Below are 144,179 nucleotides of genomic sequence, written 5' to 3'. Positions count from 1 at the left end.
TGGGCTTCTGTGATTACCTTGCTCCACATTCCTCCCCATAATGCAGTTTATTTTTCCCGGCAAATAATGCATTAAGAATGTGTTTTCACTTTTGGTATCGTGTCACAATTGCAGAAGTGATTTTATTCTCAGATCTTTGACTGAAACATCTGTGATATCTTGTTTTCAGGAGGAAAGAGAGGTGCATTATAGATTTTGAAATATCAAAAGACATTTCCGTTTTCATTTTCATCTAAAATGGCCATGGAGGAGGATGGAGTGTTGGTGTTGATAGGACAGGGTTGGAGTGTTTCGACCTGAATAGAATGAAAATACGTAAAAAGAAATAAAAGGAATGGTATTAAGATGTGGCAAATACAAATGTAGAAGAAAGTCAATTGCTTCTATGAATTAGGATCTTGTGAATTATTGGGTCCAAATTATGTTTTGCTACATTTTCGTTAGTGAATAATGGCCTTTTTGGCTTATGATTCAATGTGAGTGGCATTTGGGGTGATCCTGGCTAATTGAGAAATTAGTCAAGATGCTTTTGAAATCATGTCATCAAAATACAAGTGAAAAATATTTTCCTAGCTATCTGAAAATAAACTTGTGAAAAATGAAAGGGTCAAATTGCCATAAACCCTTTGGTTTTTGTTATGGGCAGTTGTGAAAAGCATCACGCACTCTCAGATAACTGGAGCTTGAGTTACATGAAATAAGCCTTTGGAATTAAGTTAATGGGTGGTCTTTACTTTAGTTTGTTACTCTGGCACTTGGGTACCAATACTTAATATTCATGATTAAATCCAAGGAGAAAAATGCTTAAAATTACAACCTCCTTTTGTGTTTGGAGAAGAATCTCATTTCAGCCAAACTTTTTATTTAACCAACATGTTTTAACTCTCCTTAGTGGAGAAGGGGTAGAGTTCCAAGTACTATTAAATGTTTACCTTTGGTTTACTTGCTGTGGAGTGTGACAGCTTTGCAGATGTGTTTCCAATACAAAAAGACAAGGAAACTGCTTTTCTCTCTCTCAACACAGAATCTCACAAAAGCCTGTGTAGTGCAGATAGAGCTGTCAGAAACATTCAGGCACAGAAACTCCCCAAACATGTAATCAATTGTCTCCTAGGTGGGTCCTGTGAATGATTGGCTTTCACAGACAGGTGCTTTTATTTATAAATACATCCTGTGAAGACAGCCAAAGGTGCAAGGTGTTCTTCCTGTCAGGGTGAGTGACGGGTACAGTATGAGGAGTAAATGAGTGGGATAGTGGGGAGTTGAAAGCTGAGCTGTTCTAATCCCTTGGAGCAGGACACCTGGAAGCTCCTCCTGCTTCTTCCCTTTCACAGCCCCTGGTTTTGCTAGATATACGAGGGTGGAGGGAAGTATATAAACAGTGTATTTATGTGGATGGGGGATGGAATGAGGGGGATGTTTGGGGAGTTTAATCCCAGCCAGGAACACCAAAAAGGTGCCGGGGTGGTTCTTTGATTTTCACTTTAGTGGCCTTTACACTCTATGCATGCTTTTGACTCACTGCCCTGATGGCCATACCTCTACTTGCTGCCTCTTTGTTCCTTGAAACTCTCTAGGTTAAAGCCAGAGTGCAGTAGGGAAATGTTATTCGAAAAGAACGGCCAGTGTGATAAGGCCATCTCAGTAAGATATGTAATCCCTTTGGCAACTTTTGAAGCATTGGTTGTGTCTTCCACAAGAAAGACCATACATTACTCTCTTGCAAAATAAGAATATTCTTTTCTCCCTTATTTTGAATTTATGTCAGTACTTATCAAATTTAATAATTTGTGCTTGACAGTTTAAATTTTATACTTACCTGACTCTGTATGTACTTTATCTAGAGTAAAGAAACCTAACTTAGATACTGTTAATAAGCTGAATCTTTTCTATGAGGCAAAGTACAGTATACATATACTCATGTGTTATAGAGGAAAGACTTTGGAATTATACACATTTGGTTTAAATTTCTATTCCAACATTTATTACATATGTGACTTTGAATAAGTTATTAAACTTTATGCCTTGGTTTTCTACCTCTGTTGAAAGAGGATATTAATATCTTTCTTTTAGTGCTGTGATATTAGATGAAGCAATGAATGTTAAACATGAAGCATTCATTCAAATATAGAGATAGGCTCAATGCATGCTAGTTACTTCCTTCCACAGTCTATGGTAGAGTCTGTTTCAAAACAAAGATTAAGCATGAAATCATGCTTTCAAAATGTTACCTTCTTGGCCAATTTTTAACCATTGTAGAAAAAGTTTCCTTAGATGCATTTAAGTTTTCTGCTAATGGCACACTCTCCTGGAAGAAATTCTGGGCAGAGAAAAAGGCAGCTAAAGACAATGTTTGGTGAAGGAGAAAAAATAGAAACGTGAGTAGTGTTGTAATTCAAAGTTTTTTGTTCCAGTCATGTGATTTTTTTTCATTAATACCCATCCTAGACATATGAGTATGTGCCTTTCTCCACACGTGACAACTATTTTTGAAGACATTAATGTACTCCTGTCTGCCTATTTGTTAGAAATCTAATTGCAGGAATAATAAAATCAGAATATTAAAGCTGGAAGAGACTATTCTTGTTTTTGCATTGATAATAGATGTGCATGTTTTGGGGCACGTGATAATTTAATACATTCATATAATTTGTAAAGTTCAAATCAATGTTACTGGGATATCTTTCACTTTAAATGTTTGTCTTTTCTTTATGCTAGAATATTAAAATCATTCTTTTCTAGTTATTTCAAAATATACAATAGATTATTGTAAACTCTAATTACCCTACTGATCTATCAAACACTAGGTCTTATTTCTTCCATCAAACTGTGTATTTGTACCCACTAATCAAACTCTCTTCATGCCCTTCTCCCTTAACACTTCCCAGCCTCTGGTAACCATGAATCTACTCTATCTTCATGAGATCCACTTTTTTATCTTCCACATATGAATGAACACATGCAATATTTGTCTTCTAGTACTTGACTTATTTCACTTAACATAATGACACATTTCTATTCACGTTGCTGCAGATGTCAAGATTTCATTCTTTTTTATGGCTGAATAATTTTCCGTTGAGCATATACACCACATTTTCTTTATCCATTCACCCATTGATGGACACCTAGTTTGATTCCATAGTTTGGCTATTATGGTTAGTGCTGCAATAAACATGGGAGTGCAGATATATTTCTGATTTATTCATTTCTTTTTTGAGGGGATATACACCCAGTAGTGGGATTGCTGAATCATATATTACTGTTATTGTTAGGGTTTTGATGAACCTCCATAAGGTTTTCCATAATGGCTGTACTAATTTACATTCTCATCAACAGTGTACAAGTGTTCTCCTCTCTTCACATCCTCATCAGCTTCCATTATTCTCTAAACTATTCTCATTACTAAAAGAATATGTTGGAGGATCCAGAAGGAGTTTCAGAAGCCAGAAATGATACACAATGAACTTATGGAAAAGCAGGGATTAAAACCCAAGTGTTTTTATGGAATCAACTTAAGTGTCCATCCACAGATGAATGAATAAAAATGTGGCATATATACACAATGGAATACTATTCAGCCTCTATAAAGAAAAAATATCATGTCGTTTGTGACAACATGGATGGAACTGGAGAACATATGCTAAGTGAAATAAGCCAGGCGCAGAAAGATAGATACTTCATGTTCTTACTCATGTGTGGAACCTAAAACAATGGAACTAAATGAAGCAGAAAGAATGCTGCTTATAGAGGCTGGTAAGTGGGAGGAATAGGGAAATGATCGTCAAAAGGTATAAGGCCTTTATACAAGAATAACTAGGTTTTCTTTAACCTTAAAGTATATTGCACAATGTGGTGAATATAGTGAATGATAATGCAGTATACGTTTCAAAATTAGAGTAAATTTCGAAAGTTCTCACCACAAAAAAACAAATATTGGAGATAGGCATATTAATTAGCTTGATTTAATTATTCTACACTGTATTTTTACATTATAACATCACTTTGTGTCACCATACAAATATATAACTATAATTTGTCAATTGACATTTACCAATAAAAAATTTTTAAAGACTGCACATTTTATACCTTCAAAATTTCAAGTCTCTTGATTTTTAATCCAGAGCTCTATATTTAAGAAAGACTGTTTCATCAAAAGTTATTAATTATGTTTTCTCTTAGTAACCAGAAAGATAGAAACCAATAGGAAGGTGGGCTTTTAAAACTCATTCTCAAATGATCCTCTACTGATTTTGAAGACAGGAAGCAGGTGGATTCAAGTCAGAATGAAGGAAAGAATCAAGAATAGCTTTTCCAGGCTGGAATTCGCACAGTAGTTTCTTCTTGGGGCAAATATTGGAATGCTGAATATTGAGCTTGTAGTTTATTTTTCTGCCAATTAAAGATATGCTCAGATTGATTAATTTGGGGAGTAATTAATTAAAATAGTTTGTGGGAAATCAGAATATATGTTTCCTAGAGCTATATCGGTACATCTCTTATACGAATATGTTCTTAGAGCCATATAGGACAGCTCTTATATGGATTTGTTTTGACTATTGCATGAAATTAAACCATAGTGAAATTTCTCAGGGTTTATAACTACAAATTAAAGTTACCAAACCACCTCTGGCCCAAATCTTCTTTCTAACCTGTGTTCTGCATCTTGTTCCAAGAGCTGTGTTTCCTGCCAAACATACCGGATGGGACATCTGCAGCAAGGATTGAAAATGAGAATTTTGCCCTGAGTTTGAAGGTGTTATTTTTCCCATGGTTTGATTTGCCTGGCATTTTTTTGCTTGGCATCTTTTCCTTTTCCTTTGCAAGGAAAGGGAGAAATGAGAAGCATTAGTTGCTGACGAAGTCAAGAGGGCGCTGAGGCTGACTGGGTTTATTACTTTTGGCAGATGAATGGTGTGATGTGGTTTTACTTCCTATTTGCAGAGCCTTTCTAGAAACCTGGGCTCTGTTCTTCAGTGAGCTCCCCTTGTCGGCTTATATATATATGTTAAAAAAGACAAAGTGAAAGTCCAAAAGAAGAAAAGGCATTTTTAAAAAGAATATTCTTGAGAATAGGGGACCTCCCGATAATGCAGTGGAATCAGAAGGGATAGAGCAGAAAACAATTGTCAACATGTAAAAATTGTCATTCTTTCCTGTGTAGACTTTGTAGAATTTTCATGCATCTCTCTCATAAGCCAATGTTGATGATAATGATATTCGTAACAGCAGCAACAATTACAAATGACATGTGTGTGGTAATTCCCAGTTGTTTGCACGCATTATTTCATTTTTTTAAAAAAGGTATGAAACACAAAACAAACTTGTTGAGTAATCACATTAAAACTCTAGAGCCTCAGCCCCAAAACGATGAGCCAGTTTGGCACAAGGAGGAGACAGAGTGCCTGGCATCTGGTATCTGGTTTCGAGTTCAGCTCAGTCATTTTAAGCCTTGAATAAGGCACAAGCCCCCGGACCTCAATGTTTGTCATCTTTAATATGATAAAATTATATTAGATGATCTCTAAGAATCATCCCAACTTTAATATTCTAAGTCTATCATCAATTTCCCTGGATGGGCATAAATTTTCAGCTTAAATAAGGCACCATTTATATGTTGAAAAGCTAACTCTGGTTTTTGAAAACATTTCTTATTGCAGCCAGTTGTCTGTTCAGAGATTTACACTTGGTTTACAAAGCCATTATGTTTTCAAGCATGCAGCTAGCTAAGAACATAATGCTTTCATCACCACCATCTTTATTTAAAACGGAAAATGCTCCCTGAAAAGATTTAAATGGATGTGTGGATTACATGTATTGTGTAACTACCCCACAGTGTAACAAGGCTAACAAAAACAAGAATCACTTATTAGATGCTGTGAGCCAAGTCTTCTTGAATGCAGTTCTAAGCTAGGAATATCTTTAATCAGCCTACATAAATACTTGTTACGTTACTTAAAAAGAAGTTTCTACAACACCAGGAAAATGAAGAGCAAGTATGCAGACAAGGAAGGACAAGCTAGCTGGGTATCAGCAATGATCTGGGGGGTGTGTGTGTGTGTGTGTGTGTGTGTGTGTGTGTGTGAATTAGGGAAGGTGGCAATGATGGGAAGATCAGATGTATTCAGGGAGCTATAATATGAAATAATAGGAACCTTGCTTCCTATTCTACTAGGGACTAGGATTCTTCTACACACTTGTTTCTTTTACACACACCTTCAAAGGAGATCTTAAAACCAACAAGACAGACTTCAAGTGGCATGAGAGAGAGAACAAAATTCAATGAGAATATTATCTTTAGTAGAATATCAGCTTCTAGGCTTTCAGTTCCTGGATAAAGTTCTTAGTTTCAAGAAAGACTTGTAGCTTACCAATGAGTTATATCCTTTTCTCGTGCCCATGATATGCTTTTATTTTATTTTAGTAACTTTTTAATTATTCATTCTAAGGATCCTGTTTCATAAGCAAACCTTTTCAAAGTAACATTTTTATTTTGGAGTCATTTTAGAATTATGGAAAAGTTGTAAGGATTTTACAGATAATTCCTAAGTCACCCTCACCCTGTTTATCCAATATTAGTATCTACATTATTGTGGTATATTTGTCAAAATGAAGATATCAATATTGATATTACTATTAATGAAACTCCAGACTTTGTACAGGTTTTATGTGTTTTTCCATTAAAGTCTTTTACCTGTTCCCAGACCCAGGCCAGAATCCCACATTGTATTCACCCACTATTTTATGTAGGCAAAGAGAAAGGTCTAGGGAAAGACCTACAAATGCCTTTGAGAGGTATTGCCTTTTATCTGGATTTTCCTCATTTTCCTAGAGATAGTGTTGCACAGTAATGAGCTGAGCTCTGCTTTTCTGACTGAGCACTGACTGCCCCCAAGATGGATTTGGCTGCTTCTCTTTGATAGTGCCATTTGCAAACCTCTATCCATTCTCCCACCACTTGTGGTAGAGACTGTACTACAGTCTCTCTCACAAATGATGGGAATCATTTAGCATCAAAGGTACATCTAGGGCAGAGAAGAAAGGCCTCAGATCCTGGCGATGTAGTTTGTATCACATGGGTTTGATAGTATTGGGTAAAGGAGTCTTGAGGCTATTGTTCATAGCTAGACGAGCTATAAGTCCCATGAAGCAAGGGACTGGGTCTGTCTTGGTCACTACTGTCTTTCCAGACCCACCTGGCGCCTGGCCCATTGTAGGCTCTCAATAAATATTTGTTGAATGAATGAACGGTGAAAAGGTGAGAGGCTTCAAAGCTGTAGGAACATCGGCGGAGACAGGGAACACCGTGGTTGGCCAAGGAAAGGTCTTTGGCCCTCTCAGTCTTCACCCAGGTGGCCTTGGCAATGATGGGGAAGGAATCCTTTCGACAGGGCAGCTCAGAGTCCTTCAGCTGTTCTTAGTTGGAAGCCTCACTTTGCTACATCACACCTGGCTATATTTCAAAGATTAATGAACAGCATCTTGTCAGGTTTAATATATTGCTGTTGGGGAGTTTACTTTGACGATGTAATCATAAATTCCCTGAGCTGCGAATTACACCTTAAGGACTTAAATGAAGTTCTAGTGAAAACTAAAGAAACAGGAATTACTGTAAAATGTAAAAAGTGCCAGTTTTGAGAGAAAACTGTAAATTTTCTAGGACATTAGGTTTCAAAAGAAGGATTACACACAGACTAAACAAAGTAGAAGTCATAAAAATTTAAAGACACCACAAAACATAACAAAAATAAGATCCTTTTTAGTTATGACAGAATTCTAAAAGGAAACTTACACCGAATTGTGCCACCCAAGCAGAGCCATTAATTAACCTAATGAGAAAATATGTTCCATTTCCACAGCCAAAGCATGTCAGGAAGCCTATGACATTTTAAAATGAGGAAGAAGAAAAGAGGAAAGAGAGAGAGAGGAGGAGAAAAGAAAGAAAGGAAAGAAGGAGGAAAGGAAGGAAGGAAAAGAAAAAGAAAGGCTGTTGCACAATTCTAAAAAGTTTTAAATGTTAACTCATCAGTTTAGGAAATCTGAGGTACTTTTGATAATATCTTCAAAGATGTCCTGGGGAAAACTTTGTAATTTTTGTATAAATAAAATATGGACTACAAAAGTGGTATTGGGAAAAAGAAGTTGGAGAGATCAAGCAAGGGCCTCCCTTCATCTCATCCCCCTGAAGCTACACTGACCCAAGTAAAGACTGAAGCAAAGCATGGAGATATAAAAATTTGTATTCTGAAACAAAACTGTAAATCCTCTCCCATTTTTTTTTTAACTCAACTCTTGGTACACCATTTAAAAATCAATTACTTTCTGTTTCTTAGTGATTCCATTGCTCTATGATTAATGTTGCTTTCATTACAACCAAATTTGTTTTTGCTCTAGATTGTCATTCTGCTATCCCCCTTCTTCCTTAGCCCCCTCAATATCCCATATCTCTCTGCCTGCCCTTAGTAAGACTTGAAGTTAGTTATGAGAGTGAGGTGACACCTGGGCAATTCACAGACGCTTTTTTCCTCTTGAGAAATGGAGATAATAATATTTCCCATATATTTCACAGAAGTTGTTTCAAGGATTAGTAAAGTCATATGAGCAGAGTGCTTTGAGGTCCTTAGATGAAAAGGGTTATAGTAGTCTAACATGTTATTAGTCAGCGTTATTCAAATTGTTGCATGGTCTTGTACTAGCAGTTATAATCGCGAAGGTATTAGTCAGGGGTTTATGTATTTCTCCCCAAGATTACTCTTAAAACTGAAATTGCAAAGTAGTCCCAGTTGTGAAAGTTGAAACCAGAGTAAGTATGAAGGCTCTAGGCCTGGTTCACAGGCGTCCCAGGTGGTATTATGTGGCCTGGACAGGTTCCAGATTCTGCTTTTTCTGGTGACCTGTGAGGTAACCTGCCCTTTTGCACTTTCAAAAGTGATAGTTAACAGGGTCCTGGCAGTCCTGGAAATTTTGCCTCAAAGTCTGAGACCTGAGGTATTTTTCCAGTGTATGCTGGAAAGGTAATCTAATTCTTACTGACCTTATTGATTCTGCCAATCATTTTAGGAGGCTATCCGTTTGACTTACTCCATTTAAGTAGAAGAAATTGACTCTCGAGTCCACCATTTTCCAGCCTGAGATAATACTGAGCTTTCTATCTACCTCCTATCAGGTATAAAACCACAAGGCCACTGAAAATGCCCAAAGATGTGCCTAGACTTCAAGAATTCCAATGCCCCTTGGCCTGACATCTATACCTGGGCATTAAGAGCCCAGATTTCAGGATATTGGACTTGTCCAAAGATCATATTGTTGAACTAGATTATTAAATGAGGATTGAAGGGAATGATCTTTTAAAATGTGAAAATATACTGAGGTTTTTATATGGAAGTTGTACCTTAATGATGAGGATAAAACATTTTGAAATGGATTTAAACTCTAAACTCTAGATTGGTATTAGAGGAATCAAAATTTCTGATTCTGGAACTGTTGATTATTAGATCAAAATTTGGAGACTCGTTGAAATCCTTCAGTTCACCAAAGTGAGTGAATCTTGATAATGCCATGGTTATTAAACTTCAGCATCCATCCGTCAGAATCTCCTGGAGGGTCTATTACAATGCAGATTGCTGGGCTTTACCCCTAGAATTTCTAATCCAGTAGGGCCTGAGAATTTGCATTTACTAACAAATTCCCAGGTGATATGGTTTGGAACTGTGTCCCCACAACATCTCATGTTGAAGTGTAATCTCCAATCCTCCAGTCTTGGAAGTGGAGCCTGGGGGGAGGTAATGGGGTCATGGGAGGGTTTCTCATGAAATCCCTCTTGGTAGTGTTCTCATGACAGTGAGTACGTTCTCACAAGATCTGGTTGTTTAAAAGTGTGTAGCACCTCCCCGCATTTCTCTCCTGCTTCTACTCCCACCATGTGAGACGTCTTGCTTCCCCTTTGCCTTTAGCCATGATTGTAAGTTTCTTGAGGCCTTACCAGAAGATGAACAGATGCCAGCATCATGCTTCCTGTACAGCCTGTAGAACCATGAGACAATTAAACCTCTTTTATTTATAAATTACCCAGTCTCAGGTATTTCTTTATAGCAACGTGAGAAAGGACATAATAACCCAGGTAAGGCTAATGCTGCTGGCCTGGGGGCCGTGCTTTGAGAATCAAATTATGCTCTTGGACCAGGTCATTGACATCAGCTGGAAGCTTGTTAGGAAGGCATTCTTTGGACCCATTCCAGATCTACTGTATCTGCATCTCCTTTTCAGAAGGTGGTAACCCAGATGATTAGTGTGCACATTAACATTTGAGAAGTGCCATTCTAGAGGTCCCTGTATATTTGTTATTATTCCATGATCTTTGAGATATTCTGGATTCTCAGGATGGAGAGCTCGCTGAGCCATGTAACATTCTGTTTGAATACAGCTCTCACTGAATGTGGCCAAGAACCCCCCGAGAATAAACTTAGCACAATATGGTCTAGGTGTTACTCTGCTCTTACTCATGTCTCATCAAAGAGTAAGTTGAGACCTATACAAATGTCCAGTGAACAAAATGAAATGGCTTAAGAACAAGGACAAGCTTGCATTCACCATAGGAACTAAAAACACAGGAGAGACTCTAGTAATCTGTAATGAGTGGTGTGACTCTTCTTGAGCCAGAATCCCATGAGCCAGATGAGGCCCATGAGTGTCCACGTTTTAGTCCCTTTGTGCAATTCCATGCAACAGAAATGTCAGTGCTACTCTTGGCAAGGCTAGATACAGCTCTCTGTGTGTCAGGACAGGTATTCAACATCCAATAACACTGTCCTGGACCTGAGCAACCCAGAGAAACAGGTAAATGAAACTTAAACAATTGTAATAAGAACCAGTCGACCACCTTCTCCACCTTCTCCCATCTCATCCCCCTATCTCTACCTCCCTTTTTTGCTCACAGAGCTGAAATTCCTGGGAGTGTCTTTAGAATTGCAACTGCTATTTCAAAAAATAGACTCCACAAACCTCAGCAACCAGGGAAGATTTATTGAAGGCCCAGGACACAGAGACTTCACCTAGAAGGACTCATCATGATATACATAAGGACAGGGTTTGAAGATTACAGTTTACTCAACGTGCTGATTTTTCTACGATATTAAACATTTGTTATATCTCTTTTATTGTTTTTCATTATTCTAGCAAGGCATTAATTCAACAAGTACATACTCAGCGTTGGGGTTTTTGAAGAAGTACAAAAATAAAGCTCTTTAGAGGGGAAATAAGTGTGAACATTAAAATAAATACCAAAACAGAGTGCAAGGTTGAGAGAATTCAGGACCAGATGTCTTGGTCACTAGGAAACCTTGTAAAGAATAGGATGCCAATCACTGAGGTGTAGGACACATGGGCCACAGAAGTGTGAACAGAAAGTGGTGTTTGGGGCTGTGGCTGTACTGTTTCTTTATGTCACTCACTCCATTTTAGTTTCCAGTAAACACATAAGCCCCTTATTTGGATTACTGATCATCCACCGAGGAAGTTGTGGAAAGGAGAGAAAGCCTTGGAACCAATGCAGCTGGCTTAGTGGGTACGCACTGGTGCATGTTAGTGGTTTCAACTCTCCCAAGTGCTTTCTGATGCACTTAAAACGAAACCCAAACTTCTTATTCACCCTATAAGTCCTTGCATAATTGTCTCCTACCTACATCTCCAACTCGATTCTTTCCTTTGCTTCCGATATTTCAGCCATTCTGATGGCCAGGACCAGTCTGTTTCTCCCTCCAGGTCTTGATTTTACTTCTCCCTCAGATGTTCCCCCACAAACTCCTCACATCCTTCTCCTGAGATGGAATTTCTGTGGTCTCCCTGTTTAGAGTAGCTCTCATTTCCAGTTACTGTCTTTGTCATCACCCCATTCATTTCCTTCGTAACTATTCTGTTCATCAATTACTATGCAACAAATCACTACAAACCTTAGTGAGTTAAAGCAAAAGCAATAATTTGATCATTTTCATAGTTTTCTCAGGACAGAAATTGGAGAAATACTTAGTGTGGCAGCCTCTGCTCTAGGTCTTTTGTGCCATCGCAGTCAGTGGGTGACTGGAGCTGAGACAGCGCAAGGCTGTTGTGGCTGGGTCAGGCTGAACATGACCTTCATGTAATCTCATGGTTTCCCCAGTGGAGCTAGTTTTAGCTTTTTCACAGCATAGTAGCCTTAGGGTAGTTAAACTGCTTACATGGTGGCCAAAGCCTTCAAGAGCCAACTGTTCCTGTGAGCAAGGTGCGAGTTTCGTCGTCTTTTATGACCTAGCCTTGATAGTCACTTAGCATCATTTCTCCTTTTTATTGGCCCAGATTCAAGAATAGAGGAATAAGACTCCATGTCTTCATAGGGAATGATTCCAGGAAACATGTGGGATGAGAGACCTTGTTGCATCCAACCTTGGAAAATGTGATCTGCCACAGTGTCATTTATTGCAATATGTAGGTATTGTTTATCATTAATTTCTCTAATAGGCCTCCCTCCTTAGAATGTATACTCTCTGAGGCCTGGAGCCTTGCCTATCTTGGTTATTCCTATACCACTAGCCCAAAGTGTGTGTGCAATTGTGGTTTAGTGGAATATTGAATGAATGCCCAAATGCCAGGATTAATTGATTCTTCAACTCAATTCTTTTATGGAACTAAAACACATTAATTTTGAAACAGCCTTTCATGGCTGGGCACGGTGACTCATGCCTGTAATCCCAGCACTTCGGGAGGCCAATACAGGCAGATTGCCTGAGCTCAGGAGTTCGCGACCAGCCTGGGCAACATGGTGAAACCCTGTCTCTACTAAAATACAAAAAAATTAGCTGGGCGTGGCAGTATGCACCTGTAGTCCCAGCTACTCAGGAGGCTGAGGCAGGAGAATTGCTTGAATCTGAGAGGCGGAGGTTGCAATGAGCCGAGATCATGCCACTGCACTCCAGCCTGGGCAACAGAGTGAGACTCTGTCTCAAAAAAAAAAAAAAAAAAAGAAAGAAAAAAGAAAGAAAAGAAATAGCCTTTCCCCTCCTTGGTCCATACACTTTCTGAAGGCTGGAGTAATAACTATGTAACAGCAATAAGAAGTTTTCCTTATCTCTTCTTCCTTTTAAGCTGACATTTGTCCAATGCTTTTAAGCTTTTATTTAAAAGACACACACATTCTGAGGCTTTTCCTCTGCTCTTTGGCCTTCTTGTTCTAGAAACCCACAACTCATACCCACCTCTTTTTTTTTTTCAATTTTTATTTTAAGTTCATGGATATATGTTCAGTTTTGTTACAGGTAAACTTGTGTCATGTGCCACGGGGGTTCATTGTACAGATTACTTCATCACCCAGGTATTAGGTATTAGGCCTAGTACCCATTAGTTATTTTTCCTGATCATCTCCCTCCTCTCACCCTTCACCCTCCAAAAGGCCCCAGTGTATGTTGTTTCCCTCTATGTGTCCATGTGTTCTCAACATTTAGCTCCCACTTATAAGTGAGAGCATGTGGCATTTGTTTCTTTTGTTGTTGTTGTTTCTGCATTAGTTTGCTAAGGATAATGGCCTCCAGCGGCATCCGTGTTCCTGAAAAGGACATGATCTTGTTCTTTTTTATGGCTGCATAGTATTCCATTGTGTATATGTATCACATTTTCTTTATCCAGTCTATCACTGATGGGCATTTAGGTTAATTCCATGTCTTCATTATTGTGAATAGTACTGCAAGGAACATATGTGTGCATGTGTCTTCATGATAGAATGATTTATATTCCTTTGGGTATATACCCAGTAATGGGATTGCTGGGTTGAATGATATTTCCATCTTTAGGACTTTGAGGAATTGCCACACTGTCTTCCACAATGGATGAACTAATTTACACTCCCACCAACAATGTATAAACGTTCCTTTTTCTCCACAATTTTACCAGCATCTGTCATTGTTTGAGTTTTTAATAACAGCCACTCTGATTGGTGTGAGGTGGTATCTCATAGTGGTTTTGATTTGCATTTCTCTAATGATGAGTGATATTGATTTTTTTTCCATTTGATTGTTGGCTGCCTGTGTATCTTCTTTTGAAAAGTATCTATTCATGTCCTTTGTCCACTTTTCAGTTAGGTTGTTTGTATTTTTTTCTTGTAAATTTATTTAAGTTCCTTATAGATACTGGATATTAGACCTTTGTTGGATGCATAGTTTGCAAAAATTTTCTCCCATTCTGTAGGTTTTTCTGTTTACTCTGTTGATAGTTTCTTTTGCTGTGCAGAAGCTCTTTAGTTTAATTTGATCCCATGTGTCAATTTTTGCTTTGGTTAAATTGCTTTTGGAATCTTCCTTATGAAATCTTTTTTAGTGTTTATGTCCTGAATGATATCGCCCAGGTTGTTTCCTAGAGTTTTTAAAGTTTGGGGTTTTACACTTAAGTCTTTAATCCACCTTGAGTTATTTTTTGTATACGGTGTAAGGAAGGGGTCCAATTTCAATCGTCTGCATATGGCTAGCCAATTATCTCAGCACCATTCATTAAATAGGGAATCTTTTTGCCATTGCTTGTTTTTGTCAGGTTCATTGAAGATCAGATAGTTGTAGGTGTACAGTCTCATTTCTGGGTTCTCTATTCTGTTCCATTTCCAGACCCACTTCCTAGAGATGCACCCTCTGCTAGTAAGTACCTTTCTTTCCTCTGCTCTTCTTCTGCCCAGTCTAGTTTTTCCAGAAGCACTCTAAGTTCTCCAATACAGGGCAATGAGTATGTCACAGGAATTCTCTGCTATAGATACATAATTCAATGAACATTGGACCACGTTTTACCTAGCCAGACAGTGAAACATTTGGCCACTGATTATGTGTGCATATAAATGTTCAGGTCTGGATAAGGAACTACTTTGTGGGAATTTTTTGCTCCCTTTCCCCCCCTTCAATTAGCTCAACTGTTTATTCCTTATGACTCACATGTTTTATTAAATTGCCTGGAAAGGCATTTGGGGACAAGTGGAATTGAGGTGAAAAAGACCTAGACAAAGTTATCCAAGTGAACATTAAAAATTCTGCTTGGGGATCCTCATGAACCACTCTTACGGATGCTGTGCAAAATGCATTTGATTGTCTTCCTAAGGAATAATAATGATGTATCTTCACACGGTGGTTTTTAGATTAATATATCTTAAAAATACTAGCACTGCTGGGGTTTTTTTTCCATAATGAGTATAGAAGCAAATTTGATCATGAAGTAACTCCAATAGTATGAGGTACTGATTTTGAGAAGCTATGTATGTCTGTGGCAATAGTCACATATATCTTATTAGAGATTTTAACTTTATGGGAAGTTAAATGAATACATCCTGTTTGGAGCAGTATGACAATGTCATACTGTTTTTGGCCCAGGCTACCTGCCTAAAAATAAACTTTTTTGAATCTGGGTATAGACATGCCTCATTTTATTGTACTTTGCTTTATTGATCTTCACAGATGTATTTTTTTACACATGGAGATTTTGCAGCAACTCTGTGTCAAGCAAGTTTATTGGGACCAGTTTTCCAACAGCATGTGCCTAACTGGTGTCTATGTCACATTTTGGCAATTCTTGCAATACTTCAAACTTTATTATTATTATTATTGTGTCCCTTATGGTGACTTGTGATCAGTAATCTTTGAGGTTACTATTGTAATTGTTCTGGGGCAACGCGAAGCATGTCCGTGTAGGATAGTGAACTTAATAAATGTGTGAATTTTGACTGCTCACCAACTTGCTGTTCCCCTACCTGTCTTTCTTTCCTCAGGCCTCTCTATTCCCTGAGACATAATAATATTGAAGTTAGGCCAGTTAGCAACCCTACAATTATCTCTAAGTGTTCAAATGAAAAAAAAGAAAAATAAAAAGAATCACATGTCTCTTATTTAAATAAAAGCTAAAGGGATTAAGCTTAGTGAGGAAGGCATGTTGAAAGCTGAGATTGGCTGAAAGCTAAGCTTCTTGCACCAAACATTTAGCCAAGTTGTGGATGCAAAGAGAAAGTTCTTGAAGGAAATGAAAAGTACTACTCCAGTGAACACACAAATGATAAGAAAGGGAAACAACCTTATTGCTGATAAGGAGAAAGTTTTAGTGGCCTGGATAGAAGGTCAAACCAGCCACAGCATTCCCTTCAGCTAAAGCCTAATCTAGAGCAAGGCCCAACTCTTTTCAGGGCTATAAGGGCTGAGAAAGGTGAGGAAGCTTCAGAATAAAAGTTGGAAGCTAGCAGAGGTTGCTTCATGAGGTTTAAGGAAAGAAGTTCTCTGCATAATATGAAAGTATGAGATAAAGTAGCAATTGCTGTTGGAGAAGATGCAGCAAGGTATCCAGAAAATCTAGCTAAGATAACTGATGAAGGTGGTTACAATAAAAATCAGATTTTCACTGTGGACAAGACAGCCTTCTATTGGAAGAAGATGTCATCTAGGACTTTCATAGCTAGAGAGGAGAAATCAATGCCTGGCTTCAAAGTTTCAAAGGACAGATTGATTCTCTTGTTAGGGGTGAATGAAGCTCATGACTTAAAGTTGAAGCCAATGCTCATTCACCATTTCCCAAATCTGAGGGCCCTTAAGAATTATGCTAAATCTACTCTGCATGTGTTCTTCCAATGGAATAAAAACAACCTGGATGACAGCACATGTGTTTACAGCATGGTTTCCTGAATATTTTAAACCCAGTTTTGAGATCTACTGCTTAGCAAAAGGATTTCTTTCAAAATATCACTGCTCATTGACACTTGTACCTGGTCACCCAAGAGCTCTGACGGAAATGTTCAAGGAGGCTAATGGTATTTTCACGTATGTTATCACACCATCTATTCGGCAGCCCATGAATCAGAGAGTCATTTAAACTTTAAAATCTTATTATTTTAAAAATACATTTCATTAGGCTATAGCTACTACAGATAACAATTTCTCTGATGGATCTGGGGAAGGTAAATGGAAAACCTTTTAGAAAGGACCCACCATTTAAATGTCATTACGAACATTCATGATTCATGGGAGGAAGTCAAAATATCAACATTAGTAGGACTGCTGGAAAAATTAATTTCAAACCTCCTGGATGACTTTGAGGGGCCTAAGACTTCACTGGAGGAAGTAACTGCAGTTATGGTAGAAATAGCAAGAGAAATAGAATTAGAAATGGAGCCTGAAGGTGTGACTGAATTACTGCAATCTCATGGTAAAACTTGACTGTATGAGGAGCTGTTTCCTTATGAATGAGCAAAGAAAGTGGTTTCTTGAGATGAAATCCACTCCTGGAAAAGATGCTGTCAATATTGTTGAAATGACAACAAATGATTTAGAATATTACATCGGTATAGTTGATAAAGCAGCAGCAGGGTTGGAGAGGATTGATTCCAATTATGAAAGAACTACTGCGGGTAAAATGCTATCAAACGCATTGCATGCCACAGAGAAACCTTTCATGAAAGAAAGTATCAATCAATGCAGCAAAATTCATTGTTGTCCTATTTTAAGAAACTTCCACAGCAGCTCCAAAATTCAGCAACAGCTACCCTGGTCAGTCAGCAGCCATCAACACAGAGGCAAAACCCTACACCAGCAAAAAGATTATGACTTGCTGAAGACTCAGTTGATTGTTAGCATTTTTTTAAGCAATAAAGTATTTTTAATGAGGTAGATATATTGTTTTTTAGACAAAATGCTATTTCATACATAATATACTACAGTATAGCGTAAACAACTTTTTAAAAAAGTTTAATGTGATTTGATTTTGTTTTATTATTATTACTTTTAGGAAACTTCTTGTTACTTTTCACTTTTATTTTAGATTCCCTTAGGTGTACCTGTGCAGTTTTGTTATATAGGTTAACTGTGTGTCACAGAGGTTTGGTGTACAAATTATTTCACCACCCAGGTGATGAGCATAATACTCAATAAGTGTGTGTGCACGCGCGTGTTTTAATCGACACCATCCTCCCTCTCTCTACTCTTAAGTAGGTCCATGTGTCTTTTCTTTCTTTGTGTTCGTGGGTACTCAATGTTTGGTTCCTACTTATAAGTGAGAAGATGGGGTGTTTGATTTTCTATTCCTGTGTTAGTTTGCTAGGGATAACAGCCTCCATCTCCATCCATGTTGCTGCACAAGATATGGTCTCATTCTTTTTTATGGCAGTGTAATATTCCATTGTTTACACATACCACATTTTATTTATCTAGTCTACCATTTATAGGCAGTTAGGTTGATTCTATGTCTTTACTATTGCAAATAATGCTGCAATGAACATACATGTGCATGTATCTTTTTGATAGAATGATTTCTATTCTTTTGGGTGTATAGCTAATAATGGGATTGCTGGGCTGATAGCTCACTTTGAGTTCTTTGAGAAATTTCCAAACTGCTTTCCACAGTAGCTGAACTAATTTATATTCCCACCTGCAGTGTATAAGCAAGCATTCTCTTTTCTCTGAAACTTTGCCAGCATCTGTTTTTTTTTGTTTGTTTGTTTTGTTTTCTTTTCTTTTTAGTAATAGCGATTTTGACTGGTGTCAGATGGTATCTCATTATGGTTTTGATGTGGATTTCTCTAATGCTCAGTGATGTTGGGCATTTTTTCATATGCCTGTTGTCCACACGTATGTTTTCTTTTGAAAAGTATCTGTTCATGTCCTTTGCCTACTTTTTAATGGGGTTATTTGTATTTTTCTTGTTCATTTGTTTAAGTTTCTTATAGTTTCCAGATATTAGAAACTTTTCGGATGCATAGTTTGCAAAATTTTTCTCCCATTCTATAGGCTGTCTACTCTGTTGATAGTTTTCTTTGTTGTGCAGAAGCACTTTAATTAGGTTCCACTTGTCTTCCTTTTTTTTTTTTTTGCAATTGCTTTTGGCATCTTCATTGTGAAATCTTTGCCAGGCCCTACATCCAGAGTAGTATTTCCTAGGTTACCTTCCAGAGTTTTTATAGTTTTAGATTTTACATTTAAGTCTTTAATCCAAATTGAGTTAATTTTTGTATATGGTGTAAAGAAGGGGTCCACTTCAATCATCTGCATATTGGTAGCCAGTTATTCCAGCAACATTTGTTGAGTAGGGTGTCCTTTCCTCATTGGTTGTTTTTGTCAGGTTTGTTGAAGATCATTTAGTTGTAGGTGTGCAGCATTATTTCTGGGATCTCTATCTTGTTACACTTGTCTATGTGTCTATTTTTGTGCCAATACTATGCTGTTTTGTTTATGGTAGCTCTGTAGTATACTTTGAAGTAAGGTAGCATGATACTTCCAGCTTTGTTCTTTTTCTTTGGCTTGCCTTGGCTACTAGGGCTCTTTTTTGGTTCCATCTGAATTTTACAATAGTTTTTTCTAATTCTGTAAAGAATGTCATTGGTAGTTTGATAGTAGTAAAAATGGTGTTGAATCTACAAGTTGCTTTGGTTGGTGTGGCCATTTTAACAATGTTGATTCTTTCTATCCCTGAGCATGGAATGTTTTTCTTTTTGTTTGTGTCATATCTGATTTCTTTGAGCAGTCTTTTGTAATTCTCATTATAGAGATCTTTTACCTGCCTGGTTAGCTGTATTCCTAGATATTTTATTCTTTTTTGAGTGGGAATTCATTCTTTTAATCTATTGTGAATGGGATTGCATTCTTGATCTGACTCTCAGTTTGGATGTTGTTGGTGTACAGAAATACTACTGATTCTCATACATTAATTCTGTAGCCTGAAACCTTGCTGAAGTTGTGTATCAGATCAAGTAGCTTTTGGGCAGAGACCACGGGGTCTTCTAGGTATGGAGTCATATCTACTGCAAACAGGGATATTTTTACTTACTCTCTTCCTATTTAGTGATGTCTTTTATTTCTTTCTATCGCCTAATTGCTCTGGTCAGAGCTTCTAGTACTATGTTGAATAGGAGTGGTGAGAGAGGGCAATCTTGTGATACAGGAGTTAAGAGGAACTTGGGCAGATAGTAAGGGTATAGGAGTCCTCAGTATGGCTTTTCTTTTTAAAGAAAAGCAGCCCCAAATCATTTTCTAACAAAGAGCAACCTGGAAAGTTGAGCTGCAGACATAGACAAGCAAGCTGAGAGATGGCACAGGTGAATGCTGGCAGGAACTAGGGACTAGACATGTTCAAGATGGTGGTTTCATCTTCCCTTCTCTGCCAGCCATGTGTATGGTAAGAAGCAGACAAGATGGGGCTGATCAACTGGAAAGCCCATTTGCACAAGATTAGGGTGGGGCGACCAGCCTTCCCCACATGCAATGTAAATGTTATACTTGGTTGAACCAATCTGTGAGCCCTACCTAAATCAGACAACTTCCTACTCTAACTGGACTATAAGACCTGACGCATTTGAGGTCTGCCGTTCTTTTCCGCTTGGAGACCCCTTCCTCTATGGAGGAAGCTGTTTCTCTTTCTCTTCTCTTCTACCTATTAAACCTCCATTCCCAAACTGCTTGTATGTGTCTGTGTCCTAAATTTTCCTGGCATGCGACAATGAACCCCTAGCTTTTGGGGTACAAGTGATTTCTGGTTACATGGATGAATTGTATAGTGGTTAAGTCTAAGTAATGCACCCATTACTTGAGTAGTGTACATTGTACCATATAGGTAGTTTTTCTTTTCTCACCCCACCTTCATCTTCCCCCCTTCTGAGTCTCCAGTGTCATTATACCACTCTGTATGCCTTTGCGTACCTGTAGCTTAGCTCCCACTTATAAGTGAGAACATATGATACTTGGTTTTTGATTCCTGAGTTACTTTACTTAGAGCAATGGCCTCCAGCCCCATCTAAATTGCTGCAAAAGACATTATTTTACCCTTTCTTATGGCTAATAGTGTTCCACAGTGTATACCACGTTTTCTTTTTCTAATCATCAGTTGATGCACACTTAGATTGGTACCATATCTTTGCAATTGTGAATTGTGCTGTGATAAACATACATGTGCAGGTGTCCTTTAAATACAATGACTTATTTTCCTCTGGGTAGATACCCAGTAGTGGGATTGCTGGATCAAATGATAGATCTACTTTTCCTTCTTTGAGAAATCTCCATACCGTTTTCCATGGAGTTTGTAATAATTTACATTTCCACCAGCAGTACATACATGTTCCCCTTTCACCACATCCACACCAACATTTATTGTTTTATGACTTTTTTTTAATAATAGTCATTCTGGCTAGAGTAAGGTAGTATCTCATTGTGGTTTCAATTTGCATTTCTCTGAAGATTAATGATGTTGAGCATTTTGTCATGTTTATCTGCCATTTATATGTCTTGTTTTGAGAAATGTCTATTCTTGTAATTTGCTAACTTTTCATGGGATTATTATTTTTTTTTTCTTGCTGATTTGAGTTTTTTGTAGATTCTGGATATTAAGTTAGGGATCTTTGTCAGATGTATAATTTGAAAATATTTTCTCCCATTCTTTAGGCTGTTGGTTTACTTTGATGATTATTTCTTTCACTGTGCAGAAGCTTTTTAGTTTAATTAGGTCTCACTTATTTATTTATTTATTTATTCATTTTTATTTTTATTTTATTATTATTTTTTTTGAGATGGAGTCTTGCACTGTCACCCAGGCTGGTTGGAGTGCAGTGGCATGATCTTGGCTCACTGCAAGCTCCGCTTCCTGGGTTCATGCCATTCTCCTGCCTCAGCCTCACAAGTAGCTGGGACTACAGGCACCCGCCACCATGCCTGGTTAATTTCTTGTATTTTTTTTTTTTTTTAGTAGAGACGGGGTTTCACCGTGTTAACCAGGATGGTCTTGATCTCCTGACCTTGTGATCCACCCACTCCGGCATCCCAAAGTGCTGGTATTACAGGTGTCTGCCACTGCACCTGGCCTTGTTTTTGTTTTTGTTGCATTTGCTTTTGGGGTCTTAGTCATAAATTTTTTGCCTAAGTCAATGTCCAGAAAAGTTTTTCTAAGTTTTATTTTAGTGGTCTTTTTTTTGGTTTCTGGTCTTAGATTTAAGTTTTTAATCTATATTAAGCTCATTTTTGTATGTGATGAGAGATAGGGATCCAGTTTCATTCTTCTATATGTGGCTATCCAGTTTTCCCAGCACCAGTTATTGAACAGGGTGTCCTTTCCCCAGTTTATGTTGTGGTATGCTTTGTCAAAGATCAGTTGGTTGTAAGTATTTGGCTTTATTTATGGGTTCTGTATTCTGTTCCATTGGTCTATAGATCTGCCTTTATACCAGTACCATGCTGTTTTGGTTACTGTAGCATTGTAGTATAATTTGAAGTTGGGTAATGTGATACTCCAGATTTGTTATTTTTGTGTAGGATTGCTTTGCCTATTTGGGCTCTTTTAAATTCCATATGAATTTTAGGATTGTTATTCTAATTCTGTGAAAAATGATGTTAGTATTTTGATAGGAATTGCATTGAATCTGTAGATTGGTTTGGGCAGTATGGTCATTTTCATAATATTATTTTAATCCAGAGCATGAGATGTATTTCCATTTTTCTGTGTTATATACGATTTCTTTCAGCAGTGTTTTTAGTTCTTCTTGTAGAGATCTTTTACCTCCTTGGTTAAGCATATTCCTAGGTATTTTTTTTTTGAGGGTGTTGTAAAAGGGATTGAATTCTTGATTTGATTCTCAGCTCAATCATTGTTGGTGTATAGCAGTGCTACTGATTTGTGTGCATTGATTTTGTAACCAGTGACTTTACTGAATTTATTTATCAGATCTAAGAGTCTTTTGGAGGAGTCTTTCTAGGTATTTGATCATCTCATCAGAAAATGAACATAACTTGACTTCTTCTTTCCAATTGGGATGCCTTTTATTTCTTTCTCTTGCCTGATTTCTCTGGCTAGACTTCCACTATGTTGAATAAAAGTGATGAAAGTAGGCATCGTTTCTTGTTCCAGCTTTTAGGGGAAATGCTTTCAACTTTCCCCACTAGGTATGATGTTGGCTGTGGGTTTGTCATATACAGCTTTTATTATTTTGAGATATGCTATTTCTATGCCTAATTTGTTGAAGGGATGCTGAATTTTAACAAATAGTTGCCCTGCATTTGTTGAGATGATCATATAGTTCTTGTTTTGTTTTAATTCTGTTAATGTGCTGAGTCACAGTTATTGAATTGCATATGTTGAGTCATCCCTGCATCCTTGGGATAAAATCTACTTGATCATGGTGAATTATCTTTTGATGTGCTGTTGGATTCAGTTTACTTATATTTTGTTGAGGGTTTTTGCATTTATATTCACCAAGGTTACTGGTCTTTAGTTTTCTTTTTTTTTGTTATGTCCTTTCCTGGCTTCAGTATCAGGGTAATATTGGCTTCATAGAAAGAGTTAAGGAGGATTCCCTCTTTCTCAATCTTTTGGAATAGTTTCACTAGGATTGGTACCAATTTTTCTTCAAATGTCTGGTAGAATTCAGCTGTGAATCCTTCGGACCCTGGGCTTTTTTTTTGGTTGTTGACAATTTTATTTTTTATTACTGATTTGATTTCACTACTTGTTATCGGCCTGTTCAGGATTTTTGTTTCTTCCTGATTCAAGCTGGAAGGGTTGTATGTTTCCAATTTCTCAATTTCTGCTAGATTTTGTAGTTTGTGTGCATAGAGGTATTCATAGTGATCTTTTGTATTTCTGTGGTGTCGGTTGTAATGTCTCCATTTTCATTTCTAGTCGAACTTTTTTGAATCGTCTTTCTTCTTTTCTTGGTTAATTGCACCAATTCACCTGGAATCTTAATTGTGACACAGGTAAGATCTCACCCACATCTCTTGACCCAGGACCCAAACATAGGCCTTAGCTAAGTAACCACAGTAGACTACATGTAAGAAAAAAGGTTTGGTTTGCCTAATAAGTACTTTTAGGCACTAATAGTGTTATCTTTTTGTGTTTAGATTGTTGTTGCTTTTTCCTCCCAGAGTTTAAGTGTTATGAGAATGAAGAACCTTCTTTCTATACCTTTGTCTTTCCAATAGGGCTTAGACTTGTCTTAGATAATTATATATCAATTGATTGGTGGATTGCTGAAGACTATTCAAGGCCCTGTTGGGTTTTGTTGTGTAAATTAAAAAAGACAGTATGATATATGGGAAAGAAACCTTCAAATTTTCTTCCTGTCTTCCTCCCTCCTTTCATACCTTCTTTTTTTTCTTTCTCTTTCTTTCTACTTTCTTTCATTCCTTCCTTTGCTTTTTCTCTCTCAATTTCCCCTCCTTTCTTACCTTTCTCTTTTCTACCTTGATTTTTTTTTTCCATTATAGAAATATGGGGCTGCATTTATTTGGCTTTGCGTTTCTACAAACTCTGGGAATCAAGTACACTTTTTCTCTTTACATTTGTAATGACTATAGCACATTAATATGAATGCTTTTTTAAAAATCTAATATTGTAAATGGGATAGTCAATTAGGGGACACACATTATCAAAACAAGTGGAATTGAAATACTTTAGCAAGCTTCTGAGAAGCCAACAGAAACACATAAAGAAATTTCTTACTATGAAACAAGGAAGTAGGGAGACCTGTCTCCGTGTATATCCATGGAGGGCAGGGGAATGTTGAAAGTAGGTAAAAATGTGAGTTCAATATGATAATGCTTTGTGAGATAAGTGCAATAGACTTTCCACATAACTGCTGTGTTTGATGTTCAGCATGCATTTGAAAAACTCTGTTTTTAGCAAAATCAGTAACGTAATAAGTTCAGCTAGATAATGGGCAAACTTACCAACAAAGCATGACTGCATTGTTGTATATTAAACTCATAATCAGAAACAAATGTTTGAAAACAACATAAAAATAAATATTATCATTAATTTGGCAGTCTCATTGTGGGAGGCAACATAAATACCCAGAAATTTGGAGCAATTAAGTCATTGTGACCTTAATTAGTGTTTTTAAATGGATGAAAAAATTTAAATAAACTTCAAATTCCCCTTCCTCTTTTATTCTTACCAGAAACAATCAATATTGTCCATTATGCCAAGAAGATACAAGGCCAGTTTGCTCTGTTAGACTTCTAATGAATTGTATCTGTATCTATGGGACAATAGTTTCAAAGAAATTTCACCACATTATCTCATTTGAAGTTTGCGGAAACATGTCAATTATCTTTTCATCCATTTTATCAAATACGAAATAAAACACAGATGATATTTTCTTCCAAAGTTTTGACTATGAGACGTTAGAACAACTACTAATTAGTAGCTACTGAGACTCAGTTTCCACTGCTGGTTTAGGATATTGCCACCATGTTGTTATCTAGTCCAGAGTACCTCGGACCTCAAATTATGAACACAGATTAACTTGTACTCAACATTAATTTCCAATCTAGCACATGATCTTGAATTACATTCTGAGGTCAAAAGAATGTAAGAATTGCCATACTGACCCATCCACCCCACTATTGTCTTGCTGAGGCACTTTCCTGGGAAGAACGCAAGCTGAAATAATCCTTAAACTTCAGGTGTATTTCAGCTTTAGTATAAATTTAGCGCTTTTCCTCTTGCACATGTCTGTAGGAGAAAGAAGATAACATTTTGCTTAATCCTGTAATTCCTTATTCTAACAGTTTGGTGGTGGTTACTTTCAAAAGAGTTTGAAGGATTAATAGAATTGTCTAAACTTTTGCTGCTCAGGGAGGATCTGTGGAGCAGCAGCATTGGAATGACTTGAGACCTTTGAGAAAAGCAGATTACCGGGCTCCACTACATTCTTAGTGAGTCACAAGATTCACTAAGATGTTAACAAGATCCTCAGATAACTGGTAAGAAAGAACATTAAAACTTGAGAAGAATGGGCCTTAGAAAATGGTGTGCTAATTAACAGCATCTGAGGTTGAATAAATGGACACATCTTTTCAGAGATTTGCTGTTCTGGTGTTTTGGTTGGTGACGCTTGCTGTTCAAGGTTTTTGGCACTAGAGGGTAACACTGGGCTGAATAGCCAATGAGCAAGCACTTTCTTTGGGAAACAAATTGGCATCTCAAAATTATCTACTCTCATATATGTTTGGTCTTTTGTGTCAAATTTACTCTAGCTACCGAATAACAATTGACATTTATTTAGTACAAATTATATGCCAAACACCATGTCAGGTCCTTTAAATGAATCACCTTATTTTATCTTCAGATGTGCTATTATTGTTCAACTTTAAAGATAAAGAAATTAGGGTTAAGGAAGTTCAGGATATATGTTTGTGGTCACACAGCTGAGAAAAGGCAAGACCTGACAGAGTGTGGATCAGACCAGGTCTGTCTGACTATGAGACTGGGCTCTGATAATGGATTTCAACTACTCTACAGCCATTCTGCACTGGCTTCTCTTGACTTCTGTCGATAATCTGTCAGGGCAGCCAAATTAAAGTAAAAACTGTGACTTCACTGAACAATGAAAATAGAAGAAAAAAAATTAAATTAAAATTCCCTATGTTTTTAATGCACTTTCTTTGTAAGTGAGAAGACAGTGATTATGTGCCCATGTTCTAGAGTTTTCTGTCTAATACAAGAGCCACTAGCCATATATGGCTTTTGAGTAACTGAAATGTGGCTACTATGACTGAAAAACTCAATGTTTACATGAGTTTTTAAGTAGTTTAATTTTAATTACTTTAACTTTAAAAAGTGATACTCAATTCAGTCATTAGAAAGCTTTTAAGTGTGTTTGGAACAACTTGGGCTTGTTAATCTACTTTTTCAGCTCTAAGTTTCATGCAAACTTTATTAAACAGATCAAGTATTTTTGATGAAAATTTTGTGTCTGAATTGAGATGTGCTATACATGTAGAATACACACTGGCTTCCAAAGACACTATAGCAGCGTTAACATATTTTATGAATAGTCTTGATATTGATTACATATTGAAATAATAATATTCTCAGTGCATTGAGTTATACAAAATATATTGTTGAAATTAGTTTTATTTGTTTATTTTTGCTTTTAAAACGTGGCTACTAGAAAATTTAAAATGATATGTGTAGTTCACATATTTCTGTGGGACAGTGCTGCTCCAGAACCCTCTTGCTGGGTTCAAATCCTCACTCTACCATTGAATAGCTGTGGGAACTTTGTGTCCCATTTCTTAATCTATAAAATGGCATAAGAGTACCCATCTCATGTTGTTGTTGAGAAGGTTCAAAGAATCAATATATGTAAAGTACTTACGGGGAGACAATTCTCCAGGACCTTTTTTGTTTCTGTGTATCCTGTAAGCAGAAGCTTTGAATATATTTCTTCTGAACTAACTTTTAAAGGATGCTTATATAACAACCAGCCTTGAAAGATAGTGATAGCTTCTCCCTCTAATGCAAAGATCAGGCAGGTTTGCCTACTGTCCATTATAAAAGATTTGGGATCCCTAAACCCGAAGTTTCTTTTCTGTAACCCAACCAACTTCCAGTACAAATATCACCTGGCTCTTTCCACAAAAAAGACATTCTGAAAAGGCTACACATTGTATGATTCCAACTATATGACATTCAGGAAAAGACAAACTATAAAGGCAGTTAAAGAGATCAGTGGTTGGCAGGGCTTGGGGAGAGACAGGGATAAATAGGTGCAGCACAGAAGATTTTTAGGGCAGTGAAACTACTCTGTATGATACCATAGCGGCAGGTACATGTCATTATCCATTTATCACAGAGCTAAGAGTGAACCCTAAGGTAAACCATGAACTTTGAGTGATTATGATGTGTCAATGTAAGTTCATCAGTTTTAACAAATGTACCTCTTGGGTGGGGGATGTTGATAACAGGAGAGGTAGGTTATGCATATGTGGGGGGAGAGGGTATACAAGACATATCTGTACCTTCTTCTCAATTTTGCTATTAACCTGAAATTGCTCTAAAACATAAAGTCTATATAAAATTGGTAGAAAAAAATCAATATAGCACAAATGCTTATTTTCTTTGTTTTTCAGGGTCTACATCTTCATTAAGGTATAGTTATTCATAGTGATAATTTCCTTTCATTTTTTTTTTCTCTTAACAAGAGTCTTTCACAGTTTTCTGTTACTGCAATGTACTATCTTGGCACAATTTACACACTGTAAAACTAATGTATATTTTATTTATAGTACATATCACTTTAGCAACCCAGTTTTAAACAGACAGATGAATTCCAGCATACATTGAAATATTGTAGTTTTTTGTGTGATTATAATGTTATTGCTGAAAATAAGAACAGCAGTTGTAGTAACCACAGCAAGGATCCCCAGTGTCACGAGGATGACTGACTGCTAAGCACAAATATTGACTCTGTGCTGTTGTGTACATTCTACCCAACTAAGCACAAGCCTGGAATTAAGATGGAAACCACACCATTGTTTCCTTTTTGGAGGCAGAAGGTCATGTTTTCATTAAGTCTTTTCGAGCATTACCATTCTGCCCTTGAAGTTAAAACAGCCTATCCACCATGAATTAGATCCTTGCTCCTCAAAGTAAGGCTGTGTACCATCAGGATTAGTATAACCTCAGAGTTTGTTGGAGATCATCTGAGGCCCCAGCCCAGATGTACTAAATCAGAATCTGTGTTTTAGTGAAGTCCCCATGTGACATGAGGCACCGTGGAGTTTGAGAAGCACTGTGTCAGACAATGAAAATGAGACCTCCGTGAAGTCTGATGCCATTTCTGGGGCACAGTGCTGTGGTGAATTGTGTCCCCTCCCCCTCTCCCTTCCCCAGATTCATATGTTGAAGTCCAAACCCCCAGTACCTTACACTGTGACCCTTTTGGAGAGACGGTCTTTACAGAGGTAATCAAGTTAAATCATTAGTTTAGGCCTGAATCCAGTATGATTGATGTCCTTATAAAAAGGGAAATGTGGGCACAGAGACACACGTAGAGGGAAGGTGATGTGAAAAGACATAGGGAGAAGATGGCCTGGCACAGATTCTTTCCTCACATCCCTCAGAAGGAACCAGGCCTGCCAACACTTTGATGTTATACTTCCTGCTTCCAGGACTGCCAGGCAATAAATTTCTGTTAAGCCTTCCAGTGTGTGATATTTTGTTATGGCAGCCTGAGAAGACTAATATTCTTGGTTATGCTTTCTTCTGTGTCTTGAATTGACTGCCTTCTCGATGATATCAACAGAGCATTTCTGCCCTTCTACATGCCCAGAATATGCTGTCAGGTAGGGTGCCTACAGCAGTTCTCTTGGGGACATAATTCATGGAAGAGGCAATAATGATGTTTGTGACAGTTGCAAAACCAAGCATTAAGGACCCTGAAGAGAGTAGCAGCTTCCCTGTAACATGTACTTCTTCAGCATAAAGGAAATGATGGACATGGATCAGATAATGTCTTAAAATTTTTGAGTGAGAGCTGTGGGAGACATGAATGGGTTCAAGAGTGAACCTACCAGGTGGAAGAAACAGAAAAAAGAGATTCAGAGAACACCTAAGAGGAGGCCACACCAGAACCACAGAAGAGTGGGAGAGCCAGGGCAAAGAGGAGGCTGGGAGATTAGAGGAAAATGAGTGAGAGTGTCTTTTATGATTATGTAACCACTACAAATTCGTGAAATGCAGTAGTTAATATATTCCTATGTAAGAGTTGCAGTTTCAAATCTGCCATCCACATAGATCATGAAATTAGTACTACCTAATAGTAATACCTGTTTGTTAGAGCTGAGAGAACCTGAGTTCTTTTATATATAAGGAAGCTGAGTCCCAGTGTGGTGAGAGATATATCCAGTAGCTTCCAGCTAATTAGTTGGAGACTTGGGTACAGGATCCACATCTCCCAGCCCTAGGCCAGAGCTCTTGCCTCTTGTCAGTACACCTGGCATGTGTTGCTTTTGGTAGCTGTAGATCATAGAACAGAGTGTCTACGATAAGTGAAATTGCTTTACATGAAGCACATGGATTTTGCATCAAGGAGTTTTAATTATAAGGCTATAAATATGTCAAAAGGATCTGACAACATCTTATTAAATTACAAGACTGAGCTCAAGTAGTTTCTGATGCTGGCATAGTCCCAAGAAGACTGAGTTTTATAGTTGGGAGCTACCCAGCCTTCTACCTCCCTCTCCCTCCCGCCTCCTTTTCCCTTTTAAAGTGTTTGTTTATTTTAATCATAGAAAATACTGCATGAAAATTATAAAAATGTAGAAGAAATATTTTATCCAAATTGTTTTCCTTTCTTTTATCCTCTCATTTCTTTGAATGATAATAGGATTTAATCTTCAGAGGGTCCTCTTTAGAACTCCCAATAGAAAAAACTATTTTTTACTGAAGAGATATTAAGTGTGGCTGGTATTTTAAATTGCATTTCCGTTGGAAATAGAACACTAGTTTCAGCTTTTCTATTAAAAAAGTGAGTGTAAAGGAGAGATTTTATAGACATATCTGTCACATTAACTGTCAAAATCCTGGGGAACTTGGCAGCTGAGAATTGTGATAGTACCAGTGTGAGCTGTGAAGTCTTTTAGTGACAACTGTGAAGGTTCCACTTCTCCACTGCCTTAGGAATTTAAGGTTTACATTCCAAGTTTGGAAGTAGGATCCCTCTAACATTGTGATCACATGGGATCCAAGATAATGGTTTCTTAATGTGCCCTTTTAAAGATCTCATCATGTCCCTCTTAAAGATGTCATCATGTCCCTTTTTAGTTCCACCACATCATCTCTCTTCTCCCTGGTCTCTCATTCTTATTAATACTTCTATCAGCTGGGCATGGTGGTTCACGCCTGTAACCCCTGCACTTTGGGAGGCCAAGGCTGGTGGATCACCTGAGGTCAGGAGTTCAAGAACATCCTGGCCAACATGGTGAAACCCTGACTGTACTAAAAATACAAAAATTAGCCAGGCGTGGTGGTGGGTGCCTGTAATCTCATCTACTTGGGAAGCTGAGTCAGAACCCAGGAGTTGGAGGTTGCAGTGAGCCTAGATTGAGCCATTGCACTCCGGCCTGCACAACAAGAGTGAAACTCTGACTGGGCGTGGTGGCTCACGCCAGTAATCCCAGAAACTTGGGAGGCCGAGGCGGGCAGGTCATGAGGTCAAGAGATCGAGACCATCCTGGCCAACATGGGGAAACCCCATCTCTACTAAAAAAACAAAAATTACCTGGGTGTGGTGGTGGGCATCTGTACTCCCAGTTACTTGGGAGGCTGAGGCAGGAGAATCGCTTGAACCCAGGAGGCAGAGGTTGCAGTGAGCTGAGATAGTGCCACTGCACTCCCGCCTGGCAACAGAGCAAGACTTGGAAAGAAAAAAGAAAGAAAAAAAAAAGAGCAAAACTCTGTCTCAAAAAAAAAAAAAAAAAAAAAAAAAAAATTAAAAAATTAAAAAAAAAAATTGTGGCAATCAGCGTCTAAAAACGGGAAATGGAGGCCACTTTAAGTGTTTACCACAGCGGGAATTTAAAGCGGGAATTATGCTGGTGATGGCAGATCTGAGAAGCCAAAAAAGAGAGAGTGAAGGAACCCAGAGAGAGCAGGAAATCACTTCCATCACTAGAGTGGATATATGTACTATTATTTTCTTCACATATGTAGGAAATGGTATAGGTCTATCAGGGATTCAAAAAAATAGTAGACACACAAGAAACAAAAGGGTGATCATGGGCTGAGCCACAAGGACGCATTCCAGGAGTCAGAAAGGTAGAAAAACAAAGAATTGTGGTGTTTCCTGGGCTGCTGTGAACATGAAAAGCTAGAGGGCTCTTTTCATGGTGATATTTTGTCTAACTTAAAACTTCTAAAGAGCAATCTGAGCTGAGGAACACTTACTGAATAAACACTTTATAACACATTTTATTCTCTTAGAAATAATGTCTTGCAGAGAGAGAGTTTTTCATTTCAACGAGTCAAAGAGATGCATTTATCCAGGAAGAAAGGGGACTTAGATGAACACATTTTGCTTTTCTAAAAAAAAAAAATTCGCAGATTTTAAATTTGTGCTCAAAGTAACGGGTCAAAATACTCCTGGTAGGGTTAACTGGAAGCAATAGCGAGGTCAGCAAAGTTTTAGGCTACCTGCAATCACCTTCGTTCATGTCCCTCCCCCTCTATATGCTTCTTCCCTTCCATTTGGGCACCCAGGGTTCCTAACTGCTCTTCTACATTCGTTACTTATTCTTACTTACTTGAAAAGATGAGGTTTAAGGGACTTACAACCTAGAACAAATTTATCAATGTAACATCTTCATGGCTGCCTAATGAAACTGACCCTTAACATTGGCATATATTTTGGAAGAAAATTTTAAAATTAGAACGTGAAAAATGACAAAAGATGAGAATATTTTGAAGTAGTTTGTCTATAGAGTATTTAAAAATTGGTCTTTATGTAATCAGTCTGTATATTTAGAAAAAAGTTTTAAATTCTAAAATAAAAAAGAATTTTAAAATAGCACATGTACATCAAGTCATAAGATAAAGTTTAATCATTTGATCACGTTAAAAGACACAAAACACAGTCAATCTAACCAAATTTCAGGCATGCATTTACATAAATATATTAAATTAAGAAATGAAATTGTACACTTAAACATCCTTTTTACCTAAAAATCATTAAATCCACAGATCAACAATAAAACCAATTCTCTGCATTTACCACTTCAAGATACAATTGTTCTATTTTAAAGATAACACAAATACACTTGTTAGAATTTATATGCATTATACATATATTATATTTTACATAGATAGTGTGTATACATATGTAGTGTTTGTACAGATAGATAAATATATATACATGGGTGTGTGCACATGTACAGATACACACAGATGTACTTTAGGCCATCTGTACTATTACTGCTGAATTCTAAAGTTGAGCTGAACTGGTGCCGTTGGATGTGATTATCGTCTTTTGCTTCAAACATGCTCATGATGCCCATTGGGCCCACAATCCCCCTTAGTAAATGTCCTTGTCTTTTCTACAGCACATAATCATGGTAGGCACTTTAATAAATATTTGTTGAATTAATAAATGGATAGATGATTGAATAATAGAAGATTGATTAAAGAGAACTGCATATTATAATAACTTGGTTAAATAAATCAAATAAGTTCAAATTCAGAGAAATTACCTGAGCCAATGACTATGCATGTAACTTTTCAGACATTTATAGAAATCTCACCTAGTACATATGTTAACCCTGCTCCCTTAAACTTGTACCGCCTTTACTACCTGTTCAAATACCCTTCTCCCTTTTATTAACAGAAATCTAGGCATGGGTTGGTCCTGGTGTCTCCTGTGAGTAAGGTTCCAGACAAACTGCCCTAATTTTCAACAACCTAAAGGAAAATGAACTATTAGAGAAACCAAAACATATTAGAAGAATGATAAGGATAACCTTTCCTTAATACAGGACAAAATAAATCACAGATAAAACCAAAAAAGACGCAGAATTCTCATTTAAGTGTTGTTTTATGTTTGTTCATTGTGATTCAATAATTTTTTTCACTTTAATTAGTTGGGTTACTTTTGAATAAATAGTTTAGTTTGCTATACCATGTCCTGGGGAATCAAGTTCTAAAAATTTCACAGTGCCTCTGTTACCATTTATCTTACTACTACATGGTTCTTGGTGAAATGCATGTCCAAACATATGCTGTGAATATAATGAGATAAGGGAAATATCTGATCTCTCATAAGGTAGTCAAGTTGGTTTCTCCATAACAGTATTAGGAAAAGGACTCTATTGTACATGAAATCTTAATTTATTCTAGAAAAATCATGTCTCAAGTTTTAAGAATATAAGGTAAAGAAACATAGGTTTTGGGTGTACGATCCCAAACCTGATCATACCTTGTTCATGTGAATGGCAACTATCAATTAGTTATTTTTTTTAGTGAGAGGGAAAATGTACAAGAATTAGTTTGTAACTGCAAAGACAAAGCTTATTTCATATTTAGCCATTATGAATTTCCCATTACTGTTAATGTTCAGTTCTTTTTATATTATGTACTGAAATGTTTTCTTTTTGACTTAGAAGATTATAGTCAATTGAGATAACTCATCATACATTTATATTAAGTTACATATATATGTATATATATACACACATGTATTTTGGATTTAAGTAACACATGATCTATATATGCAAAAAGAAAACCCCAAGAAATCCTACATGAAAGATGATGGCTGACTTTATGATGTATGTGAGAAGTAACCTTAGATTTAATGTTAGGCTGATACCATTTTTTTATGTTACTGTTTAGTCTGGCTTAAAAAAGAATAACAGGTTTTAAGCACAAGGCTTTGTATTGATAGAAGGAATCCAATTATTTATTTTTTATTTTGTTAATTGACTTATATATGACCTATACAAATTATATGGGAATCAAAGTAAATGATGGGTATACCTTAGGTTCATATTTAATGAGGAATTTAAGAATTTAAGAAAAGTCCTAATCTCATAAGTGAACAAACCTTTCCATAGCATCTAGGAAAATCACCACAGTGACCGAAAAGAAAACAGCTGTACAATGCTCCCTCACAATCCCATGAATATATATTACTCTCCTAAAAACTTATTTTAAGGTGATGTCCAGAACTTATTCAGAGAAGATAGTTAAGAGAAAGAAGGATTGAAGTTGGCTAGGATTAGTGTTTGGCAGGTTCCATGGTTTTATATATATATATACACACACATATATATATGTGTTTATCTGGACTGGTAGAGATTTCTGCTCTTCCTTATTTCTTTCAATGATTGTAATAGATCAGCCTAGTATGTCATTTGTTTACATATTATATATATACATACATATATATATATATATATATAAAATGAATTTGGTTATATATGTATGACCAGTTTATGGTGGTGTGACAAAAAAAGGATAAGATAGCAAACATATATTTATTTTTAGGTATTGTAAAGATAAACTTTCTGATGGTATTGCCAGCATTCACAGTAATAGTTTACTTCTTGGGAGTAGTTTAAAAATATGTACATTTTCTGCCATAGGACTTCGGTCTGAGTCCTCTGCAACTTCAAATCTCAGGGGTAGGGAAATTAAGATTTTTAAAGTCTCCATTGAGGAACGGCTTCTTATTTTTTTTCTCACAGATTTGGAATAATTTTCCTAAAATTATTCCATAGAGAAGGTTGTTCCTTGGCTAGGAAATAGCTGCTAACTTTCCCTGCTGTTAGCTAACCCCAGTGTTACTCTCCATGTCTTTCCTGTATCTATGCTAGAGCAGCTGAATGGGAGCATCTGGACTGGTAGAGATTTCTGCTCTTCCTTATTTCTTTCAATGATTGTAATAGATCAGCCTAGCATGTCATTTGTTTACTATCCACTTCTTTGTTACATAGAATTTGAGAAAATGTGGAACCAGGAGAGGCTATTTTTCAGAAAAACAAAGAAAAGATCATAACCAACAAAATCTATAGCAGTCTAGCCCAGGATACCTTCAACATGGTTGTATTGAGAACACGTCTATTTAGGCAAAACCGATAGAAAATGTAGGAGAGGGAAGTGGCTAAAAGGAAAAAGAATATATATATGTATGTGTGTATATGTATATATATGTATGTGTATATATATACATGTATATACACACACATGAACATATGTATTAGCCGAGAGAGAGAGAAGGAGGGAGGGAGAGGAAGAGAACATAGACATTATAGGTAACATTTTATAAACTAATTGGTTAATCAGTCAACTACAATTAAAACTACAACTGCCAATGGTATACCTTAGCTTTCCTCTAAAAATCTGGGCTTGATTTGTCTTTTATGTTTCAAAGCTAAGAGTTTTAGTGGAAAGTTGGATTAATAAAAGTTTAAATTAATGTATATCTTGAACGCTTCTAGATGTAGCATCTAACCTCACACCTTACACCTGGTAAAGCTTATATAGTTTATAACTCAGAGATAAAAACAATATCAAAAGCAAATGGAGGCTGGGCATGGTGGCTCACGCCTGTAATCCTGGCACTTCAGGAGGCCTGGGTAGCTGGATCACTTGAAGTCTGGAGTTTGAAATCAGCCTGGCCAACATGGTGAAACCCTGTCTCTACGAAAAACACACAAAAAATTAGCTGGGTATACTGGCGGGTGCCTGTAATCCCAGCTACTCGGGAGGCTGAGGCAGGAGAATTGCTTGAATCCAGGAAGCGGAGGTTGCAGTGAGCCGAGATCGTGCCGCTGCACTGCAGCCTGGGTGACAGAGCAAGACTCCGTCTCAAAAACAAAAACAAAAACAAACAAACAAAAACAAAATGAAACAAAACAAAAAACAGCAAATGGATTAAAATTGTTAGTATACTATTTTGTAATTATTTTCAAAGAACTAAATAGGGAAGCAGTAACTGCGCTGGGGCATGCAAATAACAAAGAGAACAGTTTTCTATTTAGGTTGTGTGTATATATTGTATGTGTTGGTTTCTCTACTCTTTATGAGATACTCATCAATCTGAGAAAACTTCCGAGTATTCTTTGTGATAAAATAAAAAATATGTTTTACAATAATTACATTGAAAAAAAATTCAAGAAAAAAAGTTATGGATGGAAGCACTTTTAGCCATCACTCAATTTCTTAAATCTTTTCTCCTTTTCACTTAAAGATCTGCCAATTGGTGTTCCTTTTATTACCTAAATAACTGTCAAGAAAACAAGGTTTTATGAACCAGGACAACAGTGTGGCAGAAACAGTAGTAGAAAGGTTATTTCCAACCATTTAAAACAACTATAATGTCATTTCACATTCAACTGACAACCACAGCTTAAACTTGAGAATGGACAAGGGAATAATAATACACATTTTTCTTTTGCATTATTTTGTCTTTATCTTATGCATCAGTATTCTTACGAAGAACCTTTATTTCTTCCATTTGAGATTGTGTGCTTTATGAACTGAGCAGATGTTGCCTTTCTTGTGATTAAACAATATTTTTTTCCTAGCTATTACTTCTTAACCAATTCCTACCTGCCTCTCATCATGAATCATTGAAGATAATTCTCCAGTCATGCATTTAAAAAATCTACTTGAAAGAAAAGGTCAAAGAGATTTTTTGAATTGACCACTTAATTTAAAATATGTTGCCATCAATTAGCCAGTGCTATCTACTTTTCTCCTAAGAACAGAAAGAAATGACTCCAATGACTTTACTTTCTTTGCTTGGTTTAATATCCGTGGATCTTGCTATCTTCTCTTGAGAAGAATTTGGTCTTTTATTCTAACGACTCACAAAAGGAAAGGCAGTGACACCTGGGGCACATATGTTTTTCTAAGTCACTTGAAAATCTTTCACTTGGGAAAAAGCTGTATAAAAAATCTGGGCCTGGTCAACTTAATATAGATATTTTAAAACAGTAGAACTAATGGCAATAGAACACCTTTTATTTTGGGGAGGAGACGGAAAGTTTAAAGATGTAAGAAGAAATGCTTGATTTTTTTAGATTTTACTGAATATATAGCAGTATCCTTATTGTTTTCAGGGAAGCTAGGAAGAATTGGAGAATGTGTAATAAAACTGCACGATTTGACAGATTTAGACAGCTGGCTCCCTCACAAGAAGTTCACATTTTGTTAATGTCACCCACGTTGAATAAGGGACGATTAGATGGTAAGGTCCATTTACAAAAATGGTTGTCAGGACATTTTTTTTTTAATTGTAAAACTTTCTGTGATGGAATTCAGTAAAAGGGCTGTGAAGAGAAAGCAATGGAGACAAAAGATTGCTATTAACCTACAGATGCAGGCTACTGCATGGTTCATTGCAAGATTTGTCACACTGTTGGGCCAATGAAGTGTTAGTGTGACTAGAAGGGACCACCCCTTTTCTGGGGTAAGAGGGCAATTTGGTCTCCATGCTCATTTAATCCTGAGACTTCTTTGAATAGACTGTCAATTGAATCTAAATTGTGCAAAATTATGCATGCACTTTTTAATGCAGGCTATTGTTCACTAAGCACTGAACCAAGATTTCTCAACCCATTTCCATTTGGCATGAGGTCACTTGAAACTTAAGTAATCATATATGGAAGACAAGAGCAGTGTACTTAACCAATCTTTCTACATTGTGGCTTCTATATAAATGCTTACTGGGCTTTAATTGCAAATCTCTCACCTTAAAACAGTAGAGAAATACTAGCTACAATGTATTTTTTAAATTGAGGCCTGTATTCCTAAAGGTAAGGAGCAGGTTTAGAAAGTCAGCCGGCGCTGCATAATGTATACTGCTCTACAATTTAGATTCTAGAGGAATGGATGTTTACAGAAGAAGGACACCCATAGTGGGTATGCACTTGTCATGAGTAGATGTGTTTTTTCAGTAGTGCAAAGAGGCCTTATATTTTGTTAAAATCCAAACGTGGAGAGCTGGCTTTGAAAACCATGAAGAAAAATATCTACTAGACTTTTTGCAGTTTTAAGTCAGAACATGTCATCTCTTTAAAACCCTGAACAGAACATTTACAGAAAATTTATTGATACATTAACCAAAGAATATTTTCATTGAGTTCTGAAGGAACACGTACATTTAAAGTCGTATTTGGCAAGAATTATTATGTTAAAAATTTGTACAGGTAACAGCTTACATAGCCAAGATTTTTAAAAAAACAAGTGAGCTCTTCTCCAGTGAGGTTCGATTCAGTGGAAATCTGCAACATTCTAATAACATGGACTCTGACAGTCTTGCTATGGTGAAAAGCACTTTACAAATGTTTAATGCTGGAATTTTATAAGAATTGGCTGTTTTCTTGCTTTTTCTTCCGTCGTTAATGATTACATGTTGGCACAAGGATACCTTGCTAGATTAGATCCACAGCACATTAAAGACTGTTTGCTTTCTCACTCCCCTTCTTTCCAATTAAGTTGGTGAAAAATGTAACTTTAGTGTTTTACAGGACAGGGTAAAGGTGTTTCATCTAGGTGATGTCTATATTATAAAAATAAAATAAAATATATAAATATGTAACACAAACCCAGTGCCTATTGTTAAATAAAATATACAATGAAAGCAGACTTTTTAGGAAGACTGATTTTAAAATATGCTGTTATGATTTAATTATACAACACTTGAAAACGATCTTGAGATTAAGACGAAGTAATCAGATTTCTCAGCCAATAAAAAGATAAGTGTAACATTCTGTAATTGGATACACTGACAAAAATGAAGATTACAATTTTATATCAAGTTGCTCACTTAGAAATTCACCAGGGAGTTCTGAAACGTTCTCTCCTAGTATAGTACTTTAATATAAAAATATTACCTTTTTTATTAGATCCATCAGATTGCACAGTAATGTTTCAAAACTCTATTAAAGTTGACTTTAGTGATTACTGACAGAAAATTCCTGGGAAGTCAAATAATCTCTTCTAGTGACATAAAAAATCCATTATCAATTTACAGTGGAATTTCTGTGTAAATTACTCTGCCCAAGGAAGTATATATTTTTAAAAATCATCTGTTAAGCAACAACGCATATAGGGATTATGAGTATGTGTATGTGCATATGTGAACAAACATGCTGACATACACACAGAGGATCTGCACATTTCTGGAAATCATTTTTAAATTAATAAAAGAGAATGAAATCACAGGAGTGTGTAGCAGGATAACAGTCTTTTTTTTTTTTTTTTTTTTTTTTTTTAATGACAGGCTAAAAAATAAATGCCCATTGGAAGGGAATATGCAAACAGTCCCAGAAACTATACAATGTAACTTGTTAGATCCAGCAAGTAAGATGTCATGTCAATGATCTGATCAAGAATACCTGCCCTGGTCACTCTGCGGATGTTTCTGTCCACTTGTTCACACTGAGGACCAAGATATCCTTTTTTACAGAGGCACTTGTTCGGTCTAACACAGACACCTCCATGACGGCATGCTGGCTCACATTTTGCTGGGAGAGAAAAAGAGCAAGAACATCACACTCTCATTCTGTATGTCAGAAACAGGACTGAGCATGAGACCTACAAATATTGCTGAATAAGGGGAGCGAGGGAACAAAGGAGGGAGATAGTTACAAAATGATCTGAAAGATAAATATACAAGTAGGAAACGCGCTTTTACACCCATAGTTATTTGGAGGCCTGAACTCGGCAGAGAACGAGAGACATTTCTAGAGAAGCAGAGATCATGAGAAACAGTTGCAACCCTTTGCAAAATTAACTCTATTTAAAATGGAGATTTTAGTCCTTCAAAATCTCTGCTCCACAGGAGCATTCGCTACAGAGGGCCTCGCAAACTCTGTTCCCATTCCTTCAAGGTAGGATCTCAACATGGGAGTGACCCAGCCTGACGGGGAGACAGAGAGGCTCAAGCATCTCCAATGTAACATAAAGGAACAGTCAGTTTTGGATTTTGGTTAGGTGGAATATCCACCATATAAACTCCTTTGGATTCTTCCTTCCTCTTGCTTCCAGGGGGCAGACAGCATATGCTTTGCTCTCTGATGACATTTTGAAGTCCCTTTCTGGAGTCAGTGCAATTGGCCAACAAAGGATGTTCTGAGCCAACCTTTTCAGGGTTACCCTACAGCACAGAATTTATTCATTAAAGAATTTTTGCCACTACAATATAAATGGGGAATATAAAGATATACTGCTAAAATGAGACATAAAATTGGATATATAAATTGCCATTTTCTGATTAAATCTGGGGAGTACAGTCACTGTGGATGGAGTCAAATTCCTTCAATACATTTCCCTATGTTTTGACAAGACAGGGTTATTTTAACCTTTCAAATACATTAATCAAATTCCAGGGGTCTGTTTTTGACACATGGAAAAGAAAAAATAAGCAGAAAATAAACAATTTTATGTTTTAAATCTGTGGGAGATGAGTAAACAATGTGAGTACGTGAATAAAATTCTTGATTGGGTCCAAAACATCCCAAATAAACAGATTACTTTTATAGAATGGTTTTGGTGAATGTTAGATATTCAAACTATTTAAATTGATTCAGTGTAAAAATGAAAGTACCTCATGGAGTAAAACTTTATGTTAACTCAATGTATGTCTATTTTCATTTATATCACAATTTATTATTAGTATCTATTAAGCTTTGTACAATGCCAACTGTATTCAAGATAATTCATTCACCCTCATTTAAACACGCTGTTACTAGCAGGCTTCAGGTAACGTAAGAGATTAGGCAAAATGCAAAGCAGGGAATATAACAGAATGGACACTGTATGTTATATTCTGTTACTAAAAGATGCAGAGAGGCTGGGCATGGTGGCTTACGCCTGTAATCCAGCACTCTGAGAGGCCAAGGTGGCAGATCACATGAGGTTGAGAGTTCAAGACCAGCCTGGCCCACATGGTGAAAACCCATCTCCACTACAAATACAAAAATTAGCAGGGCATGGTGGTGGGCACCTATAATCCAAACTACTCGGGAAGCTGAGGTGAGAGAATCACTTGAACTCAGGAGGCGGAGGTTGCAGTGAGCCGAGATTGCCTCACTGCACTCCAGCCTTAGCGACAGAAAGAGACTCCATCTCAAAAAAAAAAAAAAAAAAAAAAAAGCAGAGAAAGTAGATATTGTCAGGCAGTAAAGAAAGCAGAAAGACAATATATTAGCAGGAATTTGAATATCATTACATTTGAATACTGATTCTCATATTTTTGGTCAACTAACAAAAAGGTAGAGAGGATGGGTCAATAACATGTAAGCATTTGTTTTAAATAATGTGATTACTTCCTTTCTGTTGAGTTTTAATTTTGATAATTCCTTCCTAGATACATAACCATAGTATTAATCAAACACATAATGTTATTAATGCTGAAGCAATTTAAGTTTAAAATGTATCCTCTATGTTTGGTTTTAAATGTTGGTTATTTTTGTTGGGCAATATAAAAATAGACAAGTTATAGTTATAATTCTTTGAAATACATCTTGAGGACAAACAAAAAGATAGCATTTATGAATAAATAATATTAAATGTTAATCTGATATTTTAATTTTCATTGGCAATAAGTATTTTAATATTTGAAATAACCGAAATCAAAATCTTTTCTAAGTGATGGTATATGCTGATTGTTAATTATGCATTTTCAACATACACATTTTAAACTCTAGGTTTCTAAATTTATCTGATTTTCTGACTTTACACCAAGTAGAACTTAAACATCACTGCACATAATTGAGGAACTATCAAGTTATAGGCTAGAACAACCCTGGAATAAATCTCCTTTGCTCTCTCTGAGCAGATGCACACCTAGTTGATGGTTCACAGGGGAGCGGCAAAAAGCATGAAAAAATCTCGTAATATGTCTCCAGATAATTGCATTTTCCCCTTTTATTTAATAACACCCACTGAAAAGCCCTGTTTTTAGTCTGCTGTGGTAGGAAAGCAAGCAGTAAAGGCAGGGAGGGCATTTATGGGGTGTCTGGAAAATGCTAGTGCTTGGAGAGGGGTTTGGCAAACACTAAGTCATTGGCTAGTGTGAAATCTCAGAACCCAGGATTGAGAGGCCCACAGAGATTATCTAGTTGTGCTATTTGCATTTTTTACTTTTTGAAAGGACTCAGTCATTTAAAGGTTTTGCATATTTATAATTAACTTACATAAGTGAATTGTTTACATTAAGAAAATGAGCAAGATTTTACTTACAAGTTCAGAAACAGATGAGCATTAATAGTATTGTAAATAGCTAAACACTTTTGAACACTGTATTATTGTAGAAGAAACAATCGGTGTTGAGTTCTTGAGTACCTAAGGATTGACTCATCCCCAGTCCTTTTCAGGTGAAAACAAAAATACTAACCGATTCTGCAGAAGTCCCCCTCCCAGCCTGGACTGCAGCAGCACTTTCCTGTGGGGGTGCAGTAGCCGTTTCGACAGAGCCTGGAGCACTCTGAAGTCAGTGTCTGTGCAGGTTGTACCGTGGCTCTGCATTCCTCAGGCATTAAAGGTCTACATTAAAAGACAACAGTTGAAAGTGTATTCCAGTTGAAAACCAGCAGTGGAATGAAATTTAGTGATTCTGTGGCTCACAAAGCATGCCTCTTACTTTCTAGAGAGACTTTTATTTCATTTCTTTAAGAGACTCACTCAGATTTACAACTTTCTAAGGATAGGAAATACATACCAGTGAGGAAACAAACTAACCAGTTTGTAACCCTACTAAACACATTAAACATTCTAAGAGACTTTATCCTGATCAAAACCCATTGATGAAAACTATCTTTAATTAAATTGATATTTCACATTTGGTAACTACGAATTTCTAACAATTGCAATATTTAAAGTAAAGATGTATAAATACCTTAAAACTTTTCCCCCATATCTACAAAAATGTTTAGGAATAGTGTCTGAGATAGTTTCACTTGTTATTGACACAGTTGGCAGTAGTACAGGGCTGAAGGCATTCATCAAAATGACTTGTAGCCTGAAAAGCTTTGGAATCAATTTTTGTTTTAATTTTACATTTCTTTTGAGATAATATTTTTAGACTGATTTTTTTGAAAGGCGACCGTAATATATGGGTGTATACTATTGAGTCAAAGTTTAAACTCTATGCACAGAAAGCTCCATATATATGTAAAGATTTTATATATATATATAAAAAATCTGATTTTGATCCACATATATGTCAAGATTATATATATATAAATAACTTGATTTTGTCCTGCTATAAGGAAAAAGAATGCCAAAAGTAGCAAACAGAAACATCTTTGCAATGTAAAAAGTCATAGATTTTAATTGTTCTACAACTGCCATCATTTAGAGTGGAAACCAAGATGCCTTCCGAAGAGTTTTATGCTTCTTACTGTTTTTAAAATAAGATGTCATTCGAGCTGGGTCAGGCTGGAGTCATGGTCACAACTGCTCATTACCTAATCTTCAGGGAAAAAATGTGCAGTGGCACTTTCCTATCAGTCGCTGTTACCTGTGCCACAGTGCGGTGAGAAGATTCTTTTCAGTTAAGGAATGTAAACAAATGTTTTCATTGACAGTCAAATCAACAGTATTAGGATGGCCAAGCAGATGGACACCTTAAGTACCATAAGAAGAAGGTGACCATTACAGGTCAAAACCTCAAGAGGTAAATTACAGAGCTTTCTGAGACAAGCAAATAATTAAGCCCTGCAGACTCGGCTTTTTTGAGATAGGTTACCTTGTTATGTCCCTATGGCAATATGAACAGTGATAATAATTTGGGGCCTGATCACAGGCTGTTTCTACAATGACTCAAAACCATATAAACCATATATGTTAAAAACAAAAATATTTAAAACGTACAGTGGCTTCCCTAGCTCTTCTCCTGAAGAAAAGTCCCACTCTGTTGAAAGTGCTGTGTTCTGCAGCTAACATGACAATTCACAAAACACCCTTAAATCTATTCAGCCTCTTATTTGAATCTAGGAATGGTCAATTTCTGTGAAAGGTCCTGCAGGCATTCTATGCACTAAGCATATTTTTATTCAAAAAACATTAACAGTTTCCATGTGTTCCTCAAAAGTGTCTTTCTGGGAGTAAGGGTGGGGTGGGATAAGGTAGAGAAGATGTTAAACGGCTATGCCAAGAAAAGTAAGGACACAATCTTTGCCTTCTTCTTGCTGTTCTTCAGTATCCCAAGTATAATCTATTTCTTTCTCATTTAAAATTCTTATTTTATTTGTGAGACAATGGCGGCATTTCTGACCACAAGAAGAGCAGTTTTTCAGTAGCCATGAAATTCTTCTGAGTCGTAGGCCATGATCATCTACGAAGTGGCACTCAGTAAACAAAAATTCTCATTGAAATTGCAGAATTCTGTGCATCTAATTTCTATTCCTTACTCACTTGCTCACCCACTTTCTGACTCATTCAAGAAAAGAGACCCAGAAACAGAGTATGTCAAAAATCTATTACATGTTATAGGCAATGCAAAATTTGCAGGTACCTACTCTCACATACTTCCCCATGAGATGGTTTATGCCTAAACTGGTGAATCTAAAGAGATGGCATCATTTAGATCATGTATATAGGTGAACTTTGTTAAACAACAACTAGAAGATGTTGCCTGTTTGAGGCAAAGTATAGGAACACTGATTCACGGGCACTGGGGAAAGGAATGAGGACATGATAAATAGGAATCCGATACTGAAGGGCAATTCTTTCAGGGAGAGTGTCTGACCCCTGTTTCCCTGCTGATACTCCAATTTGATGCTTTGACTATTTTTCACCAAACATTCAAACATATGGAAACTCAGATTAGGGAGAAGATTCTAAATTTTTTTTTTTTTCCCCTAAGATTTGGTAAATGTCTGTCTACCTGCGGATGTAGTAATTATTTCCCACCTGGGCTTGTTTACTTTAATTTATATAAGACTGTGTAGCTGTAATATGCAAACATTGTAATTCCCTCAAGTTTTATTTAAATACCAGGAGAATTTATCTTTTTTTGTTCTACATAGTTGATAAATAACATTCTGTACTTATTATATTAAATCAATCCTCTCTCTTTTAAACTGTTGCTCTATCAAGATTCCCTTAATATGAACATTTACATAAAAGATTGCTTGTCTCTTATAGGGTTCTCGTGAGGAATAGGCTGTTTATCGATTTTTTTCCCTTCTTCACTGAAGATTTTCTGAGGGCAGAAGCTACATACTCAATCCTCTTCAAGTCCAATCATTCACTTGGGCAAGTACTGAGCTCTTCAGGAGGATAAGACATAAAGAGTACAGGGTCCTGAGCCTCACACAGACCACTGAGGATAAGACAAACAGGCATACACAAAAGTATAATGCAGTGTGATCTTTGCTATGATACAGGCACACATGAAGTATTATAGAAGCACAGATGAGGAGGCAACTAGTTTAAGGGATGTTATAGAAAGATGACATACTACCATGTATTTTATCTTCTTCAAGTATTCATATTCATAGGAAATAGGAAAATTCGGTATAAGTCAGTCAATAAATGTTTATTAAATTAAATTAGGTCAGGTACGGTGGCTCACACCTGTAATCCCAGCACATTGGGAGGTCAAGGTGGGTGGATCACCTGAGGTCAGGAGTTCGAGACCAGCCTGGCCAATATGGTGAAACCCTGTCTCTACTAAAAGTACAAAAATTAGCTGGGTGTCGTCATGGGTGCCTAATCCCAGCTTACTCAGGAGGCTGAGGCAGGAGAATCACTTTAACCCAGGAGGCGGAGGTTGCAGTGAGCCAAGATCATGCCATTGCACTCCAGCCTGGGCAACAAGAGTGAAACTCCATCTCAAAATAAATAAATAAAATAAAGAAATTAAATTGAATTTATATAGTAGCAACTTTCTCAAACACACTCTCTGAAATATGAACTCCATGAGGACAAATATTTCCTCTCATCTCTTGTGACTCCCCAGGACCTAGAAGAATGTGTTGCACATGGAAGATGGTTAATAAAAATCAGTTGAATGAATGAAATTAATGAGAATATGGAATTTTAAAAGGGTGTTTGCGCCCTTTCTATGTTGTTGTGTAAAGACATCAGGAAAATATGGGCCATTCAGGGGAGGGATATCCTTAAAATCTAATTGCTATACTTTCATATCATAAACACAAAACCTTTATTGTATTTCTCTCTATTGCTTAAATAAACTTGTCTTAAAGTTTTTTTCAAGGTACAGTTATACTCATTCTGAAAGATACATTTTGATAATAATTACAATCATAGTAAATAAACCGAAGGTTAAGAAGTCAAAGTCAGCATGAGATAAAGAGACAGGACTGTCTTCTCTTCCGGGTGAGAATTAAGTCAACACATTAAAATTCAATTTTCTAATATATGGTAGCATCTGACAAAGATTTTTGGTGATTCCAACCATTTCCCTGCAATCACTTTTTGTAATGGTGACGTTCTCCCTTTCACTGAAAAGAACAAGGCCTCTTTACGTGGAATAAAGAGAAACAAAAAGGGAATAAACAGTACCTTTAAACTTTATTATTATTGTCATATTGAAATAGACCATCTTACATATACTTAAGTGCTACATATATACACCTAGACAGGACCTAAACAAAACTTTAGGGTATACATCTGTGATGCATTCACCCATTTTCATACTTATTTTTATTGGACTGGAAAATTGGGTGCTTTAATGTACAATCTAATACATTAGATTTAAATGTATTAAATTTGATTTAAATATATTAAATCTAATTTAATATACTTAAATGATTTAAAATCATTTAAATTGTTTCGTTCTTCTTTCAAACAACAACTCTTTAAACCTCTGGACCCTTCACTCTACTAAATGAAATCAGAGTAACTTTCAAAACAGAAAACTTACCCAAGAGGGTGTTTAGGCTTGTAGAAAAGAATATATCTAGCCTATTCGTTCAGCTATCCCCATAGCCCTTGAATTTAATTTAAATCTGGAAAACATATTTCCTAATCCCTTCACGCATGACAAATAATGAAACGCTAAAACTCTGGTGCAGAAAACTGTCCAACATTCTTTAATGTATAAAGCACTGTTTTCAGAAATTTAAAAAATGTTCTTAGAAACCAACTTTGGCTTGCTTTGTGTAGTAGTATAAAGATTTGGATACTTTTTTGAAAAAAAGGAAGTTGAGAAGCATAAGTTATTTATAACACACGTTATAGGTGATGACTTTCTGTGAATAGCTAAGACCAACAGTGAACGTCTTTGGGTAGTGGTATTATGAATGGTTTTCATTTCATGATATTTAATTTAGGGGATGAACAAATAAATCAGTACATGGGAAGTCCTTTGATTCTGTGTGGAGGTACAAGTATAAATCCTGTCTGAGCAGGACCACCCTTCCAAATGAGCACTGCAGAAATCTATTTTGTCTAACAAAAAGGAAAGGAGCTCATTCTGAAATTTTTGTGAGGTGTCTAGATTTTGAATTCATTTCATTGTAAAACAAGATATACAGATCAAGAGTAATACTTATGTGTGAAGTCCTGATAGAGGTATTAGAAGATATACTAATTCTGTAGCCTCTCTTAGACAGCTTTATGTTTAAGGGTGGTAGGTGACATAAGAACTATCTTACTTCTTTATCTATAGACACATTGGGACACATGGAAAAGGGCACCCTTGCAACTCTAACATTTAAAAAAACTACTTTTCTTCCATGCTTTCTTTCATTCTCATGAGTTAGGAAAACCTGATAAGTCAAAATCCTCATTCCACAGAATGCAGAATCTCAGGCCATAACCCCAGATCTACTGATTTTGAATCTTTAACACAATGGTCAGGTGACTCACATGCATATTCAAGTTTGTGAGGCCTGTTTCTAATTTAGGTCCATTTCCCAGCCAGAGGAATCAACGTGGCCTTTAATTAGTATATTCAGGTGCTTCCAAGTACAGAATGCTCTGAAATCTTCCAACTGGGTGGAGTCTTTGCCTGAACAAGGAGACAGTCTTCGAATGCCACAGCAGATTCTATGGTTTAATGAATTTCCTCACGCTGTAAGCAATTTGATACACAATGATTATCCTTGACCACTCATCGTTTTTAAGCCAATACTCATCACTTTTACCTAAAAAAGGGTAAGGAAGTGAAAAATTTCTCATGATGGGATAAATTTTTACTGTCTCCCATCTGTGGAGCTTTAGGCATAGGAATAAGTGCTAGTATAGTACTTGCTGTGTCATCTTTTTATTGCCTTTCTCAAAGGCAGTATACGAACTGATATTTTTCTTCTTTGCAATTGTCTTTAATCTGGCTGTTCACTGAATTTTTCCTGGTCATATTGGTGTTTCTTTCTTCAGTGTCAGTTTACTTATAAGGAGTAGAATGCTGTATTCTGAAGGATTTACCGCATGTTTTGAGACTATACATAGCCATTTTGTAGCAGCTTTAAAAACAATGCATTATACAAACTCAATTTTGCTGAGGAATCACATATTTATAATACAATCATATTTCAGGTAGAAGAACAGAGCCAATGGAATCTATTCCTGTGTAACCACGTAATATTGATCTCATTGGGACTTCATGGCAGTATTGACAGCAACATACATTTCCTAATGGTATTTTTCAAGTACTATTTGAAGTACAGCAAGAAATTAAATGTTTTAAGAGTTACTGCTTTCATTTTATTTTTAAGGAATACCTTCCTTGACATTATAGCATATGTAGGCTGCAGAAATATATGTTTTATATATTCTTAAATAACTCTGATACTAGAATAAAGAGGAAAAAAAACCTTTGAATTCAAGGATAACTCTGAATTTATGTACTTTATAAATCATATTCAAATTTTTAATTTGTACTAAATATTTCTAAAATTTGAGTTTAGGATGGATAAAGCTAATGTTCTGTCTTATTTTCACATAGTGTCTAGAAATTTCTCTGTTCTGAAATGTCCTGAAAACAAGTGGGGCTTGGCATTGGCTGTCTTCTTTGTGATTAATATTCTCTTCATTTTGACGATTTCTGCGATTTAAAAGTCTCATCCTCACATGATGAACTGACTTGCTCACTAATAAGCAGTGTTACTTGGCTTTAATACCTAGGCAGTTTGAAACTGAGTTGGCACTAAACCTTTCAAAGGAGGCAAAAGCAATAGTAATTTAGTGAATTGAGCCATAGGTTTGACTATCTACTGCTAATAAGATTGTCAGAAATTTCACAAATATCCATCTAATTTTCTTTTGTGGTTAAAGATGCAACCATAATAAAAGCAAATAATGAAGCCACTTACATTTTTCATGTTTAACTTTATTCTCATGAGTGAGGGCCAACTTTGCAATTCTTAAATTTAAAAGATCAGAAAGTGTATGAAGCTATTAAGTGGCTGTCACACAGCTAGTTACAGAGAATTCTGGAACTCTTTCCTGGTTCAGTGTTCTTTCCACTGAACTGGCCCTCTTAGTTTAGGAAAAAAGGTAGCAACGTACCCACATTTTATTTCAGGTCCTATTAATCTCACTACACAAACATCACCACAGTGCACAAATATCTAAAAGGGTATGTGGATCTCCTGTATCAACTTTGGTTTATCAGCTTAACTCAATGCATATATTTCCATGGGAAAATCAGGACATGAAAAGTTGTGTAATATCTTACAGGAAAAACCTAGGAGAAAAGATTAATGAAACTAAATTCTAATGTTACGTGCTTTTAGATAGACAAGGTCCAGTTTTATCAAATTGCTATAGGTATTTGTGGCATTATATTTGCAATATCCTAGCTTTAGAAACTGATCAACTATAATATGAGCAGTGAATATAGAAAAAATAGGCATTTCTACTGTAATTCAATGTACATGTTCCTGAAAAATATTGTATTCCACAAAATGGCACTTAAAATAAGTGGGCTGTTATGGATTGCTTGTTTCCCTCCAAAATCACATGTTGACTCCCTAACCCCCAAAATGACAGCATTATGAGACGGGGTCTTTGGGAAGAAGTGAGATTTAAATAAGGTCATGAAGATAGACCCCCCATGATACGATTATTGCCATTATAAGAAGTGTCACCAGAGAGCTTGCTTTCTTTCTCTCTCCATCATATTAGGATACAGTGAGAAGGTGGCAATATGCAAACCAGAAACAGAACCTTCACCAAGCATCCAACCATGCTGGCACCCTGCTCTTGGATTTCCTCCAGTATGGTCGGAAGTAAATGTCTGTTGTTTAAGCCACCTAGGTATTTTGTTATAACAGCCTAAGCTGACTAAGACAAGGGCTTATGGGAAGAATTGGTTTGGGGCAGACCCCTCAAGATCTGTGCAGCTTTGTAACTACAGCAGTGATGAAAACAAAAGCTGGTACCTTGGAAGAAAGTTTGAGCAACCAAGCGAGCAGCTCAGAAGTAGCTGGAGGTCACTTCAGGAAAGATTAGAAACACACAAAACAAAATGATGATGGAAGTGGAACTCTGAAAAGAGGATGTGCACCCTGAAGAGAGCCATGGAAAGCTGTGGGATGCATCTTGAAAGGCGGAAACCCAGTGCAGGGACTTACTTTTCATTGACGGCTCAGTTGAGAAGGCTTTTTCTGCCTGTGCAACAGCTAGACTGAGGGCGTGTTCCTTTCCCTATAATTCTCCTTACGTCTTGCTTGAAAAGCTACATAACTACTTTCATGTTATGCTGAGATTCTCTTTTGTACATGAGCTTATTAGTGTTAAAGAAAGTCACACTGTAGCAGAATAGAAATGGAAAACCAAACAATGGTGGATTTTACCTACATCAATAACTTCTGGATCATCAATTTGGCAATTTATAATGTACAGTGTTATGGTACAGTATTTTTGTTTCAAAGTGTTTTACCTCAAATAATAAGTTTTACATTTTAATAATATATGCAATCTCCTGGTTTAAAGTAAAAATAAACTCCTTAGGGGATGGGACCAACTTCTTATTCATTCTCTCCATCTGTGGCACATCATTGAACACAGGAGACATACAAAAAATGCTTCTAATGAAATCAGGGCTACTCAAATCAGGAATCTTGGATTATATCTGTACTTACTCTGATATGGCACAAAAATAAAAACTAAATAATTAAGGTATAATAAAAAAGCCAATGCCATTGCTTCCTAATATAAAGGAAATACATTCTGTTCAGAATTTCATGTCCAAAATCAAGTTTTTAACTTAAATACTTAATTCATAAACCATAATTGATAAAAATGTTAGGCACAACTATTGCTTATGTAACAATATAATCAGAGAAATTTTTTTGGATTTTATCTATTTTTATTGTAATGAAAACAGCCCAGGGGAATGACAACTAATATTAACAAATACAATAAATAGGCTGGGCACTGTGGTTCATGTCTGTAATCCCAGCACTTTGGGAGGCCAAGGTGGGCAGATCGCATGAGGCCAGGAGTTTGAGACCAGCCTGACCAATACGGCAAAACCCCATCTCTACAAAAAATACAAAAAATTAGCCGGGTTTGGTGGCGTGCACCTGTAATCCCAGCTACTTGGGAGGCTGAGGCAGGAGAATCGCTTGAACCCGGGAGGCAGAGATTTCAGTGAGCCGAGATTATGCCATTGCACTCCAGCCTGGGCATCAAGAGCAAAACTCCGTTTCAAACACACACACACGCACACACACAGAGAATAAATAAATAACACTTGTATTACAACATCATTCAAAAGTTTTAAGAATGCAGTATTTTTCTTTTAGAAATCATCAAAAAATAAATTCTTAACTCCATTTCTCCACTTATAAAGCAATAGATCTACCAGTGTTTTAATTTCATATCATTCAAAGGTAGAAATTTAAGATTCACTAAATGCTTTAAAGGAGAAAAGAAATTTAAAACAAGTTTCTTTCCTATAAAAGAGCACACGAATGTCAGTTCAAATTTTGAAGATGACTAGCCTGATAAATTTCCAAATTTTGGTGTTCATATATCATTCATTCGTCACAGTTGACAAAAATAAGCCATTTAAGTAACAATTTTTTTAACTCAACCAAAATGAATTAGTAACAAAGTGATGCTAAGATGCAGTTTTTTTCTTTATAAGCTACATCTTCCTCTAGAAAACATCTTTTCAAAAAATTTTCATGACTGTTTTAGACATATCTAATGCAACATTAAATCCGTCTTTATCTAAGGTACTGTAATAGCTGATGATATACTACCTTACGATAAAAGTATAAGATATTCAAAAGGACTAATATCAGACTTGTAGCATTGTCCTACAAGAGACAGTGGTGGGCATGGCAGTGGTTGTGGCCGTGTTAATTGCAAAAGAAAATGCTTTTAGGAATTTTTGACTCAATATATAAGTTTCACTTTGAAGAATATATTCTTCATCATTCACATTCTCCATATTATATCTTTTTAAATGAATGCTAGTTTGAAGTGGCAATTCAGTCAAGTTTTCATAGCAATCTGTCCAATTACTAAAGAAGATGATATTCTAAGATTTGAAATTCATAGCTTAAGAGAGACTACTTAGAATAAAAGAGAGAATTTCTTTGAATGCTGTGGTCATATGTCACATTTCCAGGAAATAGGAGAGATATATATACACACACACAAGAAGACTGGTACATGTTCTCACTATAAATAATGATAAGTATGTAAGGTGACGGATATGCAAGTTAACTTGACTCTGTCATTTCACAACATTTATCAAAACATCATGTTGTACACCGTAAATATATGCAATTCCTATTTGTCAATTTTACCTTAAAGTTGGGGAAAAATTAAGAGTTTAGATTCATCTTTAATAGCTGTGGGAGACCAGTGAAGGGTTTCAAGTAGGGGAGAAATAGAAGTAGTTTTGCATTTTATAAATACAAATCTGTCAGCATTTGGAATAAAAGCATATGATGGATTTTAAAAACAAGACATAAACACTTTAAAATAACACGGTCACACAAAGTTTTTTTCACAAATTATTATATAATAGTGCCTATTTATTCTGAAATAGGTGATGGCTCTACATAATATTGCATGTGTTACCTGTATGTTTCAGTATGTCTGTACACATGTACATGTATGCAAATCTTACTAAAGTATGAATAAAATTTTAGTTATACTCAGGCTGCTACCATCTATTATGTATGCATGCTTATCCATTCATTAGAAGTTTCAACTTTGATCTTGCCCAATTCTTTTGTAGTATATCTCTAAAATTTCAGATGCTATATGGCAGCTTAGTAGGGATTTGTTAGTTGAAAAGGTATTGTGCACCACAACAGGAAATCTAGTATACTGAGAAAGAATATAATCAGACAGATACATGTATATTCATCTTTGGTTACTGGATACATAGAATAATGATGATAGCAAAAATGTGGAAAATGTTTCCTTGCCTCTTAGACTTCAAATCCACCATGCTGAATGGACTTTTATAGGGCATATACTTGTTCATGACCTCTAGTGTTAAGAAATTCTGTCATGTTTGAAAACTAGTCCCTAGTGGAGCCTGTATCCCTGTTAATAGCTGAAAGGTCAATGGAGCTGCTAAACAGTTTGTATTACTGTCAGGGTGGCCATGAAAACACCACCTGCTGCAAGAGGACTTGGCAGCTGGGTCAACAGGCACTGTGGGAATTTATCAACTTAGGGGGGCCACTTGCATAAAACTTTGACTGATGAATTGGGACTAGACTGGCTTATTGGGCTAAAGCTGCTCTATTATGTATAACTTTCTTTGGGATGGCAGAGCTGCCTGCTGGCTCCCTGAGACATATGCAAAGGATAAACAGAACTGGTTTCCTCTTATGAAGTGATTTTTTTGAAAAAAACACTCTTTAGCATCCAGTCTAATAAGAAGTAGGATGAAGATATTAAGAAAACAATAAACAAAGGGCAGTAAGTGGGCCATGGGGGGAAGAAGAATGAGGGGCAGTTTTTGATATTGGTCACAGAGGAGATTGGGGATACAACATTTCTATAAAATGACCCCTCAAGCCTGGAATTTGCATTGTTAATTTATAGCCTTATTAAGGGAATGGTCTGTGTGACTTGGTTGGGTAACAGATAAGTGATATGTTAAAATATAGCAAGAGTGGGTACATAGTGATTAAATCAACATGATGGAGAATAATTTTCCTTTACAAATTCCTAGAGAAATAAAGCCTGGAAAAGTTTCAAAAAAAGTCATTTGGTTTAAGTTCATCTGAAACAAAAATTAAAGAATATTTGTCAATACTATGAAAAAATTTGTGCTCTATAAAAATAAATCTTGGAAGTTACATAACTTTGTCGGAATTCTTTAATTTCCACCCCTAGGAACATCTATGTACTTCTGAAAGGATTTAGCAAAGAGCGTCCACGGTATAATTTGGACATTTGAACACTACGTATTGAGAGTTGTTTTTTTTTTTTTTTGAAACGGAGTCTCGCCCTGTTGCCCAGTGCTGGAGTGCAGTGGCATGATCTCAGCTCACTGCAACTTCCACCTCCTGTATTCAAGTGATTCTCCTGCCTCAGCCTCCTGAGTATCTGGGATTACAGGCATGCACCACCATGCCCAGCTAATTTTTGTATTTTTAGTACATAGAGGGTTTCACCATGTTGGCCAGGCTGGTCTTGAACTCCTGACCTCAAGTGATCCTCCCATCTCGGCCTCCCAAAGTGCTGGGATTACAGGCATGAGCCACCATGCCTGGCTCTATTGAAGGTTATTAGAAGCTCCATAGATGTCTTTATTCCAATTTTGGAACTAAAGGAACCTTAAAAGTTGAGAGAGCATCTGAAAATAATCCTGGAATGCCTGGAATAAACACACAAAAATTACTAAAGAATGTAATATGTTTAAAATACATTATTTAAACATCTTCACAGTCCTCTGTAGAATGCAGCAGGGACAGAAATATCATCTTCTACATATTTTTTGATGGACAAAGGGGCACAGTTTGGTGAAATAATCTATGCTGGGTGCTACACTAAGGAAGATTTAGAGACCAGACCAATTGACTCCCTGTCTGACCCAGATAGACTTGCTCCCAATCTTGACTAGTTTCAGATGGCACTACTAAGTGAAAGTAAAATTATTGCCAATATTTTGTGTTCAGTTCATCTAAATCTGTTTTCTAGAACTGCTAGCTGAAGGAGCCCCCAGGCTAAGGCATACTGAATTCAGTACTAGAGACTTTTTTGGATCCTGTGAGTTGGCTGAGTAAACTGGGTGATTGGTGTTGATTTGACCTTAACTCTGCTCTGCCATAAGATGTGACTGTTCAATCCCTGAAGGTATTCCAAGAGTGTGTACAATGTTCTAACATGGAGGCAAACTTAATTCCTTTTCTGTTTCCTTGGAAGTTGCTTTTTTTTTTTTTTTTTTTTAGACAGAGTCTCACTCTGTCACCCAGGCTGAAGTGTAATGGCATGATCTCGGCTCACTGCAGCCTCCTCCTCCTGGGTTCAAGTGATTCTCCTGCCTCAGCCTACCGAGTAGCTGGGATTACAGGCACCCGCCACCATGCCCAGCTAATTTTTTGTGATTTTACTAGAGATGGAGTTTTTACCAGATTGGCCAGTCTGGTCTCAAACTCCTGACCTCAGGTGATTCACCCACCTCGGCCTCCCAAAGTGCTGGGATTACAGGCATGAGCCACTACGCCCGGCCTGGTGGAGTTTTTTGTTAAACTCAGGAGTTTTTTCTTAACTCCTGAGTTCTAGGCATTGTCTTTTCTTTTCTTTTTTTTTCATGCTAAACAATGGCATTTAATTTTTACAAGAGGATATCTCACCATCCTTTTCTGAGGTTGCTGCACACTGTAATTGATTTGAAACTTACGTAAATGATTATGTAGCTTACAGCTTTAGATCAAATTGTCCTTACAGACTGAGGTTGTAATACTAGAACCTTATCTGTTTTTGCCAAAATGATTTAAGAGATACTATACGTATAGTTTCCATGGTTTCTAAACTCCCTCATTGTGTGTTTGTGTGTGTGTGCATGCGCACATGTAGGAAAAAAATAGGAAAAACATAAATCCTATGGTAAGAATGTAACTTCTATGACATATAATACAGAAAATAAAAATTTCACAGTTTTCTGCTTTTCTCTTCTTGGGCCACAAATCAACTGATGTTTGAAAGTTATTCTGAAAACATTATTCTAGCAAGTCTGGGGGCTTTGGTACGAGAATACAATTAACCTAAGAGTTTAATTTGTGTGTTTGACTTTTGGTATAACAAAATGTGTCTATATATTGTTTTTTTAGTTGATAAGATTCTTTTTTAAAATTCAGCCTCAAAAATTTTAGAAAAACAATTCTGCCGTAACACGGACATCCTGAATACCACTATGCTTGTAATTAGTTTGTTTCCAAAATAATCCTGTTCACACACTTAAGTTTCTGCTTATATAGAACTTCAACTCATCTAGGAAGAAATACAATAATAATAAACGTTGATGGCCAAATCAAAACAGCATGAGGCTCCCAACAAATGTTTATAAAAACATTTGTTTTCTTATAGTCAGTTTAATTTTGAAATTTACGCTCATGTCTGTGTACAAGGACGGTTTCTTTGGGACTCTGCTACTTCCCCCACCTTCTGAAAAGCAAACACAAATCTTAACCCAGGCCCCCCACATGACATGACTCACCAGAAACAGGCACCATAATGAGAAGTCAGGCCTTCAGGTATGTCACTCTGAGACCACCCTACTAGAGGAGAACTAAGATCACAAAGCCAAGGTCCCTTATGGCAACCTTGGTAATTAGACACTAATAATAGACTGAAGGTGTAAAATTCACCTCCACTCAGTCACAGACTAAACAATCCAAATGAAGAGAGAAAGATTTTTGTGAGAAGGAGAGAGAATCCATTACAATGCTACCAGGTACTTTGCAAAAACATATAGACTTAGACAGTATAATAGAATAACAATGACTGTTTTGAAACTAATTGTATTATATCTGAGTGAAACCCCTACACCTCATTATGAATCTTTAGAATTTTGTGAATTAATGTTAGTTTGATTTTTATTCTTAAGGTTGCCAACTTCAACAATCCCCTAAGTGTCTGATTTTTTTGTTGTTGTTGTTTATGTCTTTGCTTTTCTTATGGAGGACATTAATTTCACATTTGAGGGGAAGAAATTGCTGTAGTATATAGATGGGTATTTCTCTTACTGTGAAAGAAAATGTATACAGTCAAATAGAGAAGGGATGTTATCAACCTGTGATATGTGATATGTGATACTGCCCAGAGATCATTTAGAACTGGTTCTTCTTTTTGTTCTGCAAGATCCAATGTCAACCTACATTTCTCTCAGAAAAGCGTTTTGTCATATAAAAAAGGAGAAAATTTCAGAAAAACATACACAATTTACAATTTAAAAAGAATATTTTAAAATGCCCTTAGTAAACTTTTCAGAGTATTAGAATTAACTTTTTTGAAAAAGACTTGAATTGAAATTTGAAAATGGAGTCATGAAAATAATATAGAAGGAATCTGAAATTTGCAGCATAGTGTGGCTAAAGAGTAACAAGTCCGAGTGCTCAGCAACAGTCGTGTCTGTAAGGATCCTCAGGTTTCGTTATGATTAGCTGTTTCTAAATTGATGACTAATGTCTTTTCAACAACATATAATTTTAGCAGCTTCTGATAATTCAGGTTTGATCCATGAAATTAACAACTGACTAGTGATGATTCAAGATGATTGAAGTACATATGTATAAATGTTGTGATGCATGAGTGGGAAGGACCGGGGCGAGATAAACATATTCTTTAAAGGATTAAAACATTCAAATCTTTCTTTTGCTGAAGCAAATAACAAAACCCTACTTAAGTTTATATTTGTCTAGTTACCACAGTCTTCATGAGCGCTGTGAGCTTTCAGATAGTTTCCAAATGAGGCTCAGATGTTGAACTGCCAGAGTAACTTACCTGTTTACTTAACAAAAATCATACTAAGCACCTGTCATGTCTGCCAGTATGTTTCTCATTTTCTTTACAATAAGGAGGGTTTATGGCTTCCAACACCAGAGCCTAAGCCACTGCCTCACATGTCAGGGCCCCTGTCTGGCTTTTAACTGAAGACTCTGATTCCATGAATATAATGTTGCTCTGTGATGACAGCAAGAACCACACGAATGAGCTTTTGAAGTTCTGCATAGTGGCATTAGTCATCATAGACAGGGGAAGAGGATCCTCTCAGGACAGTGCTAAGCATATGGAAGTGGCAGAAGTGTACATCTTGGCTGATTGCTAATTGTGACGTTCCTATCATTAATTGAATGAACAAAAATAACTGGAAGAAGAAAATTATTGACTTAATGGGATAAAAAGAAATCTCACCTTTTGGGATCTACAATTTTGTAGAGTTTTCCATTGTGAGTCTGGGTCATACTTTTACTGCTTGATAAAATGTAAACTTCACCTGTTAAAGAAAGAAATAACAGTAAGCAAATTTATAGCAGTACAGGTCCTTACTTCCTATTGCCTGGCAGTTATTCTGTATGTAAATCTATCTCCATCTGTCCACAAGAAAATCACTTGCCTAAAGATTATGCAAGAGTCTCACATGTCTGCCTTTACAGTGCATCCAGAATTCCAGATTCCAGTCACTCCTTTCCATATCCCACTACTACTCCAGTGCAAGCAGATATTATTTCTCATCTAGATTATGGTAACAGCTGTCTAACTGAGCTCCCTGTTGCCACTCTTGTTCTTCTGTGTGTATTCTCAACGTACCAGCCACAGTGATTCTTTTCAAAAGAGTTAGATCATGTAAGTTGGATCACACTCCTTTGTTTCAATGCTCTGCAATAGCTTCTTATCTCATTCAGAGCAAAAGCAAATCCTGACAGTAGCACTTACTGCTATAACCTCATCTGCAACATTTTGCCCTCTTGTTCACTCTTCTGTAGCCTCACTGGCTTGTGGTTTCAGACATGGGAGGCAAGTTCCCAACTCAGGCTCCTGTCTCAGGTTCTTGCTGTTCCAGGCCCCTATTACAGGCTCCATCTTCCTGTGAGTCTCCACTAGGTTCATCTTTTTCCCCCTCCTTCAAGGCTGTACTTAAATATCACCTTTCCTGACTGCACTTTAAAATCGCACCTTCCCCAACTCCCAACAAATTCCTCTTCACTACTAGATTTTTCTTCAAAGCATTTATCACCAATTTATATACAGTATTTTTAAAAATTTATTTTGATTTTCCTCCTCCTGTGCAACATAAATTTCATGACACTAGTTTAGACTTCTTGTCTTTTTCTTTTTTTTGACGGAGTGTCGCTCCTCACCCAGGCTGGAGTGCAGTGGCGTGATCTCGGCTCCCTGAAAAAGTTTACGCCATTCTCCTGCCTCAGCCACCCGAGTAGCTGGGACTACAGGCGCCCACCACCACGCCTGACTAATTTTTTTTTTTTTTTTGTATTTTTAGTACAGACGGGGTTTCATCGTGTTAGCCAGGATGGTCTCGATCTCCTGAGCTCGTGATCCACCCGCCTTGGCCTCCCAAAGTGCTGGGATTACAGGCGTGAGCCATTGCGCCCAGCCGACTTTTTGTCTCGTTATCCACTGCTGCATCCCCAGCATCCAGAACAGAGCTTTGCACAGAGTAGGTGCTCAATAAATATTTGTTGAGTGACTATTAAATGGGCAAGTTTTATCTTGATTTATTTCTGTGCAAGATTGATACATGTTAGTTATCAAGTTGTTACCGTTAATTGATAATTTGAGGCCACATGAAATTGGGGTGTGCCTTCTTAATCTTTAGCTTTTTTGGAATATATGAAAGTGCATCGCAATGTGTTAAAATAAACACTGGGGGAGAGGGGAGAGAAAGACAGAGAGAGAGAAGAAGAGAGAGAGAGAGAGAGAGACACCATGATGCTCCGTCTCAACTCTCTAAACTCTTAACTCTTGATGCTAGCTGTGTTCATAATGATGAAATACAACAGATGAGGTACTCTTTTAGGAGAAAACCACCCCGTTTATCACCACTACTTCCATATAATTCTATGTGTTGAATTGATCATGTGAATAGAAAATTAGAAGCTGTATTTATAATTACACATTTATAAAGTTTTAAAATTTATATTTGGTCCTCCCTCATGAAATAATCCTTGATTTAGTCTATATTTCTCTTACTATTGTGCATTAAACACACCCTGCTACTCTTCTACTTCTGAAAAAGATTTACACAGTTTGTACTAAAAACGTAGGCACAACAGAAAAAATAAAAATGAAAGTACAAAGCAAAGGAATGTAAGCAAAAGAATTAAAATTATTTTGTCAAATATTTTATAGTTTACTTCATTTAATCCTCACAACAAATCTGTCCTGACTTTATAGTTAAAAAATAATATGCAAAGTCCCAGACTCTCAATACTTTTATTTCAAAAGGTGCAAACACTTACTCACTTTCTTGTATGGTTCTTCAATTAAAGCTAGGGAGTTTCACATTAAAATGTAATCCAGTGAAACTGTATTTATTTTAATTATGAGGTATATACAGGGTTGTAGCTTTTGGAGAGTCAGGATTATGTATTTTTATTTTTTAGTTCTGCTCCTAAATAGTATTAAGTGGACACAGACATTTGGGATGGTTTACCTAATGGTGGTGATGTTAACATAATGAGTGATGATGAATCATTTGTAGCAAGGTCTGGGAAAATCAGAATTATTCAGTCACAACATCTAAACATTCATCTCTAACTCAGACACAAACCATTCTTTGTGCTATCTCGGCTCACTGCAACCTCCACCTCTAGGGTTCAAGCGATTCTCCTGCCTCAGCCTCCCAAGTAACTGTGATTACAGGGGCCTGCCACTATACCCAGCTGATTTTTTGTAGTTTTTGTAGAGATGGGGTTGCACCATGTTGGCCAGGCTGGTCTCGGACTCCCAACGTCAGATGATCCACCTGCCTTGGCCTCCCAAATTGCTGGGATTACAGGCATAAGCCACGATGCCTGGCCTCATTCTTTTACTTTTCAAATCATTGTTTGCCAGTGAAATTAAAATTATATTACAGAGGATGTGAGTGAGGAAAAGTATCTTTCTGGTTCCTTTGAGTGGGGTAAGGGAATGTTAAGGAAAATTTTTAAATTGCTTTCAGTACTGGAACAAGAAAAGAATAGACTGGATTCTCTTCTTTGAATTGTTATGTTCCTGTGGCTCTGAAACGTATCTTATGTGTTTCAACAGTCTTGTCTGAGTCCCTTATTATTCTAAGTAAAGGGCATGAAACTATTTCTGATGAAGTCTCCATTTGATGTAAAAAAATCCAAATCCTAAGTTTTAGAGAAAATATTCTGATTTACATGAGAAACATACATTCTTCTTTATGCCTAGAAATTTATCTCTGAGGCTAAAGGAGCATAGTAGTTATGGTTTCTTTGAATATTATTTTTTAAAGGGAGTCACTATGAAACTACATTTATCTCTGTAATTTGAATTAGTAGAGAGTAAAATATTTACTCACTGATGAATCATATTTCAATTTCAACTTCTTTTTTGCTTTTTAAGCTGCATACGTTTTGATAAACATGCCAAGAAATACATTATATGTTATACCATAGATTGTCCCATGAGAACATAATTTCTATTCTATTGGAAAGAAGATCTGTACTCAGATCATCTTGCTCAAATTTCATGCCCCCATGGGCAAAAAGAAAAAAGAAAAAAGAAATAGCAGATAAGGCAAGTTTCAGATTCCAACAAAACTTTTTTATTTATTCCAAGAGACATGGATAAATGGAAAGGTTTTTAGATAGAGAATATATACAAATTACTCAGATGTATAATCAAACATATCATTAAACATTTAAAAAATTATCTCTTCAGGACTAAAAAATTATTTTTCCTGCCTCCCATTTTTCTGCCTTATATTTTAGTATTTCTAGTGTGAAAATAAAATATAAAGGCCCTCAGGGAAAAGTTACTGGTAGAGAATATGTAACTGGACCATCTTAATCTTTGCTGTAGATTACATTTCCAACAAGTAGAGGATAAGATTGCTATATTTATGCCTCATGGCAGATTGTACAGTACCTAGTTCATCTTCTCCAAATCCCAAGATGTGACCGGAAAAGTAGCCTCTACAGGACCCACTAGTGCCGAGACAGAGTGGTTTTTCTTGCCATTGCTTTGTCACAGGACTTTGCTGGAGAGTTAAGAAATTCCTACAACAAAACATAACATAAACCTACAATGAATACATACTTTTGTTTAATGATGACAATAAAATGTCTCAAATAAAATTCATAACAAACAATTGCTTTGCCATAGACCTGGCTTCTAAAGGGGAAAATAATAAAGCCCATACTGTGTGTGAGTACTGTGAAATTCCCATATGTGGAGAAAGTACTGAAAGATAGGATTTTGTTTGGAGGGGGCACTAAAAGTACCTGAGTATGAGAAAAGCCCTCCCCTTCATCCAGAGAATGATATTTCCTCGCCAGGACTAGAATCCATGCTGTGCTATTAATCAGAGAGAGGGACAGGGGAAGAGCATGGGGTCAGTACATTTTTCTAGTTCCTTGTAGCGACCGAGAGTATCAGCTCTGCCATATGCCTGAATGCCAGTGACTTAGGAAACAAGATTCTTAATTTGGATTTTGTCACAGAGTTTCTTACAATTATCCACAATGTGACCTTGAAAATTGAGACTAAAATTTAATTTTGTATTATTCCTACTTATAGAGACAAATTATATTAACTTGCTTAAAGTCCTGAAAATTTGGCAAAACCAAAAATCTTGAGCCTTCCAGTATAATTTAAAAAATATTTATGTGGCAAGTAAAATAATAGTTTTCAAATTAATTATTGTCATGGTAAATTTATGTTGAGGATGAAGGGAAGAGCCCAAATAATATGAAAAGTCCATCTGAAGACTTCTGTGCACTTAAAAATTATTTTATGAAATTTATCACGCCTGTCGAGAGAGCATCTTTTTGGAAGTTCTTCAATTAAACCACTATATCTATGGAACTAACAGTAAATACTATTTATGTGTGATCCCCATCTGATGCACAAAAAGAGACAATCATTTGAATATTTTGTGGCAGTTTGCCAAATGATTAATGGATATGTCATTTGATATATCATACTGTTGTGGTATCAGCAAACCTACCCATTACGATCTCCAAACACATAGCTTCCATACAGTCTTTCTGACTGGCAGCCCCGGTATACAAATCCACCAACCAAAGGACCATTACTGAATGGCTTGAATTCTAAAAGTGATGGCTCACTTTCTGGAAAGAAACATAGCATTAGATCAAATGAAACATATTTTCGTAAAGTAAAAGGAATGTACACCAAACAACAATTACTACAGTGATTTAACTCTGAAATGTGTTCTATGATACACCAAAGGGTTTCTTGCTAGGGATATTTAATGAAAGCAGTCTTTGCTAAATAATATCAACATTAAAAGACCTCCATGTACAGCTAAATGAAACGAGCATGCTCTGCAAACGCCTGCTGTTGTAATTTTCAAGACATACCAAGTTTTCAATGAAATTAGAATCTGGATATTTTGGGACTCATGATTATTTACTTTAGAACCAAAATACTTTAAAAAAACGTTTAAGGCTTTACATACTAAGTTTTTTGTGGAAATACTTCCGCATATATTGAGTAAATTGAGACAGACCTCTTTCAAAAGATATAAAATGTTTAAAAGCCTACACTTTAATGAAAATAAAAACATAGTACAGAAAAGGTCTTTAAACATGCATTTATTCTATATGTGAAAATGTTGTAACTTAGTCAAGTAATATCTTCATTAAAATATTTTAATGTTCTGTTCATAGAGTTGTGTGGGTAACAAAGTCTATTTCAATAACTCCTGATTACATGTGTATAGTCTTGTGCCTCTGTCTTTCTGTTCAGGCCATTACATACTTGGATATCTGCATGCTAATTGTAATGGAAAAGCTCTAAAGCTACTTGCAAACTAATCTGAAAATTACCCTTTATGTATTTAATATCAAATAAGTCATTATCAACAGATTTTATCAAAGGCTTTTGTGGAAAGATAGTAATTTTAATGACCTCTTCCCCTCCCTTGTGATTATGGTGTACACGATACTACAAAAAAGTAGAAAAGATAAGAGAAATTTTAAATAATGAGCACACTGAGAGGTAGCATAATTGAACAATTAAGATCACAGACTCTTGAATTAGGCTGCTCAGATTCAAATCCAGACTCTGCCACTTTGTATTGTGTGACAATTAATCTTTCTGTGCTTCAGTTTCCTCATTTGTACAATGTGGCCAATGATAGTGCCTATCACATAGAGTTGTTCTGTAAAGGAAATGAATATAAAGTGCTTACTATAGGGTCTGGCATGTAGTAAGCACTGTAGATGTGTTTTAAAATAAATAAATGTAGTGCTGTTAATATTGTAACCAATTTTAGCTTAACCTCAATTAATGTGACTGTAGAATTTTGTTTAACCTACAAATATAGCCAAAATTCCATCGAGCTAGTGACTCATTAGTTTTTTTTTTTTTTTCAAATCACATTACTCTTTGGTTTGGCTTTTAAAAGATGCGCGTGCTCACACACACACACACGCTCCTAAAAAAAGTGAAATAACTGAATACCACATGAACTAACACAGCTGCTTCATTCCTGGTGTTAAACAAATATCTGTATTGAATGAGTAAATAGAAAAAGCAATCAATTTAATAATCTTAATCTACTGTGCTTCCTGAATAATAATAATGGTTGATATATTGCTTCCTTCAAATGGAATAAATACTAAAATATTGAAAAAACTAAGTGTTTTGAACTTTTTTATTATCCAACTTTATATTTTTACATGTTCTCTCTAAATATTCAAGTAATCATGTTATTAAAAATACTGCTTAAATGTCCCATTCCCATGACTTGTTTTTGCAAGTTGATTACTTTGTTTTCTCTAAGATAAACATTTTTTAAAAAAATTACATTCTTATTTGAATCACTTACAATTTTCCTAATGCTGAGACAAGCATGTTGGATATTGAGAAATGTCTTACTTTTAACACTTTTCTCTGTATATAAGATGTTAAGACAAGCTGCTCTCCCCTATTGAATAGAAGTTATTCATCTTGATTCTTTGATGAGCAAAATATAAGCTGCTAACTTTTGAAGGACTGTTAAATGTTTTGGACCTACTGAGAACCTTTCAATCCATGGTAATTAACCAGATGGAACCCTCAGGGCTTGTAAGAGTCACTGGAGCTTTAAAAAGTGAGCAATTTACTCCCTCATGATTGTTAGGCCAGTGTTTTTATGCTTTCCCAAATGCTCATTTTTCAGAAATCCTTTTTTCTTCAATTACTAAATATACTAAAACAAAACTCGAACTAAAGCAAAATCAGCAAATTATGCTCTACATACCATAATCTTTCCCCTTTATAATCTGTAGGATTCTGGCTGATGATCTGTTTTTTCCATTGGAGTCTGAACAAAGTATCGTTAAATTGATGTTTATATCAGTGGGATGTCGATCCACAGCACATCTGCATAACAAGAGGGGATGCACATTAATTCCTACCGTGATCTTTTCCAAGCTCACACTGGAGGTTCCTGACATAGGAAGGAGCCCTTTGTGGACTGGCAAGAATCCTATGAGCAATTTAGTTTGGATCTTCTAGAAAGCACTGAAGGAAGTAGTCCAATGTGTTTGCTTACTTGGTTGAAGCTTAATCTCTGGAATATATTTCTTAATTTCTCTTGTTATGATTTATAATTTCTTATGTTACAAATGTGCACACTGTCTTAAAACAAATGTTAGTCTGTTCTTAAGGAATATCACATGTATAATACACTGATAAAGTATTGTGAATAGGAACCAGTGTCACCATCCAGGAACAGAAAACCAAACACCGCATGTTCTCACTCATAAGTGGGAGTTGAACAATGAGAACACATGGACACAGGGAGGGAAGCATCACACACTGAGGCCTGTTGTGGGATGGGGTGCAAGGGGACAAAAAGCATTAGGACAAATACCTAATGCATGTGGGGCTTAAAACCCAGATGACGGGTTGATAGGTGCAGCAAACCACCATGGCACATGTAAACCTATGTAACAAACCTGCATGTTCAGCATGCATATCCCAGAATTTAAAGTAAAATAACATAAAAAAAAAAAAACAGTGTCACTGTCAACTCATCTCTGTGCCACACAATACAGTACTAGTTATAATATTAATTTTGAGTTTCTTATATGAATTTGCTGCATTCTAAAACTTAGGCTGCTCTAACACAGGAAAACACGTGCTCTAATTCCGGGAATATAGTAAAGCTGGTCCCTACAAAAGTCGAAGTCTTTACGTTGACTCTGTTATCATGTTTTCCATTCCTAATCTGGGGGCCAGAGTATCTCTGTGACTTAAGCCACTGACAGGAAGCTCCATAAGAGGAGGCAGGACTTGCAACTTCATTACTATCTTCCTGTTATCTGGTTCAAAGTCAGGAATATAAGAGGGGCTTAAGGTTTGTGGAATATTTCAGTCACTGAGGGACTGGGTATGAGGAGCTTGGGTTGGGGGAAGAATAAAGTTACGTAATACAATTTTTGAAGTTATCAAAAGTGTGGAAAACAGGCTTGCATTGTTTTTAGATTTTTCAACCTTGGCACTGCTGACATTTTGGGCCAGGTAATTTTTTGTCTGGGGAGGCTGTGCTGCCAACTATAGGGTGTTTAGCAGCATCTCTGGCTTCTACACACGAAATGCCAGTAGCATCACTCCCTCGCCCTCCACCACACCCTAATTGTGAAAACCAAAAATGTTTCCAGACATTGTCGAATGTCCCCTGGGGGTAAAATTTTCCCACTGAGAATCACTGTTCTAGGCCAACAAAATATATTAATTACTTAAAAACAAAATCAAACCATTGGAGCTAATAAAGAAATTTAAAAAATAAGATACAAAAATGAGAGTTGGTGCTGATTCTTAAGAGACAGAAGAGTCATGTAGTAATTATAAAAAAAAAAAAAAAACAAACAAACAAAAAACAAAACATACACTCTTGGCTCCAGATGATCTCATTCATGACAGGGAAACCATAAGCCTGACCTGCCAAAGATGGGTTAGTTGTTCTGTGGCAACAGTCCCTTTATTGTCCTCTCTAGTTCAATGATTCACAGAAGACAATGCCTGGCAGGGATCATGATAGAGTCATGCTGTGACTTAAGGTGGAACTAAATCCACAGCGGGGAGAACATTTTCCTCTATTACCTTTCTTTGAAGATGGAGAAACTATGAGAAAAAGAGATTTGACTTGTTTCCAACAAGAAACAGCAAATCTGGAAAGTAGGCCAGATGGAGTTGCTGGGGGCTTGGAGCTATGGCTCTGGCTGAATACCAGATCCACTAAGAACTGCTTGACCGTTGTAACCTTCAGTTTCTTATGTGAAAAAGCGCCCTGCCAGTGGCACTCTCTGGGTGATACTATAATGGTGTCATTATATGACTATAATGTCATTATCTATTTGTCTAAACCTACAGAATGCACAACACCAAGAGTGAACCCTAATGTAAACCATGGGCTCCGGGTGATTATCACGTGTCAGTGTCAGTTCATCGACTATAACAAATGTTTCTCTATGGGGGATGATAATAATGGGAGAGACTATGCATGTGTGGAGGTAAGGGTAATATAAAAATGTCTATGCCTTTATCTCAATTTTGCTGCACATCTACCACTGTCCTGAAAACTAGTCTATTAATAACAGGGGAGTGGGAGAGGTGGGGCTGATGGTGAGCCTTGCTGAGAAGCAGAGAGGAGATGAAGTACACAAGATACTTAGTTCAGCACCCTGCAGCAAAGTGCTTAACAAAAGTTTGCTTTATTTTTAGCCAATGATTAATTTAGTTTTCTTTCTACTTTATTAAATCGTCTTCTGCTTAGAATACTCTTGGAGGGAAGTGGAACATAAACACCAACTTCTCCTTCAGCCCTCTGCCACCAGAGGTGGGGAGGCCCCGCAGCACAGGCATCTTGCCACACATCTGGTCTGTAAAGCACCTCGTCCCATGTTTTTGCACTGAGGTTCAGGACCCCCAGGAAGGTTGTGAGAAAGCTCCAGTGGGATTGTGGTGACTCAGGCTGCCTGACTTCAAAGTGTTGCTTTGTGGTGGTATCTGTGAGTTCTGAGCTCTAGGAATGGAATGTGACAGTTTCCTCCACATCCTGAACCCACCTTAAGTATTCCCTGTCGCACAGATTTTAAGATCTGCTGAGATGCCAAAAAGGAAATGAACTGTAGACTTGGGTTTGATGGAGGGGAGATGAAGGGCATGAGGGATTATAAAAATAAAAAGTTTGAGAAATATTCACCTTGCACATAGTGAACACTCAATAAACATTAAATGGTAATAATAACTTACCTAGTAAATGAATGGATGTGGCTGAGTAAATGAATGGATATCCCTGAGTAGGAATAATAGATCATAGACTGGATGAAGCTTTTGTTACTGAATTGCTGTATTATACTTCATAGCATTTTTACAAAATGTACCCCAAATTTCTCACTCTACATACTTTTTAGTTATCTTTTGTTTTGGTTCATTATAGTACCAACAGTTAATATGGAGTCCTTTAGTATTTGCAATGTTTTCAAAGTGAAATAAAAGTTAATATTTTGCTCAACTCCTTGCAAATTAACACTGCAGCATCATATTTTAAGTGAAGCTATGATAATAAGAATTGCAGTTTATTTAAAACTTACCAGGGGTCAGACACACTATTTGGTACTTTACTTACAGATTTTTATTTAATCATTGCAAGGCAGTTATTATCACTCTCATGTAATATATAAAGAACTTAAGATTCAGTGGGATTTAAGGAGACAGATCAAAAAGTGTATCTCTCTAAACTGTTCAGATTAAAGTATTGGTCATTACACTAGTCCAATAGTGTTTATCTGATAATAACCTCTCCACATTTTAAGGTGAATTTTTCTCCATGAATTTGTCCTTTTCCTTGTCTAATCTGCCTTCTCAATCTGCTTCTCACAATAATAGAAGACAGAGTGCTAAATACTCACTTGAGTAAGGACCCGTTGTGATTTCAGAGGCACGGCCTTAGATACCATCTTTGGCTGCTCTGTGATGGTATATGCTCTATGCTATATTTTCCCGGTTCCCGGATCCCCGCCTGGCTTTAAAGTCAGGGAGAAGACAGACGTGTTCTCACCTGCCTGGATCGTGGAGCCCATGAGCAAACACTTCAGGGGGCTGGTTGGTGCTGTTGAAGTGTGGGTTGCTCCTTGGTATGGAGTAAGGCACGTTGCACATGTCTGTGTCCACATCCAGCCGTAGCACTGAGCCTGTGAAATCACTGAGAAATTGGGGGACAGAATATGTGTTTTACATTTTCATTATATATCTCACCTATATTAAATATGGTGAGGTTGTTCTATTGATGAAAGAATCATCCCCTTAGTTGAAATAAAATATTAAAGTGGCTGGGTGCAGTGGCTCACGTCTGTAATCCCAGCACTTTGGGAAGCCAAGGTGAGAGGATTGTTTGATGCCAAGAGTTCAAGGCTAGCCTGGCGACACAGCGAGACTCCATCTCTACAAATTTTTTTTTTTTTTTTTTTTGACGGAGTCGCTCTCTGTCATCCAGGCTGGAGTACAGTGGCCTGGTCTCGGCTCACTGCAAGCTCTGCCTCCCGGCTTCACGCCATTCTCCTGCCTCAGCCTCCCGAGTAGCTGGGACTACAGGCGCCCACCACCTCGCCTGGCTAATTTTTTGTATTTTTAGTAGAGACGGGGTTTCACCGTGTTAGCCAGGATGGTCTCGATCTCCTGACCTCGTGATCCACCCACCTCGGCCTCCCAAAGTGCTGCAATTATAGGCGTGAGCCATCGCGCCTGGCCTACAGACAATTTTAAAATGAGCCAGATGTGGTGGCATGCGGCCAGGAGGATCTCTTGAGCCCAGGGGTTTGAAGCCACCGTGAGCCATGATGGCGCCGCTACATGCTGGCCTGAGCAACAGAGTGAGACTTTGTCTGAATAAATAAATGAGTAATTAAATAAAATAAATTCCTTATTGTGGAAAATGAAACCAGACAAGCAACTGAACCAAGACACAGTGTGATGGTGGCTGAGGACTGTGGCATCAGTAGTACCCTGCTTTTTTTTTTTCTTCTGCCTCTGTTCTCTTAATTTTTGTCAACCTACATCTATGTATTCTGTATTCCCCAAGCAGCTTCGCTGGGCGATCTTAGCCCATTACGCAGTGTTGAGAGGCAGTATGGTTGTACAGGGCCACTGCTTTTCAGTGCTGTGCGTAGCAGAGGCAGCCCCGGAGCAGAGAACTACACAAGAGTAACTCTTTTCATGACAAACAAAAGATCACATAGCGTTATCAGTGAATTCCTCTCCATTTCATAAATGCAGACACTGACGACAAAAGTTAAGTATTTAAACAAGGTGACCTTTCAAAGATGGTTCTTAATTTACCGGTGCCCACCTTTTCTCCTGGCACTTAAACCATTTTAACCTTGACAGAAACCCATTTGTGATCAGTCTTTTACCTTAACCCATCCATTTCTTCCATATCATCCAGTGTAATCATCCCATCACCGAGAATGATGTACAAAAAGCCGTCGGGACCAAAAAGCAGTTGTCCTCCCAGATGCTTTCTGTGGAGTTCTGCAACTTCAAGAAAGACTCTGGCTGTTCTCAAATCAACTTGGTGTGGATTTTTTCTACATTGTGGGAAGAAAACAATACCATGACTGTTAAAAGATTTAAGGTGAGTCCATTAGAAAGTAAATAGTGTATAAATGAAAAAGCAAACTCCTGGCACATAGTAAATAAGGAAACATATATTTGAAATGGAGCTAATAGAAATTGCTGAAAAATCACATTATTTTCCAAGTTTCAGAAGTAGCCTTTAAGTTGAGAGATAATTGAGGAAAAATGTCAAAACCATTGTTGTTCTCAATTTCTCTTAAAGACACATAGGGGGTTTTCAGTAAGACGGAGATAATGATTTAATTATTGCCACCTTATTTGGCTACTTGTTTGCAACTTCTAAATAAAAAAGCTTATGAAAAAATGATGAGAAAATAAGATGAAAAATGTCTATGCTTTGATGCCTTTTAGTGATACCTGGATACTGTGTATTCCACAACCCTAAGAATATGGTCATGAGGCCCGATAGCCCACCGTTCTTGGTTGGTGGTATAAGACACATACAACTTTCCATTTTTCTTGTAATTGGGATGGAATGCGAGGCTTAGCAGTCCTCTTTCATCTCCTCCCTGCAGTCAAATGAAAAACACAAAGAATTGTAAAGTTAATTATGTTCTTTATTGTGTTTCAACTGGAACCCCAAAAGAGTCTCTTTCTTTCCTTTGGATAATCTTTGCCCAACCTCCTTTCTTTTCTTCCTTGCCTACTGCACAAAAAAGGATTATAAAGCATTTCACTTTGTGGAACTCTTTAAGGGTTAGAACAAGACAATTGTCTTGTGTGGTTATCTATGCGCAAGAGTCTTACACCACTTTTGTCAAGTGATTTGTGTATGTAATCTTGGGACGCCGGGAAGACAAGTTTAAGTGCTGTGAAGAATTCTTTCCCGGGTTACTAGGTTGCTTGTAGTTCATAGAAGACAAATAAAAAGGTTCATAATCAACAGTCACTTCTAATCCAAGTCTCCAAAACCTAAAACACAGTGTGGGCTGCCAACTCCCACTGTCTTGGCAATATGTTTAGAAAACAGTTAAATTGCTTGTGTAATATGTAAACCTTTGCTTTACCCTGGAGGCATCTACATCAGTTGTCACAACGATGGTGGTCTGTTCATCATAGCTAGGTAATAGGCAGCCTTGCCTATCTATCTATAAATGAGGCAGTTTTACACGAATCCCTTCGCTGTATAAGGTTTTTCTTTACAGAAGGATGAAGCAGCGGGAGGAGGCCTAAAGGCCACGGCTGGGGAAGGAGTGGGAGAAATGCTAGGGAGGAAAGGGGACACTAGGAAATTAAAGAAAAATCCCAAACAACTTTCCTGTGTTATTATACGAATGTCAAGGATTGTATACATTAGGCATGCCAAATGCTATAACAATTAAAACATCATCATGTTCTTAAATAGAAAGGCATTTTATCTTCATTTTCTGCTAATTCAACTTGTTGAAATTCAATATGATCTTAGCCTTTGTTTTATCCCACAAGTAGTCTAGGAATTTCTATAATGAAATCAAAGTATCTAAAATTATCTAGATCAGAGGCTTAAAGTTCACATACTAATAAAGCCAGGGAGCACTTTCTCGGTGAAAAACATGGCATATAAATTGAATGCTGCAACTGCTGATGGCACATCACCTTATTTATTCCATTAAACATCACGACATAGCCTATGGCAAAAAGCTATGAGAAGTTATTCCTTCTCAAGTGTTAGCAGAGAAAAAAAAAAAATCTCTAATACTGCAACCTCTTCACAAGGTCATGTTCAGTCATGGAAGCACTCTCATGTTTTTGTCCCCCACAGAATAGTAGATGTTATTAGCAAAGCAAGGAACTGTTTGTAGTTCTTATTTTACATGGAGTTCAGAATTCAAAGGTTTAGGCATAAAAGTTTACTTTTAATAAACATCGATTTGTTTCCTGGCCTAGAGAAAACTGTTTTTAGATATAGATCACCCAAAGTAGAATACCCAAACTTTCAGAGCATATAAATATTAAAATGGCTTCAAATACACAGAACGACCAAATCATTATTTCAATGTCAAAAAGTCAACTTTCTTGCTCATCACAGTATGCATAATTTTAATTTTAATCATAAAGGTAAAACTCTAATGACTTATATATGAATGACTCTCTGTTTTACAGATTATCTTGTTCTGGTGATTTTAGTATTAACTCGAGGGTGCTGTTTTTCTGCTTAAATCTTCATTATATAAAAATCTCTTAGATTTCTCATGAGACACTGGAAGCTAGGATATGTAAGTACAATTTGACTGTAGAGAAGCCACTGCACATTGGAACCTCCTTGACGGATTGTCTAATGAGGCCCAAGGGTGGGATTTCGTTTGTGATTAATTCCTCCCTCAAATATATTTCCCTCTAAAGCTGTGAGTGCAGGTTAAGTACTGCATGCCTACTTCACAAATGTTTCTGTTCCACTATAAGCAGCTTTTGTTGAAAGTAGTTCTTTGTAGTTTTTAATCAAATCATCAGAAATACAATTTGAATTGGATAGCAACATGCTTTAAAACTGTGTTGGTTGCTTTTCAGGAATTAAGAATGTAGAATTAAGGCACCGTAGAAAGACAGATGGGAAAAGAGATTGAAACAAATCCACAAGTGATGGAGGACAACCGTTCACTTTAGAGATACCATCTATCACAGAAATGACTTTGGGGGCATTTTTGACATTTAGTCAAGTGCCAAATATGGAAAAAGAATGAGACATGTGAATGACAGAGAAATAAATCAAAAAAGCAATTAAAAAAAGTCAGTAAGTCTGAATTTTTCAGATAATAGGATTTACAATTGATTAATCATTACATATGACCTCATTTTTGGGTCAACTTCCAGGTGCAAAGTAGTTTAGAAATTTTACTACTCTTAAGTCATTTCAGGGAAATACTCACTTTTATAACTACACTGATGAAAACAATTTAATATATTATGTAAATATCCTAGATTTTCTCAAATCTAGATTTAAAAATTATATAACAGGATTCTTAAATGTTCAGAAATTAGAAAGGAGAGATACACTCCTGTTGTGCCACACTGTGCCAGGAGATTAATGTATTGAGAGCTCATGTTTCACTTGAATTAGACTTCAGAGTTATGTTGTCTATTTAATTAAAATATATTACTGACAAATTATGATTTAACTCTCAAATGCAAACCTATCTCTAAGGTCTGGGTCATTTTTCAAGATCTTATGAAGAAATATGTTGATTGGGCACTGAAGGGTTAATTTTAGACTAGGGTCAGTTAGAGGCCACACCATCAGAAATACCACCAGATATTTAAGGTTGCTTCAGCTGTAGTCTTCACTAGGACACTGTCCTAGCCCGAGAGCCTGGATGTTGGTGCCTGGAACTGGGACTGGCCAGCAGACCAGATCTCCCAGGCTCCTGTACTTCCTTCTATTATCATAGTCCCCTTTGCCCCAGCTCTGACTGTGTGTGTTCAAAGCCCCATTCTGTTGGTCTAGTCCCCTAACCCAAAGACTCCCTTTTCTCTTCACTCTGTTTCCAAATCCGATAACGCAACTTTAGAGGCTCAGTAGAAAAAAACAACAAAGCCCTGGTGTCAGTATTACTAACTGCTCTCCTTCTTACCACTTCTCATCCTTCCCCTTCATTATGTGTGGTTTTATGGCTCAGAGAATATGGAATCAAAATCATACACTCCTTCCAGAAATGTCAATTATTGAATTGAGTCTAGGGAGCATCTGGGGAGTTTTTATTTTATTCCTGAGCTTCTAGTGATTAGTTGAGCCAAGCTGGCTAAAAAGGGAGAAAAACATATTAATAGAATGGCAAATGGAAGATTTGTGATTCAGGCAGTCGTGCCTTTCAAAAAGACACTGACTTCTAATATTATCCTTTTTTTTTTTTTTTTTTTTTTTTTTGAGATGGAGTTTCACTCTTTTTGCCCAGGCCAGAGTGCAATGGCTCAATCTCGGCTCAATGTAATCTCTATCTCCCGGGTTCAAGTGATTCTCCTGCCTCAGCCTCCCCGGTACCTGGGATTACAGGCACTCGCCACCATGCCCAGCTAATTTTGCATTTTTAGCAGAGATGGGGCTTCACCATGTTGGCCAGGCTGGTCTTGAACTCCTGACTTCAGGTGATCCACCCTCCTCGGCCCCCCAAAGTGCTGGGATTACAGGCGTGAGCCACTGCACCCAGCCCTAACATTATACTTTTAAAAACTGTTAACCAATGTCCAAAATGTTTATCCTTACTCATGTGAAAAGCAGTGATTTGTCCAAATATTCACATCATAATTGTACTTCATTATTAGCACTGAGCACTTTGTATGTTGTGCTTCTGGGAATGCACAGACAGCATTGCTAGAACAAAACTGAAAGCTAGAAGGGTAACAAGTAACTTACCAACAAGATTTTAGGGTTTCCTCAGTTTGGTAATGCTTAAAAAAAAAACAACTTACTGACTTGAACCTCATCCAAGCAACATAGGCTGACACAAGACCCCCTCTTCCCCTTTGCTCAGCTCTTCAATGCTACATTAACTTCTGGACAGCCCTACAGCAAACACAAATGACTGCTCAAATTTGGAGTGCTGAATGATTTGAAAATAATGTTCCCACAATTTGGAACCTGGAGTCTAACTTGTTTCAGAGAAAATCATAAAACCCTCTTTGGGCACTTTTAATAAGTGTTTAACTATCTGCCATTCTAGTTATCAGTCAGCTCTTAAAAGCAATTTCACAGGGTCCACAGAAAATAGACAACCACAAAATGAAGAGTACTGATAACTTTAATGTAAGTACAAGATCAGACCTAGTGCTGCAGCTTTGGGATAAATTCTTCCCTGGTGAACAGATCAAAGTTCTAACCAATTAAGGATATTCCCTTCTTTGAATAATTAAGTATCCATTTGAAAGAAGAGATAATCATAAAATGATTATAACATAAAGTATTTTTTTCTTTTCTTTTTTTACACATGGTTTCACTCTATCACCCTGGCTGGAGTGCAGTGTCACAATCATGGCTGACTGCAGCCTTGAACTTCTGGGCTCAAGCGATCCTCTTGCCTTAGTTTCTGACAGTGTGGGTATTACAGGTGTGAGCCACTGCACTTGGCCCTATTTTTTTCTTTTTTAACAGACATTGTGGGGCAACATCTTTCATTGTGATATTTAAAAGACAGCATTCTCTTCATATTTTAATGTGGTTAAAGTTATTTTTTTTCTGATTTCTGTTTTTGCTTTAAATTTGCCCTAATGTCCTTCAGGAATTACTGACTTGTACATTTTAGGAAACACAATTTTTCTTAGTGACCTTTTGGGAAGTGGCTGACTTCAAGTTCAGTCATCCACAACATGACCCTATGATATTAAGAAAGCCATGAAACATAAACTAAGTAATGTGACACTATGTTCAAGACATTAGTTGTTACTGCCTTGTCAAAAATTTTATTTTACATTTATTCCACAAATACTTATTGAATACCCATTATGTGTTGGATATGGTGCTTAGGGATAAACAATTAACAAGAATAAATTCCTGCTCTCAATGAGTTTATATATGGAAGCACATAACAAAGTATAGTTTTGAATTTTGAGTTGTTTCATTCCAACCATACTTGGAGATTTTTGAGGAGAATGAACAATGCTACAATGTTGGAAATGTGCATGGTCAAAAAACAAGTGTTAAAGATAAGAATTAAATATTTTTGGTAACTTCTGACACAAAGATTAATTTATATATTGGTGCCTGAGGTTTCCCCACTCTAAAACTTGCTGAGAAAAAGAAAAAAACCAGCTTGATTACATAAAAACTAAATTACATGAAGAAATGAGCAGAGTTTCTACAAACAGTAAGACCATCTTGTAATTTATGTTATGTACATGACACAGGCACACAGGTATGAATGAAGCTCTCTAGTAAAATTGTTGCTCTCTTAATGCTCAAGGAATTTTTAAGAATTAACGTAAGAATAGAGTGGTGGTATTTTGAATTCCCTATAAGATATATACTTTTACTATAAGGCAGGCTTTCACATTTCTTTTATTAACTGTCATTTTCTTGCATATGTTTTGCTGATATGTATCATGAAAGGAAAAAGAGGAAAAAGAGGACTTGGGGCTAACATGTGACCCTCTCACACAAATCTATGCTTTCTCTTAGATTGGAACTATTTGCTGGTTGGAAATGGGAAAACAGGTTTGTTTGAGAACTGTTAGTTCAAACACAATACCAGATTGTATTCATTTTCTATTACTGCTATGAAAATTTACCACAAACTTTGTGGCTTGAAATAACACAAATTTGTTATCTTAATTTGTAGATTAGAGTTCAACATGGGCCTCACAGTTTATATTAAATGTTGGCAGAGCTAAGTTTCTTTCTGGAGGTGCTAGGAGATAATCCATTTTCGTTCATTTTCCAATTTATGGAAGCCATCCGCATTTCTCAGGTTGTGTCTTCTTTCTTCCATCTTCAAAGCCAGCAATGGCGGGTTGAATCCTTCTCATATCACATCACTCTGACCTCTTTTGTCTCCCTCTTCGACTTTTAAGAACTTGTGATTACACTGAGCCCACCCAGATGATCCAGGATAATCTTCCTATGTGCTGTTTAGCAATCTTAATTCCATCGCAGCCTTAATTCCCCTTTGTCATGTAAGGTAACATGTTCACAAGTTCTAGGGAAAGGACAAGGACATCATTTGGGAAGGGGCATTATTCTGCCTACCACATGAATATTTTAATTGATTTCTATAAAAGGATCCCAAGGATTTATGACTTGTGTCTTCATGGCCATGCCCTCCTGTGAGCACTGAACGAGGAGACCAGTGAAGTTCATATATAAGTTCACAAGGAAATACTTAAGGAACACTCTGTTACAATAAGCTCTTTCTCATAGCTGTCAGTATTGAAAGAATAACCAACATTCTTCAGAATGAGGTGAAGGTATCCTTCAGAATTGAGGAGAAGGAGCAAGAAGACCATTTGATAAAATGTGGACATGTAAAACTTTCACATATGAATTCAGGTCAGATCAAAACTCCCAAGTTAGTCAAACGAGTATCCAAGATACAGAGAAGGTAAAATTAAATATATATAAACCATTTCTACTAACTGGAGGACAATCTTTGCATTTTAAGTTGATTAAAGCTGTGTTATTTTGCTGTGTGTATAAGCTGCGAAACACATTGCAGAGCACTGACTTCTTTACAACTCTTGGAAAAGATAAGGAGCATCGCTTTTCAATAGTTCCAAAAGTCTAAATTGGTCTCAGAACAGGAGTCAATCCCCTGAGGTCCCTGAGCTAGCTTATGGGAGGGACTGAATTATTTGTTTCTGTGATATTAAAAAAATATATTTGTTCTTTGTCTCCAGTTCTTGGCACAAAGCCTCTAAAACTCTTGGAATTTCCTGAGTGATAGGAGTGCATTTTGTTTTTCATTTGTAAGGAACCTTTAATCACACCTGATTTTATACTAATAAGCTGACTTTGGTGGGCTTCTAGATAACTTCAAGATGGGGGCTGGTAGCCAGAGGAACCCACCATGTGATTAGAGAATTGGAGATTTCAGCCCACCCCACAATCCCAGGGAGTGAGAGGGGCTGGAGGTTGGGTTCAATCACCAATGGCCAGTAATTCAATCATCAATCATGTCTGTGTAGTGAAACCTCCATAAGGCCCTAAACAATAGGGTTCACAGAGAATGGCATGCCCAGAGAGGGCAGGGAAGCTCTGCACAGCACCCCCTTGCAATATCTTGTTTTATGCCTCTTCCATTTGGCTGTTTCAGAGTTGTATCTTTCATAGTAAACCAGTAAATAGTAAATAAAAGTGCTTTCCTGTGTTCTGTGAGTCATTCTAGTGAATTATCAAGCCTAAAGGCGAATTATGGGAACTTCCAAATTTGTAGCCAGCTAGGCAGAAATGTGGTAGCATGGGCACCCCATTTGTGATTGGTAATTGAAGTAGGGGCAGTCTTATGGGGCTGAGTCCTTAACCTGTGAGGTCTGAGCTAAGTCCAGATAGTTTCAGAATTGAATTGAACTAAATTGAATCATTGGGTGCACAACTGGTGTGGGAGGACTGGTGGGTGTGAGAGGAAACTTCTCATTTGGTGTCAGAAAACACCCCAGAAAGAACCTGAAAGGTTACTTAGCCCATTCTCTTTTTTAGGGAAATGGAGATCATGATCAAGTCCACTTGGGAATACTTCAAATAATTTGGTAGTTTTCTTTTCATTCATAAAATTCTTACTCTTGAACTTGACTTTTTTCTTTTTTTTCTTCTAAACTTAGGTTTGGGAAAGACATAAATATCTCATGTCATTTTGTAATCCACTCTTTTGGCTTTTCTGACCTGCACTATTCTCTGAGGATGCAACCAGCCACAATAAACTAAGGACCTATCACTTCTAATAGGAATTCTCCCTTTTCATTAAAATTTCCTCTACTTTTCCGGATTTGGTTTTCCTTTAAACTTACTCCAATTAATTGAATACTGAGGCTCAACTTGTCTCTTCTCCGTAATCATGTTTACTCACTGTTTCAGTCCTCCAAGAAAGTACAGTTGTGAAAGGCTTAACAATGGGGATTCCTTCTGAGATGGTAGAGCCTACTACACACCTAGGCTATATGGTATGGCCTATTGCTCCTAGGCTACAAACCTGTGCGGCATGTTACTTTACTGAATACTATAGGCAACTTAATACAACGGCCAGCATCTGTGCATGTAAACATAGTAAAGGTACTGTAAAAATATGGTGTTATAATCTTATGGGACCACTGTTGTATATATGTGGTCCATTATTGACTCAAATGTCTTTATGCAGGGCGTAACTGCATATACAATTTTAAAATGCTGGGGGGACACAAGCTCACCTCCATCACACTCCATCACACCTGACAAAGGAATCTGTCCTGCTTTAGATAACACTGGAGAGCTGCTAGAAGATAACCAGCAATTCAGAATTTTAGGAAGCGTCTCATGGGGTATATAATCTCTGATATGTGGCAATTGGTCCATGTCAAATATATGTTTAGGATTTTCAAGCATTTTATCTTTTGAAGGTAGCAGATGCAAAGACAGATTAGAAAAGTGCAAATGGGAGAATAAAAGAGATTCCACACGGAAATCATCTACCTGTAAGTGACAGTAATTCTCTTTTCTACTTTCTTCAAAAAAACAAAATAAATCAGTCATACTAGGTTTAAGTTACAGCCTACTCAGAGTGAAGATATTGGAAGATACTGGAAGTGGCTATTTTCTAGAATTTCTAGTTTCATAGCTCCTTCTTATTCCATATATGAATGATCTTTTGATGTTTCCACCTATGGGGAAAATGTATATACATACTCAGTTATACACTTACAACTATTATAGTCACAAGATTTTATGTATATATATGATTTATTTTATATAAAATTTATATTTGTCAAATGGAATTTAATTTATTGTCTTCATATTACTATTTCCTCCCTAGGCTTTTAAAGCATTTGAACTGTGGCATGTGATACATTACGGCGTATTAGAGATTGGTTTGACTTGTACCTTTTATCTTGCCCGGGCAGCAGTCGACAGCTGTGGAAACTTTAATATATGTGCCTAAGGAATCCAATATAATATCAGAGAATGACTTAAACACAAGGGACTATCTGGCTCAATATGCATCAGATGTTAATAATATCCATAGTATTCCAATGTTCCGTTTTCTAAAATATCTTCTCAATAAGACAAAATGCTCTAATAAAATTAAACTGTATGAAACATCTATTTGAAATAATAAAGTAATAAAACAATAAGCCTCCAAAAAGCATAAACCCTTCTCAAAAAGAAAATCCTGGCAGTAAACAATTTTTTGAAGAAAAAAATATAGAAATATTGGTGACACTTAGAGAAAGCAAAGCTTTTATTCTGTGCACTTAGGCTCAATGAAAATAAACTAATGATGGTTTAACAAAACTACAAGAATATTCTTGGGAATAAAAAATGAATAAAAATTAAAATTAGAAAAAACTTTGTAACCTTACAAAACTATTATGAACCATAGGCTTAAGACTTGTTGAACAAAAAATTTAAAACTATATTCTAGACGGAACTGTAAAAGGGTAAAATATTAAGCTAACTAATTTGTTAGACACAACAAAATGTTAGATACAACCAAATGTTAGATATGTAAATTAGGAACAAGTCTCCAGTATACTGTAAGCTTCTTTTTTTTTTTTGAGACAGAGTCTCGCTTAGTCGCCCAGGCTGGAGTGCAGTGGCGCGATCTCGGCTCACTGCAAGCTCCGCCTCCCGGGTTCACGCCATTCTCCTGCCTCAGCCTCCCGAGTAGCTGGGACTACAGGCGCCCGCCGCCTCGCCTGGCGAATTTTTTGCATTTTTAGTAGAGACGGGGTTTCACCGTGTTAGCCAGGATGGTCTCGATCTCCTAACCTCGTGATCCGCCCGCCTCGGCCTCCCAAAGTGCTGGGATTACAGGCGTGAGCCACCGCGCCCGGCCTACTGTAAGCTTCTTGAAGGCAGAGACCACATATTGGCATTTCTGATTTCTTACATAGTACCTCATTGACAGTGGAGGTACTGACTGTACCTCCTTGTTATAGTACAAATGGGATGTACTGAGTTCTTACTGCATCCCAGAGACTGTACTAAGTGATTTTCAAGCATTATTCTGTTTAAACTTTATAACAACTCTAAAGTTTAATACTGTTTTATTATCTTTACTTTCCATGTAAGGAAACAGAGGCATAGAGGAATTGAGTAACTTGCCCCAAATGTGCAAATAGAGGTAGCAAAGCAGAGATTGTCTGTAATTGGAAGACACACAATGAGAACTATTATGTTACAATGCTCTACCAAGTACTTCCTAAATGAAGAAATGAACAAAAAGAGAAGAGACTATATTCTCTTATCAGCACCTATTGTTCATGAACTGAGGCAGTTTTGAAACAGTCTTAAGTAACTTGGGTTTCTGAAGTTCTTCAAGGCAATAAAATGAAGCTCATCCCTCAGTTACTTTAACTCATATATATTACTTTAAATTAAATGACATAGTCATTTTAACTTACGTGGGATATACTGAAGTGTGTACCTCAGTTATTTTAACACAAAGGTTAATTTAGGTTTTAAGGTAGTGTTGTGCCAGTAAATGGCCTGTTTGGGAAAAAGAGAAGTGTGGATTTGTGTAAATTTGTGTGGCATAAATACTGAGGCAAAGGAAAACTTCTTGGTAAATATCTTCAATCTATCACATAAGGTTGTTCAGATAATCCAAGAAGATGATGAATGTAAAATTACTTAATGAGCTCTAAAGTGCTATTCGAATTGAAGATCTAACTATTATAGTGCACAGAGAGGGAAGAACTATTCTCACATTCAGTTGTTCTATAACATAATAAGCTTCTCAAGAAGGGAATGTGATTTTGAAGCAGAGAATGTGAAGTCCTATATTTTGATCAGATGAGGAATGCGTGCACATTATGTAGAAGTAGTATTAACTTGCTGCCTGCCATCCAAAGAACTTTTGGACTTCAGAAAATTGCAGGCATGGACAGGCACATTTACACTTATATTTAGCACAAGGCTCACCACATACTTTTGATAAAGATTTGTGTATGTCTTTTCAGGAGGTTTAGGTGGTATGTGTTACCAGTGGTTGGTTTATTAATGGATGATTTGTAAGGCTTGATGTAATGTAAACTTTTGTTCTAAAATTGAAACACCCTTAACTTTGCTATGGTAGAAATATAGTTTTTTCATTAAAATATACAAAATTTATACTCTAAAGTTAAACATAAAGCAATTATTTAGTAGACAAAGATAAGAGGCGAAAGAAATAGATCCCAACATTTGTGTGTTCTTTAATAATACTGATGGCAAATCACAATATTTCCTCCCCACCAAAAACAAACCCAATGTGAAAATGCACTGCCAAGATTTATGTTAGAAAAATGTGTATTTTTGATAGTAGAAAAGAGCTGTGAAAATTACTTCAGGCCCCTATTGACTAATATGACACATATTTATAGAAACAAAAAAGGCACCAAATTTAGATTTAAATTTGGATATTCAATTATAAGCTAAAGATGAATATAAGATTATTCAAGGAGTGTGTGAGAGTATGCACATCCATTAAAAACATACATATCCCCAAAGACTAGATGATGCCACAGAATAAAGGAAATATTATTTATGTTTGGAGAGGTTCCATTCTTTCTTCTCTCAGTGTCTCATGGATTTCACTCTTAGGACCATTCTTAAATCATGAATAGTTAAAAAAAATTAAGTTGACAAATGTTGAGCAAATCTTGTTAAAAAAGCAAGTATTTCCTTTGGAATAAGGAAGACAATTTAGAAAACCCATTAACTTATTCAGACTCCCTTATAATTTATTAGTGGATAAGAAGTGTCTTTTTTAGAATGACTTGGTCTATAATAAAGACAAATGCATTTTCATACTTTATTAGTAATAATCTTACAAACATAAGAACTATTAACTTTTGTAAAAACAAAAGTTAATTTTATGGAATTACTGGAATATTAGATTTTTATATTGAAAACAAAGGAAATAAAATGGACTTATATGATTTCATTCACCATCTTTAAAACTAAAATCTCTGAGACATAAAGTCTTACCATTTTATTTTAAACATTAAACCCAGGAATATAAAGTAAGTATTCTCGATAGTTTCATGTGATTTATAACTTTTTTGCTTTAATTTTTTTTCTCCTGTCAGAAAATGGGAGATTCAGGGCCCTTTTAATAGAAGAAAGAAATCACAGTATTAAAGATAAATGCTTAACTGTAGCAAAGGGTACAAAATTGTTTTTAATGAATTTGACCTCTTGCTTTTATAAAGTTTGGTTTTTACGATGTGTGGCTAATATGCTGGTCATGCAGCTAAAAGCATTATCTTCACATCATTATATAGAAATATAACACTGGTATACTTGAGTTTCCTAGTCATGTTTCACTACTCTTGGCCATTATATATTTCTATTGTTACTCTAAATAAGAACTCAAACTGACTTATATAAGAGAAAACATTAAGCAATTAAGTAAGATTATTGCTTTGAAAAGAAACCTTGAAAAAAAAACCCCAATAGTTTAGACCACCAAGGAACACTAATAAATTTAAGGAAATATGAGGTTTCCTCCATGTGACTTCTCTTGAAGAGTTATGCAATAGATTGCTGGAACTTCGAGGTCATATAACAATTATGGTACTTTAAAAATTATTTTCTAAGTAGAGTTTGTATTTACATGATTTATATGTCAATTAAACTTGCAATTTACCCAGTAGCAGAATCAAATTCTTTGAATCTTTGATATTTTTATTAAGTACTATTTTACAAAATGATCAAATGCGGAATTCTAACAACACAGAAACATTAAAACACTAAAATATGAACAATGTAAACATTCATTTTTATATGAAAAATTATTCTTATTCCAAAATATCAATAGCTACAAATCAACATTTAGAAAATAAACATTTGCTATGACTCAGATATCTAAATTAAGAACTCTTTTTGATATTTGATATCTTATATCTTTGTATTAATTCTGAATAAAAACTATTATGTATTTCTGACTAAATGCATCTTTAGTACTAAATTATATGACAATTTAAAATATAAAATTTTGTAGTTCCATGTTTTCTATAGGAAAGAAATTATGTTCTATTCCATTCAGATAAAATAAATGTGGGAACTGTATATTATAGATATCTAAAAAATCTGGATGAAATTCAGATTAAAGATAGAAAAGTGATTATAAAATTAGAACAGGATTTATAAAGAAAGTCTAAAGGGAGGGCTTGAATTTCTTAAAGTCACAAAAGAAAAAACTCTGAGGAATACAAATAACCTTATTTAAGTACATGAGGATTTATTTTAAGGAAGACAGTGTCCAGTTGTTCACCTTTTCCATGGCAGTTTCACCAACAGGATAGATTTCAATGAATAAAAGCTTTGTTCCTCATCATTTTTAATATAATGAAAATTTACTTTAAATATCTATGATTAATACAATTTTGGATCAAAGGACAGAATTTGAGGGAACTTCTGATATTAAAATTGCTTGAGACTGTGTTATTAGTCCATAAGGGAAGAGCCAAACAGTGAAAGACTGACCAGTGTTCTAGTATGTTCATAATTCGACCCAGGTAGCAGCTTGAAAAAAACTGATGGAAAATTGAGTCCCATTCCAATTCCCAGAATCACTATGCAGAGATTAGTTCCTGATTCTAAATCACAGGGCAAATGAAGTGTTTATGGTGGTTCCACTTTCCTGACTGCCAGCACCCACTCTCTTCAACACCTATAACGTTATGAACATTTATCCTCACTCACTGCACAGCTCTTGCTCTCAGATCCCAGCATGTCACTCAGTCATCAAGGGGCAGATGTGGTATGCCAGTGGCTTCCATGTCCTCATCTGTCAGATTCCTGTTCATTCACAGCATGGTGTTTAAGAGTATGGGCCCAGGGATCCAGGCTACCTTGCTTTACAACTTGGCTCGTTCACTCGATAGCTTTCTAACTTTGGGAAAGTTACCTTAGCCTCTCTGTGTCTCAGTTTTACCACTTTCAAAATATACACATTTCCTACCTTGTGGGTTGTTGCATGGAAAGATAGAAGGATGATCCCTGACACACTACTGATGCTCAAAAAAATTTAGTCATTGTTACAATATACCACAGCCTGGGATATTGTATTCTAGTTGGGGAGAGACTTTACACAAGTGAGGCTATACATAAATACATATTTCAACTTTGGAGAGGACTGTAAAAGACAAGAATAGGGTGTTATGGGAAATAATTCAAGGGAAATCTAATTCAGGCTAGGGTGTCAGGGCAGACCTTTCTAAAGAGGGAAGACCTCTCTAAAAATTCAAGTTGAGACTTCAAGAATGAGAAGGAGGCAGAAAGGGAAGAAAGTTCCAGGTAAAGAAAGAACAGCATCTCCCAGAGAGATACTTTATCTGTAATGAGTGTGATTCTTTGGGAAAAGAGAAATGGAAGAGAAGAGTGCAAAAATATGTGTACTCCTATTCTTGCTGGTTGTGGAGAATTTTAGGTATCTGAGGGCACACGTAAATACGGTGGAGAGAATGTGGGCTCTATTACATGACAGTTGGGTTTGAATCTTTGCTTATGTGACTTCCAGGCTGTTTGAATTTGGGGAAATAATTTAACACCCCTGAGCTTCAGCTTTTTTCTATTGTAAAGGCATGATAACTTCTAACTCACAAGGTACTTTCTTAAAAAATGAAAAATACGTTAAATAAAAATTTAAAGTTACTAGTACCCAGATGGCACATATTTGTTAGTTGTTCACTAATCAGCTCTTTTCTTCATCATGGTGGGGATGGGTGGGAGAAGCAATGAGTGTCCTGTTCCTGTACATGACAGTGCCACCCTTGAAATGCATAAGGTCAACTCTAGCAAAAATGATAATTCAATGATTCTATGTGAGCACTTAGACTTTTTCCATTAGGAAAAATTCTTTTCTTTTCTATTTTGATAGTCTCAGGTGGAAAACTATAATAGGATATAGTATTTGGTTTTTTCTCCCTTATTTGATAGAATGTGTGACAAGTGACTTTAGAGTGAGGGCTTTGGTGGAGGCATTGCTGATGGTACTTAGACTTCTCACGTGCAGCTTTTGCAGTAAAGCTGCATGTGTTACTGGGTGGCTGGAGTTATTTGAAATCAAATTTAAAAATTAATTTAAAAAGGCATCTCCTTCCTTATATAAAAAATCCTATACATAGACTTATTTAAGTATATAAACAGAGGCACTGTTTGTATTTATATGTATTATGTGTGATAATTAAAAAAGAAAATAGAAATATAAGCACATTAGCAAAAACTACATAGATATTTCAAGAATCATCAAATGATTAAAAAAGCAAGACTCCTGAGGCAGCAATCCATTAGCCTAATTATGGACACAAATGTCAGCAATATCAATCAATTGCCTTATTCTTCTCTTTCTTAAATATTGCCAGATGCAAACATATTGTCTTTATGTCACACATGTAAGCCTAGACAGCAGGAATCAGGGGCTCAAATGTGAAACTACCTGTCAAAATTAGTAAGCGTGATATAATAAACCTTGAATTTTTTTATAGTTATAAGCAAAATGTAAGGCCATATTGATGTTGATATTAGAAATCCAGATATCTGGTGGTCTATATTTTATCACTATGAAAATGATAAAGGAAGTTTTGTTTTCTTTCTATTGGAAAATTGGCAGTCTTTCAATTTTAATAAATGGTAGATATTGGAGATACATATAAGATTGTCTGGGAGCCCCTCAATATACAATGAAATATTATTTTGTGCAATATTACCCATCATTCCAAAACAGTCTTAAAGTAGGAATATGGCCTAAGGTAGAACTGCCCTTATTAATGCTGGAGTGACTTTGGCATCCACTGCTGCTGAGCTGGTTAAAACACAGATAAAGCTGTTTTCTTTGAATTTCTTGATACAAATCTAAATGGAGGTTAAAAAATATCACCGACAGCGTAAAGAACAAAAAATTTCTTTGATTGTGAGAGTTTTTTGTTTCTATTGGCTATGCTAATAAGACACTGGCCCATTCTTCACATAGATTTGTAACAAACAAATCTGGTCATTTTACTTTGCCTCTTCAAAATAACAACAAAGCAAAACTTTTTGACTCTTGTCACCTATAAAATAGGCCCAAATAATTTATCAGGGGCTATGAGACACTTTACAATATGGCCTTAACCTCTCTTTCCAGTCTCCGCTCTGTCATTCCATCTCATGTCCATGTCTTTCCAGCTACGGTCAACTCTGATGCTCTCTTGGCTTTCATATCCTGATGCATTTGCATTTGTTTGTTCCCTCGCTTTGAAGATCATTCCCATCTAGTTTCTATGGAATAACTTGTTGATCATTTAAGACCAGCTCCAGCACTTCTGCAAAGTCCTCCTTGACTCCAGAGTGTAGCAAGCATGTCTTTTTCTTTTCGTCCTAGTAGTTTCTAGGTGTTGCTAGGACACCATACTACCATCATATCACTTTGTGTTGATTTCCCTACCCCATACAGAAATCTTAGATGGAAATCAAGTTTTATTATTCTTCGATTGCACCTTAGCACTTAGCCCAATGACTGACACCTCTAGGTATTCAAATATTCATTGTGTGGGTTAATAGTAGACTCTAAGACCTAAACCTCAATTTCGTGAATTTCATCTATCTTTACACAATTATCTTCTCTTTCAAAACATACAATTATCAAATAAGTCACTTAAAATGGTTTACCCGCCTGTAATCCCAGCACTTTGGGAGGCCAAGGTGGATGGATCACATGAGGTCAGGAGTTTGAGACCAGCTTGGCCAACATAGTGAAACCCTGTCTCTATAAAAATACAAAAATTAGCCAGGCATGATGGTGCATGCCTGTAATCCCAGCTACTTGGGAGGCTGAGGCAGGAGAATTGCTTGAAGCCAGGAGGCGGAGGTTGTGGTGAGCTGAGATCACGCCATTGCACTCCAGCCTGGGTGACAGAGTGAGACTCCGTCTCAAAAAAATAGTAAAATAAAATAAAATAAAATAATTTACCTAGAAAAGATATTAGAGTAACGCTTCAGTTAGAAACAGAACGTTAACAATTTCTATTTGATAGTAGTAGAAAAAAGAAGCATCTTGCTAAAATATATAATAAATAGTTATGTTAAACCTTCCTCTGATAGTAACAAATAATGGTCTATAAAATACTGGTCTAAAATTGTTTTTCGGCCGGGCGCGGTGGCTCAAGCCTGTAATTCCAGCACTTTGGGAGGCCGAGACGGGCGGATCACGAGGTCAGGAGATGGAGACCATCCTGGCTAACACGGTGAAACCCCATCTCTACTAAAAAAATACAAAAATCTAGCTGGGCGAAGTGGCGAGCGCCTGTGGTCCCAGCTACTCGGGAGGCTGAGGCAGGAGAATGGCGTAAACCCGGGAGGCGGAGCTTGCAGTGAGCTGAGATCCGGCCACTGCACTCCAGCCTGGGCGACAGAGCCAGACTCAGTCTCAAAAAAAAAAATAAATAAATAAAATAAAATAAAATAAAATAAAATAAAATTGTTTTTCAAGTTGTAGACTAATCCAAGCAGTACTCTAGGCAAAAATCAAAAGTAATTATTTCCTGTTTTGAGTTTTAAAAACTGTTGTACTTTACCACTATGTTCTTTTTGATGATAAATGTATAAAAGAGAACTCATGGTAGCAAAGTAGTCCTGGAATCACTTCCCAAGATTAATGTCACTAGAAAACATCAGGCAAAGTATTAAGCGGTAACACTAGACAATTTGTTTTTCTTTGTAACTACTTGTCTAGATTTTCAGAGCAAAAACACTAATAAAAGTCAGTCATCATTATGATGTCATTTTCATAATTTCCTTAGAAATAAACCAGCAAGTACAAAAAATATTTATAATGTACGACATCATCTATGTGCCTTTCCATTGCTCAAACTTTGAATTATAGTTAGTGAGGTTTCCTGTTTGTTATAAAGAACACACTCTGAGTGAAATCAAATACATTAATAAAAGCTTTCTGAAATGAAACTGTCTTGTAAATCACATGTGTGCAGGTATAGTTTAATCACTATAGACTGAAACAATTGTGTGACCTAATCCAGCAATTGATAGAAAGATTTTTTTTTTCTTTTTGCAAAACCAAACCCTTGAGAAGGTATTTATCTGTCACTGAAATGGTTTCAGTGTCTAGAACAAGCTCTAAATGATATCTTCCTACTGGTATGGTGTCATCCCTAGATGACATTTACAACACAGCAAGCTTGAAGAAATAAGCCCTCCAATGATATTTTTGGTGCTCCCACCTTAAATTCATAAAATGTCTATGGCCTTCATCCAGACACAGGAGAATTGAGAAGTTTTGTGTGTATGAGAATGACTTCTCATCCCTTCCATTCTTGCATGTAACTTCTTAGATGATGCACTTCCTCATTTATCCAATCCTGCAACTGTTTTGTCTGGCAGAGTTAATTAACATCTACCAGTTTACATAGTTTCTTTGACATTTAACATGCTCCCTGTGACTTGTGTCTTTTAAAGGATAAAATGGACTGGGAAAGGGAACAGAAGAACCTCACATTTATTTAAATACATTAGAAAGCATAACTCTTCCCCGTAAGTTCTAATACTTAGACTTCCAATTTATTTTTGCAGAAAAATTAAACTTCCCACTCATTCAAGATGGGAAAATCTTATATTGGCACAGGTGAGCCTTTTCCTCAACACTTGCATAAATTATGCATTTTCACTCGTTGGCTGCCTGGAACGTAAAAAAAAAAAGACTCTCCAATTAATTCTATAGATGGACACTCTGTCGACCAGCACCACTGGGACTCTTCTAGCAAGCTGCGCTTACCTTCCTTTACAATCCACATTGCTACGCAAGGCCAAATCAAGCACAACTTTTTTTTTTTTCCTGCTTCAACAACAAGCTATTCTGAAAGTGACTCGTGCTTGGGAACCAAGGCTGACTCAGACAGGAACATGGTCTGTATTTGACTTGGTGTTAGTTTATTATGCAATGTTCACAGAAGACAGCAGAGTTGAAAATCAGTGCTGATTCTGGAGCAAAATTTCTTTAAATGCGTTCATAGTCTGGGTTTTGGATGGTTATTAGACAGATTTTGTCCACAATTATTGGACATAAAATTTGAATCCTGGTTCTACCAGTTGCTAGACATATATCATTGAGAAGATTACTTAACTTTCTGAACATGAGTTTCCTTATCTGTAAAAAGGGATAATCATATCTAGATTACAAGACTGGATCTTGTAAAGACACTAACACAGTGGAACTTCAAAAAGGTGGATTCCCATTCCTAACAAGTTAAAAGCCACATGCAAATAGAATGTAAGTTGTCAAACTTAGCTTTGATAATGCTGAGATGACCTATAGGCCAATAGCAAAAAAAAAAAAAAAAAGAAAAAAGTTGCCAAAAGTTATTAGGCACCTGAAACATGTAAAACACTCACTCGACCAAGTGAGTTTTATGGCTTTGTGGTGGAGGAGTGATGCAACTGATTGTGTAAGGGATGAAGACACCGAAGCATCAGTTTAATTTAGGGCAACTCCACACAGAATGAAAGAATTCAAAGGCATTGGCTTTCCTTTTCACACATAAGGCTCACTACACTACGAGCACATCTAATAAACTTTCTTGATTCCTACTTGCAGGAGACAAAAATATCCTCTGTGAAGTTGTTAGAAATTAAGCAGGGATGCATCATTAAGCTCTGTACTAGCCTAGAATTAATGCATTAATGTAGACTCTAAACCAAGGCCATGTAGAGGAATGGCTGCATTAAAGATGGATTTGCCAGATACTGCATTCGGCCCTTTGATTTGTCTGTGGAATCACACTTTGCCCTGAGTCACTCCTTTACTCCAAAACTCTCTACTTATGTGAAAGCCATGCTTATTGCAATGTAGCTTCTGCACAAAACACATGAAGAGAATATTATTCGGTTGTCATAGGATTTATTGCATGGATGGCTGACACTTCAACAGATAAACATAAGCAGGATTATTTGTGACATTATGAAGCTGTGACCAATGATAAGCAGACTGGCTGAATACAACAATTACATAGAGTGACAAAGCAGCAGTATATGACCAAAAAAATTAATCACCCTTGCCCTGAAGACTTGATGATTTATTTTAAGCCACTCCATCATGGGGCCCAGGAGATAAAGAGCAATGCTTTGAACAGCAATTATTTGGAAAGAAATAGAGGCTAAGCATCTTTCTTTTTATGTGTTTAAGTTTTCACACATGTTCCCGTTTTCATATTTGTCTCTGTGACTGTTGCACCCGGACTAGGGTTCTACCAGAAAGTTCTGACAACTGTACAAGCTGCATTGCTAAGAAAGCTGTGGCCTTATGCTGAGCCAGTAAATGGCTCTACATTCTTACTCTCTTTTCTCCTTCTTTCTACTCAGAGACACGCAGGTCTTTAATAATCTTTTAATAGTCTAAATTAAGTCTTTAACTTAAAAGTCTAAGTTGTTATTAGAAATTTTGCGTTTTAATTACAAATTGGATAAGCAGAGAGCAATTGCCTTTCCTATAATTTTTTGAGTAACATTTCCTATTTTCCTTTGTTTTACTATTAATATTATGAATATATCTTTAATCTTCCCTTTTCTTCTCCATCCCAATTTCGATAATATCTTTAATGCCAAGGCAGCCTATTTTTGTGAGAGACACTGATTTAATAGTCTTCAGGATCATAGATAACTAACTACTGTATTTTAACCAGCCTTTTTTCTTGAACAACTTTTAGGTATTTCTACTGATTTTTAAAAATCTTTGCAGCATTTCCCCCAAAGACTGCTTCTCATGAATTTCCTGGCTCTTAAGAAAAAAATCCCTCTTCTTTAAGTTTGGTGTCATAATAATACTTCTTAGAGCCTCTAGGGAGGATACCGAACTTAATTATATTATGGCCACTGTAATTTGGTGGGTGAGCCACACTTACTTCCTTAACCAATTCATATGCTACTCAAGGCTAAACCAAGAGTAACCTCTCTTTATGCTTCAGCAACAAGCTGTTCCAAGAAAGCAGTTGTTTATAGTATTGAGAAACTGTGCCTCCAAGCCACATCCCAGTGTAATGTTCACTTGGCAAAAAAGAAGGTTGTATGTTGTTCAACAGGGAAATTTGCCTCATTCGACCACCCAAGAGGGCAGCAAAAATAAGTCACCTAGTAAAGGTGGTCTTTATACAAAGGTCAAACAGAACTTTACTGGAAACTTTGGGTGGACTGGAAAGTCCTGGCTTAATACAGTGAACTGCATAATTTAAAATGTGCTTCAGTTTTACTATAAGTAAAGCTTATTGTAAGATCAATGCGTGCCTGATTATGCTTTTGAATAAAAGGAGCAATAATTTAAAAGGAAAAAAATGGAACAAGATGGCTGGTGCAAGACATTATTTCCTAATCCTGACACAATCCTAGATGAGTCGCCTTCTTCTAATTTGTTTTCTTTTATCGGTAGTTGTCTATAGTGACGGCCACCTGATTTTCTTGATGATGAAAAGGATGAGAAGGTCCTATGAAAATAGAAGAGCAAGAAAAGGAGGCTTGGCCATCATGTTGCTTCTATCAGGCACAAGATACTAAGTCCGAGTTAACTGAAATTCCACAATTTTTCAAATGTTTTTGTTTTTGGTCATTTGTTGCTATTATAAAGGTCATTTTAATGTCTACTTTATGATGTACAAGTATTTAATATCAGACATGGTATAGTTAAGGAAATTTTGTAATTTAAAAGTCTCCAAATATTAAGGTGACTGTATGTCCTGGTTTTCTGAACATAGTTCTGGTCTATGTCCTAGTACAACTATTCAGACATTCTTCTTTACTCTCAAAATCGTCCCAATTTGGTGACAAATTAAATGGACACCCTTACTTTAATGTCTACTTCAACTATTGAGCTTGAACAGAGGAGAAAATTCTAAAAGTACACTTGTAGATAAAAATTTCAGTTTTGTACAGCAAACAGTGCCCAAGGCTGACATGCAGGAAGATGATATTGGTATGATCCCTCTTCTCCAGGACCTTACGGCCCACATGGACAGGGAGTGTCAGTGTAAGGTGGGTAGTGCTACAGTTAGGATGCAACTCATGAAGAGTGTTCTTGGGCTATCTTGTATAGTGCAAAAGGTTGCAGTTATACAGTACATGGAAATTGTTGCATTGATAATGGTAGAGAGTAGCAGCATATGCAGGGGGCCAAGATAATGAAGTTAGGATGTGAAATATGTATACAAGACCCAGGCAAACCAATTACTGGTGGAAATCCTACACAAGTCATTTAGAGTTGAAAGTTACAGAATGCAATCAGAAGCAACAATGCCACTTTCTTTTCACTAGTCTGGTATATGGAAATAAAAAATGGTTCCTTAATGATGTCCTAAAAAATTCAAAGCCCTAGGAAATATAAACTATAATCTCAAATATGACTATAATCTGTATTTAGCAAAATATGCTAAACTTTTTAGAATATCCTTAATATTATTAAAATATCCTTGTACAAATGATATTCTAGTGTCTTCAAAGATTTTCTTCTCTTTTCCTTTTCTTTTTTTTTTTTTTTTTGTATTTTTAGTAGAGATGGGTTTTGTCATGTTGACCAGGCTGGTCTCAAACTCTTGACCTCAGGTGATCCTCCCACCTTGGCCTCACAAAGTGCTGGGATTACAGGCGTGAGTCACTGTGACTGGACTAATTCTTTCTTTCTTCTTTCTTTTTTTTTTTTTAGACAGAGTCTCAATCTTTTACCCAGGCTGGAGTGCAGTGGTGCAATCTCAGCTCACTGCAACCTCTGCCTCCTGGGTTCAAGCAATTCTCCTGCCTCAGCCTCCCAAGTAGCTGGGACTACAGGAGGTCTTCAAAGATTTAAGGCAACACAACTCAGGGAGGAGTGTGCTGAGAATCACTAATTGACCATCCAAATCGCGGGTCAGCAAACGTTTTTCTTAAAGAGCCAGATATAATAGTAAATACGTAAGGCTTTGTGGGCCATGGAATCTCTCTGGCAACTACTCAAACCTTGCTGTTGTAGCACAGAAGTAGCCACAGAGAATACATAAACAAATGATGTGGCTGTGTTCCAGTAAAACTTTATTTACAAAAACAGGCTACGGGCCAGATTCAATCCGTAGATTGTCAAGCCTAAATCTAAGTCATTACCATATAGCATGTCTTAAGTACACTTTACTCTGGCCCAAAAGCTAAATAATATCTACATATGTGGAAGCAGTTGGTATATAATAATTTATCATGTTTTAAATTCAATTAAATTTACATTATTTGACTATTATCTTAAATTTAATTTCCAAGAACCAACTATTGTAAACACAGTGGTCTTTTGTTAACTCCTTAACATTCCTAAAACAAAAGGAAATGTTGTAATTAGCCACAATTTTTTTTTAACTATAGCTCAACTTTTATATTCAGAAACTCCTCATAAAATACCAACTTATTCTTTATTTCTTATTTAAAAATGAAGACTAAAGTGAATAGCTTAGCTCTGTGTTTATCCCAAGGGAGGACTGAGATTAAGAAGATATTTTATTTCTGTTCAATCTGATCCAAGCTTCTTTATTTTAGATAGAAAACAAGAAACATTAATTATTAATTACATGTCAACAATCTAAGCAAACTAATAATGTTTGGAAATTACTGGACAAGAACGTAAAATCCTATGACCTGACAATGGAGCTTTATTCTAGAAGTTACTACTTTAATGTGGGCAAGATTATAAAACCAGAGACTTGTTTTCTGTGTCCAAATCCTCTCAGGTTTTGCCTTTCTTTCTCTCTTTGCTTAAATCTTTTTCTTCCTCTCTAAATCAAATATATCCAAGTTTTATTTTATCAGAATCTGCATTTGAGACAAGAACTGAAATTTGCTCTCATTAAACTAAAAAGACTGGTAAGGATAACAGTCAGCTTTCTCAGTAATATTTGCACTTTAACAGAGATTAAGCTAATAAAAGTTTGGCCGATGATCTTTGAAAAATATATTTTAAACATCCTTGCCTATGTAAATACAGTTTTAACTTGTTCTTAGAGTCTTAGTGTCAACCTTTTAGAAAATGGTCTCATCTGTATTTTGTTTCACACATAGAGATGGTGTTTTCTTAAAAATAACTAATAGTCAATAGCAGTAATGCTGCTGTTTCAGTCTCTCTTCCGAAAGGTGTCTGTTAAGAAATTCCATTAATTGAAATATCAATGAGAAGTGAATGCAGTCTTTCTCTCTCTCTTTCTGTCTGTTTTAATAGATTTATTTTTAGGAAAATTTCAAGTTTACAGGAAAATTGAACAGAGATAGAGATTTCCCATATATTCCAGTCCCCTGAAATACTCTTTTTTTACTTTGATATTTGGTGGTGTTTTGAAAGAAATAAATCTAACCCAGGGTGAACGGATTTGTCAAAACGTGGTGCCATGTGGTCCTTCACTTTGTTTTCATGGGAAAACACTGCATTTCCTTTGGTTAAGAGCACCTGAACAACCAGCAGGCATTGTCATCCCTAAAGCAATCTATTACTCCTGCTGTCTAACTTTCAGAGTACGTTGAGAAGTTTTTGCCGTCCTGCAAATCTGCTGTTCCTCCTCTGCTTCTCAGTTCCACTTCTCGGTAAATTAGTCTCTAGAGTGCCTTCTATGTCCCCCATATTTCTAATCTGCTGTTCTAATCACTATCACTCAGAAACACGAACGTTCTGGGAAAGCTTACAGCAAAACATTAGCCTTGTTAAACAATGAAGATTAATTTTACAAATAATTCAACATGAGTATGGCTCTGTTTGGCTAGCCAACCTCAAACTAACAATTTTGTCTCCCCATGCTTTAGTTTCCTCAACTGTAGAATGAAAGAGCTAGGTGGCATGATTCCAAAGGTTCCTTCCACTTCCAAAAGTTTTATAATTTTATAACTAAAGCACGTGACCCACAGCTATTTTCCTTGATGCTCAGAAGCCAGTTTTGCTTCATTTTGCCTTCCCAATTCTGTCCCCCGAAGGTGATGATGAAATCTAATTGCCAGATAAATGAGATGCTAAAGCATGCTGCTGTAAAATAAGAAGTCTGAAATCTGGGGGCCGGATGCAGTGGCTCCTGCCTGTAATCTCAACACATTGGGAGGCTGAGGCGGGCGGATCATGAGGTCAGGAGATCAAGACCATCCTGGCCAACAAGATGAAACCCCAGCTCTATTAAAAATACAAAAATTAGCTGTGTGTGGTGTCCTGCACCTGTAGTCCCAGGTACTCAGGAGGCTGAGGCAGGAGAATTGCTTGACCCAGGAGGTGGAGCAGTGAGCCGAAATTACGCCACTGCATTCCAGCCTGGATGATGGAGCGAGACACTCTGTCTCAAAAAAAAAAACAAAAAAACAAAAAAACAAAAAAAACAACTTTGCAATCTGATAGACTTTTGAAGTCCAAAAAACTCTAAAGAGCAAAAGCTTTTTTATAAGTTTAGTGCATACTTATTTTCCAGCAAAACTAGACCAGAATGGTTGTGAAACAATTCATAGTCTTTATATATTCAGATGTTTTTCTGCAGTTAGATTAATGTATAATATATGAACCATATTGACTTAATATACATCTGAAAGTCCCTGAATTCTAATACCTATCTAGTCTCAGTGGGTTTCACATAAAGAAAGTGAAAGGTGGTAAACCTGATATATTTGTAAAGATGACCTGAATATTACAGTATTTCATATTTTACATATAAGAATAAGCTGTTTTCACATTTTTCATGATACCTTTATGTACATTCTTTGAAAATTGGTCATTTTTACCATGTATCTTTTAAATTATTAGTCAATCAAAATATTCAGTTAATGAGAAATTCCTATTCTTTGGTAGAGATAAATAGAAATTTTCTGCATTTTAGTGTTTTGCAGGTCAATACTGGGAACAATGAGACTGCATCAATATCCTGACAGAAAACAAGTAAATGGGAAGACATTTGAACCTGCTTAGACAGTAATCCTGGACACAAGTCCAAAAGCCCTCATTCCTTCTATCTTTCTCTCTTTCTAATACCATAAATCTCTATCTGAATGTTTACAATTGGCTTATTGTAATTCATCAACATGCAAAAATAGAATTTCTGGATTTTTTCTAGTTCTTCTGTTTCATTTAGAAGAAGTCCAATAATCATTCTTTCAGTGAATGAATGAATCCATCAATGAATGGCAAACATATAGTCATAGCTCTGATGTAGAGCTGAACCATATTATTTTCTGCAGATCTACAAAGTACAGGGAAGACATTTACTAAGTCCCTACATAGAGATCTTGGAAAACAGATTATTCTTCTGAGCTGATTTCCACAAATCTGTCCGTTTTTTGATCAAACAGAAAGTAGCTTTGTAACTGTCTTCTGGTAACAATCCTCTATGGGTTGCGCCATGGGTAAAAAGCTTGTCTTAAAGAAAAATGTCTTCCCATCATTTGAATGAATGACAGAATGAACAGCATGACAAGGGGTTAAAGTGGTGAAATAAAGCAGAAATGTTATTTAAACTTTCTACATAAGTAAATTAAACATTGATTTTAGAATGGATGTGGCAGACAATAGAAAACAAGAAAGTTTTTTTAGTAAAGCACAGTGAGCACATAAGCATGTTTTTAGTTAGAAAAAAGTAAAATCGTGTCATATAATTACATAAAACTACTCCTACTTAAAACTCAGACATATAAGACATAAACAAGTTTTTTCCATTAAAAAGAAATCGACTTTTTATTTTTGAATGCTTATTGTATATAGTTAGCATTAATTTCATGAACATGTTTAAATGTAACAAAGACTGTCAATGAGAAAACAAATGACTAATTTAAAGTCTTTCCAAATTGCTAGAGATAAAAGCACACACATTCTCCAACAGAGTCAGAGTTTGTGCTTTTTAAACTTTCTCTTGCTTTCATTTAAGTGAATAAACAGGAACAGATTTTAATATGCATATTAAATAGCAAAGGCACATTAATAGATTCATGAGAATGTTTGGAAATGTCCTGCATATTTCAAAGTATAAAGAAATACTGACAATATTACATTTTAAGTAGTCTACAGCATGTTAATCATGCTATTATGACTAAAGACAAATTAAAATATGTCATACAGAACAGAACAGAGGCCTCAGAAATAACGCCACACATCTACAACCATCTGATCTTTGACAAACCTGACAAAAGCAAGCAACGGGGAAAGGACTCCCTAATTAATAAATGGAGTTGGGAAAACTGGCTAGCCATATACAGAAAACTGAAACTGGACTCCTTCCTTACACTTTATACAAAAATTAACTCAAGATGGATTAAAAACTTAAACATAAGACCTAAAACCATAAAAACCCTAGAAGAAAACCTAGGCAATACCACTCAGGACATAGGCATGGGCAAAGACCTCATGACTGAAACACCAAAAGCAATGGCAAAAAAAGCCCAAATCCACAAATGGGATCTAATTAAACTAAAGAGCTTCTGCACAACAAAAGAAACTATCATCAGAGAGAACAGGCAACCTACAGAATGGGAGAAAATTTCTGCAATCTATCCATCTGACAAAGGGCTAATATCCAGAATCTACAAAACACTGAAACAAATTTACAAGAGAAAAACAGCCCCGTCAAAAAGTGGGCAAATGATATGAACAGACACTTCTCAAAAGAAGACATTTATGCGGCCAACAAACAGAAAAAAAAAAAAAAAAAAAACCAATGATCACTGGTCATTAGAGAAATGCAAATCAAAACCACAATGAGATAATATCTCATGCCAGTTAGAAAAGAGATCATTAAAAAGTCAGGAAACAACAGATGCTGGAGAGGATGTGGAGAAATAGGAATACTCTTACACTGTTGGAAGTGTAAATTAGTTCAACCATTGTGGAAGACAGTGTGGCAATTCCTCAAAGATCTAGAACCAGAAATTCCATTTGACCCAGCAATCCCATTACTGGGTATATACCCAAAGGATTATAAATCAGGCTACTATAAAGACACATGCACATGTATGTTTATTGCAGCACTGTTCACAATAGCAAAGAACCAACCCAAATGCCCACCAGTGATAAACTGGATAAAGAAAATGTGACATATAGACACCATGGAATACTATGTAGCCATAAAAAAGGATGAGTTCATGTCCTTTGCAGGGACATGGATGAAGCTGGAAACCATCATTCTCAGCAAACTAACACAGGAACAGAAAACCAAACACTGCATTTTCTCACTCATAAGTGGGAGTTGAACAATGAGAACACCTGGACACAGGGAGGGGAACATCACACACCAAGGCCTGTCAGAAGGATGGGGGGCTAGGGGAGGGACAGCATCAGGAGAAATACCTAATGTAGATGACGGGTTGATAGGTGCAGTAAACCACCATGGCACATGTATACTTATGTAACAAACCTGCATGTTCTGCACACGCATCCCAGAACTTAAAGTTTAATAATAATGAAAAAGTCATACTTGTCTACAAAAGTTAATTAAATTGCACATAATGGAACTCAACATCACTGGAAAGAAGATGTGAACTTTAGAGCCATAGGGTACAAAACAATTCAAAATTATGTTACCAAAGTACAAAACCTCATCAGCAGATGTTTCATAATCTCTATATAAGCATTTTGGAGGCAGTTCCTGATATACTTCTGTTATTCTTATAGATTTCGATGCAAATTACAGTGATTCCCTAATAAATATGATTAACGGACAGAAATCAAATAGAAATTTTACAAAAGCCTTTTAAAGTAAGGATGGGACTATAGGTTGTATAGATGTGATTCCTACAAGGATTCATCTACTCCTTTTTTGGGAGATGAGCCATTTTCTGCAACTTAGAAGTTACTAAGTCAGTCTTTTTGACTCCATTGCTTCTGGCATTCCAGTAAGGCTTCCTGGACATATTTCATTGCTACCTCAAATGTGGGTACCTCTCTGGGTCTACATGTCTTATAAAAGTAAGTAGATATAAGTAAGCAAGAAACAAATATTATATGAACATTAAGAAAATACCGCCTAATTAGGCACACTCTACCAAGTGAAAGCCTTAGTTGGGTTGCTTTATAAACCTTCAATGTCCCTAACAGAGGAAAGCCTAGTACTAAGAAGCACAGGGAGAAAGTCAGACAGGATTGAATATTAACAGTCTGGACTCTGACTCTGAGTGTTCTTATTTGTTCTGTAAGCAGTAAATGTCTGTTGTTATTGCTGCCCAGGGTCCAGTCCTTTCTCTACTAACAACACCTCCATTCCCCCTGGGGGTGGTACCCTTTCCACACTTGTGGCTGAGTGCTTTGGGCTCTGTCCTTGGCTCCAGAGAAGTTCTGGGACCATGAGTGGCCCCAGGATGGGTGTAGGGTCCAAGCCAGTGGCATCTGTTATGAGACTGCTGTTGAGACTCAGGGAAAAGCAGCCCTCCTTCTCCTGGATTTGCTAAGCTGGTAGGATGTAAGTCTAGAGCTGCTACAATCTGTGCCACGAAGAGAAAGCCTGTGAAAAAATGAAGCCAACACAGGGGAAAGTAAAATTGTTTTGGTTTTTGACGAAGTGCATCTGAATTGAGTTTCTGTTTTTCCTAAAGTCTTCTTCCCTTGCATTCACTTTTCAATTCTTTTGAGACTCAGTTTTTAAGCCGTCTTGTCCCCCAAACAGGGAGAAGCTCCCAAATCCTGTACAAGGGTAAGAATGGCAGTCACAGTAGCTAAGGTAACATTTGTCTTAAGCCAACTGGTTGCACAGAGACCTAACACATCACTGGGAGGCTGGCCATAACTTCCCTTGCTGTCTACCACAGAAGAGACACAGAGTCCCTAGCTGAACATATAAGATGCTTTATAGGTACCCTCTCTGGTCTCAGTTTACATGTTTAGCCTCATCTCAATCTCTTAATCATGTTTCTTGCATGAAAGGCAATGCCCATATCCTTTAAGAATCATTCCTATGTGAGACACAGACATCCTCAGAAGGATGGAATTACCTGTTCACCTGTTCTTTACTCTGGCATCTCCAAGACTTTGGTTATACTTTCCTTAAGGCATACATCAGGTTATTTATAGTTTCTCTGCTTCTATTTCCTCTCCCTCATGATATTTGAGTTCTTCATATCCTTGTTGCTTTTCCTGACCACCACCCATTTACCTTCCTCTGATCAAAGCACACTGATATTCCTGTGGGGAAACTACCTTCCACATTCTAGGTCCTGTGTTTTGGGTTGGGCTTCGGAGATGACTCCAGAGATGGGCCCTGTTCATTACATAGAACATATTATGAGTGTGTCTTTTGGTCCAGGCTGAATGGAAACTGAATAGCAAGTCTCCAGAGAATGATAATGTGGGACATGCTGTAATGGTTACGACCATAAATTTACTTTCATGCAAAATTTTTGACAAAACAAAAACAAACACACAAGCAATAACTTAAAAAACCCTGCTCCTAACCATATCTAAGTAGAAATGTACATGATGACGAACAAATGCTTTCGGCAGGATTAAAATAACATTTTATTCTAACTTTATTTTCAAATTTGTTTCAAAATTCTGAGTTTGGTTGCCATGTTCTCAAGTAAAATCTTTTGCCTTACTATCTCTCTGGATCCAAATATAAACAATTTAGGGTGGGGGAAAAGGGGACATTTTGTGCTGAATTTCTTGGAAGCACATGACTGTGTATTCCCAACATTAGTGTCATTAATTTAATATTTTGCCCATCATTTAAAGATTGCCCTCAGTCTGTTGACAACTCTTTCACCATTGAATTTCTCTCCTGGGTGGCATTTAAGCTGTATTTAAAACATACATCTTGTTTACATACACTCTTGAGCCAGAACCTTTGGTTTATAGGAAAGAATTTTGATGATCTCTTTCTTTCCCCACTGAAAAATTACTGAAGTTATACTAATGGCTCCTATGACTGCTTTTGTTGATCTCCTCCAAAGGATTGATATCAAATGCAAAGTTTAGACTGCCTGGCTTTGCTTATGCTATAAACTGAAATATAAACCAAAGAGATTATGGAAATATTCTACATTTAGTCTATGTACTCATATACCTAAACATTCTCTGGTTAAAAATTAGGTGTGTAATTTTTTAGAAAAGCTTATTGTTTTTAGTAATATTTCATTGAACAATACAGTGTTTTATGCATATATACACACATATATGTGTATATATATGTAAATATTTTTTAATCTAATAGTACAATTATATTTTTAAAAAACTGAGCCACGAACTATTTTTGTTTAGGAAAGAATTAAAAATACTGCCCTATCAAATGTCAGCCAAAACCAATGAGAAATTAATAATCTCTGTGTATTTTATGTCCTGTGAACAAAAATTATTTCCCAATGATTTCAGTTCAGTATAGACAAATAAGATTTTTTTAGTCCAAAACTGAATCTAAATTCCTATGTTTGATAATTTCAATGTATTTATTATTCCCAAAAAGCACCTTAAAAACTTTCTCATAATGAAGACAATAAAGTTAGCAAGATTTGTCTTCAATGACTAAATATTTTGTGAAAAATTAATTGTATTCTGATGTAACATCTTCATTCATCTCTAACTGTTCGTATGCATTTTCAAGCCCCACAGTAAGTTCAAATTAGCAAAATTAGAGAGATTAAATGTTCTGCAGTGTTTCCTAAATTTCATCTAAGGCAGTCATAATTTAACTATGAATCCATTTGGAACTCTTTTCTACTTCAATTCATTAAATGGTATTTAAAATTAAAGTATAGAAATAAAATGCTTATAGGATGCTTCATTTAGAGGTTAAACAACAAATTTGTGGTTAACACTGTCTTCTGAGTACAGGAGAAACTCTTTTAAAATGATATCCAACAATGTGACTAACTGCCTCCCTGAAATTTAGAATTAGAAACACAAAGGTTAGATGAAGTTAAAGGTCATCCCCCTACAGGCAAAGGGGACCAGTTCCCTACCAAGTTTCTAGCAGACCTACTTCCCCAGGGCACATCATAAAAGTAATTTACTGACAACTCACCTTACCAGGGGTCATTTGGGGCCTCAAGTCTTCTGGAATTCACTTTTAAGAAGCATGATTAAGTGGGGACAACTATTGGCCCTAAAGTATTTATGCTGAGAACAAATGTCTGTCAGAATTAAATTCTTTGTGTGTGGTGGTTTCAGACTTAAAAAGGTGTGTACCTGATGAAAAGCACATATATTCTATTCACCAAATTAAATTTCAGAATGCATATTGGTTAATTGATTTATTCATTTTTTTTACTCCAGCAATCCAAATAGAGAACGCAGTCTAAAAAAAAGGATAATACATTTACCAAAAGTTAGTTATATCCTTTTCAAACTTTTCTAGTTCAGTTTATTCCCACAGTGGAGGAAAAATGCATTATACTATTTTAAAAAATGAAGATGCCATTTAAATCCAACCAAGGAAGTTCACTTAAAAAATAACTGACAAGAAAAGCTATTTCCTGATTAAAACAAGTCTCCTGCTTTTAGTTTTTGACATAAGATACTGGGTTTAATATTAGGCAGAGATGGCCTTCGCACATTTTTTAAAAATTGCTAGAAGTTAAAATATGTGTTCATTGGACAAAATTAAAACATTATTTGACACCGTGTGTGGGATACAGCTCTAATCCATACAGTGTATGGAAACGAGGCTGGTACTTTCAATTGCACAGCACACATCTCAGTAATAACAGGGGATGAGGCATACAATTTCAAGGAACACCCACAATGAAAATTATTCTTTCCAAACAGAGAATTGTTTTGGAATAAGTTAGGTTAATTGGCATCATGGGAATTCTCTCAAGGAAACAGAGCCCTTCAATCCTTGCATGTGCAAGTAAGATGATCAAGCATTAACCTCTTTCCCTTTTCAATTTTTCACATCTAATTTACTCTATCCACAACAAAATTAACTTCTGTAGATTCAGATGCAGGTAGGAAAGGGGACAGTTCTTTGCCAGCTTAACATACAGCCTGAAAGAATGATTTGTTAGATGAGGTTATTTGCTCATCTAGAACAAAGAAACCCATTATGGATATTTGGGATTATTCTACTTTTGAGAGTGAATTACAGGTACTTTATTAGTAAGGTCAATTATTTTACAATTTAAAGAGTTAGAAATTCCCTACAACAAGCTTTCCATATCCCCGTATTAGAGGCCTATGTTTTTATGTTCCATTTTCATTTTAATCCTCTCTGACTTCAAGATACCTGGATTTTGACCTTTTATATGCTAAACCCAAGTATAGTTATGCTTTAATCATATTTTCCCCCCTTTACCCCTTTAAATGTGCATTTCCTAGGAGGAATACGTGTGTGTGTGTGTATCATTCAAACAGTCTTTAATTGTGGTTACCATTTTCATGAATTAGCAATTACAACTGGCGTAGAGTGAGCCTTCTTCATTACATTACCACAATTGATATTTTCCTGTAATTTACAACCTTTCACCAGAACCCATGAAATATCCTATGTTGCTAATGTACTGAGTTTCAAAATTTGCACTTTAAAACTATGAGAAAGAAGGTAGAAATTTTGGAAACACCATGTGTAAAAATGCTTATGTTTAATAGAAAAAATTTGCAATATTCTTCCAAGTATTGACCCACTGAAAGGTAGAAATGAAAGGAACCTCAGATATTAATGATCCTCTCATTTTACAGGTAAAAATTGAGGCTCCTGTGATGAAATGACTGGCTTACAGGCACAAAGAACGTTCATAGCAGAGCCGGTACTAGAAGTCAGTATTCTACCCTATATCTGCGCTTCCACCCTTGCCTCTCCAAGTCTACTCTCAGCGTGGCCACTATAGATCCTGTTTAAGAAGTTTGGGCCGGGGCCCCGCGTGGTGGCTCACTCCTGCAATTCCAGCACTTTGGGAGGCCGAGGTGGGCGAATCACCTGAGGTCAGGAATTCGAGACCAGCCTGGCCAATATGATGAAACCCTGTCTCTACTAAAAATACAAAAAATAGCTGGGCGTAGTAGCGGGTGCCTGTAATCCCAGCTACTTGGGAGGCTGAGGCAGGAGAATCGCTTGAACTCGGGAGGCAGAGGTTGTATAAGTCGAGATTGTGCCACTGCACTCCAGCATGGGCGACAGAGCAAGACTCCATCTCAGAAAACTAAATAAATAAAATAAAAATTAAAAAATAACAAAAATTAAAAAGTTTAAGTCAGATCATGTCACTCCAGTTCAAAACTCTCCAATGCTTCCCCATCTTACTCAGTATAGAAGCCAAAGATCATAGCAGATCCTATACACTTTGTGCTCCTACCAACACAGGATGCTCAACTCTGCAATCTTATCACCTACAACTACTTTCCTTTTCCTTCTCTGAGTTCCAGGCTGGGCTTCTCCCTCACCACCCCAAGTACTGTCCACTTCGAGGTCATGGTATATCTTCACCTTGATCAAGGTTTGAAAATTTACTTCCCTGTTTTCCTGCACATTCAAGACATTATCTTGTCATTAACTAAAACCTGAAACCTCACTACATGTTGAGTTACTGCAGCTTTTAAAATTTTAAACAGAGCAATGATGATCGTACAGAAAGACGATGCACCTATTGGTCAATGAGGCAAGGTACCCACCCAAACCCTGCATTGGGAGATGCTGACTGGGTTTCCGTATTACTACAAAGGGAAAAATAATCAAAAGAAAGCAAAGTATGCCCCACAATTTCTGAGCCAGGACCAGCAAGGAGTCATCCAATGCCTGATCACACGGAACCCTTATCTTTTCCGTAATTCTCTTGGAGATTTGCACTACTTTCCATTCCTCAGAATTGTAGAGCAAGAAAGGACCTAAGGTATTATTATTATTAGTTTATTTTTAATTAATTAATTAATTAATTAATTTTGCGACGAAGTCTTGCACTGTTGCCCGGGCTGGAGTGCAATGGTGTGATCTTGGCTCACTGCAATCTCTGTCTCCTGGGTTCAAGTGATTCTTCTGCCTCAGCCTCCTGAGTAGCTGGGATTACAGGTACCCATCACCACGCTCAGCTAATTTTTTGCATTTTTAGTAGAGACAAAGTTTCACTATGTTGGCCAGGCTGGTCTCCAACTCCTGATCTTGTAATCCGCCTGCCTCAGTCTCCCAAAGCACTGGGATTACAGGTGTGAGCCACCACGCCTGGCTGACCTAAGGTATTATTTAGCCTAGTCCTTTGATTTCATAAGTGAGGTCATCACTATCCCAGAAGAGATGATGCCATCACTGTGTGGCAAAACTGATATCATATGGTCAGCAAGTGAGTGATATGGCTTTGCCATGGTTAGTTCTCACACATCCAACTGAGGTGGAATATTACAGGAATGCAACCCATTAGAGATCAAAGGCTCTGACAATTGATGCTGTCACCTAAGTTTTATTTAGTAGTCCCTCCAATAACTAATTCTTCTCAAGGGAAAAAGCTCACCTAGACATGCCCAGAAGGGTTTTCGATTTTTGTTTGCCTGCTTGTTTGTTTATTTGCCCAGAACTCTTATATGTATTAACATTTAATCAAAGTCAAAATCTTAAGGAAAATAAAACACTCTCCTTGGACAAGGAGACATTGTCTGTAGTTTGCAATTAAAGCATTTATGCAATTAAAGAACTATGTCAATGACAGGGTAAAGCGTTTTGGTGCAGCAAGCATAAGATCAGCCCCAGGGTGAGGCACACAGACACCTCGGGTGTAAATACATTATTAACGTCACGGAGTCATCTGATCTTCCAAATCCCTGGAGATTTAAACAGAAGCTTTAAAGGTGATACATAGAAAAATCACGGACAGGGTAAGAGAATGAACTATGGGACTTTTTCAACCTCGGGTCACAGGCTTGAGTCCAGTCTAGAGTAGTAATTGATAACTTATGACAGATGTTTGGTGACCTGTGTGTGGAGGGATGTTGGTTCAAGTTTTGTTTCACTTTTCCTGAACATATGTGTTCACAGCCATCCAGAAAGATATTTGCAGTTACGGGAGCCTCATCACCACGTCTTTCCTAGAAAGCCTAAGAATCTAATGGGAATTAAATTTCGTTATTTCTATCCTCTTAAGACTAGCACTTTCCCCTCCCCCCACCACAATCTTAAGCATTTTTTCACTCACACACACAATTCATTTTTTTCTTAAAGGAATTCTTCTGAACACTTTGAAACTGTGGGCTAAGGTTTCTTATCAGTCATGTTTCCCTATCTAGAAAAGCCTGAGGACAGATGCCATTTTATGAAAGTTTGTGATCTGTTTGGATCAAAGTCAGGTTAGAATAAGAGGGTGGTTTAGAAACAGCTTATTAGGACCAAATAGTGTGGCAGAAATCATAATTACTCTTGCACCAACCTAAAAGTAAATAATTTAGCTTTTTTTTTTTAAAAGACACAGTCTCTTCAGTCACCCAGGCTGGAGTGCAGTGGCATGATCTCGACTCATTGCAACCTCCGTCTCCCGGATTCAAACAATTCTACTGCCTCAGCCTCCCGAGTAGCTGGGATTACAGGCATGCACGATTATGCCTGGCTAATTTTTGTATTTTTATTAGAGATGGGGTTTCACTATGTTGGCCAGGCTGATTGAGCACTCCTTACTTCAGGTGATCCACCAGCCTCAGCCTCCCAAAGTGCTGGGATTACAGATGCCAGTCAATGCAGGGGATTTTTTTTTTTTTTTTGAGATGGAGTCTCGCTCTGTCACCAGGCTGGAGTGCTGTGGCGTGATCTCGGCTCACTGCAACCTCCGCCTCCTGGGTTCAAGCGATTCTCCTGCCTCAGCCTCCCGAGTAGCTGGGACTATAGGTGCGTATCACAATACCCAGCTAATTTTTGTATTATTATTATTATTTTTAGTAGAGATAGGGTTTCACCATGTTGGCCAGGATGGTCTCAATCTCTTGACCTGCTTGGCCTCCCAAAGTGCTGGGATTACAGGTGTGAGCCACCACACCTGGCCAATTTAGCTATTCTTAAAGAGAAAGTCACATTATTCAATATTTGCATGTTTAAAAGAAACACTCTTTCCACAAGAATTTTTGTGGGCATATATAAAACTGTAAGATATTTTTAAATGCTTTATTTTTGTGTTAAGCTTCAGTTTACTGGATTTAGTTCTATAATCAGATTAAATTATTTCAACTGCTAGCAATGATGGAATTAGTTTAGATCATATTCATTGACATTCTCTTTTTTTTGTTATCCTGCTACCTAGAGGTATGATAGAGTAATTAGCACATATTTTATCTTAAACTAGTTGATATTTTTAATAGATTTTCTGTAAGTTGAAGTTGAGGACTGAGGAATTGCATAATATTTTAAGTGAGTGAATAGACGAACTTTAAGATGTATATGACATATATAGATAGAGTAAAATGGAAATTCTTTAGATAAAGGATTCCAATTTGACCTCCCTTCTGATGGTAATTCCTGAGTGCAACTTTGACTGTATGGATTGTCAGCTGGAACCACAAGGTCATGCTGGATAGAAACTTACGTGATTTAGAAAAAGCTTTTCTCATGATAACACATTATAAAATGGTCTTGATAAATAGCATCTTATTTTTCAAAACATATTTGACTGAAAGGTCCAAAGACAATTTTAATTTCTAGACAATGATCTAGTTTTTAAAACACTTTGGATTATGTCCTCAGTTCTGGGCACTTTGATTTGTAATAGTTCAACATAATTATAGACTTTAAAATTAAATATCAGTTGATGACTACTATCAACAAATACCTTAAAATGTATTGTAGAAATTGACAACATATTTGTTGTACATACTTATTGCATATAAATATTATATACTATATAAAATAAATTTATGTATATACTTATAAAAGTGCAAAGATGAAAGAAGTCTGTTAAAAGCCTTATGCTACATAAACAAACTTCCAAAGTTGATCATAGAAAGGTAGACACAAAACAAAGAGCAAATTTGTTTGGTATTTAGACTTTATATAAAATATTGAATCAAGGTGATAGAAGGAGGGTCTATTGTAGCCTGAGGTTTGAGAGATAGGTAGTTGGGGCTTTTTCATTTATATTCTTTTTTTTTTTTTTTTTTGAGATGGACTCTTGCTCTGTCACCAGGTTGGAGTGCAGTGGCATGATTTCAGCTCACTGCACCCTCTGCCTCCCAGGTTCAAGTGATTCTCCTACCTCAGCCTCCTGAGTAGGTGGGACTACAGGTGTGCACCCCCACACCCAGCTAATTTTTGTATTTTTAGTAGAGACGGGGATTCACCATATTGGCCAGGATGGTCTTGATCTCTTGACTTCATGATCTGCCGGCCTAGGCCTCCCAAAGTGCTGGGATTACAGGCATGAGCCACTATGAGCGGCTCCACTTACATGTTCTTGCACCTGATCTTCAGCACATTTCACTGATAATGTCTACCATCTACTGTTGCTGTTATTTAACTTTAAAATCTTTTAAACTTCTCTCTTCTCTGATTTCATGGCACGTTTTACTGATCTGCTTTTTATTTTTTGAGATGGAATCTGACTCTGTCACCCAGGCTCGAGTGCAGTGGCGTGGCATGATCTCAGCTCACTGCAACCTCCGCTTCCAGGGTTCAAGTGATTCTCCTGCCTCAGCCTCGCAAGTAGCTGGGATTATGGGCACCTACCACCACGCCCGGCTAATTTTTATATTTTTAATAGAGGCAGGGTTTCACCATGTCAGCCAGGCTGGTCTTGAACTCCTGACCTCAAATGGTCCTCCTGGCTTGGCCTCCCAAATTGCTGGGATTATAGGTGTGAGCAACCACGCCTGGCCTGATCTGCTTTTCAAAATAATAATAATAATATTAATTTCTTGAGAAATATACTCTCTGTAATATCCATTACATATTAATTTCATAGCAGCTTTACCCAATTGCCTCCCTCCCAACCGACATTCTAAATCTGTGCTGTGAGCCATAGTTGCTAGTGGGCAAAAATATGTGCCTTCTTACTTTTCAGTCCCAGTATATTTCCTTTGCAAATCCTACAATTTATTAACTCTGTGGCAGATTGACACAAACCGTGTTCCAAAATAAACACAAAAAAGACCGACGTTACTATAATATCCAGGTTGAGAAAAACTACTATGAAAGCAAGGAAATGCTGCTGAAAGGTTGCTGTAGTTCTTAGGGGTTGGCTGCTTTGTGCTTAGTCATCATTAGTCATGTGCTTCGAGAAACTCCAGAGCTGGGGGCTCTGCAGAGTGAGGTGCGCAGCAATACCCTATAATTAATGTCAAAAGTTGATGCTGTCAAAAGATGTTGTTTTTCTCTAGTAACACATTTAAATAAAAATATATATCCTAGGTTTATATTTCTGAGGTAAAGGAAGCCACTCCACATGCATCAATAACTTTGTTTCCATGGGATTGCCATATTATTTTGGTGCGAATGCTAACACTATCATGAGTTTTCCATAAGTTATTCAGACACATTTTATTTTATTTATTATTTTTTTATTTTTATTTTTTTTGAGATGAGGTCTGACTCTGTCACCCAGGCTGGAGTGTGGTGGCAAAGTCATAGCTCACTGTGACCTTGAACTCCTGGGCTCAAAGGGATCCTCTCGCCTGAGCCTCCCCAGTAGCTGAGACTATAGGTGTGTACCATCACACCGGGCTAATGCTTAAGTTTTTGGTAGAGATGGGGTGTTGCTATGTTGACAAGGCTGGTCTTGAACTCCTGGCCTTAAGCGATTTTCCTGCCTCAGCCTCCCAAAATGCTAGGATTGGAAGTGAGCCACCACAATTGACTTTAGGAGGGACTGTTTCAACCCCAGGGTGTATTGCTAGCAGTGGTCACTGGAGCTTGTGAGTCATGCATAGTTTCTTTCCTCCCCTCCTTTTTATGTTAGTATAATAGATGATGGTTAACAGCTTACAAAGCACTTCACATTTATGTGTGATTGTGCATGCAAAATATTAGGTGTGACCTTTTATTGTCTCTATTTAACAGATGAAGAAAGTGAGCCTAGAGAGGCTAAACAACTGGTCCAAGGCCAAACAACCAGTAAGGCTTGGTAGGAACAGTGATCAGAACCCAGGTGTCTATCTGTGACTCTGGATGCTGGGCTCTCAGCGTCCTTATTGAGCATGCTGACACCAACCATCACCAATCTTGTTTACTTAACATGCTCTGCAGTCTCTCCTCTCATGCAGTGCCACTCATCAGAGGAATATAGCAGTATTCAGCAGCATAGCGTCCTGGTTGAGAGCACAGTGTCAGAAAAACTGCATTTAAAATCTGTCTGTGGTACTTGCTAGCTGTGGTATCAGGGCAGTTTCCTTAACATCTGGGCCTCAGTCCCTTCATCTATGAAAAGGGATATTAACACCTACCTGACAGGGATTCCAGAAGTGATCTATGTAATGACTGTGAAAGTAAGGGCTTAAAAAGTGGTGGTTATGATTAATAAGAAAGAAGAAGAGAGTTTCTGCTTACATCATGACTTGCTTGAAGACTACAGTATTAAACTTTATTGTATACTTGAAATTTGCTAAGAGAATAGATTTCTTAAGTGTTCTCATCACACACACACACACACACACATACGCACACACACACTACTGTAGTATCAGGAAACAATCAATTATTTTTAAAAGGGAATTTTGTACCAAAGGGAATTCTATGCCATTTAGAGATAGTTTTGTGAAGTTTGATATTTTCTTTTTATGAGGTAATATAGCCACTGGAAAACAATGATAACTGATATCACCAATAGATTTTCTTATTTTTTCTAGTCAGAGATGGTCTCTAGAAGATGGTAGACATCTCACTTAGAGAGACGCCCTTTAAAGTGGCAAACTTGGCTGGGCGCGGTGGCTCACGCCTGTAATCCCAGCACTTTGGGACGCCAAGGCGGGCAGATCAGGAGGTCAGGAGATCGAGACCATTCTGGCCAACACAGTGAAACCTCGTCTCTACTAAAAATACAAAACATTAGCCGGGCGTGGTGGCGGGCGCCTGTAGTCCCAGCTACTCGGGAGGCTGAGGCAGGAGAATGGCGTGAACCCGGGAGGCGGAGCTTGCAGTGAGCTGAGATCCGGCCACTGCACTCCAGCCTGGGCGACAGAGCGAGACTCCGCCAAAAAAAAAAAAAAAAAGATGGCAAACTTTTTCTAGGGTCCAGATTTCTTGGTTTTTCACTTGTTTTAAGTGATTACCATGAGATTTCTCAGATTTATAGCTTCTATTTCCTTTGCCCTTCAAATCTTAGGTAAATATAAAGATATTAATGTAAAAACTTTCCTCACCTCTGCTGTAACTGGCGGGACCTAAAATTTAAGAGAAGGCAGGACTTTCTTTACTCAACTGGAGAAACGTTGCATCTGCCACGCCAGTTTCTGCTTCAGTAAAAAATATGGCGGAAAGTAATATATAGATTAAACTGCCTTAAACTGGCATAACCACATAAATGCTCATTTACACTTGTTAATAGGTTTTATCAATAGAATAGCAATTTCAAAAATAATGAAAGAATACCAGGAGCAAAAACTAACTCAACCAAATGGAAAATTACACGGAGGTTATTTCACATTATTAAGGGACTTTTGGCTTTATGAAAAATAATTTTTCTTTGTGGGCATTTATACATTTAAAATGAGATTAAACTTATATAAAAATTGAAAATGACATTTTTCACAGAGTACAGAGCATTGTGATATAAAGGATCAGCAACACTTAATAAAATAAAAATAGTTGGATTCAAAGCCATGTTATTACTACCTTGATATTAGAAAAAACTGCAGTCAAAAACTTTATTACAAGAGGCCAAGCGTGGTGGAATCCTAGCATTTTGGGAGGCCGAGGCAGGTGCATCACTTGAGTCCGGGAGTTCAAGACCAGCCTGGGCAACATGAGGAAACCCCGTCTCTACTAAAAATACAAAAATTAGTCAGGCATGGTGGCACATGCCTGTAATCCCAGCTACTCAGAAGGCTGAGGCAGGAGAATCTCTTGAACCTAGGAGGTTACAGTGAGCCGAGATCACACCACTGTACTCCAGCCTGGGCAACAGAGCAAGACTCTGTCCCAAAAAATAAACAAACACACACAAAAAAACCCAAATAAAAACATCTTTATTTGTAATTTGCATTTTGTTTATATTTTTACATGACATAAATGGTTTGTAACCAGAATTTTAAACTATTAAAAAAAGAAGTTGCCTAAAAATTTTTATTTTGGGGAAGACAATTTCTACCACTTTTTGACTGAGTTTATTTATTGTTTATTTCCACCACTATAGCAACTCTCTTTTAGATGAGGCCTAATGACTTCTGACCAGTAATCCGATTAAGTCAAAAAGTTCAAAAATGTCATTCAGTATACAAAAATATGCCACAATGGTGATTCTTCTACTATAATGTTTAACAAATATAATCTGTTGCTTTCTTTCTATTAACACAGGCTTTATTCTAACCTAACGCGTACTTAAAAGCAGAGTTCTCAGCAGTTTTTCTGGGGAAGCATTTGTTACATGATCTAATAATCACCATATGTGTATGTGTGTATAATGTGTATGCATGCTGTGTTACCAATACTACTTTTGAAAAATAAATTGCTTCTCAATCTTCTTTGACTCATTTCACTCAAGCAAAAACACACTAATGCTTCATGGGTTACCTTACGGTTGCAAGTCAAAGAAAAAAATGTAAAAATTTAGGTTTCACAAAGTTCAGAGAAATGGAACATCAGCCTCCATGGTTGATGAGGACTTAGATTTCACTAAATTTTTGATACTCATTATTATGTTTGTGATTTACAAGCCTGTGAAACCAGAGGCTGCCCCATCAGGGCTTGCCCTGGTGGACCCTGCATCCTTCTCCACATGCTCCTGTGACTCCCGGGCACCGGGACTGCTGTCTCTCAAGAGCTCCACCTCAATTGGCTCAGTCACCCAGACAATTAGCAGCTTTCAGCCTCATGTCCTCTCCTCCCCTGGTAAAAGGACTGCTTCTAAAAGCATCTTTTGAAATGAGGATCCAAGTAGATAGAGAGGGACAGGAGTCCAGTGACACTTGTTCCAATGATAGACAAGCCTTTCAGCTGTGTCTGCTGTGTGCTGCCAGCCGAGGGCTGCTGAGGGTGTGAACCTCTTTGTCCTCTGACCACTTGCAAGAACTAAGTGGCAGAGAATGGTGTTTGCTAGTTTCCTTGAGGGGCCACCCTGTCAAGTGACAGGTGCGGGCATGTCCTTCCTTTAACACACATGCAAAGCTAAGGCTGACTCTCCCATTCTTGGCAGCCAGGGGCGCTTTGGTGAAATTACACTAGAGTATCTTCTGGTGGCCTTGTCGCTTTTAACAAGGGTTTACATATATAATCACAATCCACATGTTTTAAGAACAAGAATAATAGCAATTTCACCAACTAGCTGAGCACCAGATTCCAAAATGGAATAAAAACAGAAAAAGATTAATGGGTAAAGCCATTTCCCAGTTAGAATTAACTTGAGATTTTTAAATACCATTTTTTTTTTCAAATGGTATTTCGTATCCTTTATATCAAGCATCTTACATGTTGCCAGAATTAACCCAATTCCTCACTCAAATTGGATAAGATATATATATAAACTAAGTAAATGAGAAAAGGTACAGGGCAAATGACAACTGGTGTCCAACCACCTGCTCTTAGTTGTTAAGTCAGGAATAGGACTTGGGTGTAGGCTTGGCAGAGAAAATATGTCTCATTCAATGTGTAACTGACCCAGAAGTTTGGCTCGGTCTCTATCAGTGGTTTTCAAATTGGCTACATGTCGAGATTACCTGGGAAAGCTTTAAAAACATATTGATGCCTGGGTGCCAACCCCAGATATTCTGACTGACTATTTTGGGGTACAAGAAGTTGGTTTTTTTCTTTTTTTTTTTTTTTTGAAATGGAGTCTCACTCCATTGCCCAGGCTGGAGTGCAGTGGCATGATCTGGGCTCACTGCAACTTCCGCCTCCCAGGTTCAAGTGATTCTCCTGCCTCAGCCTCTGGAGTAGCTGGGACTACAGGCACATGCCACCATGCCCGGCTATTTTTTTTTTTTTTTTTTTTGTAATTTTATTAAAGACATGGTTTCACCATATTGGCCAGGTTGGTCTGGAACTTCTGACCTCAAGTAATCCTCCTGCCTTGGCCTCCCAAAGTGTTGGAATTACAGGCATGAGACAGCGCACCCAGCTTGGCTATAAGAATTTTTGAAAGCTTCTGGGTGATCGTACTGTGAAGCCATTCTTGAGAGCCATTAGTCTGTCACTGCCAAGGACTTTACACAGACAAAACTGGTTCTAGTACTTGCCAGAAGCTCTGATTTCAGAGCTCAGATATAAGCTCAATTTAAAGATTTCAAATCACCGAGTATCTTAAAGAAGTGTTTCTTTCGGGAGATAGTAAAATTTTTGTAATTTTTGCCCTTTGGAATAAAACGATAACAACAGAATAACAATGCTGCATGTGCACATGCACACACACAGCCACACACACAATGAAAGTTTTAAAGTTTGTTCATCAATTTGACACGTGGCCCATTCTTCACAGTGCCAGTATTAGTGATTGGCTTGTAGAGTACACTATCATCAAAGACGTATCAAATCACTACATATTTTTAAAACATATTCCTGACTTACTCTTTAATCTCAATGCTACAACTTTTTTTTCTGTAGCAAAAAGAAGTTAATTATTTAGCTTGTGCTTTGCATTTTTTGCAGATTAACTTTTTCTCTGGAATTATAGACAGTTTAGCCCCCAGGGTACTACAATCTCCTACAATTTACACAGCACGATCTTGGTGTTTAAAAAAAAGACATCATCTTTTTAGCTTCAGTCAGGACCCATTTAGGAAGAGTTGTTCAAGTTCCCTTATGATTGGCTCTTGGCTGATGGCATCCCTCTCAAGCAGTTGTAAGAATCAGGGTTGGTAGAGGTTTAAAGAGATAAGCAAGTCCGACTGTTCGCCACAAAAAGGTCAGCCTTTACCATGTGACAGAAATCACTCCCAATTAATTTACATTAGCAGACAAGGAATGCCAGATTTTTTTTTTATAGCCAGCAATATATTTTAGAAACTCTTATAATCAGCAATTCCTCCTTATGTCTGACTTAACATATTCCTCTTGGTCATCAATTAATGTAATCATGAAGGGGTTCTGCACTGTGGTGTTTATTATTCTCAATTTCAAACATGTGGAGGCTGGGTTTAGTATGTATTACCAATTCTGTGATTTGAGTGTTGCAATTAATACTTCAGTCTGTTAAATAGCTTTATGCCCTCTCTTAGGATTTTAAAACTGAAAAAATAGAGAAGAGTTGATATGTATGATAATTTTTGAAAATTCATAAAGTATAAGCATTACTTATGCAAAATGATTATTGACAAACACAGAATCCTGTCATAAATATATGATAACTTTCATATATTAAAGAAGCCAAAAATAGCTGTGAAAACTCTTTTACATTACAAGTATCTGAGGGGCAACCACCAAAATCAGTGCTATGATCAACTCATAAATGTGATGGTATTTGCCCCATCATACTGACAGTGGCCTTGTTTAACTCTTCCAATCAGGGAGTTCCATAGACACTGAGATAAAGGCCACCTGCAGCATAACCTGCTTGAAGTAAGAAGGATGTGATCTCATTACTCACTATACACACTCTGATATCCATGTGATACATTCCTATCTTGTGGGCATAACTAGTGCTAAAACACCAAAGGAATTTAAAATATTGCACCTTAAAATATGTCATATCAGTCGCTAGAATAATAGATTTTGAAGTATATTTTAGGCCCCTAAAACTCGGGAGCTCTTCTGGAAAAGGAGGTCCAAATTCTGCAAGTTTTCTTGCAAATTTGGCCAAGTTGTGCAGAATTCCTAGAAGACTGCCAAACACACATACTCAGAACCAAGGCACTGTTATATCCTTGCTTGTACAATTTTATTGCATGATGAAACATCTCCATGTCAGAGCTGAATATTCTAATGAATCATCAGATATCCCTATGAAGGGTATAAATTGAAATAGGGATGCTGAAGGAACACTGATTTAAAAGGCAGTCAAATTGAGGTAGAAACAAGAACATCAGTTCTTGTTATAAAACCATTTTCCAGTATTCTGAGCCCTCCTTACATCTACATTATATCATACATATCTTTTTAGTACTAACATTTTTACTCAAAGCACATTTGAAAACTATTGTTAATATTAATATTCTCTCAAATAATTAATATTATTCTCAAATATCTGAAAATATTTTTAAAGCTAATTGGCAATATGTATTATGGTTATAATCTTCAACTCAGTAATGCCCTTCCTGTAAATGAATATCAAGGAAGTCATCCATGACCAGATTAAGTAAAATGTATACGAATAATAAATAACATTATTTACAATGGTAAAAAGTAAAGACTGGAGTCATCTTAACTCTCACACAATAAGAAAATGAAATAGCAGGAATATATCTGTATTTTTCCTGACTTGTTTCTTCTGATTTGGGTCTTCTTACCACTGAGCACAGCACAACAAAGCAAGAAAGAGCTCATTTCTATGTGAGTAGAAGACTATAAATCCTCCTTTAGGTTTTTTTTTTTTTTTCAGTTAAGAAATGAAAAGGATAACCAGTTCTTCCCAAATCATATTGTTACTTTGTTTCACTCTAAAATAGGCATGAGCTATTACATGTGTCTTAATTTTAGAATGTCATAATTTGCTTTATAGTTTAGTACTGCTAATGTACTGTGTTACTCTTGTGAAACAAACTTGACAATAATTTTGTTTACATACCTAGGTTATTTAACATGAGAATTCAAGTTAGAGAAGTGAAAAAGAGGGCAATATATGTTATATAGATGGCTAATTATAGAAATATTTGACTTACCTGTAAAAACATTGTACAAGGAAGTCATAGTATAAGTAGTATTTTTATGAGACAGACTCAAAAACAGAGATGGTGAAAGAATGATTTGCAATTGCCAAAATAACCAAAAGACCTCTTTGCTTCTACTAGCAAATGGATGTACAATCCTGTGCTATGCCCATTAAACAATATTTAAACAAATACTTTATAAAGCCAAAGATTCCTTTAAATGTGTCAATTACATGGGGAAAGCATGTCAGATATCAATTCTATTGCATTGCACGATAGTCAACAAATAACAGAAATTTAATGTCACTGTCCTAATTCAGGTGCCGTAATTATTGTTTCCTTATGTGGTCGCCTTATTTTCTCCTGCAAGATTCTTTCTTTTATTACAAAGAAATACCTTCAGTGAGGAAGGTAACACTAAAATAAAATTAACATAGCCAGCACAAAAATAAATAAAATTTAAAAAGCCAACCTTTATTCCACTTTGAACAAGTTTGTGAATGTCCAAATAAGGCTCCTTGAAAATTTCTCCTTCAGGGGTAAGTATCTTCACATAACCTTCTTTTTCCAGAATGAAGAGACGGTGCGAGCCATCCCCACTATGCAGGGCACCAACGGGCTGCCGCAGCCCACTCACAACCTCCTGAATACAGAAGCAGTTGTGTTTGTGCTTTCTAAACAAATTAAAGAAAACCAGTAAGCTTTTCTTGAGATGAAGGAGATAAGGGATGCACTTGGCATCCTTTTCAAACTCTATTTCCTCTAGGAATCATGGTTTTGAGAACCATGCAGTGCTGCTAACCCAAGGGTTACAATATAATTCTTTTAAGTGGTTCTTTTAAATTCTTTCAATGGCAAACAACAGAACAGCCTTCTATCAGAAAGTAAAATAAGAGAATCAAAACATGTATATATTTTTAGAAGTCATAATCTCATTGTTTCATCTTTCAGTGACTATAATTAAAATCAGTTTTACTCACAATAAATAAACCTTATGGAAGGCATGTAGAGAGAAAGTTCTAAGATCTATTTAGAAAAATCTGATTTGCCAATAGTAATTGAGCTGAACATTTTCACAGTGCCATAGGCTAACAACAATCATAAAATTCAGGCTTAAAACTATACCCATAAAATTCACATGAGTCATAGAGAAGCCAAGCTCATAATGTAAGATTAGTAGTCTAAGTATTAAAAGCATTTAAGTTAGAATTTTAGAGGAACAAACTACCACAAAGAAAAAAATAAAGCATCTGGAGGATATAGCTGCTGAACATAAGCACAGACAGTTGATTCACTGTCAAAACCACAAGATTTGTCAGTTGGGTTTTTTTAAAGATTAAAGAGCATTTATCTTTATGAACCTGCTGATCTCTTCCACTTTGTCATATTCTTCCATCTGGTCCAAGTAGTTAGATGCTGGTCCTCTGACTTGTTTTCTTGGAAAATCTGGAAAGCACAACCCACCATCTTTTCTTGCATAGTAAAAGCAAAACTCATCCGCAGTTGTTTGAAGGAAACCTTTAAAAAACATAAAAACAGTCATTAGAAACACTTAGTGTCATAGTAAAACCACCTTATTTGAAAGATATAAGATGAGGAAAACAATTTTTAGAAACTAGATGGATATTTTAGGGAGAACCTAGACTGAAATAAAAACACGCCTGTAATCCCAGCACTTTGGGAGGCTGAGGCGGGAGGATCACCTGAGGTCAGTAGTTTGAGACCAGCCTGGCCAACATGGTGAAACCCCGTCTCTACTAAAAATATAAAAATTAGCTGGGCATAGTGGCATGCACCTGTACTCCCAGCTATTCGGGAGGCTGAGGCAGGAGAATCACTTGAACTGGGAGGTGGAGGTTGCAGTGAACTGAGATCATGCCACTGTACTCTAGCTTGGGCCACAGAGTGAGACGCTATCCAAATAAATAAATACATACATACATAAATACATACATACATACTAAATAAAAAGAAGGAAAAAAATCAGGGATTGGGATTCCTATTTGTGTTTTAAACTAAATTTTAAAATTGTGGTTAAAGTGAAATAATATTGTATTGGGTATTAAAAGGCTCCTGTGAGGTACAAATAAGACAAACTCAGCATTTATCTTGCTATTGCATTGATGTCTTTTCAAGATTCTCTAGCTACTGTACGTCGTACCTGTGAGCTTATCTCATCATCAGTATTTAGCATTTTTTCCTGCAATACTAAATAACTTCCTCAGATGAACAAACAAGAATCAGGAAGGAGACAGTCCATCAGGTGCCAGTTTTGGTCATTTTACAAATCTTAGTGTATTGCCACTTAGATAAGATTGAATAATAAATCTGATGAATAACACAAGGTCATTATATACTATAATAAACAACTGACGCACTGTGTAATGATCAAGCAATGAATTGATGCTTATAACAGAACCTCCATATTCAAATATGTTTTTCCTGCACTTCACTTATAGGAGATAATGATTAATTTGTAATAGAAAAATTATATTTAAAATATTCCTTCAATCGTCTCAAACAGAAAAGCTGACATATCAACAAGTCAAAACAAAAATAACAACAGAGTTACTTAATAGGATCTAAAAGAAAGATGTTTTTTCTTTTCTTATGCATTAAATATTTTATTATATAAAGACAGCTATCTTTGAATATGAAATAAAAGAACTTTATGGCAAAAAAGTTTTGATATTACCTTTACAATTTGAGTTAATAAGGTGTTACCTTTCTGGGACATATTAGAAAGACTCACTTCCACATTCTAATGATTTCTGCTCTCAAAATACGATGGTGCTGCCAGAGTCAGCCTTATATGTGGAACTAAATTGTTGCTTCTGGTCTTATACTTTATATCATGTATCTAAAGTTTTTATTTTTATATAACAAATTAGATTTTCATACCTCATCAATTTTGTGATAAACATACTGAGTAGCTCAGTAGAAATTTAGGAGTTGTATAACAAATTCAGATTTAGCAAGGATTTCTAAGAATTTGGAATCAGCCAAGTGAGACTCATCAATGGTGCATAAAAGACACCACAAGTTTACTTTCTGTGTGCTTGACCTAGGACCCCTCAAACCTAACACTTATCTTAGAATGTGAAGGTCCCAAATGGTTGTAAAGCTTGAAGTACATTTTGACCTAACTTTTGAGTGAAATGTCTCACCCTGAACTTTCTGAGAGAGACTCTTCACTGCCAATTTCTGACTAGGCTATTGGAAAGGATCTTGTCTTGGCAACCAGGCAAGTAAGAGCAGATGTCCTTGGGAGTGCGTGTGTGTGCGTGTGTGTGTGTATGTGTGTGTGTGTGCATGCGGTTGGGGGGCACAGAGAAAAAGAGGCAAGCAGCTGGGAAGTGCTCCACGGGAGGGGCAAGGCAATCAGAAAGTTATCTTTCTTTGAAAAAAATTCAAGGATTAGAAACTAGGGAGAGGAATGAAGGCCATAGAAGCATTTACTCATCTTTAGCAAGTCATCATTTGCAAAAGATAACTTTTCCCCTCCCTTCTTAAATGGGTAAGCATTCAGATGAAAACTGCCTAATAGTGTGAAACAAGTCTCTTAGTGGTAAAAAGGAAAAAAAAAAAAACTAAATTGTTAAATCAAACTCTTTGCACAGTTTTGGGCTAGATCTTGTTTTGGAAATATTTACCACCAGGCAACAAAATCTCCATGCCTGTATTATGCATGCAGGAAGACTGTCACACCATGGTCATATTTATAACTGGATATGTGAGTGACAAATATAGTTTTAATGTGATGTTTGCCGAAGGGTCACAGGAAAATTTCAAAATGCAATTCAAAAGAAATGTCCAGCTTGCTTAAAAAACATGTGTATTTCAGCATTACTGTCTACTAACCAATACCATCTTAAGGGGAAATTAATTAACAATGCTGGTGATCGATTCCAATTTAAATGGAATTAGTAACTGCGACAAACACGAGGAAATGAGAAGTCATTTTCAAATGAAATATCTAAAGATTAATGAATACATATTCATAAACTTGGTGGCTCCAGAGGTATGATGCCTGCTTAGCAAATTAAGAAAAAATACAGACAATAAGTTTACTCCAAGCTTCTTATGTAATTTAGACAAATTGAATAACCTAAGTGTGAAAACCAGTTCAGAAGATTTCATTTAAATACATGGGCTTTTTTTTTTTTTTTTTTACAATCATGTAATTTTATTTGAATTTAAGTATCTAACACTTTTATTAATATTTTACCTTAAATGACCCGATTCTGCAGTGAACAATGATGAGTAGGGAGATATATTTTAACATTTATTGCCAGGGTTCCCTTTTGTTTGGCATTTTACTGAAAAGCGTATGTTTAGCTCACTCAGGATCATCATAATATGGTCAGGTCTACTAATAATGAACAAACACTGAATATTCTAGCAGCTGTATTTTTTTAAGTTCTGATCATTTATCAACTATCTTGGACCTTGTAAATACTCTCCTGGATAGTGAGCCTGGTTATGCTATACCACAAAGCACCCGATAAATACTGACGTATAAAATAAATGCTTCCTTGGAGTATTCTGAGTTCTCCCTTTTCTCTCAGCATGTATTCCAGGGAAAAGTTATTTTTCCTCATTGTAAGTGCTGCTCATCATGATAAGGAAAAAAAAAAAAAAGAGTTACGGACTCTTCATGAGTAAGACTTACTCATGAACATATCCTAATAGAAGCGGTGGATTTTGATATATCCATCTATTTACTCCTTCTGGTTTACTCTCCTTGGGACTAAGAAGACACATGTGTAAGCTAACTGACCAGGGTTAGGAATGGCTAAGGACTAGAAAAATTCAGTTGAATCAAACCCTTGACCTTGGCCTTATTAGCAACAGGATTAAACCAATTGAACTAATTGTGTGCAGACATTTCACACTACAATAACCTACTGCTGAGAAGATGAGGTCGAAGAGTGATAAAAGTCATTATGACTACAGATATAGAGGAAGAAGCAAGGCCAATAGATGTCCATTAGATATGCTTCCCATAGAGTATGTTATGCCTTCTTTTAGTGATTAGCAAAGTAGCTACCCTGCTCAGTTAAGCAGAAGAAAAGACCTGCAGAGACGAGCAGTGAGTTTTTGGCAATTTTAGAAGTTTTGAGAATTTACTTACTTCCCTAAGTGAATTCACAACTGGAAAATATTATGATTCATAAAACTCTAGTATATACTCACTATATTGATTTGTAATATCTTTTCCCATTTTTGGAAAAATAAGCAGACTATGACTATTTCTTGATTAAGCATTCTAGGAAGTAGCTATCTTGTAGGTATATGAATATTCTAAAGTGACTGTGCTTTCTTAAAGCCGTGGAGTCAAAGCAAATCATTAGGTCATTTATATATACATTTCTTCATGTATTGGGCAATAGGGAAAAAATGAAGATGTCTCTGGAATTATTTTCTGTCTCCCAATTCTTTCAGCATTTGCCTTATTTTAGCAAAATACATCCCTCGGGGTACCTTCCTCTTCAAGTTCTTGTTGTGTAGAAAGATGAAGCTATTAATGAGGATAGTCAAAAATATGTTGATCAGTTTCTTCTAAAAAAGAATCACAATGTAGCTGTTTTCCAACACTTTGAACTTCAGAGGAAAGTGAACCATATCATTAAATCAACTTAAGGGAAAACTATTAAAATTTGCTTTTATAGTAATTTCCAAAAAATCTGTGTTCCACAGTTGTGAAGACACTTCTTTGCTGGGAGCAGGGGCTGGGAAGGGTGGGGATTAGCATCTTATTTATTGTACTTTAGGAAATGGTAACCTACATGCCAAGGATCCATCCAGGCAACAAATCGATTAGCATAAGTAATGCAACGAGTGTGTTACTATAGCTCACTTTTGGGGCAAGTATTGAGAATGATCATTAGCATTTGATGTACGCAGGGGCAGCCCCCTCTGCTTGTGGGTAAAGCCTTCCATAGTCTCTGGAAAGCACCCTTGCTGCTCTGTCCACCTCTAGAGTGGAGCTTTCATCTGGTTATCTTTCAAAGCAGCCTGGGTGGCCACCAAAAGCACTTGACATCTTGATGCACTTCAGCAGTTTTACATATATACAAACTTTGTAGAAAAATAAATTTGTCATTCGTCACCACATATGTTGATCTGGGGAGTGAGGTGCTTGCAGTTCTGGCTCTGAGCTGTTTGCTGTGCCCTCTCTTTCAGTGGATATTACTTTTATTTTATTGTTTTTTGAAGCTAAAATTACTTCAAATATATAAAGACCCCCACAGTTAAGTCCCCAAATCCAGCATGTTGTATTTATCTAAAGTAGATAATGGTAAATAAAAATGCTTAGTGTTGATATCACTTTCAATTTATAGTCCTAAAGGCAAGTGTTCAAGACTTGAAATTTCCAGCAAACATTTATGGTATCTAATCTGTTATCACTTCTTTGTAGGCCATCTAGGCAACCGTGACCTATTCTGCTTTGCTCTGGGGAATGTGATAAAGAGGAAGAAACAGCTGCTTGAGAAAAGGCTTAGAAACATGGCTGTGGTTTATGAAAACAATAATAATATTTTCATATTGAATGGGTTTAGATATATGTTATGCTATATTCAAGGAAGCAAGCAACCCAAGTCAAAATATTTTATAAGGTTATTAAGAGAGCTATATTAAAAATATGAAAATCTACACTTTCCTGAGTCAGAGAAAAAAATAAAATGTATAGAGCACTTAAAAAAAATTCTCTCAGTGCATTCTACAGTTCTTAAAGCTTGCCTTTTCCTTAAATACTGCTTAATCTTCAGTAGATTTGTGTGCGACTTTGCCTAATAGAATGTCTCATTAAATTATTTTTTTCCTCTGTGTTGAGTCTTCCAACTAAAGCAACAGTAACAAAAGTTTACAAATTTTTGATGATAAAAATTAATTAATGAATATATATGCTTATTAGAGTCCAAACTACAATAGTGACTAGGCATGTTCATGACACTATATGCATGAGAACGTCCATATCTCTCCTATCACCTTCTCATTGTATAACTTTGAGTAAGGCATTTGACTTCTCCCAAGGCTCAGATTTCCTCATCTGTCAATTGGAGAGGACTCCACTGTTTCTACCTACCTTACAGGGGTTTTGAGGAGAAAATTCATCATTTTATGTGAAAGTGCTTTGTAAGATATTACTTTTTTGGATTGCTAATCATATTTTGTTTAAGGATCTATCTTACAAGTCAGTGGACATTCTCCAGTTATGTATCAGCTGTGTAGAAGAAGACGTTGCCTTGATATTGATGGTGATGGGTAAAGAAGGCACCAACGAGGAATTTGGATTGAGAATACAATGTGTATAAAGATTACCACCTGTATTATCAGCTTAACAAGAAATATATAATAAGTCGACAAAACCAATTATACTATTTGCAGACTGAAATTACAATATTCCCTTTAGAGGCAATAAAAGTTATAAATTTGAAAATGTTAATTATGAGGTAAAATAGGTAATTTTAAAGACAAGATAAATTTTACAAGTCTTATAAATAAGCATTTAAGCACAGGTATCTTACAAGGATATTGTGCAGTGGTTTATTTTACTTATGCATTTTTTTTTTCTTACCTGGAATATGGCCTCGGCAAGTGTAAAAGAATTCTTTGCAATAGTCTTTGCAGAGCAGAGGAAGTACTAGGTCTGTTTCCAAGACTTCTCTCTCAGGTGAGTGGAACAGGCTTTGAGAATGTGGAGAGCAAAGTGCACATTTGATTTCCTCCAGTAACTTCCCACATTCTGTGTTATTGGTAACAGAAAATATCTGAAAGTCATAAATCAGAAACAAACAATTTTTTTAGTTAGGTAAAGTTAGGTATAGTTATTATTTTTTTGCAATTGTGTAAGTAGAAAAGTCTAATTTAGCCAATGAAGTTTTCTGAAAAGAATTACTGTGTCACAATACAGAATGCCTTTATAAGGATACAAGTATAGTCTCTGGGACTGGGCTGGGAGAACAAAAGGCAGGGATACATAAAAGTGCTTCTTATTCTTGCAAATCAAAGACTTCATCTGTATTTCAGGTGTGAAAAAATAAAAGACAATTATATTTAGACTCTTTAAGACTTTATCACTTCATTCTGCCTCAAAGTGTATACTGAATGATACTTAGCTTTAAAATCCCAACCTTTGTCCAACTGCATGCAAAACAGAATTTTTCAAGACACGACTTATTTGTGTCTTACGTGAGAATCTATTTCATTCCTGAAATTCTTAATATGATTATGTCAAAAATATACTTGGGTTACATTTCTCAAATTTCAATTAGTTTTCAATTTGCAGACTGCATTAGGGAAAGTTTTCTAAAGTAGGATTTGCCGTTCATGTTTTATAAAAATAATATCCAAAGTGAAATCAAACAGGTTTACAACCAATTTTTATTATTCGTTATATCTTAGCCAGGAAAAATTTTTTAACTGGGTCCTCAGGTATGTTATATGCATGAATAAACACAAGAGCTTAACGAAGTATTTTTGAATGATATGTAGTGAATTTTAATGAAAAGTGGCATACCTTCATCCCAATTTTTACAGTGACATGTCTTTTATTTCAATAAGACCAATTTGAGTTACTGATTCATTGAGTTTAGCAATTAATAGACACAATAGGTCTTGTTGTTTAGCAGTAACTTTAAAAACCTGCCTTCAGAACCTCCTTTAATATATACAGAAGGCAATATCAACACAATATTTGACTTGGGAAATGTAGTGCTGTCAAAATCAAGTATTGACTTTTTACATTAAAAACAACATAATGGAATTGAATTTTAAACCTTTTCCCAATCCATCTAACTATATTTATACTTTATTACTTCTTTAGAACTATCAATCAAATTTAACATTTTAAATTCTAGAGCACTGTTTTAAACAAATATTCCTTTAACAAATTAAGGTTCTAATTTGGGTAAATCTATGGCTTGTTTTTTGGGATAATGATATTCCAGGTCATCACAAAAATTTGAATCTGCAAGAGCAAAGTAATGAAAAAAAATTGAATACAAACATACTGAAATTTTAGTATGCAGCAAGTCCAATAGAAGTGATCATATTTTGGAAAAATGTATAATGGGTTGTAGCTACAATATTCAGAAAAATTATTGTTAATCACAATTATATTTACAGTCTTATCAATTTATTTAAATAACAATTGCTTAAATGGATAAAATTTTCTAAAAGGAAACATGGACTACACCCTTAGAATTTGCATTCCAAGAATGTTTTAAATGTCTTTTATTGTCCATACTCTGGCAGACCTCACCAGATCTATTCAATATTAATAGTGTTCAACTCTGTTCTGTTTGTTTATCATAAAGCAATTCTGTTTGTTTATCATATAGCAGTCCACTAAGAACAGAACAACTGCAGGATGCTGAAGCCACCTCTTTTGCTGGCTGAAAAACTGGAATGTAATTACCTTTGGTTTTATGGAGATTATGCATGCTTCCATTTTTTATAGCTGAAACAAAATGATCCTCGTATACTCTCTCAGCTGCTATCCAGGAAGAGCTTGATTTTAGTGCCTAAGGAATTTTGTCTTTTACAATTTTTGGAATGTGTTCTGGCCACAGATCTCTCATCAAAAGTTTCAGAAGTAGGATTCAATAAATTATCTGAAATCAAGTATAATATTATTCTTTTTAAAGTTTCATGCTGTTCCGGCCCAGCAGGATGGTAACATTTTGCTCTGTGTGAGGTCTGCAGTGTAAATACCTATTTGAAGATAGATAGAGCCATCATTCTGGCTTTGGTTTCAATGAACCAATAGTCTTACTGAAGTCAATTAAACTGACTCAGCCAAAGCTGCAACAGCGTTTTAGACAGATGAGTCTGGGTGTGTGTAGCGTAATTTCTTCTTCTTTTTTGCCTATGTGTCTGTGTCTTATATAGGTCCTTAACTTTATTTCTGATGATGCCGTCAATCTTAAGAAGAAATTTAAACTAATTTCCTGTTTCAATTTTTGAAAGCTGTATACAAAACCATCATAGTGGTTAAAACTAAATATACTTCAGAAATCATGTAAAACTTTGAGACATTATTACAGCATGCCTAGTAATCATTGTGGCTGTTGCTAATTTATAACATCTGGCAGGTCATCCTTTAATCTTTAGCCACACGAAAGTAAAATCCATAGAAGAAGGGTAAGATAAATAGGGGATACACAGTAAAGCGTGGCCTCCAACTATAGCTTATCAACAAATAGTAAAATGGGTGACAGAGACCTTCTGTATTTCTCTTTATTTACCAAGTAACTAAACAAAGAGGGCAAAAGGCACCCACACGGGTTCGATGAGGGGACAAAAGGAGAAAATACATGACAGTATATTAAGATGTCGCCTTAAGATCACTTGGTACACAAAAAGTTATTTCTAAAAATCATATGCCTACAAGGTTGTTCAGCTGTTGGGTAGAACACATGTGTCTCTGAACTATAGTGCTGGATTATGTCATTAAAGAGTTCAGTTTCAATTTTAGGCTAATATGTAAATAGATCATTGTACTAAGGCAGCTGTTAAAGGGACCCCAGGATGAGTTATTTGTTTAGTTGGATGTGTTCAACAATAGCCTTTGTGCCTGAAAGAGCCAGAGCAAACAAATGATTGTAAAAGGGCACACTTGAAAACAATTACTTTTCACCCATTCCTTGACAGCTTTGGCTGTGAAACCACCCAAGGTAGAGAGAGCTTCTATGCCTCTGTGGCTACAAGTTAAGTTTTAGAAATGGGGGTATTTTAGTTGGTTGCAGATTCAATCTGGTTAATGAGAATTAGATTCTTTTAGCATGCTGTATTTAGAAAGTGCGATAATATTGCTAAGATAATATGACTTCCTAAATTTTGACAGTACTTATTTGTCAAGGTAGTTAACAATCTTATTACAATATAGAACATTATTAAAATATATAAAAAATTAAAATAGAACATAATTCCATGACTAAAGAATTGAACTCAATTCTAGTTCATTAAAGAAAATTTCTTAGCCTAGAAACAGGACTTAATTGTATGGCTGAGCATGCTAATATTCCTACCTAGTTTGCTACTATCTATTTGTCTAAGAAATTTCTTCCTGTAGGAAAAACCTACTACTGTAGTTTCTTGAAAAGCTGCAGAAATGTTTCTGGGGATTTTTCTTTCTTCCATAAACAAAAAAAGGGCCCTTTCAAATAGCAATCATCTCTCCTGTATACACATTATGAAATAAGATCCTAACATATATTATAATCCAGGAAGGCTTACGGGAAAAAGGGAAACACTGAAGTTTATTATAAAATAACATGTTTTAAAAACTATTAAAACTTGAGAACTAATATAGGTCAAGAATGCATATGCATAGCTATAGCAAATCTCTGTTTTGAACAATTTGGGTATTGTTAGTTTATAAACCACTTGTAATGGAACCAGCAAAAGTCTAGTGTACCAAACTTAATTCAGACAGACTTTCCAAATGAGTAGGGGTTTGTTGAAGATTGGAAGCACATAAAACAGAAAGGAATGTGTATAGTTAACATGGCAGATTGCTTCCTAAAGAATGATTTCTTTAAAAAAAATTATATAACTTCTCTTAAGGGCTATAACTCCCCTCGGTCCCATCCCCCTTCCCTTTCTCCCCACCATTTAGTGAAGAACCAAATTTTCATTCCATATGTCCCTGGAAGAGTTGAGTACTGCAGGGGTCCCTAGATCATCAGTATATTCATAGTATATATTACACCAAGGGAGACTTAAAGGCAAATATTTCTAAACTTTTCTCTGAATTTGCTGGTTCTTTAGGGCTCCTGATAAAACCTTTAAGGTGACCTGAATGTAGCTATTTTGAAACTTAATTCAATTGCAACACGGGAGCTTAATGACATTGTTTTGAATAAAATCCTGGAATATCTGTTCCCTGAATCTCAGGCTCCTGCTGCATATGGTAAGAATAAAAAGAGAGTTGCAGCTGAAAACCTGCAGCAAGACAGTTCTCACTCATCTGGGAATAGAAGGAGTTGGACAAATGCTCCCTCAAAAGGCATGAACATTTGGACAGAGCTGGGGACTGAAAGAGAATGATGTTCTCTAGTTTCACCCATTAGTGAACCAACTAACAAATACAATGGTGTTGTTGTTATTCTTTTGCCATAAGCAACAGGACTCTGTGTGTGGGCAGCAGTTTAGTGGGGAGGAGGATAAGTCGACCCCTTTTTGTCCTATTGATTTTTTCCTATTTGCATGACTTGAGCAAATTAAATGATGCAATATGGCTTTTTGTTACAAAACAAAGTGAGAGATACCACCCAGACACATATGTTGATTCGTAGGAGCTGTTTACATGAGAATAGAGTGAAATCTACCGTGAACTGAGCATAAAAATTAGATTCAGCCTGGGTATTTTTTTTTTTTATGCCTGGGCCAGCAAGACTGAAGCACGAGTTTTCCAAGAGTCTCTCAGACCTTGACAACTGGCAGTGTTCTAACAGAGGAATTCTTAATTAAACCTAAAATGGGGAAAGGGAGGGGGAGCAAAGACACCTGATTGTTTATTTCACGTGCAGTGATTGTTAATGACGTGACGCAGCAATCATTCCTTGGTGTACAGTGAATACCACCCATGACTGCATCTCCTGGCAAGAATGATATTGCAAACTCAAAAACAAGCGTGTCTTTACAGTCAACAAACACCATGTTAGTATTTAGTTAAACTTATTAACACAAGGATAACGTAAATGCCATTACTCTTAAAACAAATTCTTAGAGAAGATCTTCTTCCAAGACACCTAACTGACCCTGAAAGTCTGAATTTATAATGTTACAAAATGACGAAGAATTGTCTCAGTTTTACGTGATAACGCCCCAGCAAAATCTTTCGCCAGTGTTTTTCAGGTCCCTAACCGGAGGACCAAGAGTTCCTTTCTGTTGGTTTAACTAATGTAATGCAAGATACCCCCCTCTGACGGGGCTGGGGATCATAAACCAACCATGCTTCAACATCCTTTACAATTCAATCCTATCCCCTAACCGAGCACGTGGAGAAAACGGCACAAATCTTTTTACCCTAGAAAAATAAACCGGAAACCACAGCCACCTTAATTTACAGTTTCACCGCAGCCAGTGCCCCATTCGATCCAAAACACACTGTTCATCGCGATTCTTTTAAAATATTTACCCAGCCCAGGGTGCGGGTACCGCAGAAGCGTCTGTTTTCAGAGATAGGCAAGTTTGCACAGCATCCCGACCGCGGACTCTGGGGGCGGGAAAGCTATTCGCTTACCCCAGAGAACACACAACAGAATCACGTTAGCGCTTTAGAAAAGTTATGAAAAGAACTCCCCCAAAGAAGTTTTGCCCTTCTTACAGCCACCGGCTTTGCCAGAGCCACAGGGAACCCCACCCAGCCAATATGCCAAGTACGCGTCCGTGAGGCCGGTGACTGCCTACCTTATTCTCCAGGCGCCCCAGCCCCGGGCTGTCACTCCGCAGGCAGCAGGACAGCCGAGGGTAGAAGCCACCGCACAACATCTCTCCCCCACTCAGCAGCTCCAGGTGGGACATCATCCTCCTGTCTCTCCTTTTCAGGCGCTTCGGAGGGTTCCCATTCAGGCACCTTCTCCTCCTTGCTCCGCTCCCTTCGTTTCTTTCCCCAAACTTAGCATCTCCTTCAAAGAAGCCCAGAGCCACGGCCAACAGCAGCAGCTTAAAGGAGAGCATCTTCAGCATCGTCTGCCCAGAGCAGCAGGGGCTGGGCGCGGAAGGATGGGGGGGGAACGCCACTGCCCAGCAGAGGCACTAAGGCGCAGCTCCAGGAGGAGGCTGCGGGGCTGCAGGGCACTCCAGAGGCAGAGGGAGGTGACGGGGACAAAAATACGTTCAGCGATGCAACTTTGCAAAAAATAAAAGACGCGGCGATGGGTCCAATGCCTTAGGGGAGCCCGAGGAGCGAGATAAAGTTGTGCAGATGACACCGTTTTCAGTTGTGCCAGTGTCAGTTGGGTTAGGGGCTTTCTGCTGCGGCTGGGAAGTGGGAGGAGGAGAAGGAGTTGGAAGAGGAGGAAGAAAAGGAGAGGACAGCCACAGATGTTCACTTGTCCGTGTAACGGGAGTTGTTTAGGTGGTACAGTAGCAGGAACAGAAACGGCGACGGCGGCGGCGCGGCAGGCGGAGGCAGGGTCAACGCTGGGCTCTAGATGATGCTGAGGTCTCCTCTGCCGGCGGCTGCAGCTTCTCACACAGCCTCTCATGTTTCGCTCCCTCTTTTCTTCTTCTTTTTAACTAGCGCGCGGGGAGGTGCTGCCACAGCGCGCCCCTTGACGTCACCGCTTCTCGCGCGCCCCCGCCCATGGTGGGGGGAAGGGGAGGGGGCAGCCCCCGCGCGAGCGCGTCCCCCGGGCCCCGGCGGCCTCCCTGCTGCGGCGGGGAGGGGCGGCTGGCAGCGACGGCAGCGGACGGAGGGGGAGGGCCGTGAGCGTTCGGAGCCAGCCTCGAGGGTGCTGAACCCAGCGCGCCCGCCTCGCCGCGGCGCCCGGGTGGGGGCGTCCACGGCCCCGGTTCCCGGCGGGCTTGGGGCAGGGGCGCAGTCCGGAGATTCCGGGACTGCCCGGCTGCTGCAGCCCGCAGGCTCCTCTCTCCTCCCCGCTTCCCCTCCGCATCGCCTGGGCTAAAGGCGGCCAAGCAGAGGCTCCGAGAGAAAGTAAGTAAGGGTGGGCCGTGGGAGGTGGGAAGGGAGGGACCCCTTCCAGGGCCATCCCCACCCCAGCCCCCCGGCCCGCCCCTCGCCCCGTGGGAGGGTGAACTAAGTGGGCTGGAGCGGACGGGAGGGAGTTTTTGGGCCCCTTTGTCTCCCCCAGCCGCACGGACACCCCCATTTTCCACACTGATTTTCAATGTGAAGCTCAAGTCCTCAAAGATCTTTCTTGGGGTCTGACTTAGAGGCAGGGGGACATCCCAGATGCCGTTGAGTAGGCTGAGATGGTTTGGAGACATCCTCGCTGGAGGTCCTGCAAGCCGCTGAAGTGTCACAGACACGTGTGCGCGGAGTGGGGCGGTGTGTCGGGCCACAAGCCAAGCCGGAGTCGGCCTCCCAGAGTGTTTGCCTCGGTTTGGGCGGGTTAGTCCCCGAGGCACCTTTCAAGGCCCCACATGTGTTCTGGAATAAGCCAGGCCCCGCTGGTGCCATCTGGGAACACAGGTTCTTGGGCCACAGGTGGACGGAGAGAAGCTGGGCGCGGAATTAGTGATCATTTTAAAGCACACACACACACACACACACACACACACACACGCACGCACGCGCGCGCAGTCCCTGGGGAGAGATTCCCCGGGAGTAGAAACAGAGGCGTTAGATCTGGAGAAAGAATTAGTTGCAAGTTTAAGGGCGTCCAGAAGCGCTGTGCTCTACTTATCCCCGTGTATACAAATAAATTAACATTTTCCCCAGCTAGACAAAGTCTGTATAAATAAAGTGTTTCTAAAAAGATGTCTACGTTATCAAGAGCGGTGACTTGAGGTTTACTGGATCCCTGCAAGTTGGCATCAGGACGAGCTTCTACAGGGTTGCACACAAAATGTGCTTCTAGCCCACTTGGGTATTTAACAGAGGAGCTGATTTCCCAGAAGATGGGCTTTGATGAGGAGATAAGGCAGTTTTCCCATTTTGGCAATGGAGGAATGTTCACCATATTTGGATTTGCTTCACTTGTTGGACATTGATTTCGCCAAGCGATTGCAAAAGTTGGTGATGATTGAGGTGGGCAGCTGACTAAATTAATCACTTCTTTAAAGTGGTCACGGTGGCTAGGTAAGGCTTCTGTCTTTTTCACTTGCTGAACCTGGATATTAGTGAAGTTAGGTTTTTCCCAAAAGAGGTGACACATCAGAATAACTGTAAAGAATCTGCTAGGATGTCTGGCCCAGTCCTCAGCTAAAGGTAGGGCCCCGATGACACGTTTAACATTTTCCCCAGGGGCTGCTGTATACACATGATTCTTCATACACGTGATTGTAAGTCCACTTAGGATCTCACAGGCTGTTTTGTTTTGTTTTTTTTATATCTGATATTCTTTCTGCTTTGAGAACTTTTAATATAAAATTAATCAGAGAGCTGCAAGCACTTTAAGACTTTAAACTCATTAATAGATCTCAAGATGAATCCCATCAAATTTAAATCACTTGCATAGTTTCATCTCATTAGATAGTTTGAGAATAAGGACTCGAACCCAATCTGGGGTGCTTTCCACTATCCAACCCTTTATTCCCAAATGCCAAGTTTATATTCCTTTTCCAAAGTAAAAATCCTTCTAAAAACATATTTCAGTGGTTTGAGCTCCTACTCTGATAAATTCATGTTAGTAGTTTTGAAACAGGCCTTTCTTATGGCTTATACTTCAAGACTAAGGACACTTAAAGGTAAATTAATTTTGTTTTTAAAATACTATGCATCTGTTATAACCCTTGACCCTAAGATATAGAAAGTTTATAAAAGATTACTGAAATAAGACATGCTTGTTAGTTTTGATATATGGAAACTAGAATTGATTTCATCTACTGTTTGTCCTGAAAGTCAATAAATTGGGTCACTTAGGAGATAGCTTGAGCTTATTCTTAGTGTTACTGATATAATTTCTAAACAGTTACTAAGCAGTGTTATACAAATGGACTAACTTCTGATTCGTTTTTTCCAGAGGGAAAATTGCGACCCTTGCCTACAACCAGACTGACAGCATAATTTCTTAGGAATCAAGAATCAACACAGGGTTATTTCTTTCGATTAAACCTTGAAAGCCCCCTTGGAGGCTGAAGGAACAGAGGATAGCCGTGCATACACTTGAACATGAAAAATGGTCCTCTTTCATTGGAGAGGTCTCCCTCTTCAGCTAAACAGAGAGTGGTGAAAAGAAGAAGGGACCCCTTCCTGACGAAAATAATCCAGACAAATCAAATTGGCCTTTTCTAGCAAGGAATGGAACAGCCCAAGGATGGCTAGATCACATCTGCTCACACCACCACTGAGTAATCCTCTCCAGAACTGCCACCTATGTGCAGGTCATGCCCTGTGCAAGAGCACCTAAAATGGGAGCTGAAGTCCTGCCCAGGCTCCGTTCACCAAGCAGAGTTTATGTTGCTGTGTGTTTGTGTCTACCCAGAGGATGTGGGTCCTTTTTAAAATGTACACCAAATCATTGTGTATGAGCTAGCACCAGCTTGGACCATCCCTCCCTCATAGGTCCTATCCAGAGTTATATTCCCTACTTTAGAAGAATTAATTATTTTCATGAACGTATTTAGTTGATTGTAAAAAATGAAATATGTGACATAAATTGAAATTAATTTCAGAAGTAAAGGTCAAAATATTATGTATGTGAATTATGTATATATGTTTGTATATGTATGTATCAAGAGAGTTATATGAATATACATTTCTGTGTATCAGAAGTGAGGACAATTTAACTTTGGTAAGTGTTTAAAATAAAATTATTTTGAGTTTTGGAATCAGTTTTGTGTATGGATTTCTGGCCTTCACAGAAATATGTACTATTTAATTCCATTTCAACAAATATATATTAAGTGTTAGGCACCATGCTGATATGTATATAGTACTGAAAAATAATGCAAACACCCTGCTTCTAGGTAGTTATTAATCTAATATAGAAGTCAAATGATAAGGTAACAAAATTACAGTTATAAATTATGGTAAAGGCTATGAAAGAAATGCTAAGGGATAGAATAACAAAGAACATCTATTTCAGATTAAGCGACTGGAAAAAGCTTCTCTGGGAAAATGACATTTCAGTTGAGACCTAGGATAACTTGGAAGGAGTGCAAAGTGACTCCAACCACTGTTGAAAGTCTAGGACCATTTGAGTTCAGAATATAATTTGATACATTTGAGGAGAAGTGCAGAATAGATAACTCAGAGGCTAGAGGCCAAATTCGCAGACTTTTCGTTTATAGACTCCAGGTAACTAATTAAGTTGGTTCCGTGTATTTGTCATTCACTTTTGTTTTTGCAAGTGCCCTTTCTTTCCTCCCTCATACTTATCCATCTTTGTCTCTTTCTCTAAATTTAGGCTTAACAACAACCTCTTCTAGAGTTATTCTAGTTTGAATGGCCCTTCAACCATTGCACCTCACCTAACAAGTATATAGATACTATATTTTATTTATTTTCTTTTGTGCATCATTGGTAAATACCTGAGACGTTTACATATGTGCAAGTTGAATATTCATGAGATTATAAGCTCCACAAGGGCAGGAATTGCATTTCCTTCTTTGGACACCCCAACATAGTTTAGTTTCAACTCCTAGCACAGCAACCAGCCTCTCAATAAATGCTGCTGAGTGGCTGATCTTGATGGAGTTGATAATTTTTAAAGGTTTAAAATGGAGCTAATATTTGCATTAAAAAAAACTTTAAATTGGGCCAGACATAGTGACTCACCCCTGTAATCCCATCAATTGGGGAGTCCAAGGTAGGAGGATAGATTAAGCCCCAGAGTTCAAGACCAACCTGGGCAACACAGTGAGACCCCATTTCTAAAAAAATAAGGAAAATTATCTGGGCATGATGGAGCACACCGTAGTCCCAGCTGCTTGGGAACCTGAGGTGGGAGGATCACTTGAGCCCAGGAGATCAAGGCTGCAGTGAGCTATGATTGTACTGCACTCCAGCCTGGGCGACAGAACAAGACCCTGTCTCAAAAAGTAAATTGTGAAATAGAAGAAAGCACACAGTTTAAAGTGCACTATCACTAAGGAAGTGCAACAGACTTTGCTACTAAAGTGTGATTCCACAAACGAAGGACGGCCAGCAAAGCGAGGTAAATATCCTTTACATATTAAAGGTTGGTTATAATTCAGATAAATGGACGCAAAAATGGTAGGGCTGCTTCTAGGGTGTTTTCTACAGTTAGTCTTTTTTTCAAAAGTCAGCACCTACTGTGTACCAGAGCCTGATCTGGACCCTGGGGACACAGCAGTGAACAAAACTTTTCTCATGGAACTCATATTCTAGTGGGGAAGACAGGTAACAAACAGATATAGATTATACCAGATGGCGAGGAATGCTGCAGAGAAAAGGGAGCATGGCCAAAGACTGCCGGGGTTGGGAGAAATAATAATTTTGTATACATTGTCAGGAAAAGTGTTTACCGAGGCAATATTTGGGCAGAAACAAGGGCAGAGAAATAGCCAGGGTCCACATTGCATGGGATCTTTTAAGGTATGTTATGGATTCAGGCTCTTAATTCGGAATGAGATGATTTTCACTCAGGGGTCTTTGTCAGAAATAAACCATGCTAGCTATTTTCACAGTGCAAATTACAGATGAGGAATTAGTTAAGTGGAACTGAAAAGGCGAAAGGGGAACACTACTGCAGGTAGCCACTCCCATCCCTAGGGATTGAGGACGAGGGAAGAGTTGGGGTTAATAGAACCTAGATGCTTATTGGAGAGCCCTGGTAGAGCTGTGTAGATAGGGTTGCTGCCCAGCAGGTGTTGATAACCTGAGATGATGAAATGAAGCTGATGATGGCCGTGTGGGAAGAAGATTGGAGGCTGAAGCCAGTTGCTACTGACAGGATATATTCCTTTCCTAGAGCTGCCTTAACAAGGTACCACAAACTAGGTGGTTTAAAACAACAGAAATTCGCCAGGGCCTGGTGGCTCATGCCTGTAATTCCAGCACTTTGGGAGGCCGAGGTGGGTGGATCACCTGAGGTCGGGAGTTCGAGACCAGCCTGACCAACATGGAGAAACCCCATCTCTACTAAAAATACAAAATGAACCAGGTGTGGTGGCACGTGCCTGTAATCCCAGCTACTTGGAAGGCTGAGGCAGGAGAATCGCTTGAACCTGGGAGACGGAGGTTGTGGTGAGCAGAGATCGCGCCATCGCACTCCAGCCCGGGCAACAAGAGCAAAACTCCATCTCAAACAACAACAACAAAAAGCCAGAAATTTATTATCTCAGTTCTGCAGGCTGGAAGTCTGAAATTAAGATGTTGGCAGGGTTGGCTCCTTCTAGAGATATGAGGCACAGTGTGTCTGGGCTTCTCTCCTAGCTTCCGGCAGCCTCCAGTGTTCTCCTTGGTTTGTAGGTAGTGATCTCTCTGTATCCGTCCTCTATGCAGGTCTATCTCTGCATCCAAATTTCTCCTTTTTATAAGGACACCAGTCACATTGGATTAGACTTCACCCTAATGACCTCATGTTACCTTGATCATCAGCAAAAACACTATTTCCAAATCAGGTCCAGGCATTAGGATTTTAACATCCTTTTGTGGGACACAATTTAATCCATAACACAAGATAAGGGGTCATTGCTGGGGAGCAAGTCCTTTCTCTCTCTCTTTTGCCTTCTAGCCTCCCTCTAGTGCCCTATCTTAGGTAGGATTTTCTATAAGCAGAGGCTGAAACGGATTCTTGGAAAGTAATTCATTGAGAAGAACTAAGGAAGAAGAGGTTGAGAACAGCAGAATATGGCCAGGGAAGGAAGCTTAAATAAGGCTGGAGGCGGGATCTAGCTTCAGCCTGATTCCAAGGGGGCTCTGGAGCATGAATTGCACCATAGAATTGGTTCCAACTTGAGACAAATGTAGAGAGATTAATTTTTTAACCCCTTTAATAGTTGGTTATTATTTGCAGGTTTTCCCCTTAGGAGTCATGCATCCCCAGGTAGGCAGGTTCCATTCTGCCAAGAACAATTCTCTGGAGACAGGGCAGCTGTGAACTCTTTACAGCATGGTGAGCTTTGATAGCCTCTACTTTTCAAGGAATCTGTCCATTTCATTTATTGGCACAAAGTTGTTCATAACGATTGCCTTGTTATCCTTTTATTCTATAGAATCTGTAATAATGTCACTTATCTCATTCCTGATATTGGTGGTAATTTGCATATTTTTGTCTTATTTCTTCATCAATCTGACTGTAGGTTTATCAATTTTATTGATTTTTTTTTTCAAAGAAACAGCTCTGGGTTTTATTTATTTTCTCTATTGTTTTCTTTGTAATTTAATTGATTTCCTCTCTGATCTTTATTGTTAATTCTGTTCTGCTTACTTTGGGTTTAATTTGCTCTGATTTTGATAGATTCCAAAAATGAAACCTGAGGTCAGTGATTTGAGACCTCTTTCTGTTTTGATGTGTCTCTCTCTCTTTTTAATGTAGATATTTTCCTCTTAATGCTGCTTTAGCCACATTCCAGAAATTTTGAAATGTCATGCTTTCATTTTCATTCAGTTCAAAACACTTTCTAATCCCTCATTTAAGTTCTGTGATCAAATAATTGGGGATTTGTTTTTGAAGACTTTCTGTTGTTGATTCTAACTCAGTTCCATTGTTTTTAGTTCCATATTCATAGAATTTTTAAATTTTTGACACTTTTTTGTGGGCAGGAAAATGGTCCATTTTGATAAACATTCTGTGTACAATTGAATGTATACTCTGCTGGTTTTGGGTGGAGTGTTCTATGAAAGTGTGATTAGGTCAATTAACATTGTTCACGTCTTATGTTTTCTTCTTGATTTTCTATCTACTTGTTCTGTTAACTATTGAAAGGATATTTATATCTCTGAGTATAATAGGGGTTTGTCTGTTTCTTCTTGCAGATCTATTAGTTTTTGCTTTGTATAATTTGAAGCTTTGTTGTTGGGTAGATAAACATTTAGGATTGTTACGTCTTCCTAATAAATTGAACCTTCTGTCATCATGAAATGTCTTGCTTTATTCCTAGTAATTTTTTTGTTCTAAAATTTTCTATTATTAATATAACCAATCCTATTTTCTTTTGATTAATGTTAACATGATCTATCTTTTCCCATTCATTTACTTTTAACCTATTTCTGTGTATTTAAAGTACAGCAACATAGGATTGAGTTTTGCTTATATTTGCCAATATGATAACCTATGCCTTTTAATTAAGATGTTTAAACCCTTTACATTTGATATAAATAGTAGTTCAGTTGGGTATAAAATCCATTACCTATTTGTTTTCTATTTGTCCTATCTATTGTTTATTTCCTTTTTTACTCTTTTCCCTATTTTGGAGTTGATCATTTTTTATTATTGCATTTTATTTCTGTTATTGGCTTATTACCTCATATTCTTTTTTTAGTAGTTACTTTAGGGTTTAACTTGTCACATTGTATGTTCAGTTAATATTACACCACCTCATGTCTAAAAACCTTAAAACAATATACTTTCATTTCTCCTTTCCAGCCTTTGTACATGTGTTCCCTGTACGTTATACACTTCAGTATGGTATTGTTAATGTTTTTTATTTAGATAGATATTTATCTTTTAGAGAGATTTTAAAATAAAAAAGGCTTTTATATTTATCCATATGTTTACCATTTCTACTGCTATTTATTTTTTAGTGTAAATACAAACTTCTATCTGATATGATTTTTCTTCAGCTTGAAGAACATGTGTTAACAGTTCTTGTAGTAAGAGTCTGCTGGTGATAGTTATATTTTCAGCTTTTGTATATCAGAAAAAGTCTCTACTGCTATTTGTATTTTAGTGTGATTCCAAACTTTTATCTGATATGATTTTTCTTCTGCCTGAAGAACCTGTGTTAACAGTTCTTGCAGTAAGGTCTGCTGGTGATAGTTTTATTCTCAGCTTTTGTATATTGGAAAAAGTTTTCTTTTAACCTTTGTTTTTGAGAGACAGTTTTCCTGGGTATAGAATTTTAAGTTGACAGATTGTTCTTTCCGTTCAGTATTTATAGATGTTGCTCTATTATGTTCTTAATTACATTTTTCCAGTGAGAAATTACCCTCATTTTTATGTTGTTCTTCTGTATATAATGTGTCTTTTTTCTCTGGTTGCATTTCATATTTTTCCTTTATCAGTATCTTTAAGCCATTTGATTCTAATATACCTTGGTGTAGTTTTCTTCATATTATTGTGCTTGAGGTCTATTGAAATTCTTGGATCTGTAGGTTTATAGAGTTCATCTAATTTATTGGTTATTATATCTTCAATTTTTTCCTCCTCCCCATCTTTCAACGACTCTCTCTATATATTAGGCCACTTGAAGGTGTTCTACAGCTCACTGAAGCTCTCTTCATTTATTTTTTTAGCCTTTATTCTTTCTCATTTTAGATAAATTCTATATCTTTTAGACATTTAGATAATTCTAAATGTCTAATCTGCTGTTTACCTCATCAAATGTATTTTTTTTTAATTTTAAGCATTTCATTTTTATCTCTAAATTTTGATTTGAGGCTTTTAAAATCTCTTCAGTCTGTTTTTTGCCTGATTTATCTTTCTCTACATTCTTGCACAGTTTTGAGCATAGGGAATAGACAGTTTTAATACCTATCTTAGTGTCCTTGTGTATTGATGCTGTTACGTGTGTCAGTTCTGAGACTGATTTTGTTGATTTTTATCTTCTTTACAACTCATATTTTCTCGCTTTTTTGTATGCCTGATAATTTTTATTAGATTCTGGTTATAGACAAAGCGTCTGTGTCCTCACAAACTTCATATGTTGAAATCCTAATTCCTAATGTGATAGTATTAGGAGGTGAGACCTTTGGTAGGTAGTTTCTGCATGGAAGCGGAGCCTTCATAGATGAGATTGGTGCCCTTACCGAAGAGACTCCAGAGAGCTCGCTCACTTTTTTCTGCCATGTGGAGATACATGGAGAAGTTGGCCATCTGCAACCTGGAAGAGGGCTCTTACCAGAACTTAACAATGTTGGCACCCTGATCTCTGACATGCCACCTTCCAGAGCTGTGAAAAATAAATAGTTGTTATTTAACCCACTAGTCTATGGTAATTTATTTTAGCAGCCCAAACTGACCCAGACAGATTCTAAATATTGTGACATTTACCTTGTCGGATGCTTGGCGTTATGTTTCTATAAATATTCTTTGCTCTGAAGTACAGTTAAATTACTTAGTAATAGTTTGATCTTTTCAAGCCTGCTATTAAACTTTGTTAGGTGAAACTGGAACCATTTTTATTCTAAATCTTATTTTCTCCACTACTAAGGCAATACTATTCTAAGTTTGCCTAGAAAAAAATGAACACTACCTGATTTTCCTTGAATTATGAGGTGTTCTCCTCTGGCTCTTGTAACACCAACTATTCTTAGGCCTATGTGAGCTCTAAAGACCTACTTCTTTCAAGTGGTTCTTCCCTTTTCTCAGGTAATTTCCCAATATGCATTTTGTACTAAATACGCAGCTGAAGAATTGGAGGGTATCCCTCTGTGGATCTCCATAGCTTTCTGCATGCAGCGGACTCCTCTCTAGTACTCTGTTTTTTGAACACCAGTTCCCTTGGCCTCTCTAGACCCCATGTCTCTCTTCAGTTCAAAGTTAATGCTTAACTCTTTCTCAATTCTCCCTCCCTGCATTGCTGCCTAGAAAATCTGTCTGGGCAGTAAAATGGGACAGTCACAGGGCTTACCTTGTTTGTTTTCCCCCTCTCAGGGGTCAGTGTCCTCTGATTACTTATTCGATATGCAATGCCTAAAAAATTTGTCCAGTTTTAATTCCCAGTGTTAAAATATCACAATATTAACTATTTAATTGTTTCAGAGAGTTGATTAATCTGACCCCTGTTACTCCATCTTAACTAGAAGCAGGAGTCTTAGATCTTTTTATTTGTGCATATAGGAAGTTTTTCAATAACCAATTCAATTACTTTAGTAAATACAGGATATAGCACGCCCAGTTACCAAGCCAGTGGGTGATACATTTCAATATTTTATTATCAGCCTCTGTTCATGTCTTTCTGTTTCTGTGGGTCTATCACTTTATGTAATCCACAGTGTCACAAAGTAGTTGGTGGGAGTTTATTTTAGTCTTTTTCCATTTTTGCTCTTTATTATGAATAGTGATCTTAACTACATTTCCGTGTCTCATATCTAAACCTTTTAGCTCTGTCGGTCACCTTTTGTTTCCAGACCCATGACCATGCCTTCTTCCCTACTCTGCCATTACCCTGGGGAACCATGACTCTCAGAATGTTTTTGTTTTTTTTTTCCTGGTACTCCAACATCCACAGTTACTCATTTTGTACAGTGTTAAATTTATTTTGAAAACACACAACCCTTCCTACTTTTTTTTTTTTTTTTTTTTTTTTGCCCAGAGGGTAACACCTGGCTGCTGTGTATTCTGAATATAAGGAAGGGAAATCAGTAGCAGACTTTCAGTAACTGTTTCTGTGTTTAGTATTATGCTGTACTCTGCTGCCTATCACACCTGGCATCCTTGAGTCTATAACCTCCCCCAAGTTCTGAAAGACAGAATGGCTCCCACCTTGGCTGCAGCCTCTCCATATTTATTCTGGACTGCATCTTTTCCCAGTCTGCTTTATTGAGCTCCACTCTTCCACTAGTTTTCCACTTTCTAGAAATGTGTTGAAATAGTTTATCCACTGATAAACCCCTTCTTGTTCTTTTCACAGCTCTGTGTTTGCCTCTGCCCTTTTAAATTGTTATGCAGTAGCCCTCCCTTAACCTTGGGGCTATGTTTCAAGACCCCCAGTTGATGACTGTCATCAGTTGAAACACATTCCTATTCATGTCTTTTATCCACAAATTTAATGTCCTTTTCATCTTAAATCTAAGATGAAAGCACTATGGCTATAACTTTTGCAGTTTGAGGTGTGACAGTAAAACTAGCACAAATTTCTTTTTCATTCTTCACAATTTCGCAAATAAATTTGTTTTTACTATAGAGCTTAGCAACCTCAGCATATGAATTTTTTCTTTCCTTAAGTAGAGGACTTTCACTTTTTGCTTAAAAGAAGCACTTTCAGGCCTCCCTCTGGCATGTCCAAATGGTCAGCACCGCTCTTCTTGCACTTTAGTAAGTAAATTAAGGACCATCTCATCTTATAACTGAGATGTCTACTAAG

At 37.0% G+C, this 144,179-nt stretch overlaps 1 protein-coding gene and 1 long non-coding RNA gene across 2 annotated transcripts; one reads left to right on the top strand and one right to left on the bottom strand.

Annotated features, from left to right (window-relative positions):
• Positions 1 to 39,482: 39,482 nt before the first annotated feature.
• HHIP (hedgehog interacting protein) lies at positions 39,483 to 132,709 on the bottom strand. Its single transcript, XM_025386575.1, has 13 exons — positions 131,748 to 132,709; positions 125,908 to 126,100; positions 119,687 to 119,843; positions 118,798 to 118,999; positions 71,335 to 71,486; positions 70,755 to 70,928; positions 69,404 to 69,547; positions 65,597 to 65,718; positions 63,335 to 63,458; positions 62,254 to 62,384; positions 58,552 to 58,633; positions 42,635 to 42,783; positions 39,483 to 39,761 (listed from the first exon to the last, which is right to left on the bottom strand). The coding sequence occupies exons 1-13, from the start codon at positions 132,024 to 132,026 to the stop codon at positions 39,568 to 39,570; spliced, it is 2,103 nt and encodes a 700-aa protein (XP_025242360.1). The 5' UTR covers positions 132,027 to 132,709; the 3' UTR covers positions 39,483 to 39,567.
• LOC112625315 lies at positions 132,677 to 135,795 on the top strand. Its single transcript, XR_003119559.1, has 2 exons — positions 132,677 to 132,996; positions 134,987 to 135,795. It is a non-coding gene; the product is annotated as an uncharacterized LOC112625315 (long non-coding RNA).
• Positions 135,796 to 144,179: the final 8,384 nt, after the last annotated feature.

The sequence above is a fragment of the Theropithecus gelada genome, chromosome 5 (genome assembly GCF_003255815.1).
Source record: "Theropithecus gelada isolate Dixy chromosome 5, Tgel_1.0, whole genome shotgun sequence".
NCBI lineage: Eukaryota > Metazoa > Chordata > Mammalia > Primates > Cercopithecidae > Theropithecus > Theropithecus gelada.
The sequence above is the reverse complement of the archived record's forward strand: the minus strand, read 5'-3'. Positions and strand labels throughout refer to the sequence as shown.

Coding starts and splice junctions, on each gene's coding strand:
- HHIP (XM_025386575.1), bottom strand. CDS start 132,026: ATGCTGAAGATGCTCTCCTTTAAGCTGCTGCTGTTGGCCGTGGCTCTG. Junction 71,487..118,797: donor TTGTTCAAAGTGGAATAAAG/GTTGGCTTTTTA, acceptor ATTTGACTGCAG/GGAGGAGATGAAAGAGGACT. Junction 58,634..62,253: donor ATTTGGAGAAGATGAACTAG/GTACTGTACAAT, acceptor TTTCTTTAACAG/GTGAAGTTTACATTTTATCA.